The sequence below is a fragment of the Girardinichthys multiradiatus genome, chromosome 11 (assembly GCF_021462225.1).
Source record: "Girardinichthys multiradiatus isolate DD_20200921_A chromosome 11, DD_fGirMul_XY1, whole genome shotgun sequence".
Lineage (NCBI taxonomy): Eukaryota > Metazoa > Chordata > Actinopteri > Cyprinodontiformes > Goodeidae > Girardinichthys > Girardinichthys multiradiatus.
In genome coordinates, this window is record NC_061804.1 from 39601441 (window position 1) to 39732096 (window position 130656).

Below are 130656 nucleotides of genomic sequence, written 5' to 3' on the forward strand. Positions count from 1 at the left end.
ATATGTAGGACGATGATGCTGGAGCATTATTTACCTAAGGCAGCACAGGGAAGATAGGCATTAGTGTGATGGTCTGTAATATCTGGTTGGTTAACCTGCACAGTAACCAACTATCTCCACTAGAAGCAGTAATAGTCACGCCCACAGATTACATAGAACAAATTCATGCTGAGGTTATCTTAAATAAATAGTTTAAAAAAACAGATATGCTACTTTGAAAACAAGATACATATATTGATTCATGAGATACTAGTTTAATTATAGATTTTAAAAAAATATAATTAATTAGTTTTTATTTTATTTTAATTAAATGTTGATGCATTTAAGTAATCCTTTATTTATTTACTTTTTTATTTAATTTTGTCCTGGACATTGAGTGTTCCCTCTGTGTCCTGAGAGGTTAGTTTGGTCCGTTTTTTACCTGAAAGTTCAGCTTTGCAGCCATTTCAGTATGTGCTGAACAGGCCTCTCTGAGACACATTAAATTACCCCAGTGGGTTATTACACTGTCTGAATACTTTCTGTGAGAACTTGTATGGAAGAACGATTAGATTCCATCTAAAACATATTTCAGGATGGTAATTGCGTTTTAGTATGACAAAAAGTCAGCTAAACCTAACAGTACAATATTTATAAAACAACCATGTGACGGTACTTATCTTAGTAATTTATTGCACTCATTTCATTGAGTAAATAAATAAAGAAAACTACAAATTTAAAGTGTGTGTCGGTTACTAAACGAGTTTAAGGAAAAAAACCTTCAAAGTTTTCCAACATGCGAAAAACCTGACCCTATTATTAATACACATTTTATACTGATGGTATCACTGACCAAATATTTTACTTCAGGAAGTTTGAGGACCAAATTGTAACAGAAAAGTATATCAAAGTACATGTAAGTCTGTTCTGGAACATTCTGTAAACAGTTTAACGTTTGAAAGTTGGGTAAGTGGGTTTGGATTAGATTTAAAAACATGCATCCACATAGGCCTTCGTCAATTCCCAGCAAGCACTGGTTGTGGCTCACCACACTGCCAGTGAACCACAGTCAGTCTCGCCTGAGAAACCATCATGTTACACTAATCAATACACCCAGTTTGCACCAGGAATACCTGGAAAAACCACCCACACTGCACAGTTTGTCATTTTATCCGGAACTTTAAGCTGTATTGGTGGTGGAAGAAAGTCATATGACCCACCACATAGAGTAAACTGACGCCGCTCATCTCTTTTTTAATTATTTTTCAGCTTTTACATTTCATTTGTTTGGGAGTCGGTGTAAGAAGGGGATGTTGGGCTGAAAATGCTAATGATCAGAAAGAAAAACCTCCTGAACTGTTGTCAGCAAAATGTGCAAACAGCAGCAGTGATAGTATGGTGATGTAATCTTGTCAGTGGCAGAGCTGACTTCCTTGTGTGTGATGGGACTTTTAAAGGAAGGATGTATATCCAATGAGACGTATGCTGCCATCAAAGTCACAAAGGTTTTACTTGGAGGTCCATGGTTTATTCAACGGGACAGCGTAGATTCACAGACACAGACCCAGTGTCAGGCTTGTCCGGAGTCTGGACCTGTCAGATTTTTAAATCTCCAAACTATCCTACATATCACAAGCATCAGTAAGCATTTCAAAGAAGTAGAAAATAAATAAGAGGCTGATATAACACCCTTGTAATTATGCATCTTTCCCAGGAATATTTTTCATTAAGTTCTAATCTTCACCAAAATTTCATTTTCAATACAATAGAGATGTCCTTTCCTCTGTCAAAGGTTTAAATTAAGAGACTGACGTTTTTGTTGCATTTTTTAAGAAAGTTTTTTTTCCTGATAACATGGCTTATGTTTTACAGTTATTGGATTAATGCTCGTTTATCTTCCCATATTATTAAAGTGTAAAATTCAGTATTTTGGTTTTTATCTACTGGTGTAAAAATTAGGCTTTCTGTCTTTTTAACATAACTTACATTTGAAATTTACACCCTGCTGATAATATTTAATACATCCATCTTTTTGCCTGTATGACAGCCCTTTGTCCTTTGTACCATGTTTTGGAGTAAAGAGAGGACTCTAATCGTTCTGCATTGCACAAGAAAGAAGGAGGCATGAGTTTGGTTATGTCTTTAGTATACACTCGTATTCAATTGATTACAATGTGTGTTGTGCTGAGTGTCATTGGTCAGTTTAAAAATGCCTTTCTAAACTAACAACCTTTAAGCAGGTATTAAACATACTTTTCATTGAGCCTACATATTTGTATTAAAATATTTCTTCTTGGTCTGATAATATTCTAATCTTAAATGTCATGTTTTCATTAGCTGTAAGTAGAAAATCATTATAATTAACATAAATAAAGGCTGGAAAGCAGCAGTCCGTGTGTAATTATGTAATCTATATAGCGCGTGAGAATTGAGTTACTGAAATAAACTTTTTAGAAATACTATAATTTATTGAATTCCAGCTTGAATTGGATTATTATCCTGCTGAAAGATCAAAAGTAAACTCTTTTTCTCATTTTCTTAGTTCTTGCCAGAGCCTACATGATTATTCTTTGTTTCATGCCGCAACTACCTGGGGTGTTTTTTTACTGAAAATCTGAATTCTAGTCTCATCTGACCAAAGCCCATGATTCTAGCTAAAGTCCCAGTAGTGTTTAGCAAACTCCTCCCTTACAGCCTCCTTAGTATGGATCCTTGTCCAGCCTTGTTTATCTTAGATCCATTTGTTTAAATGATCATTTCCTAACTTATACAGATCAACACACACCTTAATAAATTCATATGTTCACTTGGTGAATTTAAATAATTCTTTTTTCCTATACTTATTAAATGTAACAAATTAAATATTATATTTTTTTAAAAGGTTTTGCTACTGAAAAAAAATATTTTTGCTTGAAGACAGATTGGCGAAATAACAGAAATTATCAAACATTAATAAAGGAATAAACACATAGTATCCAGCTGAGTATGTAGCATTTTAATCTGTCAGATATATAAAAATATGTCCTGTACAGGTCTTGAAGGCCGGACAACTGATAACCTGATTCTTTTTTCCTAGAAGCATCACTATCAAACTGATAGTGCAGTATAGCCATTTGTTGCAGCTTCTGGCAATAGCCAAGGTCATATGTTCCCCCTTAATTGTAGTTATTGCCAGAAGAATGTGGAGAACCACAGGAATGCTCTGATTACTGCTTGCAGTCATATCTCAATTTGTTGGTCCACTTAAAAAAAAAATTCCAAAGTGAAAATGACATGAAAGACGTGTATTTCATTCTACATCGCCGTAGTTGAGTAAATATAATTTGCTTGCTGACAGATTATTTTTGCTGCATGAGTTATTAATGATCATAGGGTTCAGGGATCACAATCAAGGGTTTAACAGATGTCTGTGGATGTACACTGTACAAATAATTTTTAACTCTATGTGTTGTGTTTTTCTTATTATTTCATTTCAGCCCCAGGCATCTTCTGGGAGCAGAAGGTGCACCTGATTAATGTTTCTGCTGACTCTGTGAACATGTGTTTTAGCAATACGCTTTAGGCAAAAGCTGCAATGCTGTAAGATAGACTGTTTGTCAAGTTAGCTTTGGATTATGATGGATGAGGGACGTGTGGGTGTCATTAGACTGCTACAAGAAATTTAAAAATACATTGGAAAGTCACTGGTAGAAATAACACCATATTTCTCATCTGTTTGCTCAGTTCTGATGTTCAGCTTTTATTTATATCCAATTTTTGCTAACAAGTATACACAAACATAGCATGTTAATACTGGTTTAACAAGTAACAACTAAATTATTTTCATCTGACAGACGGAAATAAAATGGTATTTCTTATGTCCAGATGTAAAAATGTATTACTTCAGATTTAGATCGAACAGCACTTAGGAGGAGAGCACCAAATTAGGCATCTCCTGATTCCCAAGCAGCAGGAAGACTAGTCAAAGAAATTTGTCTGACTCCTTAGTCAGCTATATCTATTCATCAGCCTGCATCCACAGTAGGCAGGTCTATAATGGCCACCTGCTATATTGGCTTATCAGTAGCTGGAGTTCACACTCTCACTCCATTATTACATTATTGTGATCTTCATTCTCACCGATCATAAATACAATGTCACCAACTCTTAATCATCCAGCACTCCTCACCATTTTTTCACAAATCTAAATGAACACAAACAAATAAAATTAATACATGTCTACAAATCTGTTGAGTTCGGACAAAGCTGTGTTATTATGGGCGGGGAAGGCGGGGCAGAGCAGAGTGGTGGGGCAGGGGTAAAATGTGCGACTCATATTCAGAGGTTTCAGTCGCAGGTTAAAATTCAGCATGTTATAATGTTCTAAAATCCATTATTCAGGGGTAACAAAATTTATTCAACTTGCATTCAAACAATGTGAAACATTGTGTTGAATGAAGGAATATTTGTCTCAAAAAGCTTGCAAAATTGTCATAGTTCTTTTTTCAGTGGTTGAGATAAATATCCCTATGTTAATTTGTAATAATTAGGCTAAATGTACTTATATAGCGCTGCTTTCAACATGGGAGCAGAAAAGCATGTGCTGACATATGTGCTTATACATTTACTTTAAGTTTAGAATAATTTATACCTCTGGAAGATTTAGGTTTAAATTAATCCTTTTATTTACTAACATGTTTCTTCTCACTGGAAGTTTTATAAACATTTTAGAGTTTCCGAGCCCGAGTCCGGACGTCAGTCTGAAAGCAAAATTGGTTAAAAAGTTAAAGATTAGGGTGAAGGTCTTCCAACATTGAAAGACTTGGAGTTCATCACCAAAGGTAAATAATCATACCATTGAAAACATGCAAAAAGCTGCATATCTAATTTCAGAAAGATTTGATTGTTGTAAGCCTAATATATAGTTTCCCAATGATTATTCAGAAGGCATAAACATTTTTAGACATGCCATTTATTTAAAAATATAAATTAAAACTGGCAAATCATTTTTTGTCAAAGCTGAAGCTCCATTTACATAGTTCTATAATGTTTTAAGAGATTGCTCTCTATTTCCAGAAACAAACTTCTTGGTTGAATAAAAATAGTTTTAAATCTAAATTTGACGGAAAATAAATACTTTTAGTATTAACTGTATCTACTGGAAAATATGAACTATGAAGTTCAAGTCAGTTTATTTATTTAGCACAAATTTACAACAAATTTAATCTCAGTGCATTTTACAAGACAAAGACAGATCCAACTCATAAACAGAAATATATGTTTCTTCAGTGCACAAACCTGGCCAATAAAGCTGATTCTCATAACCTAGTTATATTAAAATGCAGTCAAGTTGGATTTTAAAAAATCCTGCTTCTTAGGGGAAACAAATAAGCTTTTGAGAAATCAGAAGTTCAAAATTCTGCTGCAGTAGAGCAAAAAATAGGTGTAATACTTTCCTATAACATTTTAATAGGGATTTAAATTTTCAACCTGCTATAGCCAACAGACAGGGATATTTGACGAGACGGTCCTGCATGTTGCAAAAATCTGAATCATGGGGGCAGCTTTGAAATTAGTAATGTGTCTAATTTGATTATTAATCTAGTGAGCAGTTAAATTGATTCATCAACACATATAATATATTAATATGAATTATTTATATTTACTAATGACGATCATATAACATAACAAATTGATAATTGTTTTTAAAGATGTATTTCATCAAAGATACTCTGATCTGAGGTAACTGATGCAACCAGATAACTGAATTCTAATATCTGATGATACCAGATATTGGTGTCTATTGTGTCCATTTTCCCATCAGGCATACTTCAATTTAAACAAATATTTTTGTTCTATAAGCAAGTATAATTAAATCATATAGAGACTATCGGCTATCCTTTCCCATTGATTTAATTGTTTTAATATTTACAAGACTGATAATTACATAAAATGCTTCCTAATTATCCTTTCATGCATATAGTATCATTGCTGTCAGCTGCAGAGCTGCTAAATCTGAATAGAGTGCTAAGACAACTAACTACAGATTGTCACTGTATTTTTACAGTGACAATCTGAAGTTTTGCTGTCAGCTCTGTAACTCTTCTGGTGTGTGAAATGATGGTAAAATGGTCTGAAAAGCTCTTTTTTGAAAAGCTGTTGTTTTATTAGCAATTAGTGCTATTAGCATTGCTACATTTATTAGCAAACTCTCTATAGATTTCTTAGATTGTAAATAATCCTATCTTGTGTCAAAGACTTCCAATAGGCTATCATCAGTTCCACATCTTTCATGCTCAGTGGCAAGTAGAAATTGGACGTTCAAAAGAATAAAAAATATAATGTTCTTTTTCTCAGTTAGCATTCCTATTATTTATTTATTTATTTATAAATAAATTATTTATTTATATATGTGTATATTGTACATTGTAAATTTGTATATTCTGTAATGCAAAAACAAAACCAAAGAGCAAAGTGTACCGGAGTCAAATTCCTTGTTTGTATGTACGAACCTGGCAATAAAGCTGATTCTGATTCTGATTCTTTATTATCTGCTGAAGCTCCTTGTTGCTCCTCTGTAGAACTCATAAGTTATCTGCTTGGCATGATATCTCAGGTATCTTTCTTCCTCTCAACACTAAAATATCAGAAGAAGATAGTACTGGGCAGCAAAGTGCTCACTTTGCAATAGAGGCTGACATTTTTTCGGGAATCCCACGGGTCACTGGATTCCCATGGGAATCCTGCGGGATACGAGACAGCATCAGTAAAGATCACGTAATTGGGACGGTACAGGATAAAAAATGAACGGGGCAGACTGGAGCGGGAGCTAACCAATAGGAGGGAAAATAAACTAGGATCAATTGTGTTTGGAAATGTAAAACTGAGACTTTATTATAAACTTTAAGAAAAAAAACTTGGATCAACGCCGCCATTGTGTAATTTTTTTCCAAGAAGCACTGTAATGTGAGTCAAACGAACCACACGACCCACAAGCCAACAGTGCTTCTGCTCGGTGTTTTCCACCTGCTTTCAGAAAGGAGGGAGCAAACGCAGGTGGAGAACTGGATGTGGTAAAATTGGATTTGCAACCTAAAGTCAGAAGTAAGGACTTATCTATTAAACTCATAGAGCTGACAGGAAAGTCGCAAATATTACCGAACTTCAGGAGAGTTGAATGTAGCGGTGTTAACACGCAGTATGCTGCTTGTAAAATGTTTTTAGTCATAATCAAGTTCACCAGTGATTAAGGGACACTTGTAAGGCAGATTCTGGGTTGAATCAGTCTTGCATCTCTTCGTCAAACCAAAAGTACCATCATGTGTCAAGTCTCATCTGACCAACAAAAATGCTGCATGTGCTCTAAAGATTTAAGAGCTTTTGCAACAGTAGAGGGGAAAGGTATGGAGACCGCGAGGGGACTTGGGGAAATTCCTTTCTTTTTCGTCCGCTAGCAAAAGTTGTTAATCGCCTTGATAAAGCTGTGCATTTTGGAACAGCAGCACAGATGACAAACTGCTCATAAAACAAACACTGATATGTGATTGATATGGATTATTTGTCATATGCAGGTTAACATGCAGTAAACAATGCGATTAAATGCTTAGGATAAGAAGAACCATTCAAATCACGATAAAAACAAAAACACTAATGGCGTACAAAAAAAAGTACACATCATGCAGCAGCAATAAGCAAATAAAGTGTCCCAGATGTGGTTTCGTGCAGTTTTATTGTCCAGAGGTCAGCAGTTTGACAGCTTGTGGATAATAACTATCTTTAAGTCTGATTGAAGTTCATTTTATTTAAGGCTGATTTCAAAATAAAACTCAATAAATCTCAAAAACGGGTGTAGTGTTTGTTCCATTTTTGCAGTTATCTGGTTTGGAAACTAATCCCACAAAGTATTGCGAAATAACGCAAAGACTATTGTGTGGGGACACAAAAAAGAAAAGAATCCCCCCTTGTCCCCTCGCGGACTCCGTAGAAAGGCTTCATCAAGGGAAGATATGAAATAAATACGTAGTGAAATAGAAAAAATTTAATGTACCATTAAATGTACAATTAATTTAATACATCATTAAATATTAAGTGTACTACTAATTACGTCATGTCGTCTTTAAAATTATACTTAATTATTCAGTGGCACATTTAATTGCATAATAGTCTATTTCATGATATAATGGTACATTTATTGTTTCTAATGATGTATTAAATAAATAAATGGTACCTTTAATTTAATGGCACATTTAATGTTACATTTCTTTCATGTTACATTTACTTCACTTATGGGACATTCACAACATTTATTTATTTAATGATGATTTTATTGTATTACCGTAATTTTGTCCAGTTTGACCCTCCATTCTTGATGCCTGTATAGGAGGTCATGTCAGAATTTGAATCAGGTGTTCTGGAGCAGACACACATCTAAAACTTGCAGGGAAGAGATCCCTGAGGACCAGGGCTGTGAACCATTGAGGTACAGTTTCTAAATTGTGAAGGTAATGCCTTTTTGACCTTTTGTTCAACAAGTACAGTTCTCTTACTAGGTGCATTTTTCTTTCGTTCCAGCAACTTGAAACATAAAAGTAATGTCATTGTTCAAAGGAAACAGTCACTTAATAAATAAGTAAAATACAACTATGTACATTTTGTTTATTCAACTAAGATAGGCATGGTCTGTTTCCTTGTTTGATATTTTATTATTTCTTCATTATTATTCTTTTTACTTTAACTGGCCTTTACTACAGCTAAAAACAGGGACCTAACTGGTCCTTCAAAGAAAGAAATTGCCAAAAGACTAAATGAAGAAAACAAAAATGGGAGCGGCACAGGAGCGGGAGTCGTTCTAAATGGGAGAGGGATGGGAGTGGGAGTCAATTTACCAGGAGTGGGATGAGACAGGATTTTTTTCATTATGCTGGCCTGGGATTGGGATGGGACAAGACATTTTTCTGTAGGACCGGGATGGGACAGGAGAGAAAATCCACTCCTGGGTCACCCCCTACTTTGCAACAGCAGACTGTCTGCTGGCAGAAGGCATCTGCAACGAGCTCCGCCCATATCTTTGTAATCTGCAGAATCTGAAAAACTAAACGTTTGAGAGATTTAGAATATCTGTTTAGATACACAATTAATGAGGTTATCATTTATCTTGTATTGTCTAAGTATTGTCTAAGTGTGCATACATTATTTCACCAAGAATGGGCCAGGTGGCCCTATCTGTAATCTGTTGCTTCAGTGATGGCAGCCACTTTAATGAGATTCTCATGCGCTTTGTGTATAAAAATAAAAAAGATACTCCCCACTTTATATATTCTATAACAAAAAATTAAGCATTAAGGAAATAATTATTCAGTATTCCACTACAGTAAACATTAGCAACTCTGGCAACAATATCAACCAACTAATACCCTTATAGTTATATCCTCACTGCATCACATGCCATCCTATTTAAAGTCACTCTTTGATGTCTATCTAAGTTTTTGCTTCCATTCGGAATTTAAAGACGTCTAAGTCTCAGTGAGTACGTTTTCTCTTACACAACCTTTTTCAAGTAAATTCTGACACCAACAAAAGAAAAAAAAATAAACAGAAAAACTTGGAAATCAGCAGTATTTATTTTAGTTTGAAATGACTTTCTGTAACATTAATAGCAGAGTCCCACTTTTCCTGTTTCATGACAGCAACTCTAAATGAATGAATGGATAAATGAATGACGTTTCATCTTGGTGGCAGGCAGTGGGCAGACAGAGTTCAGCCCCGGGGATTAGAGCTGCTATCAGCCAGGCAGAGGGCAGGAGGGTACACAGGAAATGATCATGGCCTCATGCAGGCAGGTTATGGGCCAGAGCCACGGCCACCACACCATCTGTTGCAACCAAGAGAACAAGAGAAGTGCCTCCTCAAAAGAGCATTTAAAGAAATAAAACAAACTTTAAAGAGTTACAAAAGGAAATCCTTAACACAGTGAAAAAAGAAAATGCATTCAAACGGAAAAAAAGGAGTGTAAATATGGAAATTCTTTTAAAGCACAAGACATACATCTGTTGGGGAGCCTAATGTTGAGTTTTGACTCCTTGATTTATTAAGCTGCCTTGTTCTGTAGGTTTCATGGGGTCAGGCAGGGGGTAGTGGTTCATAAGTGCTGATAAATCTCAGTGGTTTGGCTGCTCACACACATTGCTCAGGCATGTGGAGACAGAGGAAGTAAACCAGTTTGATTCCTCAGCACATCACTCCCTGTGCAGCCAAGGTGTTTTCTGACTCGTTGAGCTGTTATTAGCAGCAGTCACCACTCTGCTTCATACAGAAAAGACTGTGGCTCATGGTCAGACTACCATCTGCAAAGTATTCCCATCCCTTAAACTTTTCACACTTGATCACATAATAAACACAAATGTCATTGTATGTTATTGGGATTTAATGTCACATAATTTTAAGGTAGAAGGAAAATTAAAATTTTTAACGAAAACCTTAAAAGTGCGGCGGCTTTTGGTTTTCAGGCGGCTTCACTCTGATACTCCTAAATAAAATCCAGTGCAAGCAATTTCATCATGAAGACCAAGAAACAGCAGACAGGCCAGAGTGAAAAGAAATGAAACAATATCCCAAGATTCGAAGACACAGCACTGTTAAATCCATCGTCTGAGAAATGGAAAGAGTGTGGCAGAATTGCAGTTTTTTGCTGTTTGCCACCAAGCTATCACAAACAGGAAGGTGCTCAAGTCAGATGAGACCAAAACTGTGTCAGAAAACTAACACTGCACATCACCCTGAAAACACCATCCCCACCTTTAAACATGGTGGTGGTAGCATCATGCTGTGGGAATTAATTTTTAGGAAAAGGGAAGCTGGTCATAGCTGATGGGAAGATAAACTTACAACAAGGGCATCAATGGAATGGATTAGATCAAAGTATATCTGTTAGCATGGTCTAGGCAAAGTCCAGAAATAAATCTAAATGAGAAACCTCAAGCTGACTGAATACCAATGCACAGCACATTTTCTAGATAAAGATATATATAAAATGTTAAAAACTTTATTTTTTTCCTACCACTTCACAATTATGCACTATTTTGTGTTGGTCTATCACAGAAAATCACAATTAAATACAATAAAATTTGTTTTCTATAATAGTTAAAACAGTATGTAAGGCATCTTAAAATAGACCAGCCCATTTCTGGTCAAATACACCTAATAAAAAGAGAAACCTGAATCCTAGAAATTGAAAAGTGGAGTCCCCAGCTTTGTTTTATTGGTTTGCCCTCGACCTGTTTAAAAATAACTCTGATAAGAGGAATAGGGAACACTCAAAACAGCTTAATGCAAGCTGACTATCAGCTATCAAAAGAAGATCAGAAAATAACAAACAAACATGGAACCTGAGATTCCAGATGCCCACACAGGATCCCCCAAGCAGTGACTAAATCGAAAAGCCACAGTGGTTGATGTGGGGAGCATACCATATGGCCCTCTCAGCTTCGAGAAACACACATCTCTCACACAGACAAGATAGATCATTTCTTCCTCCACACCCTCAGGTCAACAGTTTAAGCTTACAACTTCCAAGTATCAGTGCAAAAAACGAGTCTCTTTTGTTTCATCAGTGCCACAACTAACAACCCTGGAATTGTTTGGCAGAGAGCAAAGGACTAATCTCAGAGCTATTGAGGTCGCAGCGTTTTCCTGAATTAAGTTCCTAAAAAAGGTTCTCAGACCATCTTCCTGGAATCTATTTACCTTCGGCACCAATTGCTAACTGGCAGTTAAGAAAGAATGATTTCCTTTGCCAAGGTTTCAGACGCTGTTGTTTGAATTTAATGTAAAAACTGGAATAAATGCACACTGTCAGAGCAGCAGCTGAAATGGTAAAGAAGGAGCATTCAGGACGTTCTGACTGACTGTCCTCACAATAAGATATGACCCTTTATATAAAACTGTTTACGGGTTCAAAGAAATAATTATTTCCCTCTCTTTAAGGCATATTAAATGATTTCCAATCTTCTATGTGTCATCTCCTAATCAGCATCTATTAAAGCCGTTTGAAAGGCATCAGTGCTCTGACCTCCAACCGATTATAAACTGAACCCTGAGTGTGTGACCTGAGAACTCCTCTCTGACCAGCACACCCAAAACACCGGCAGGTTCAAGAGTCTGAGAACAAAGTCTTCCCAGGTCAGTCTGATTGACTCAATGCATATCTGTGAAATATCACTGGGTTTTGAGAGCCATGCCACAGTCCTCATCAAAGCCCGCTGAGAAACGCCAGCCAAAACAGAGCCGGACACAGCTGCAGCTGGTTGAGGAGCTGGGTTGATTTAATCTGAGCCAAACATGATCTGATTTAGAGTTAATTTGGCCCTGGTGTGGTTGAAGTTTGATACTTTAGTCAGTCAAGCTGATACGAAAAAGTGACCTCTGTTGAGGTAAAGAACATTACAAAGGTCTTTAAAAGTGTGAAAGTGGCATTATCTTGTCTTTCCCTACACTCCTGTTTGCTCTTAAAAACAAAAAAATAAAACAGGTAGGACAGTATAGACTAGTCTCCCAGAGAGCACTTAACTCTAAGTGGAATCTCCACATTAGAAGTTCGCCTCTGGCCCCTGTGTCCACCTGTCACAACCGCTGATTACTGAAAAGGGGGTAATTGTACCACACTGGCACGGAAGCCCACAGGAAATCCCTCCAACAAAACTCCCGACAGACTGGAATGTTGTCACTGCGTTGGTTCTCAAATCTAGCGGCCTGTTCGACACAGTCTGAGCTCAACGGTCATGTGACACAAAGAGGAATGCTAGAGCCTGATGTTGGGTCGGAGGGGGCAGCTAGGAGGGTCTGTGTTTGGAATACACAGGTGGGGAACCACTAAGGTTAGCAGAGGATTTTAAAATAGGATTTGGGGACCAGCAGCTGAGGCTGTGGTGCTAATCCCAAACTGGTGGGCTGGAGAGAAGTCTGAGGGTCTCTGTGTTGAGGACGCCAGACATGTCTGTGAAGGTTTGGTGTCTATTTCTAACCTATAAAAGATATTTTATAGGTTAGAAATATAATATTCTTTTGCAATTTTTGTAAAACAGATTAGGTTAAACATTTATTTCTGTCGAAGTGCACTGTAAAAACACGCTTGGTTATAAACAGTCTAGTTATTTTACCGACCCCGCATCTAATGTGCATGGATGGTGAGAGAAAGTTGCAGTACCAACAACTGCTAGGAAGAGCTAACAAGAGCTGATGAATCATAAAAATATTAAAACAACTTTATATTGTCTAACAAGACTTTTATTGACAATCAATTAAATCTGGATAAAAAAATTGTGTCTTAATGCAGTTAAGTACAAAAGTATTCATGCCCCTCACAGATTTAGATTTGAAATGATTTCTTCCTCTACCAAGAAGGTTGTTTCTGAAAGGAGATGTGACAGGGATCTCTCAAAAGATATTACAAAAATGCAAAAGGAGTATTATTAAAACATGGTTATATATACACTTTTTAATAATCAACTAAACAATCTTTGTTGGAATTCAAGCAATCAAACCCCTATAATTCTTGCAACAAGTTGCAGCAGCTTGTTGCAGGCTTCCTCTGGTATTTTGCTGATTTGTCTTTGGTGATGGGCTTCAGGTTTTGAGGGTGGAAGGCCTCATTGCCATCACCCTTATCTTAAGCTCCCTCCAAAGATTCTCTATTAGATTCAAGTCAGGACTCTGGCTTAAATCTACACTTTTATAAATATTGTTTTCCCTGATTGACTTTTTCATTAAAGTGGATGTTAAACTTGTAAAACACTAGTTTGTGCTAACTACTCAGCAGGAGTTTGTTATCTTAAGTGAACCAAGTCATTCTCTCTTGTGAACTAAAGTTATTAATACAACTCCACTGAGATTAACTTCATACTGCATCATTTTAACATCTTACAGTTACTTTTTCTGTGGGAGAGGTTCAGTGAATTCTGATCAAGTTGTTCTTCTAGTCCCTTCTCTGATCCAACAAACTGGCTCACAGTTTCTAAACCAACTTCTGCTCCAACAGCATGAATTCAGGAATTCGTTAAAAGAATATCCCAGTAGTGTAAGAGCCAACCAACTTGAAGAAATGATCTAACCAACAAAGTCCAAACATTACCTTCCTGTTCCAGCAATTTAATGTTTAAGGGTTTCATTTCAAATAATTCCTTTGTAAAGGTCAATCTTAACCACAATGTAATGTTTTAAATCATTAAATCCCTAACATGTGAAATTCATACTTTTAACATTTTTATTTAATTATTTTAGTTTTATTCAACACCGTTATAAGCTGTCATCAAAAAGATCTGTACGAAGCCAAGTGTCTCCTACTCGAATCTCAGATCACAGATGCTGAACCAGCACAGATGTGAATTGTATTGTGCTGTGGAGTGAAGATTGTAATGCAAATGCTTTAGGGAGCAGAATCGTGTAGGAATGCACAGTTTTCCAATCATCCTGGCTATGCTATACTTCTGCTGCAGAGCAGGGTCAAAAGGGAATAAAGTAGAAAAAGAAGGCTTGCGTCCTTCTGCAGTGGGCATGCAGTACAGAGAGCGAGGGATTCTGTGTGTTAGACACAAATCTGTCTCTTTTATGACATCCTGGACACTTAAATATACAGAGAGCAAGTTAATCTGGTGACACATCGTGAACAGCAAGTCATTTCTCCTGTTTGTTTTTATAAAACTTTAGTTTTTAGGGACAATGCTTCTTTGGTGTGCTTTCAGATAGGAAATGCAGGAAGTTACATTGTCTCAGTACTGAGCGACAGCAGTGACTGGCTCAGCACTGAGCAGAGCTGAGAAGAGCCATGCGTGTCATCATCATTGTGAACAAGCAGTTTGAATTATTTTAACTCCGGAGCACAGATCTTTGACGATACCTCATTACGACCTATTAGAAGGGATCTCACACACACACTAATGCAAGGACGCCTACTCCTTCAATCCCCCGCTAAGTCGTGCAGGACTCTGAAAGGACAAATGTTTGTTTCCCTCTGGAGAACTAAAGAGAGCATTAGTTCCTGCCACCTCCACCATCCTCCACACATACACTGCTCCTTGCTTCTGCCTGGCCTCAGCTCAAAAAGCAAGAAGTAAATATTAGGTTTTGGCTATTAAGAATGAGTTGGAAATGTGCGAACCGTAGCAGGGCCGCAAGAGGGGTAGTAGGAAAAATGAGGAGGACCGGGTGCTGTGGCAGAAAATCTGAGATATGCAGATTTTTTACCTCACACTAATATGCTCCTTTTAATGATCCCTAGTTAATGGGCTTCAGTCAAAGGAGTTGCCTTCATTTTCTCATGTGTTCACTATCTACTCTAGATTTGTGATCTTTTAATAATCTCAGATGCACATAATGTTTGTTTTTTTAAGACGATGACCCTATTGCCCTTTATTTACAACAAACTGACAGGGAAGGTGGCAGAGAGAGAAAGAAGGGGGACGACATGCAGCAGAGGGCCGGTGGCTAGGAGTTGATCCCCGGTCGGCTTTGTATGTCTTACATCTGCTCCAACACCGAGCCGCAACCCTGAGCACCGGTGGCACAAAATCCAGCTAGAGTGGGTGTAAATAGTGATTTAGATCTGTTCCAAGTTTTCAGTTAATTATTTAAACATATAAACAACTGCAATGATGATAATAACAATAATAACCATAATTATTATTATTATTAATATTCTTATTAATAATAATCACGCTAAGGAGTCAACAAAGTCCCTCTGCACAGATAAGCTGCGGAAATTTGATCCTTTTCAAAGGAAAAATATGTTTTCATGCTGATCTCCATGGTTGCAATAGTTTTGCATCTGTACACATTTAATTACATTTTGTTTACCAATAATATTAAATAATTGAAGACTTAATTAATGACTAGAGACAAATTGTGACATTAGGATTGTAAAACCCTGAAAGTACAAGTAAAAGATTTATCTTAGCTGTACTAGAAAGACATCAAATCACAGTGATTTTGTAGACATGTGAAGAAATCTTTTGAAAGGCTGACAGCTAATCAGATAGACCCTCCTGTTTTAGCTCATTTTAGTCAGTTAAAATAACTCAAACTGAAAATGTTCTACTGGATACAATTAGAGGATAATAACTATCTACACTTTCACAAGAGACGTTGGTTGCTGTTTTCTCAGCTGAACAACTGTTACTATGGAAACATTTGAAATTTGCAATAGGCTGCCATTTATGCAACATTGTTGAAGATGGTACATTCTTGAGCATTTGGATGTGTCATAGTTTGGACACTATATCGATCAGGCTGGATTAAAATCACTACACCTGGGAACCTCCAGCCTAACCATAACATTATAACACAGAATAGGTTTGTCTGAGAAATCGGGATAATTTAACATTGGGCTCACGTCAAAGTGTCGATAGTTAAAATCTGCTAATATAGCGTTGTATCCATCAGCAATGAACATTTTCATTTTGATTTATTTAAAATCACCTAAAGCAGAAGGGTTCATTAGACTAACTGTCAGATTTCCAGTGCTCTGAGGATTTATTCACTTTTCTTTAATCTTATGATGGCATGACATATTTAACTGCAAATAAGGGATAATAATCACAGAATCACACTTTAGAAGATCTCAGCTATCCCTTTTAAAATTCTGTTGTCATTTGATTGCATTGTGGTTTTAATTTACATTGAAAGACCCTGATTTGTTCAGCGATTTAGCCCATTGCGCTGGAGCTTTGGCAATTATAAGAGGTAATTCAGGTAGAAAATGTCTTCATGCTTCCTATATCCCCACAGTGTGTGCAATGTGTTCACACTTTCCAGCTTTATTATCATTTCATCAAGAGGCCTAAACAAGACCACACAGTCTGAAATGCTTTTAGGGCAGGTTTAATGAGGGCTGTTCCAGGAGTATTTATCACTACAAGATTCTGTGACCACACACATTAAAATGTTTACTGGTGGATGAAATAAGTTCCTCCTCCATGATGTATGTTGAGTTGGACGAAGGGAGTCTGAATGATGCCTGCTCCCATCTTGATAGTGTAGATTTAAATGCCTTGCTGAAGGTTTATTGCATTCCAGGGACTAAATACATAAACATTAAACAAATCTACACATCTACATCCTGTGTGCCCCTTTTTCTACATACGTACGCTTATTTACAAAGACGGAATGTGTCATGAGGATGTGATCCATCATAAAGGGCAGAGTGCCCGTCCATGTTTTACTGGAGTAATTTTAGCTCGATATAGGAAAATGGAAATGACAAAATGATAGTTAAATGTAAAATAATATTAAATATAATAAAGTAAAATATACAATCAAAAACTAATTATATCCTTAACATGAGAGCTTCCTTTTTTTCCATTTTTCTAATATGCATTTTTTTAATTGTGGTTAATGTTTGTATTTGTTTCCAACAATAACATAGCAACATGTCTAAGAAATGCTGTTCTGGTGATTTTAAAGGAAATGAAAGAACCTCAGTTTCAAGGTTACTCTGATTTTCTTGGCATCAGATAATTGACTTAGGTGTTACATTAAGCTTCCTAATGCTGTTCAGTTACTATTTTATTCTGCTTTGTTTTTTGTAATCTGTTTATTTGGGTTCTTTAATACCAGAACAAAAAGTACAACCCGAAAAGGACTAAGTTCAGTTCCATAATCTGAAACACAGGAAAACCAACTGTGCTTTAATCGGTTTGAACAAGATCTAACGTTGCAATCTTTGATGAACAGTCACTGTCAAATTTTATTAACAAAGGGAGAAGATTTACTGTTTAAGCAATTTTACAGCCCCTTTTTATGTTAGGCTTCACATGTGCTGGTGGGCCCAGAGCTGGCCAAAGATTTAATGAGGCCCTAAGCAGGATTTCAGTTGGGGGTCCAACAGCCACCACACAACGCCATTAAAATTTATTTTAAATCTTGATTGATCATTTTTGCATTCTGCATTCAACAACTTGTTTTGCATATAATACAGAACCAAAGATAATTAAACTAATATATGAAGATGCTTTTTTTCTTGAGGAACCCATGGGCGATATCGAAAGAATAATTAATATAATTAATAGTGCTGAAAGAAAAGAAAATAAATTGCTTTACATTTTCCATTCTCATTTCATTTTTGAACAGGCCACTAGGACCTTCTATGCTGTTGCTAAACTCAAAAACAGTTTTTAGCTCTGAAAAAAACATAGTTTTTAATATAAACGATACATTAATGAAGGTAAATTCTGCCCCTCTTCATCTTTAAAGTTGGAGAAGGAAAATAAGCCCATGCAGATGTGTAGAATGAATAATCACTGAGATTTATAAAAAGGAAATATTTTAATTCAGTTCGATTCAGTTTTATTTATATAGCGCCAATTCACATCACATGTCGTCTCAAGGAACTTCACAAAGTCAATTCAGTCGAATCACACAGATTTCAAGTTGGGTACATACATTCCAATTAATCCTACCAAAGACATTTTTATTATGATAGTTAGTATAATAGTTATGATAGTAATAATTTTAGTATTTATTTTATTAATCTGACAAAAAGACTAATAATGTCTGTATGCATAAACAGTTTTATCCACTTGGTCCAGCAAATTGTTTCCCTGCTGAACACTGCAATACTGGCTGACTTTAACTTATCTGCATTGACATGTTTAGCCACATGATATCCTCCGACCACTGAATGTTTAAGAGGTGTCCTAAAAACAAAGTAGGCCGCATAGACATTGGAACATATTAAATTACATAAGAAAAGAAGACATCCATCCCACTTTCATGGAGCAGCTCTCAGTTCTGATCGGATTTCATAGTTTATTCTAAAATCATGACAATAAAGGGTCCGGACTGGGAAGGAGGCTTGGAGCCCAAAGCACCTCCTTTATACACACCCCTATTTCAAGTTAAATAAATGAAAAATCAGCTGAAGTTAAATCAATCGTGAAAATCTCTTAAAAATAAAAGTAATTTACCAGAAGGGAAAGCTGTTTTGTTTTGCAACTATAAACTGTATAAATTGTGCTTTAAATTAAATTAAATTAAATTAAATTAAGTTCAGTTCAATTGAATTATGAGAGATAAATTTATTATAGATATTTCTGGCTTTATTGTTATTATTATTATTAGTAGTAGTAGTAGTAGTAGTAGTAGTAGTATTAATAGTAGTAGTGGTACACCTTAGCTTTTACTCTTGATATAAAAATATTATTTTGTTTTATTTAGTAGGGAATTGCCTTTTCAGCACTTAGCATTTATGTGTTCTATATGTCCCAATAGGGTAAATAAATAATTATTTAATGTAAAACTGTAAAGCCTTTACAACACTGAAGTAATGTGATGTTTTGTAGGAAATCAGTTCAGCATGTATGGAAACTGAAACAGAATAAAAGTTGCAGACTGACATTTTATCGAAAATATGTCAGAGCTTATTTGGCCTTTAGTTTTGTCTGAAACATTTCAGCAGCTGCTACACATTCAGAAGCAGCTTATTTATGATTGATGCTGGCACATTGTTTCCTGTTTGATGTTCTTAAAGTGAAAAAGAAACCTTTATTTTCCCACAACACAGCTCCCTATTCAGAAAATTCACAAATCAAGTGTGTGCTTCAAGCCTGGCTAATAACACAAAATGGCTCTGCTGGCTGCCTATCGCACTAGAATAAATGGTATTACCTCACTCAGGCTGAGAAACATGGAAGCAATTAAATCAGGGGGGTAATCTGGCCACGTTTCAAATTTAGCCCGATGTTAAAAATGGCTGAGAGAATGAAATAAATATATGAACTGGGTTGATTTCTCTGGCACATCCATCGCTTGTTCATTCTGTAAAATATGGTTCTTGCAAAGGAGAACTCAAGTTGAAAGATTTGCGGAGACCAAAAGATTGATTTGCTTAATCTTAATTTTAATTCTCAGCCATTCATTTGGACAATTGATCTAGATCGGATGGAATTGGTATCATGCTTTGAGCTCTCACGGTTTATGTGCTCTAATCTAAGAATGTGTGTTTAGCTACTCGACAAATGCAACTACGTTAGGAAGACTAGGTGCAGTTTGAGCTCCTAGGCCTGAACTCGTCCTCTTGTTTCAGCCCGAGCAGCCGAGGTTAACAAAAAAACATCAACAAAGCTGAAAGGTGAGCAGCAGTCTCCCAAATGCACTGATGCAAGATAAAGAGCGACGCTTGCTTTTGACCTTTGGCCCACAGTCTCCATGAGAATGGAATATTTTCAAGAAATAAACAAGAGCCACATCTGCTTTCAATACATCAGTATATGTGACAAACAAAGACCTTTCCCAATAACATCCACTTGTGCGTTTATTCTATAAAACTGGAAACAGAAAGAGCGCACAGGAATCGCTTAAATGAAGATCTACAAATCAGTAGAGAAAGGGACATTAGGTTTATGGCTGATGTTTCGTTTTGTTTTGTGTGCCACAATTACCAATGTGCTCATAAAACTTGTGCCTCACATCACAGGAATATAAAAACTTGAGTCAATTATTTTAAAATGGATTTCAGTCAATAAATCTTGAACTAAAAAATGTATTTAACTTTCTTCTCCAAACAACCGCCTGTCTGAAAAGCAATGATTCTACAACTTATTAAACTGCTTATTACAAACATCTTTTTCTCGTATTTCACTTAAACTTTTGTTTTTCCCTATTCACTCCAACCAGATTAAATTGATGTTTTTAAATGGCATTAATTGTCTTTGCATGACTGCAGCCTGGTAGATTAGGACATTGGGGAAAATAACCAATGAGAAGAAAACAAAACACAACAGGTAGGTTAATGATGGACCTCACACAGGCTAATGGCATGACCCCCTGACTGGTCTGTGGTCAGAAAACAGCGGCAGGCAATTGTACTTATCAGATTGTCTTAGCTGATCTCAGTGCTGCTGGATGGATACAGTGTTTCTCACTGGTCTATAACTGTGGGAGGTATCCAGTCTGTGGTTTCTAACATGGACTCCAGCTCAGTGGTTCTTAAACTTTTAATAAATACTACATTTTCCCAATGTTCTTCTCTCCATCTTTAGAATTTTTAAAAACAAAGTAAAACAGGAGTTGGACTCTTTCAGGTTAGTTTTATTTTATAAAAACAAAACAGAAAATAAATTTGAAAAAAAGAAATTTATAAAAAACCTTTTTAGGCATCAGCTCTGATTGTTTGGAGGATCCAGTTTATTCATATTTTCCATGTTTCCTCTGAAGTTAAAATTTCCAAGTTTGAACTTGGACAAAGTGACAGAAAGGTCCTCCGAAGTTCAAATTCAGAGGGGTACAGTTGGAGATTTCTCCCCATCCCAACCTCAAAATCCAACAAGGCTGTCTTGTTTTAAAAATGTTACAGCAGAAGAAAAAAAATGATTTGCATGTCTGACTGTTCTTTTCGAAACACCGTTTTCCTGGTCAAAATGTGGTAGTTTCCCTCTGTATCGTCCCAAAGCAGCAACTGGAAGGCTGGATATGTAGTCCGCTGACACTGGAATGATTCGTTTTATTTATTGTTCTGTAGCAGAAACGGAGAATGTGATTCATCAGCTGCTGTGCTCTGCTAACTTTCTTTTCACTTCCAACAACCCAGAAATACAGGTCCAAGGCGCAAGTATTCTTATCCACAAACCCAACTTTACAGGATACAAACCATTTAGAACCATCACTAGTCACCGTTACATCTCTGAATATCTCTGCTATAGCTTAGCCAGTTTAACCCAGTAAGACTCTGTGCAAACACATCCAGGTTCCACTGATCTTCATATCAATAAGTCTCTTTAATGTTGTCTAGCTAGCTGCTTTTTTTCTTCCCAGTTTGTTGACTCCTTGACTGAAGGCGCAGACTGCTCTGCGGCCCCCAGACCAGATTTACTGTGATTATGCGAACCACTGTTTGCTTTTCCCAGCCTACTTAGATTCCTTTTTCTTTCATTAGGCCTGAGCAGCTAAGCGCTGCGAAGGCCTATTGTAATTGCAAGATCTCTTCTTTTTTTTTTTTTTCGCCCCTTAAAGCTTTTTGGGGTCTAAACATATCTGAAAACTCACCAAACTTAACCCAAAATTGTCCCCCAATTAAAATGTATTATTAATTAATAATTTTAATGCAATTGAAAATGGCCGTGGCCAAAGGGCTCAACAGTGCCCCCTAAACTGAGATAGGCCAACTAGTAAGTCCTAGAGATTTGAAATTTGGTATAGGTAGATCCCTCCCTATCATGAAAAAAAGTCTCTTGGGGGTATGCCCTAAAACCAATAGGAAGTCGTCCATTTTGGGTCAAAGGGTCATTTTTGGCAATATTTCACTTTTGTACATTGGTCAGTATGCATTTAAGGCATGGGGGATTAAAAGGTATCAAAATCTTGAGTCTTTGAGCATGCTGAAGGGGCGAGACTAGGCCATGAACTAGACCTACTCACCAAAACATTCAAACAACTGCAACTTTCACATAGAAAGGCTGATTGAGACCAAACTTGGTTAGATTGATCCCCTTTGGATACCCGACGATCAAATGTGGTCAAGTGCTTACAAGATCAAAGCCACACCCCCTAAAAACAGGTAGTCACTTTTTTTGTTTGGAAAGGTCCCTCTCTGACCCTCTGACCCAATCAACTTGAAAGTTTGTCAGAAGACAGATAACAAGTTGGTCTAACTTTGTTCGGAACACAGAGAGTGTACTGTGGAGGGTGTGGCTGTGGTGGTGTGGCGAAGTGAGATGCCACGCCGTGGCCATACGTTCAGCTCTAATTTCCACATATATCATCTCATCACTATATTCAATATGATTGATCTTAGTCCGGGCCCCAAATGATATCCAATGACATATTTGGAAATGTCAACCACAGGAATTATGCCATTTTGGATTTAATTTAAAATTTTGACTAGCCTTCATATCTGACCAAACTCCTCCTACAGCTTTTGACTTACAGACTTTTAAAATCACTCAGTATACTCTCAAGGCATTGGGGACCAAAGTTATCAAAACTTTTTTGGTTACATGAAAGGATGTGGGCGGGGCCAAGCCTCAACATCTGACTCCTCCCATAAAAGCCGAAACTGTAATAACTTCAACACACAAGCTCGCAGCACCACCAAACTCTCTGTGTGTCATCTCAGACAAACACACATAATATTCACATGCTCAACTGATGACATCACTTTAGCCCAACCCACTTACAAAAGGAAGTCACCTGTTTCTGTGGTGGATGTCCTTTTAGACTCTGACTCTTATAGGCACAGTGTGATCACACAGAACAAACTGATGTTGGATCCTACTGGGATCAGTTACTGTTGGCTGGACTGTTTGGGTCTGGCGGTGTGGCAAATTATTATATGTCGCCATTGACATACGCTTGCCTTTAAATTACACATGCATGGTCCAGTTTACTCCAAACTGAAGATGGTTGATCCTTGTCGACTTTGCTTTATCTCCCTCATACATCATCGGATCAACACCAGATTTTCCATGCATAATCGTGGATGAATGTTGAACACTTTAGCATGGTCAATTGATGACATCACCAGCCCTGCTCACTGACAACTAAATGGTGGGGTTCTTAGGTTATTGACCTGCTTTGACAGTCTCCACAGCAAGTCTTATCTGGTTCTATGAAAATCCAGAAAAGAACGGCTTTGGTTTTCTACAGCCAGAGAACCAGCTTGATGCCATGTGATTATTTATAGGGAAAGTCTCTTCCAGTGAATGTTTTACCCTCTTTCTATTGTTTTTTTACATTTTTGTGTAGCAAATAAACGTTACACACTAAGATTCAAGAAGATTTACAGACCTACAGTGTTTATAAAGTGAGCCATTATGTGGAAAAAAATATTGGTTCATCAGCTGTGACAGCCCTCCCTCCATCCCTCCATCCATCCATCCATCCATCCATCCATCCATCCATCCATCCATCCATCCATCCATCTATCCATCCATCCATCCATCCCATTGGCATACGCTTGCCTCTAAATTACACATGCATGGAGGGAAACTCCAGGAGACTGTCCAGATCACTCTGGGGGATTCAAAGGTGTTCCCAGGGAGGAGAGGGTATGTAGTCCCTCCAGTAAGTTCTGGGACTGCAACAGGGTCTGCTCCCAGTGTGATATGCCTTGAAGACCTCCAACGGGGGGCTCCCAGCAACCATCTGAGCAACCTCAACTGACTGATTTCGACATGTAGGAGCAGAGGCTCTAGTCTTAGCTCATCCAGGATAACAGGGTTCACCATGAAGCTGAGCCTGCTTACCCTTCGGACAAAGCTCATTTTAGCCTGTATCAGGGATCTTGTTCTTTTCGTGTCTATGTCTAACTATAAGCTTTATCAAAAAGGAAAGTTTTAAGCCTAGCCTTAAAAGTAGACAGGGTGTCTGCCTCACGGACTAAAACTGGGAGCTGGTTCCACAGGAGAGGAGCCTGATAACTAAAGGATCTGCCTCCCATCCTACTTCTAGAGACTCTAGAAACCACCAGTAAACCTGCAGTCTGAGAACGAAGTGCTCTGTTAGGAACATATGGACCAATCAGATCTCTGATGCATGATAGAGCTAGATCATTAAGGGCTTTATATGTGAGGAGGAGAATTTTCAATTCTATTCTGGATTTAACATGGAGCCAATGAAGGGAAGCTAAAATAGGAGAAATATGAACCCTCTTAATTTTCATCATAACTCTTGCTGCAGTATTTTGAATCAGCTCAAGGCTTTTAACTGCATTTTGTGGACATCCTGATAGTAAAGAATTACAATAGTCCAGCCTTGAAGTAACAATGCATGGACTAGTTTTTCAGTGTCACTCCTGGACAGGCTATTTCTAATTTTGGCAATGTTCCGGAGGTGAAAGAAGGAAATCCTAGTGACCTGTTTGGGATTTAAATGACGTACGGTTAAAAAACAACACTAAGGTATTTTTACTTAATTACCAGAGATCGATTTAATGCCGTTCACATCAATTGATTGACTAAGCAGTTTCATTTTCAAAGATTCCTGTCCAAAGATGATAACTTCTGTCCTGTCTGAATTTAGAAGCAGAAAATGTAGTGTCATCTAAGTTTTTATGTCTTCTAGACATGCCTGTAGTCTATCTAACCGGTTGGGCTCGTAAGGATTTATAGATAAATAAAGCTGAGTATCATAAGCATAACAGTGAAAATTTATCCCATGCTGCCTTGTAATTTTACCTATTAGAAGCATATATATAGTAAATATAATTGGCCCAAGTACTGAACCCTGTGGTACTCCACAATTAACCCTGGAGTTTGAAGATGGTTTATCATTTACATCATCAAATTGGAATCTGTCAGACAAATAAGATTTAAACCAGCCTAGTGCTGTTTCCCTGACCTTTACAGCAAGTTCCAGCTTTTTCTAAGAGAATATTGTGATCAACTAAATCAAGTGTAGCACTGAGTCCAAGTCCATTATCTGAGGCCATAAGAATATCATTAGTGACTTTCAGCAGAGCTGTTTCAGTGCTATGATGAGCTCTGAAACCTGACTGAAACTCTTCAAACAGGTCATTGCTGTGTAAATGCTCACACATTTGATTAGCAACTATTTTCTCAAGAATTTTAGATAAGAATGGAAGATTGGATATAGGTCTGTAATTTATCAAGTCATCTTGATCAAGCGAAGTTTTCTTAAGTAAAGGTTTAATTACAGCTACCTTAAAAGCCTGTGGTTCTGATCCATTTACTAAAGATAGATTAATCCTATCTAAAATGGGGCTGGTAATCAGAGGGAACACTTCCTTAAATAATTTGGTTGGGATTGGGTCTAACATCCAACTTGAAGATTTAGATGAAGCTAATATTTTTGATAACTCAGGAAGCTCCACTGGATCAAAACAATTCAAACACAGATCAGGTTCTGCAGTTACTTCCAATGTTGTCTCGCTTACTAAGGATGAAGTAATCATCTCTGGAAGTATGTCAAAGATTTTCTTTTTAATAGAATCAATTTTATTTAAGAAGAATCCCAGAAAGTCATGACTGCTGAGAACTGAGGGAATGGATGGCTCAACAGAGCTATGACTCTGTGTAAGTTTAGCAACTGTACTAAAAAGAAACCTAGGTTTATTCTTGTTCTCTTCTATTAATGATGAGAAATAAGCCGTTCTAGCTTGGTGAAGTGTCTTTTTATACAACAGTAGGCTATTTTTCCAGATTATCGTTGTGTTACAGTCACATGGCCTTTTACACGTTATTACCACCTTTCCGACCTGGTGTTAGTTAAGGAATTTAATCTGATGCAGCTGAGTAAACCCCTGAATTTAGTTTCTAACAAAGTGGACTTCTAACCGCTTATTTGCATCCACTTACAGGTCTTTATCTAAGCTGGTTTGTGACTAAGCACCATCAACTGCTGCTGGTGTCACTGTCTGTGTCTCGGCTGTCCATTTATTTGTTTTAATCTAGAAAGGTGCATGCCTTGCATGATCTGTTATCTCCCAGCAATTTGCCCGCGGACACACACAGACAAGCATAAATGCCCTTTAAACAGCACACACTGCTGGGCTCCTATTTAAAAGGCCCGAATAGTGAGGTTGGGGGTGGGTCCACAGACGTCCATTTACAGTACGGGTCAGTACATCTGAAAGGCTTTACTACTGCAGCCAAATTCTTTGTCACCCTCATTCACAACTTGTTGTGTAGACTGCAGGCTGCACAAAGGGAATTGGCAATATATTGTCCGGGCCCAGATATTTTCACTCTGCTCCATTAAAGTCCTCTTTTCCTCCTCCATTACTGGGCAGTTCCCACAGAGCAAGAGGTCACACAGACTATGAACAGGTACTTAGATACTCAGACAAAGGCAGACGGAAAGAAAAGGAGCACAATGGAAGTAGTTTTGTGTTTTTACTTCTGTAATGTCTCTTTTTGACCAACGAGCATAAGAGGCCACAGCAACGCTAGTTAAAGGCTATTTGTTAAACAATTTTAGCCAAATCTCTTCACATTCCAGCAAAACTGAGAAGTAGAATAATACAAGTGAGTAACAACAGGTTTGCATTGTGGCAGTGCATTCACGCCTCACATGAAGCTCGGTGCTGTGTAAACTATCTGAAGGTGCGATAATTGAAGCAGGGTTAGACTGAGGTCAGCTGAATACTTTCACGGCTTAATGATAGCGCTGGTTACTCGGGAGGGCCGCTTGGCAATGTCCAGCATTTCCACACTAAGGCAGGTCAGATTGGAGGACTATCTAATCTACAGAGGTGTGATGAAATTAGTCAAATGTCATGCTCTGCTGTTAACGTTTTGCTGTGGGAAAATAGAACATGGCAGAAGACTTTCTTAACATTAAACATTTATATTTACAGAAATGGGTATTTTGAACAAAGAAAGTTCAGTCTCAGGGTGAGAAGTTGAGTTGGTGCCATCAGCATCAAATCCTACAGAATAATAATGTTTAAAATATATTATTTGAATGCTTAAGCAATTTTTGCTGATTTTGATGCAGTGAGGTGAGTGACATGCATCACTCACATCCTCCAGCATTATGTATGGATATTCAAAGTACCACAAATTTATAAAAGAACATACATTATTGGATAAATCATCCAATGATAAAATAAATGTGTCAAAAAACAATTGAAAAGAAAAGTTTTCAATTACATGCCAACTCGGTTATCCATCCATCCATCATCAAGGGCCATGTGTGTTGGTGGGCTGCTCCACCGTGCAGCTCACATAAATTTAATAATTAATTTAATGCACAGTTAAATATGTCTTTATTTCTTTAATTATTTGAAGGTGATGCATCATGAAATTATGTTATCTTTCTACTTCACCCATCAAAGTCAGTGGGTGGGGCTAACACTGCTGTGGTCGTGCCAATTGGTCCAAAGAGGACTTACTGCTCAGTTTAACTCCATTCTAATGTCAGCTCCTTTACTGTACTTGATGGCATAAATTGTGTGAGCTGTACCTGCCACAAGCACGCACCACATTATCGCCCCTGAGGCTACAGTGAAGTTGTATTTATTTAAGCGCAAAGTTCCAGTTCAACTGGGATGAAAACAGTATGAATGAGGGTGTTTGTTTGTTGATAAGGTCCAAGTGGTTTGCATTCAGATACGTGTCGTTATGTTAAAGCCTTAACCAATCAAATGTGAGGTTCTTTTTCATGAGCCATGGTAGTAATGTCAATTATTTCAGGATGGACCACAGCTAAGGAACCACAAATGTTTTGATCGATTTGATTAAAAATTCTTAATAATTATACATTTTAATTCATTTATTCAATAAAATGTTAATGAATACATTATTAAAAATATATATATTTTTAATAACTGTGGATATGTTAATTTGTTTAATAATAATAATTTCATTAATTATTAATTGAAATTTTTTTTTTTCACTTTGGTGCCTTGGAACTCCTCATTGCTGTCATCAATGGACTCATCTGTAGTGCAGAAGGTGATGGTCCTCAAACAGCTCTTGTAGCCATGAACCGTGAGACTGACAACAGGAATGGACTCAGAAACTATGTTCTCCAAATAGCAGGTTGAGGAATGCCAGCGACGGAAGAGTCCTTGGAGCTGTTGATGGACAGGCTATGATGTGATGAAGAGTTTTGTTTGTTGCTCAACAACATCCTCAGATCAGATCTCTGTCCGTGTGAGGCTTCTCACTCAGTTCCAACACCCAGTCACATTGTTAGCGTGCATTGACATCGGTTTCATGTTGGAACATTAAATATGTTTGTGTATTCAGGGTCTTGGCTTTGGATGTGGAGTCACATTTCTCCTCATTACCTGAAATAGATCCGGCTAATGGGATCTGCTTAACCTGAGTTTGAAGCCAAGAACGCAGTAAAAACGATGGTTACAGCTGTGAAGCAACGCCAGTCATTAGATTTATGGTCAAATTTGTGCTGCTGAGGAGATTCGCATCAGATTGCTTCTTTATAGCGAAAGAAGGAAATACTTTTAATGTTTCTGTTTTCACAAGTTTAGGTGAAGACGTTTCTCTGGTTCTGTGCTGTATCCTGTCATTGTAAACATGAGCATGCAGCCCCTTAGATAACACAGGTGTGGTCAGAAGATTGTTTCTCGGCTCACTCAGACAGGCAGAATTGAGCCTTCATGTTAATAAATCAACTTTGCCTTATTTTATGTTTGACATTTGCCTGCAGGAATGGGGGTCTCACACAGATGGTAGGGAAAATGTTCAAACACTTTCCCATGGTTGAATAACCAGACTGTCTGGTTGAACCCTGCAACTCAATACTGATTAAAGACCCTCGCAAAAGTATTCATATCACATGACCTTTTTCATGTCAATGTACAGCCACTCACTTCACTGTTTTCTATTAGGTTTTATGTGGTAGACCAACACAAAGTATAGCATAATTGAGAATTAAATAGTGGTGGCAGCATTATGCTGTGGGGATGTTTTTCTGCAGCAGGGACAGGGAAGCTATTAACTTTAAACATACGGCCAGAGTTACGATGAAATAGTTTAGATCAAAATATATTTTTGCTGGAATGGCCTCGTGTGGACTCAAAGAGCTTTCATTCAAATGCAAGCCATACTTTCAGATTTTTTTTTTTTGGAAAAGCATTTTGAACCCATATATCATTTTCCTTCCACTCCACAATTATGCAATACCTTGTGTTGGTCTAGTGCACCAAAGTCCAACAAAAGACATTGAAGTCCATGGGGTACATTTATGTTTGCTAGGCACTGTATGCTGAGCAATTGCTTTAAATGATAGAAAACATTACACAGATTAATTTAAAATGCAAAGGTTTGTGAGGTTATGGAATATTTTATAAATACTTATTTCTTTATTTCAGTATACAAAATAACAGTATATACACCCACACAAAAGTGGTTTACAAAATCCATGAGTTAAGCTCATATGCTCTGAAAAATAGAATATATTTTGATCTGCCTGCATGTCAAACAAAATTGAGATAATGCACCGTTTCACAAAGTTCTTTGATTTCTTCTCTCATTCTGCAGGGAATGTCATGGTCCACGCGGGGCACCTGATGAGTCCCAGGCATCAACCACACACATGTTCTGTAATTGAAAAGCACATGAGGTTTTCCTTTGTGTTCCCCTTTCCTCTGTGGTCCACTGCTCCAGAGGAAAAGAATTTTGATAGTACCTAAAAAAATGAGGATCCATTAGAGCCCTTTAATATCCAGGGAAGGATGCCAAGCATAATCAGGAGAATCCTCCAGCATAAAATCCAATATTATTTCTTTTTATTAGAGATATGTTTAAACTGGTGTTCTGTATCCCTGTCGGGGACAGGGGGTTATAATCATTAACATGACAGAGGATAATAACTAGAAGGACGGTGGTCTTCACATGAACTGGCTTGACCTGTTGCCACGCTTCTCCCATCAACGTTTGTTCAGGAAGAAACCCCGAAGCCCAGCCGAATGTTTGGAGATGCAATATGATACGGATACTGCACAAGAATATACCAATTCTTGTTGAGATATGCATGCTAAAGCTGAAGACAGAAGTAAGCCTTCTTGGTACTGTAGTGCTTTGGTTAATCTGTAGCCTTGGGGGGGCTTGGTATGAGGCCGAGGGGCCGCCGGTGGAGCAGCAATCACTTGCAGACGTATCTCTCTACGATCCGCTCGCATTTTTTGCAGGTTACATAGCAGCACCAGTGGTACTTGCAGTGGCAGCGCTCGACTAGCTTCTCCATGTAGGGGTTGTAGCCACGGCCGCAGCACATCAGGTCGCAGCTGTCACTGCCGACGGATGTTTTGTTGCACTGCCTGCAAAAAGCAGAAGACTTCCCTTCAGCATCTCTTTTAGAATAAAACATTTTCATATGTTAAATAGAAACAAAAGAATTAGGGTACAACTCTGTTGCATGTTTTCAGAACTATTGTTCCAATAGAATACACTATGTAAAGGCAGATGATTTTATTTCAAGGACACTTAACATGTTGAACAGTAGTCCTCATGGGTCAGTCCTTGAATCGATGCTTTACAGGATCAATCTATCTGAAATGCTCCAATACTAATGTTCATCTCCCTGCTGATGATACAAACGTCTTATGTTCTGGCAGCACACAAGGCGAGGCGTTCACTAAGATACAAAATGCTTTCAGTATTGTTTAAAATTCATTCTCTGACTTTAAATGTGCTTCGACTGCAGACAAATCCAAACTCATGTTATTTACAAATTAAAGATTAAAGTCAACATTTTGCTGACAGTACAATCACCTTGGTATTCTTACTGATGAAGGTCTCAGATTTAAACTACACATATAGCAGTTAGTGTAGAAACTTCCATTGAGACTGCCCTTTTATTTTGAGAATTAGTCCTGTTTTTATATTGAGGCCAGGCAGGTATTTGTTGATGCAGCTTAGTTGAGGATACACATGCATGCTTCCTCTCAGTCTCTGCATGTTCGACTCAGTCAGTCACTGTTAGATTTATAACAAACACTCTTATGACTGTTTTCCATATGAGAGGGTGGGCTGGTCTCCCTTGTCCACCAGAAGACTACATCACAGGTTTATCCTGATTTATTTTTCCTACATACCTGCTTAGCTTTATCAACCAACAGACTGTGGGGTATTACCCTCTTTCTTCTCAGAACCCTTTTTTAAAGAACTTGGAAATAAGTACATACGTTTCTGTTTGCTATCTTGGCCAGGACCCTCTTGTAAAATACATTTTTCTATCTCACTAAGTATTTCCTGGTTAAATAAAAGTGAAATGACTACAAATAAATAAAATCCTTTTCAACACATTTAATTACACCCTCATTCTAAAACCCTTTGCACCCTCTCGCAGCGCCTCCAGAGTCTTCAATAATCTTCTGGAAGGTTGTGACCGACCATCGGGTCTAACCTTTTGTGCACTCTTTATTCCAAAAATGTTTTCTTCCATTTTGTTGTCTTTAAGCAAAAGCTCCTTCGACGCCTCTCATTCCAGAGGCCCGGGGCATCCTGAATGAGCAAAGAATAGTCCTGTCATAAATCAAACTGAATACACCAGGCAGCCCTCCCTTTCTTTGGCTCGCCCCTCCGTACGTAACTGTTTGGTTTTATGGTGGCGGGGTGTTAATGACCAGGGGGGTGAAAGACCCTCTAAACTAATGACTGCTGAACGAGGAGGTGGGATGGAGAACGTTGGGTTTATTACATCAGGGGGGAGCTAGCAGACCCCCACACAGTCACGTTAGTCAGGAGTCAGAGAACAAAAACCCATCTGATTGTTCACATCTGCAGGGTTAGGCAAAAACACCCTGATTTAACTTAACATTAAAATACAATGTCTTGCCAGGACATGCCAATGCACCAAGTGATTGGATTCCACCTGTCGGGAAATGCTGGTACACACAAATATAAAATCATAAATATTTTTATAATGAAAACATTTTTACAAACAAATCTGTAAAGAAAATTTTTCAAAACCTTTTCTGACTTAAATATGGATGAATGGCCTCAAGTACATCGCTGTCACACACATTGTCACACTGAAAGTTTTTTGGTTTATCAATAATAATGGTTCACATACACAGTCTAAGAAAAAATGCCATTTTCAAACAATAATTTCATTTAATTTAAGAAGGAAAAAAGCTATCCAAATCAACCTGGCTATGAGAAAAAAACAATCACCTGTGATTAACCACGTTTTTTGGAAAGTAAGTTCAGTTTGACTAGCCATACCAGGCCTAGTTATCGCTGGACCATCAGAATCCAGAACTCACTCAAACAGAACCTGTCTGACAACATGACGTAGGCTAAAAGAGCTACTAAAAAAGCAACACATCATGCCCAGTCTAAAGAAATTCAAGAAGAGGTGGGAAACAAAGTGACAGAATTTTATCAGTCTGCAAAGGGTTGCAAAGCCATTTCTAAAGCTAAAGTTATACCTCTGAATAAAACTGGGAACAAACATCTCTTTACAAACCACAAGCTTGTCTCATTACTACCTCCGTTCTACGAACCTCTAGAAAATCTCTTGAATAACTCGCTGGACTGGCAAACACAAATTCATCACAGAAAGTTTCAGAGTTTACCAATCAATTACTAGCACTAAGACTTGATAAAAGAAATTACCAACTCAATAAAACCAAAAACAATACTGAGTTGGAATATTCCTAGACCTGAAGAAAGCATTCGACACCATAAATCACAAAATTGTAGTTAATAAACTTGAGGCACTGCTGAACTGGGTGAAGAGTTAACTTTGTGACAGTTTGTCGAGATGGATGATTACTGTTCTTCATGTTTGGACATTACTTGTGGCATCCCCCAAGGGTCAGTATTGGGTTCTAAGTTGTTTACTTTGCACATTAATGATTTGTTTATGGTCTCAGAATCACTGAAGTGTGTGCTATTTGAGGATGATACAGACATGTTTTGTTCAGGTGATAACTTGCATTAGTTAGTTCACAGGAACAGATAGGGAAAAAATGGTTTGATAGAAATCAATTGTCAATAAAATTGAGAAAACCAAAGTCCATTCTTTTTGGGTATGGTAGGACTACATTATTATTACAAGTTCATTTAGATGAGTTTGAAATTGAAAGGGTGAATGAAATACATTTTCTGGGAGTAATAATTGATGAACAAATATGCTGTAAAGCTTAAATTATAGAAGTGCTTACCAAAGTGTTAAGGTGGGTTGCAATGCTGAATAAAGCCAAACAGGTTCTGGATTAGAAATCACTTCATATTCTCTATTTTACTGTTCAATAGTTCTTCCATATTTAAATAACTGCAGTGGGACAATATTCATAAAAGTGTAGTGCAACCATTATTCATTCTGCAAAAGAATGAATATTATTTAAAAGTATTATTTAAGGCTACAGTATAATTTTACATCAAGGAAGGTTGATGCAACTTGTAAACGTTTTTGTATTTCCATCTGTGGAGTAAAAACTATGGAACACTCTGGATGTGAACTCAAGGAGTGTCCAAACATGAAACAGTTCAAAAAGAGACATAAAAACACAATTTTTAAAAGATATGGGGATGGAGAATGTGTCTGATTATTTGCTCAACAAAATTAAAGGAACCCTTTAAAAACACCAGGCCCCGTATGCACAAAGATTCTCAGAGTCCTCAGAGAGCTCCTATCTTAGCCTCGCAAGGACTCAACATGTTTGAACATAGCTCATTTACATGCTCATCATTATTTTAATTTGCTTAGTATTATGTTTACTCGCCATGCTGGTCGTTTTCATACTGCATCTATTTCATATTAATATTAAAATTCAGCATTTTACTGTCCTTAAATAGTTAAATAATTCTGAACTATATTGTTTGTAATTTTGTTCACTTTTTAATTCATGGTAATTTATTGTTGTTTCTATTATTTATTTATCCTTCCTTACCGTACTAGAGATGCAACTTTAACCTGTTCTACTGCTGAAACTATTTATTTTCCCCCAAAGAGGATGAGTTTAATCTTATCTCTATATCAATAATTGTATGATTGTTATAGAAGTTTATGCGTGTCATTTACTCGAATGTTTAGGAGGTGGATCCCAGCTCGGTCAAGCTGGTAGTGCCTTATTAATTCACTGTTCATTGTTCAGAGAACATCTCTCCTTTCTCTCTGTCATTCCGCCATCTTGCCTGCTTAAAACACTCTTAAGCTTCTCACTACTGTTAACATTTCCTCACCTTAAGGGCTCAGGTGCTTCATGAATAACTATTATCTTACCGAGGGAAAATTCTAAGAAAAATCTTAGATATCTTGTAATTTTTCTTAAAAAAGACGTCACTGTAAGCTACTTTTAGACTTAGGATTCTTTGTGAATACGGGCCCAGATCTGAATTGGACAAAATAAATCATACTGGTATGGAGTGAGTAATGTGTTAGGAACAAAAGGCACTAACGTTGTTTGATGAAAATGAAACTTATCAACCCACAGAAAGCTTAATCTGAAGTCACTGAGGAATTAATGATGAAAAACTGATTTAGCGGGCTGCAATTTGCCGAAATGTCATTACAGAAACTGAAAACGGTTCTTAGTAGTTTGTATGCCCCCAACCCGCATGAGCTCACAGTGAACCTGCTCTCATCTGTGAAAAGAACAAGGAGCCAGTACCGAACCCGCCAATTCTGATGTCTAATAAAAAATGCCAGCTTCACGGTGCCAGGCAGAGAGCACATGGCCTACTAGAAGACGTCGGGCCCTCAGGCCACCCTCGTGAAGTCTGTTTCTGATGGTTTGGTCAGAGAGACATTCACACCAGTGGCCCGCTGGAGGTCAATTTGTAGGGCTCTGGCAGTACCCGTCCTGTTCCTCCTTGTAAAAAGGAGCAGTATCATAAAAGATAACATTTTAGCTCAAGACAATCAGAGTGTCATACGGGCTCATGCCTAGCAGTCAACAAGCTGAATATCAGCCAATAATGCTGTGAGGCCTATAGTGCAGACACTTATGGGTCTAAAGCATAATGTTACAAACTGTGTTTCTGTTGTGTTATCACCATGCAGAGCATGCTCTGAGCAGTGAAAGTGTCCTTGACGTTAAGCCTGTCCTCAGCTAATCTGTGATAAGTGGCACAAGACTGAAGGACACATGATTTAACAGTCATGGGATCTATGACATTTCTCACAAAAACAAATCTGTTCACTGCTCAGATGGCTTGACACGGCAACAATACTGCCCCGGTTCATACTGAGGTATACTAACATTCACTGTAATGCATATTACAAGCAAACAAACATCGATGCAGCCAAAATCAGAACATTTCGCTTCCATCTTGTTGTTTGTAAGTCTCCTGCAACACATATGTTCAATTTAGTGATTTCAATGAATGCTGCAGCTTATTATGGGTTCTCTGCTATCTGCTTTCTTCTCTAAAATAGAGTCCTGATGAGAACAGTGTAGGTCCACCTTTATCTTGGACCACCACCAACTATATTACTGTTTCTATGACCCACTCAGGCCATTATCAGCTTAGAGGCCCTCAATGCTAAGAATAACTACATTAGTAATTGTTTTAGATAACAACACAAGCATTCCATTCACAGTGGCCTTTTCAGCGGCACATGCTGAGAAAGGGCCACAGACAGCACGCTCTCAGGGGCCACCGCTTTTTATCAGCAAGCCTGGAAAATAAACGGGGCCAAAAGTCACGGCGGCACGTTGCTGGAGCTAACTTCCTGGATGAACAGACATACAGGAACGGTCATTTCCTCTTTGCCTGGTGCTGATATGAGTCACGCTTACAATTCTAACCCAGAACAACTTGGAGCCATCAGGGCTAGGATGTACTTTCCTTTTCACCTCAAACATCGAAAGATATTGTTTTTGTGCATTTATCTTGGGATCATGTCAGTTCACACACCTCTTCAAAGTATCATTCTGGGTGAGCTGGAAACAAACGTTATAAACGTTGACTCATATGTGACAGGCTGACTCTTTGGTCTGATAGGTGGTGATACAGTTTTCTTTGAATGAAATAAGTTTAACTGATTCCTGATTTAGAACAAGAGATTGAGGAATACACTATCTTCTTCTAGCTATCTTCATTCGTCTAGTGATTGAACAACACAAATCTCCATGCACAAGGTCACCGATCACAACATTCTAGGCTGCACATTGTTATCCCAGAAGGACTTAAAGGACCCTCCCAGACTTGTTAAGCTGTACCTCACGCTTGCCTAATAGTTGAAAGCATGAATTGTCTTTAGCTGGGGCTAACTTCACATTAGCTGTTCAAAATCAGCACCGGCGCATTTCTGCCACGAGACCTTATTTTTTTTCCCAAAGAAATTGTATTTCCCTGTGTCAACGTTTCCTCTTTAGAGTCCAAAACAGAGCCATTATATCAGCAGACACCGAGAGGCAACTCTACTGCAGAGGTTCTGACCCAGTTATCCCTCAGATAGCTGAAGCAGCGAGTCTCTAATCATGGAATTATTTTAAGTACCGTAATAAAAATAGAACCAATAGTTTTGTCAAACATGTTAGATTTTTCCGAGACAGACTTCCATATACTGTATCTTGGACTTTATTGTTTTTAAGGCAAGAGAGGAAAGGAGACAGCTGTGGTCGTGAATAAATTCTGAGGTTTTAGCTATAAAGGTGATAATTTTACAGCATTAACACTGTAAAACTGTACTATAATCAGCAGGAGGAACTTCGTAAAATTTAATAAATAAAACCAGAGAGACGTATCCTAAAGAAACAACCCACACACAATGCCGCAGCGCCTTATTTCTTAAAAATCTGACTTTGATCACGGGGGCTCGTGGTTGTTTTTGTGTCTCGGAACACAGACCGCTTATAATCCTAAAATATTACTTCGTCTTTTTCCACAGACAGCTTTAATCAGGCGCTGATGATTTAAAATCCAATACGGTTAAAGTTAACAGAAAATATGAGCTTTACGGACTACTTCAAAGTGATATGACAACATTATAATTTGGGAAAGATGTAATAAGCTAGAAATGCTTAGAAGACTCCAAACGTTCCTGGTAAATAAAACGTTACTAGCTCCCATCCAGCCAGTTTCTTGGCTAAATTCCTTCCCGGGTGAATGTGGTGGAAAAAACAGAGGGCCAAAAATGACCCCCGATAACTACCCTGGTTCATGGACAAGGTTCGTGTAGTGGAAACATGCCTTTAAATTTTCAACCTCAAATGGAGATGATGGAGAAAAGAGCTGAAGTGACCAGAGTTTTATCTCCATCTCTACGGACCAGTGAGTAGGGGCACTACTGGTCAGCTGGCTGAAAGACGACAACAGCACTTTTCCTTTGCTTGTTTGGAAATATTTCCCATCAGGAAAAGCTGTCTGATATCTGCCAAGCAGCTTGACTCAAGAAGTTAGCCCTACTAACTAACTAAACTACATCAGCTTGTTACATTTGTGCTACTCAATAAACGAGCAGAACAGCAAGAAGCTAGAATATTCTGCACAATAAGAATGTTTCTTTGGGAATGGATCTTAAATTTAGCAAATGGTTATTTAATATTTTTGGTATGGCATCAACATCAAAATGATAATACATAAAAGTTCTGCTAACATATTATTTATATGCCTTTGAATAATTGTTATTTTTATATGCAAAACAAAAGCCTTCGGCGCAGCACTGGTGGTGTAAGGGGTTAAGTGCGTGACCCATTTACGCAGGCCTTGGTCCTCGACCCAGCTGTCCTGGGTTCAAGTCCCAGTCCTCAGACATCAAGCTCAACTTGCCAAGGAGTTCAGATGCGGCTCTTACCTGTCCTGCGTGCCAACAGAACCAAGTTTTTCATTCTTGGTGCAGAAATCCGGGGAGCTGTGCAAATAGATCATTTCATTTTCCCGCAGCGGCCTGATATCAATGTCTTTGGGTACCAGATGCTTTCGTGTGCCCATGGCCCGGTAAACCACCTTGGTCGCAGACAGGTACTTGGATTTCAGGTCCATTGCAATCTCCCTGAGGTCTTGGAGGCCTTTCCAGCAGGTCCTTATGGAGCAGGATCCAGAAACACCATGGCATTTACACTTCATCACCAACGCCTGTTTCAGCACCTAAACATCAACAAATCTGGATTAACTCACCACATATAGAAGAATATTTTAGCAGAACTTCTCTTCTAACAACCATGTACCTGTCTCCCAACTTCGCTGTTGTGAAGTTGCATCAGTTTGTTCGCATTGGAACCAGAGCGCTTTATCTTCATGGGAGCGTCTGAAAACTTGGTGCCCACGTATAAGCCGTAGTTAAGGTTGTCGGCACAGCCGCCCCAGCGGTAGCCGGGCTCTGGGATTTCTGCAGGGATGGGGCCACAGGAACACCCCCGTAAATCCCCAGAGGTGCAAGCTTGGGCAATGCTGTGGCTGATGGCCGCTGCTGACAGTGCGTACATGAACGCAGCTTCCCTTGTTCCTGAGAGAGATCCGAATATTAGGAACAACATGTAGAAGGACATGGAAGAGGTACAAAAGTCATCATACTCCTGGAACCTTTTCACATTTTACTTTATAACCACAGACTTCATTGTATTTTATTGGAATTTTATGTGGCAGACCAAAACACACAAGTGTGGTGCATATTTGCATTCAAACTCCTTTACTCTGACACCCCTAAATGAAATAAAAATGCCTTCAGAAAACACCTAACTGGTAAATAGAGTTGATGTGTGTTTAATTTAACCTAAATCCAGCATTTCTGTGAAGGCCTCAGAGGTTTGTTAGAGACGATTAGTAACCAAAAAGCACCATGAAGACCAAGGAACACAGCAGACAGGTCAGAGATAAAGTTGTGGAGATATTTAAAGCAGGATTAGGTTATAAAACAATGTCCAGAGAAAGCTCTCTGGTTAGATGAGACAAAAACTAAGCATTTAGGCCTAAATGCAAAATCGTCTGAGTGGCAGAAAACTAACAATGCATATTGCTTGAATAAACCATCCCCACTGTGCTGGCAGCATCATGCTGTGGGGTCGCTTTGCTGCTGCAGAGAGAGGGAAGCTGATCAGAGTTGATTGGAAGATGGATGAAACTAAATACAGGACAATCCTGCAGGAAAACCTGTCTGAGGGTGAAAGAGACTTGAGCTGGTGGGGGAGGTGAAACTTTCAGCAGGACAACAACCCTACACATACAGTAAGAGCTACAATGAAATAGTTTAGTTCAAAGCACATTCATGTGTTCCAATAACCCCATTAAAGTCCAGACCTAAATCCACGTGAAAATCTGTGGCGAGGCTAGAAAATAACTGTTCTCAGACTCCATCCAACTTGCCAGAGCTTGTTGCAAAGAAGAATGGGCAGAAAATGATGTGCCTAGATGTCCAACGTTATTAGAAACATACCCTAAAAGACTTGCAGCTGTAATTGCAACGGCGTGTTGACTTGAGGCTTGGGGCTGGGTGTAAAGTCAAATGCACGCCGCACTTTTCAGATTTTTGTTCGTAAAAAAATTTTGAAACCAGGATACTTCCATTAAAGGCATATTTTTTTTTTTTTTATCTTTATTTAGATTCAGTGGTTACGGTCAATTCATTTAAAGATTCTTTAATGAAAATACACCTATTGCTTCATAAATAACAAGAAAATAATAAAAATAATTCTTGTGATTTAGTTTTTTAAACCAGCTCTGCTTCTTATTCAGCCTCTCTGTTGTTCGGTCTGTTCTTTCTTTTCTTCTCTGCTTTCTTTAGTCTTGTTAAAAAAAAGAATCCTGAATACATAAAAAGTGTCCTTTGACCATCAGCTCTCATGCTTTAATGCAGAGTGATGTGATTGGTAGTGATGTGCACATACAGCGAACACATTCGTCAAAGCATGAGAGCAATCGGAGGTACGGGAATAAATCAAGTATCCGCGCATGGGCTGGTTAGATCAAAGCCAGGCTCGGACAGCGATGAGCCATTTCCTGTCCGGGGCAGACTGCTCATTTAGCCCAAGGCAGCCAGGTCCTGTTGAAAGAGTGCTGCACCCCTTTCCTATTCCCAACACGCCATCCCTGGAACTACCACTGGCTGTTTCAAGGTTCTGTTGGCAATGGAAACAGCTGGATCAAACTGCAGTCTAAGCAGGCATGCAGCCTGAGAAAGCTCTGGATTTCAGACATACCAAACCAAATTACTACAACAAATAACAGCCTCAGTCCAACTTCTATCTAGGGGCTCTTAATGTTAAAATCATGGGAATTATTTTGCTGGCAGCAAAATTTAAAATAGATCATGGAAATTGTGTCTTTAATCCAGACTCTTGTAGCTTTCAATCTTTATTTTCATTTGAAACACAATCTTTCCCACTTTCTGTTAGCTGTACCTCTCTCCAGGTCCGGCCGATACTTTGTGGCATCTGCGGGGATGTCGATGGAGGAGCAGTTCCAGCGCATGTCAGCAAATGTCTTCTGGCAAGTTTTCTTGACTTCGCGGGCAGCTTGGACAATGGTCGGCATGAGCTCTATGTTGCTGCGACAAAGTTGGATCTGGGAGGAAACCATGGCCGGGAGCAGCTTGCATTGCTGCGTCTGGTTGAAGGGTATGGTGGCAGGAGTATGTGACAGGGCTCTGCAAACAGGGAAAAAAAAAAATGTGCTTGGGTCAATATCCTTGGTAACTGCACATATCATTTTGATTATGGTGCTGATTGTTATGATATACTGATTGCTTGATTTGTGAAGCTATCGCTTTTATTAGAATAGGAAAAATGCAAGATTTATTCTCTGCGTTGTGCCAACCGTTTGATTTCTGCCTATGCATGCATTTTACCCTACTTTGGCAACAGTGATCTTTTCTATCACACCCAGCAAAGTAAAGTCAGATGCATAATCATAAAATAGAAGTGACTCCTTCTTGGCGCAGGCCTTTTCTTTTGTTAGGGCATCAAAGATGTGCCAAAAAAATGAAAGAAAACGTGCAGAGATGCTTCATCATTTGTTCTTCTACGGCAGGAAGTTTCGTTCTTTGTGGCTTCAGTCTGACATGAATTAGCAGTTTATAGACAATAAGAAGTTGTACTAATTTAATTTGTAACATTCTTAATTGTTGAGCAAATTTCCACACCGAGAAAAATCAGAGGGACAGGTTAAGTTTATCTCAGAGTCCTGCTGCAGCGCCTCCACCTCGGCCTGTTCTGCATTATCAGCAGAGGGGCCGCCACTATGTGGCCGGTGATAAGGAATGACTCGAAGCTAAGCCGCCACTCACAGGTGTTTACAGCCAGATCAGTTTTGTGTTGTGCTGCTGAGCATGATCATGACTGTACGGCTTTCTCCGTTAGGTTTAGCGCATGCCATCCAGGCCTCTCTCTGGTACCTCTGCTGAGGTCTTCTTTCAGACAAGTGGCCGCTGGGATCTTAGATGCACCGAATGCACACACATAAACACTGATGACGCACGAATCAGATCAGCAGGTCAAATAGATGGAGATTTTATTTCCTCCTGGCTATTTAAAGGAATTAAAATGGAAAACTCTCATTTTTTGCTAACTATGAAAGCGTCAACCAACAGCACATATTTAGGTTAATAAACAGGTTAATATACATATGATTTGATGCATGAAGAGGGATAATCTTTAAATCCTTCATTTTCTGTTGGATTCAAAACTGCCTCTATGGAAGCACCTGCAGAACTTCTTTGTTTGCATGGTTTGTTTTTTTCTGGTTTCAAACCCATAAAACCTTTTTCTGTCGTAGTGTTCCCATGGTTTAAAGCCCTTTTACTGACATGTCAGAGATAGTGTCGAAATGAAAAGAGTTTTTTTTCAATGGAGCAGAGTAGTGCTGCACTCCCCTCCCCTACCCGTTGCTGCATGCTTTTCCCCTCGCTTACAAGACGGACAGATTCAGATGTTTGTAAATATTTCTAGTCTCGAAAAACACCAACCACTAAGGTAGGAAACCACAGCTGGTGAGCTAAGACAGCAGAAAGCTTGACCAACTGATATCAGCCTGTTGTGCTACCGCAATTGTTATATAAAAAAAAACACAACAATTGGGGCGCGGTGGTGGTCCAGGGGTAGAACACGCAACCCATATTCAGAGGCTTGAGTCCTCAACGCAGCCGTCGCGGGTTCGACTCCAGGCCCAGGCAACCTTTGCTGCATGTCTTCCACCTCTCTCCACCCCTTTCCTGTCAGCTTACAGTTGGAAAAATAGAGGCTTCTTGTGCTGCAAAACAATATTTTAAGGGACGCTATTCGGGTTCAATGAGCAAATGAAAATTGCTGTATGATTTTACTTAAGTCTATACATTATAATCAAAATTTCACCAAATACATATTATAGTTAACAGCAATAATTAATATATTGTGTAATTTTAGTAGCAGTGTGTATAACTGTAGGCCTTGTTTTTTTAAATAAGTCATCACATCATGCTCTGGATGTTAATTTTAAAGTTTTGTATTAGCATCGTGAAGCTGTGGAATTAACACTCAAAACAATCATACCGGCCTAGTTTACATAGATGGGTTAGTACGCTTTATATTCGAACAGAATAAATCATATCGGCCAGTAAAAGCCTGATCTGTGCGTCGCTAAAAAACAAACCGCAAAGAAGGAACTTTGAAGAAAATAGTAAACATTCAACTCAAATATAAACTCAATCCAAAATAGCAACCTGGGAAATTTATGGACATTCCAAACCTCTTCTGAAAATTATTGTTTGCTTTTTACTCTACAGTGAAAAAAAGCAATCAACATCAGTATCGCATCTTCCTGCTACAGCGAACTATTTTTATAATTTGAGGCCTAACTAGACTACACACAGAAAACCCGTTTCACCACCAGCGCCGCAAGCGCCACCGCGGCGCCACCTCATTTCATTCTTCTGCTCTTCTTCTCCAGCCAGAATTCACTTTGTTTTCCATATTTGACGTGAAACAATTTCTTGATTTAGGCTGGGCCACATTGACAGTAATAAAACAATGAAATTTCGCTTCATAATTTGAAGAACCAGCAGCTCATTCGCTCTCGCTGTCATCGGATACACACACACAGAATACACAGTGGAAGTGTCTGTTTCCAGGCTGCCGTGGAGTCTCCACTTTGTTGAAACATCCAGCAAACAAAGTTCTGTATCCTTAACTAAAACAGTGTTTAGATGTTAAGCAGGATGAAAAAAACGTTGTGCTTACAGAACGAGATGGCGGGGTTGTGGAGGATACTTACAGCCATTTGACGCCCGAGCAGACCTGAGACAGCAGCAGAGCGGTAAGCACACCCAGAGGCAGGATGTGAGAGCTGCTCTTCATGATGGCCACTGGTTCCAGTTCACACAGGACACGAACACAAAAGGCTCACACTCAGAGGTCAACGCTCATGGCACAGCTCCTGTCTCGAAATCCTGGAATAAATCAGGAGAACATCAGTGCTGTGCAACACACACAAGAAATTCTGTATAAGCTGTAAAACACTACAGAATAGTTAAACATTCATTTGAAAAATTAACATTAAGATAAAGTTAACTAAGCCCATGAAAGTGAATTCATTTGTATTGTAATTCTAAAATTGTATCATTCTTGATTTTTTTATTTCACTGGTATAGCTTTTTAATTTTAGGCTTAATTTTTCTACATGAAATCTGTCGTAAAAAACTGATTGAGTGAAAATAGGAAGAGCAAAAAATACATTAATAAAACATCTGAAAAATTCTCAAAGCAGTCCACTAACAGTGCTGCGGGCCAAGTATTCAATCATACTGTAGGAAAAATCCTCTGGAGGAGTTCGCTCCAGCCAATAAACACCGGGAAAACAAAAGCAACAGCAGTGAAACTTAAAGGAATAGTTTGCATTTCCACAAAAATCCTTATTCTGTTACCGTAAACATGTTCAGGCTTAGACAGCACAACCAAAATGATAAACGGACCATAGTTTACTGTTACCATGTAATCACCAACAAAGGAATGGTCTCATTGCTATCATAGAATAATGTAATACTTATTCACACAAAGAGGGTCTAGTGTGGGATTGTTCCGAATCGCAATAATTGACGTAGATTTTTGTCCCTTTCATTTTTTCATTTGTTGTCACAAAGAAAAATGTGAGGGACTCCAGATCAGGATCACATTAGCAAGATAGCAGCTCAAATCAAGGCAGTAATCTGCGGAGAGAGGGACAGCGCAGATCATCTGAGGCCTGATCGGATAAAAACACAAGCCTTTGATGGGAGCGCGTGAAAAGTGCACGCCGCTCAGAAGTCGCGCACTTCAAGCGCGAGGTACGCAGCTCGGCGCTGATTGGTCCGAGACGCCTTTGAAGCTTTTTTGAAGCTAAACCTATTAACTAATATTAATTATTAAAAAGATCATACTGAACCGCTTCGGCCTAAGTATGCGAGTGGCGGTAATTTTTCAAGCTCTGCGGGTTGGAACCGTGAGGTAAAAACAATACAATCATTTAGCCTATCAGTGATTATCAAGGAAAATCCAGAAATGACACCCCCAAAAAAAACTTATTTCAGGCATTTGTTACGTCTTTAAATGACGTTCCAACATCTGCATGTGACCATGACTGACCCAGATAGCTAATGTTTAAAGGTAGGGTCTGCAAGCACACACACACACACACACACACACACACACTGAAGCTTTTCTTTTCAGACTATATTATCTGTTTAAAACTTAGAAAAATAGCTTGGATAAACAATGAAGGACTAGCTATTTATGTCGGAAAGAGACATGTTTGTAATTTTACACGTTTTAACAGCTTAGATGCAAATGCACAAAACAAAAGTAAATAAAAATGACTTTTCAGGATAAAAAGTCCCCAGACCCAGTGTTAACATTTCTAGCGTCAGACTTTAAATGACCTCCAGCTGAATTTCACCTAGCATAAAATGATGAAGTAGGCTACAGGTTCCTGTTTGGACAAAACGACCTTATTCTTGGTTATAGTTCAACTATAAAGCTTTTTAGTATATTTAAACCGAGCACGGCTCTTTCTGGAGCAGCAGCCCAACTTTTCCTCCTGTCAAATCTCCGCAGCTCACCTTTACCGCGGCTCCACAAGTCCACACAAGCAGCCAGGAGGGGAAAAACACACTAAATCTCAGCGGGTCGGGTTATCCTTCAGGTCAGCTGTCCTGGTTCCTATCAGCCGGAAGCTTTAGTAAAATCCAAGACGGGGCGGTGGATCGGCTCCGGACAGGTACTCATGGTGTGTGTGAGCGGTGTCGGTCGGCAGCCTGTGTGTGTGACAGACAGAGAGGTTGGAGTGGAAGTAAGCTGAGTGGGGGCAGACACGGCTCTAAAGTACCCCTGCCCCGCTTTGATCTCACTGCTGATGTCAGAACAGCATTAGCATAAGAACTCGGCGGCGCACCGGTGTTGGACCCGGAGCCTAACACCTTCATATTCCCACAGGAGCTGGAGAGGACAGACTTACAGCCAGCCTCTGATGATGAACTTCTCTATCAATGAGATCTTTATGGTTTCTCTGGTTTTATTAACAAACTCCAGTAAATGTCAATTACAAATTCCTGAAAGGATATGTAGTGGTGCCTTATCAGGCTTCCCATTATGTCATCACTAAGAAACTGCCTTTCCTTAAAATAATTTAATGTACATTATATATCATGTTTTAGATGAGAACCTTATTTCTTACTCATATAAAATGCCACACGTTTTTTTAAAAGCTGAGCAATCATAATGCATCATGCGCTGCTTGGGGAAAAATAGCATTTTGCCAAACTATTAAGTTGAGGATTGAAGGGGGACATATTTTTGTTTATTTTATGCTACATTACACAGGCATCAAAGATCAGAGAGGTAGCAGTGCTGATCCAAAAGTCAGGTTATTGTACCAAGCACTGAACTCAGCAAATGCACTCAAATCTTAGATCACTTGTTTCCAAGCTGCTCAGTTTTTGACAAAAAAATGATGGTGGACAAACTCATAACTCCAAGAATCGGCAGAACATTTCAAGAATTTTTGCTTAGTAAACAAAGAAGAGATACAATGACACCACAAGCAGCATCAGCAGCCAGTATATTGCTTTTATCCCACCCGAAGCAGTTTTCCATCTTTTCTAACATTTTTAACATAGATATGTACCACCGTTAACCTATTTATTATTTTTCTTCATTTCAGAAAAGGATTTTCACTCTCCACACTTGTTGATTCCCAATCTCAACCTTGTGAACCACTGCCTTATTACCAGAGTAAGGCTTTGCACTGTAACAGAAATGGTCTTACAAAATGTCTTTTCAACTGCAATTCAAAAATATTTCCAAAGAGCCAAATTATTTTTTCTTGTAGACAACAGAAAATGTGGTCTTCTTTAGGCCAGCTGACCAGCAGTGAACAGCAACAGATGGGGAAGTTGGGAAACTCTTTGGTCATTTGGACAGTTTCTGTGGAATCTCATTTAAAGGAGTACATTTTAGGAATGGTACAACAAAACATTTGAAAGGTTTCCAGCCATATTACCTTGGTAGAGGTTACTAGATCATTCCTAATGCAAGGCATACATTTTATTTATTTTATGTTGCATTACATCCGAAAAGGGAGAAGTGATGATCCAAAAGAGCCATTATTGTTCCAAACACCGAACTTGGACAATATTCTTAGCTATCCAGAGTAAAGCCTTGCAAGGTTACTGAAACTGACTATTAATTAATATCATTAATGTCTTCTTTTATCTCTCAATTAAAATCTGTTTTACTTTCAGGTTTTGTGTGATTTTTTTTTTTTTGTGTGCTCATACACTACAAACACATGAAATCTGGGACTCAACTCTTCTAAATCTTACAATCAATGTGTTCTCTTTCTTATATGTTCGAGTTCAAAACTTTTGAGGTAGTATATAAACATAAATGAAGTCTGATAAATAGCAACTGAAATACAGTGTTTCATTATTTTTTAAACTTAGGTTACTTGAAAATAAAAATGAAGCTTTTGAGTTTTTTGACATAACACATCTCTCTTTAATCATTTCGGACACCATAAAATAGTTACAGTATATGTGTTGTAATACAGTGTGACATGATATTGTGGTTATTCTACATTAGACACACAAACACTCTCCAACATATGTTCTGTTTAAAAATCATAAAAAAAAAAGAACAGAAAAGCTTCCTAATGTTACATAGCTTTCCTGCTCAATCTGTTTTCCTCCAGTATTAACCGCGCTGTAAGTGATACGCTGCTGGAGCAGCTGTGGGAAAACGACATATAGTTTTGCTTAGAATGTGACTGGAGCTGAGCTCTTGTCCAGACCTTGACCTTGCCCGGCTAATACAGCTGACCTCTTCCACTGTTAGCCGCTCCGTGGGGAGCAGCAGGCCAGGTGTGGTTTTGCTGCCTCTAAGGCAGACCACAACAAGCTCTCTTCCTCTGGGAATCCACCCTGTTTTTAAAATGTGTTTGCCAAACAGCTTTACAATAGCTCCATATGCATGAACCTTATTTAGAATACACAGGGCCGGGGTCATGGTTTCAGAGAGGCTTGGTGTGTTTTATATGGTAGTCTACTGTGGATGGGCAACAAGGTCAGAGCATGTGGGGGAGCTGTGGAGCTTCCAGCAGGACTGGGTCTGTCTACAGAAATTCTTTTTACACACAGGCGCTCCATTCCTGAGCTAGGATCAATACACAGCCCCTTGATCTCCACATCTCACCCTCCAAGCAACACAGAAGGGGGGTGGAGAGACGGTGAAGTACTGTGGATTTATTATACTGAAATAATTAATGTCGTGAAAGGGCAGGGCCAGAACTGAGTTATGATCGATAATCCATGTTGAGGATGAAAACCAGCTTTACGGAGATAATGTTACATTTGCACTGTCAGTGTAGTCAGGGTTAGAAATTAAATGATTGCTGGTGAACACACATCAGTGTCTCTTAAAGTTTCAACTTCAGTTCCTGTTCCAGAGTTCTGAAATTTTAAAATACACTTTCAGATGTGGTTTGATCCTGAGCTTCAAGTTTATTTTCAACTGGGATGTCATGTTATTGAGATGAATCCCTTCCAATGTTTGGATATTTTTAAAACCCAGAGAAATATTTCAAAAACCAAAAATGTAAATGAAAACTGCAGTTTATTAGCCTTTACTCAAACCCTTTATGTGCAAAATGTGCATTTCTCTTGTGCTGCAAAGCTGTTTGTATATTGTGTAAATGTTTCAGAAGGTTTTGTGTGAGCGCAGTGTGTGAAGTCAGTGTGTTCATGTTTAGGGGGAAGAAGTCTCACAGCTCCAGGCCATTGTCCCTGTAATCTCAAGAGGATCAAGCCAGTATCATGAATCCAGAGCTGGGGGAGGGGAGGAAGGACACTCCGCTTTCACCCAGGAGGATCAGAGCCTGAATGGGTGCACAGTTACTTTCATGGTGTTGGGATATACTCACAAAACTACCACAGACTGCTGATGAGAGCAGTGCAAATCAACTTCTGCGTCTCCAAGCTTTAAAAAAAGAAAGTTGAATTTTTAACCATTACACCAAACACTGAAGACAAATTATCTGTAGATTAATATTCTAAATTTCATCAATCAAAACAGATTAAAAAAAAACATTAAACCAAAACAAAAATCAGCTTACTAAACAGGTCATTGTTTCATTAAAAGAGAATTCCCTTTAATGTTGTCAGTGTTTGATAAAATCCCAGTAATAAAAAACCCACAATGATAAACTAATAAACAAACAGATTTCACTTTCTGACGAGGTACCTTTATCGCTGCCTGTTCTTTATCATCGGCTAAATTCTATAAAACCGTAGATAATTTTTCAATCAAATGAAAAGCAGGACTTTTCTCAACAGCCATCATTTATGGATTGAAGCAAGAACTTAAAAGCGGATTTTTCAAATGGAAACAATCAGTGAACTGTAGCTGTAACGGTGAGCTTTCACTGAGCTTCTTTTCTTGGATTTATGCGCTATACACAGCACATGGATGTTCTGCCAGCTGATTATTGACAGATAACAAGAACATTATGGATCAGATTCAGGTTGGGTTTGTGGAGAGACAGGAGGAGTCTCACGTCCACCAGGTGAAAATGCCACCACCTTGTTGTGTCTGGTCCCTGAAACCTCCCAACAAAAACAAGAAGTGTTTCCTTACATTAGTTTACACCCTGGGACTCTTTGTGCTTTGAGGACAGAACCCTTTCAAGCAACAGATTGGGGAGAGACTTTAGAACTCATCATGTGGACCTTCAAGAGTACTACACACTGAGCTCCAACGCCATGCAGCCTGTGGCATCGCCTTTGGCCAGAGCTCTTTCAGACCTGTAAGATCACTCAAAAAGTGGTTGTTGTAAACAAATGCACCCATTGTGCTGCTACAATATAATTCAATATTAAAGTCAGAATTCACACTGGTTATGTTCTGTTCTAAAAATAGTAAACATGGAAAAGTGCTCAAAACTTACAACTGCTATAAATTAAAATGTAATTATATACTACATTAGATCATGGGATATATTCCTGCCTATGCTCTTTATGGAGCAGTCTTAGGATCAGTATCTCCCTCACGTCACTGCCACAACACTCCCGCTTACAGCTCAGTCGGGCCAACTCAAGCTTTCAGGTTCTGTTGTCAGAGCATCAGGGTTACATAGCAGTTATTCAGGTCCTTTATTCAATTCAATTCAAAATTCTTTATTAATCCCAAAGGGAAATTAAATGTTGTAGCTCATTATGTAGGTTTCTTCATTTATCACAACGTACAACACTAAGAGTCGACTGAAGAGGTGTTTCAGAAGAAGAGCAAAAGTTGTTAAGTTCACTAAGGGTCAAAGCAAGCCACACGGGTGGAAGGATGACTCCAGCACCCTCGGACACTCCATTCATTTACAGCCGTCTCTCCTCCCACATCTCCTGCTAAACACGATGCAGAGGATCGACAGCAGGATCCCAAATCCTGGGACCGACTGCTGGCTTCTTAACAGCACAGACATTGAGCAGTTACATCTGGTTCTTGAATATTTACACTGATAGGCCGGAGCATCAAAACATCCTTATAAAGGATTAGAGCTCAAGTTTTTAAAGATTACAAACAATTTGGACACTTATACTGTTTAGGCACGTTACTCTGTGGAGACATCTCAAAAGTAAAAACCATTAAGCATTAATGGATGGTATTGCACTGATCCAGTGAGGGAGCTGACCTCTGCTTGGAAAGAAATAGTTTGTTAGATAAATCTCGTGATTGCTCATAAAATAAAAAAGATTACTGTCACTCCAGAAGATAGTTTATGCTTCTTCATCCCACAAACACAATCCTTCACATTTCACTTACTGCTTTAAATCCTAGTTTTGTAATTGCAAATAAAAATGAAGTGTTGCTTAAGAGTACAATCAACAAGCTGACATCTAAATTCAAACCAAACGTTTTCTGCTAGGAAACGGGTCTGCGTTGTGGCCCGTGCTGCCAGATCTCCCTGAAAGGGAACCTTGAAATGAAATCCACTTAAGCCCTCTGTCTTCCCTGCAAGTGTAGTTAAATCCTGGCCGTGTATGGACATGATTACAGACTGCCATGGCTGTTGTATCAGTGCGGCACCTTGACATTAAACAGGAAGACTGCTGCATGGGTCAATTATGGGGATTCCTTGTTTTGCTTAGTGAAGGAGGATGTGTTCTTCACGCTCAAACGCACAGGACACACCTGAGATTGTACCTGTAGCAGCCTCAGCGTGGACATTTAAAAAGGTGAACAAATACAACACAGCTTGCAGATGTTCAGCTCTGGTGGACAGCAAAGAGTTGGCATTCTGCAAGTTTCAGTAAGTTCAATTTCAGACTTCAAAAAAAACAAAACATTATGATTTGAATTTAGGTGCTACATCATTTACAAAAAATAACTTAAAATTGGCAAATTTAATAACATACATACCCAGTAGCTTAAGTGAAATTAATCTCCGTACACTTATGTTTGAGATTTTGGGCTCTGGCATGTCACTACAGTGTTTTTACATCTGAATTAGCTGACTTCAACACCTTCTTAAACATTATACATTAAGGTTCATTAGCAGCTATTTCAGCCAAGTACTGAAATCCCTGTTTTCAAACAAACTCTGTAAAACATACACATTCATATACGGACCCAGTAGACGTTAACGCAAAATATTTATTTCAATTTCCTGAAACTAGGAACATGGGACATTTTTGTGGGGGAGAAAATGAAAAATTTTGTCCCAGACAATGTTAGAATGCGGACTAAACAAAGCTGCATTCCTTATATAAAAACACCAATGAATAAACTAATTTACTTATATAACTGTAATTAAGACCTAAACTCTATTGACATTTTGAAAAATCTTTATGGCGTAAAATTACAATTGTTTTTAAACCCCTTCAGAAACCATGAGCAAGAGCACTGCTCTGTACAGTTGGTGTTTTTTTTTGTCACTTTTCAAAACATTTATGGAAAAAATAAGAACTTAATATAAAAGTTAAAATTAACAAACTTTTGATAATTTTTTTTAAACAGCAGTGCAGTGTTTTTTTTTATTACTGAAATTCCTCCTTTAAGAACTGCTGGAAGTCATAGCAATGATTAACAGGAAAGGAAAAGCAACATCTATCAGACTTGCAGAACACACTTCTTCCTTGAATTATTTATTAACTAACAAACAATACCAACAATGGACCAGAAAACAGATGATTTGCATCTCCCGCAAATACAGGTCAAACACACCCGCTGTCATACTGAGTACTAGCATGTTCTCCTACTCAACTGGCAAATGAGTAGCAACTGTAAACTAAATATTTACCCAGCATAGTTGAAGAATCAGAAAAGTTTCCTCTGAACTCGTTCTTAGTGCAAGAATCAGATCCAGTAGTGTTCATTAACAGAGGAAATGGGATCCTTATTTTAGCTTTGCTTGGTACAAACACATCTATCATATGACGAAACAAAAATGTATTTTTATAAAATAATTATTTGAATCTCTGTATATTATTCAAGCCACACTATTTTTGAATTATAGCAGCACTGCTCCACCTGGTGTTGACTTTTATACTAGCATACATACTTCAACAGTTACCATTCATAGCAAACAAGTCGAAACATCTTTTTGGATCATTTTATTAGTTTTTTGACAAATATATATGAAGGTTTTCCTTCCAAGGAAACATTCTTCTCAAAGATACGTTTACAGCAAATTCATTCTCGTAAGGAGATGCCAAACACAGAAAATCATCAGAAGACATGAAATGACTGTTTCTAGTTGTGCCAAGGAAATATAATGGTGCATTTTAAAACTAAGAATGAGTTAATAACAGTGAAATAACCCAGTATGGTTGTTTCTGATTATGGGGAAAATACATTTTTTCTCAAATAAAACCAATGGGACAATGCTGACCATCTGAATCATCATGAAACGGGGTAAAAATCAGTTTCTCATCAAGGCACAAGCACCGAGAACCATCGCTGGGCTTTGTGTTTTTCTATGACATTGGTCCCACTGGGAGGTACAACTATATAAGCTCCAAAATGAAAGAGGAAATAACAAGAGCATAGGACTGGGCTTTGCAGGACAGGACTTTGCAACCAACAGAAGATTCATTAATGTACAGGGACAATTTTCCAGGAAGGCTAAACAGTCCTTCAGTTAGGTGGTACTAACATCCACTTCCTCCCAAACACATTGCTCAAAGCTTCAAACCTGCAACCCCTACAGAGAATGTAGCTCAGAGAGGGATCTCTTCTCCTGCTGAATGAACTCCTGCAGACTCCTTTTCCCCTGTTTGAAGTTGCTCTCCCGCCTTGAAAATGGCAAAATGACCTGAAGTCTGAGGAGCGTTTCAATATTACTAAAACTTCTGATCTGTGATGTCTTGAGCGTATCGAGCACAGTGGCTGGAAAGTAACCTGCCAAAGGATCCAACCATTTCTCCTTCCACGCCTTCATCTCAGAGTGTAGAGAGGACTGGTCTGGCAAGTCCTCCTTATACAGCCGAAACACAAGACCACTAAGAATGCTGGTTTCCACTTTGAGCATTGCATAAGGCACAATCTCCAGACACCTTAATGTATCCAATACCTTGTCTGTGAAGAGGTCATCGATTTCTGCTATCGAGTGCTCCACGACCTTCATGCTGACAGAATCTTTATAAAAGTCGCTCAGTGGCTCAAGAAGAACTGAATGCAGCATCTGGACGTTGAGTTTAGAAGCCAGGAAGACTGCTTCCTCAAACCAGGACTTGTGATGGACGTCAATCTCGCTCTTTAGTTTACTGAGGGACACTTTGAGATCAGGCAAGCTATTCACAGCAAGCAACATGTCTAAAGGTTTACCTTGAAGAGACTGGCTTAGCTTTTTAGTTAAGGTCAGGACATTCTTTAACACCACAGTTGTAAAGATAAACTCAAAGTTTCTGATCACATCAAAGAAATACGATGCTTGTTGCTGGTCTGAAGTACTTCCCTCTTCTTTCAGCTCGTTCAGGCAGAGGACAGCTGCTTCCAAAACCTCTACCATAACCTCATGCATGTCATGACTCTTCTCCCAGTTCTTGATGAGTTTGTCCCTTAACTCACTGGCCTTTGACTCATCCTGCTGGAAATTCAAAATGATCATGTCTTCCAGCATGTTCTGGCGTGCTACATCCTCTGTGAGCCAGCGTAATAATTTATCTATGACGACTGCTCCATTGGCTGCTTCTTCGGCAGGAGAGGATCTAGCCAGCCAAGCGTTGAGGGACAAAGCAGAGCTAACTGTTCTAATAGCCTGAGGGTATTTTGTTGCAATGGCTAAACTTACAGCCCTCATCTGAGCTCCTACTTCACCAACACTTAGCGAGGCCTGTCCTCTGCAATACTCCATGTTGAGTCCCCACTTCTCGGACAGGGCAGTTTCAATAGCGTCAGAAAGGACAACGGAGTCTTCAGTGAACGGGATGAAAGCCAGCGTTTCCTCACACTGGATGTCCTCTTTGTTTAAATACCTGATGCACAATGGAATATAGAGCTCACCATCAATTTCAACGGTTTGCTCAGTTATAATTGTGAAAAACTGAGAGTCCCACAGTTCCTTTAGGATTTCTTCGCGTAGCTGCGGCTCATAGAAAGACACCGCTGTTCTAGGCCCTCCAGCTACCTCTTGAGTCATATCTGGCTCTTTCACCTCATCATCTGCAGGTTTCTCAGCCACACCGGATTCCAGCAATTCTGCTGTTTCTGCTGGTTTCTGGTGGACTCCTAAATTTTTGCAACAAAAAAAAAAAGTTATATTACTACCCTAAATCTACACAGAAAAAAAAGCGTTTTCCTTCTATCTACAACAAAACAGGAAGCTGATGAAACGATGATATGGTAACAGTGCAATACAGCAACTTACTTCTGTCCAACTTCAGTCTTTGGAGAACTTTCATTACCTGAAATAAGTAGAAAACTTTAGTTACATATTATAGCAACCTAACTATAATCTAAAATCTTGTTTTATCATCCAGATAAACAGATGCGACCACAGATTTTTCTGTTATCAAAACAGTAGTAATCTAAGCTTAATGTGAAGCTACTGTATAATTTGGGGCTTTTTATAATCCATCGGAACAGTTCTTTCTATAGGGCGAAATAAAAATACAACTTCAAAAATTGTTAAAGATTACTTTTGGATTTAATATGAACTTTATCTTATCTACACAGGATAGAATTTATACATACAGGCTCAAATACATCCAAACTTATTACTTAATTATAATTTATTTTCTAATCGAACTTAGACCCGCTGTTTAAAAAACAAAATCAATACACAGAGGTGTAAAATCTGGATTGGTTTAAACTAAATTAAATATGGACCTGGTTTAGAACACATTACTCCTAAAGTCACAGAATAACAGGTCACAGCTTCTATGTTATACCTGTATCTGGTTAGTGAAAATACCAATTAATGGGAGAATCATTGCTAAGATTGGGATCTAAACCAGAGCAAGTTTAAGAACCATGGGTTCTAAAGAGTCTTATGACCAAGTGGAAGGGAAATTGCACTTTTATCATTTTTGAATGAGTGTGCATTTCTGCACTAGATACTGCATTACTTTCTGCCCATGAGTCAGACAAAAACCTACGTTTTTATGTGGCAAAGAAAATCATCTCAGTACAAGTCACTGTAAAAAGCCATTTTTTTCTCTGAAATTCAGATTTATTCTCTTTCAGAAAAAAAAAATAGGCAGTAAAGTTGGGAAAATCTAGTTTTTTTCTATACTTGTTTTTTCAAAGTTTGGATATGAAGAATTCCATACTTTTCTAAATATTTCAAGACTGCTTAGGAACACTGCCTTTATTTAGTTCAGAGAAAGCAAACACTTTTGAGTTTATTCCTTAATCTCACAACACAACTAAGGGGAGTGATTTTGGGAAAGTAATTCAGAAAGTCTTCCAAAACTAGTTTTGATGTTTGTTGGGGATCATTATGCTGTTGGAACCCCCGAATCTGTCCAGGTTTCAACCATCTGACCTAAACCGTCAGCTCAGATAAAAAGGAAGTTGGTTAGACAACCCAGGATCCACAAGGCTTATCATAAACCTGAAGATGCCGAAACACCAGTTTGATTTCCTGAAGTTCCCTTTTGGAATAATAAAGTATTTTTGAACTGAACTGAATTGAATGAATAAAGAGCCTGCCAACCAAAAGAGAGGCAATTGCTCCAAAATCAACACCTCCTAAATCGTGACTGAAACTAGCCTGCTGCCCACCTGGACAAGCCATTCTGAAGATGAGTTTTATAGGCAGACAAGACAAAGACGAAGCTTTTTGGTCATAATGACAAGAAGAATTTTTGAAGAAGACGAGGCTTTCAAACCTAAAACATCTGGACCAAGGACTGTGATGGTATCGTCAGGCTGGTACCGGTGCTTGCACAAGTGGGTGGAAGAAAAGAAGGAGACAGATTTCCTCCAAATACTTTAACTTCAACTCAAATAAACAACTAAATGGTTGAAACCTGGAGATAACTGGGTGTTAAAATATCACAATAATTCCAAAGACAAAGACATCTCAACCGGTTTTGGATTGGATAGAGCAGACTAAAATGAATCTTCTAGAATGACCTGGACCTGAAAATGTGTGGACTATGTTTAAAACGTAGTGGTCAAATATCTAGGTAGATCTTTGTCAGAATCAAGTTCATGATTACATAAAAGCATCTGCTTTCTATGCAAATTTACAAATATTAAGTCATGATTATGTATATATTTGAGCATATTTGAAACCAATTCTTCTTCTTAAAATCCATTCAATTGTTGTATGATCATTCCATGCTGAAGAAAGAATGATATAAATGTATCATTAAAAGCCCAACATTAATGACATTCAAGCCAATAACAGGTGCATGTATACTGTCACTGTATGTCAAGAATTTCCATTGTGTTGTACAAAACTCAAAGGCTAATCTGTTCCTAATATTTTGGCTTAAAGAAATGTGGAAAGGTGAAAAAGTAAAGCCACTGTATATGATCCTAAAAAAGCTCAAAAACATACCTGGGACAAACATGGGATGCTCTCTGGATCAACCTCCATGCACTTCTCAATGACTTCTGACAGTCTCTGCAGAGTTGTGGAGTGCGAGAGGAGCATCACTTGCCTGATTCTGCTGCCTCTGCATGCAGTGTTCTTCAACAGATCCCTCATTGAGTTCAGAGTGGTCTTCATCAGGTCACACTCCATACTGACACTTGGCAGGACAGCAACCAGTCTGAGTAGTAAGGTAACAGTTGGGTGGCTTTTGGACTCTGGATGAACAAGTGCTTCAGCAATAGATGTTGGAAGAGCAATATCCTGGTATTTCTCTCTCCAGACAGCCGCCCAAGCGTTAATTTCCTGCTCGGCTGCGTCCGGTTCAGGAAGATCTGTAAGGTAAAGGCTGAAAGACTTGTCTGTGGACTCTGACAGTATGGGCTGTGGATTGCAAGACGGCAGCAGTGACAGGACAGACAGAGCTTTTAAATGGCTGTCTGAGAAGCAGTATTTAACTTCCTCAATCAAACTATGGAGGAGTGGAATACTCAGATTATCTCTGTAGTAAATTTCAGGAGAATCATAGCTGTTGACTTCCTCTGAGAAGCACACCTGTTCAGGAGCCACCTTGGTTGCCAACTGGAATGCCTGTTCAAACCAAGTGGAGTGGATTGTGCTCACATTTTCTAACATTTTCTCAAGAGTATCTACGATCAAAGGGATTTTTTCCACCTCACAAAGGATGTCAGCAGGGTTTCCACAGCGGAAAACAGTGCTGCAGTTACGAAGAGGGGCACAGGCATTCTTCAAAATTACAAGAGTGACAATGAAATCAATGTTCCTCAGAGCAGCAGAGAGAACCTGTGCATGCATCGACTTAGCACCTGTGGCGCTGGAGCTAACAGCATCTAAGCAGCTAAGTACGCCCTCTAATGTATCAGCAAGGATGTCAAAAAAGTCTTCTCGTTTTTTCCACTTTGAACAGCATGTTTCTGGAATTTCCTCTAAAGCCTCTCTTGGCATGTTTAAAAGCCCGTCAACAGCTTGTGCTAACTGTTCCTCCAGATGTGGAGATTCGTCAAAGAACAGCAGCAGATCTTCTGTGATGTCCAGCATTTTTGCCACAGAAGGGCAAGGTACACTACTGGCAAACCAATGAGCAAGACCACAAGACTCACTGGGTGTTACGACACAAAGCGGGAAACTGTTGAGGAACTCTAAAGACATTTTCTTCAGACTTTGAAAACCTGGGCCCAAATGCATGAATGCTTGGCCTCGGCACTGTGACATGGGCAAGCCCCAGTCTTCAGTAAGAATCTTTGCAAGGTTACTTGATTGTCTGTCAAAATTGCTGCTTTCATCAAATGGTAAGAACCCCATGAGTTCGACTTCTGGAGTAGATTCCCCAACGTAACGAACAAAAACAGGTAGGTAGGTCTTGTCAGCAACTTTAACAGGTTTATCTGAGATCAGGGAGAAAAATGGAGATTCCTGTATTTCTTTAAGTATGACATCTCTGATTCCATTTATGAGTAGGTTCACCATTTCATCATCACTAATCCATGGTATGCCTTTACTTTCACTCCCAAACCAGTGGCACATCTTTAGCTCTTGAACAAGTGGCTCTCGGTCTTCTTCAGAGAGGTCACAGAGACTGCTTTTCTTTTTCCCCAGGAGCGCAGCCAGCCTAAAAACTGTGGCCAGGCTCTGACGGTTATCTCCGGTGAGGCCATTTTCATCAGCTGCTGTCATTTCTTGGTTCTGGAGCTTCTCAGGAGACTGATGAACACTGAGCTCTTTAGGTTTGTCATTGATATCTTCAACTAAACAGATAATGGAAAACAACAAACAGTTAGAATTACTAGGAAAACATTGGCAAAAATATCAAAAATCTTATCTTTACAGCTTACCATCCATATTATTTTCAGAGTTCCTAATCAGACTCTTGGATTCCTTGTCCTGCAAGAATAGCAATACAAGTTTGTCATTTATGAAATAAAAAGAGCTATACAGTAAAACAAACTGAATGGTGATTATACAATAAATAGTACATACCAAACAGATGCCCTCCAAGGCTTGAGGAGTAACCTTCAAACACTGGCTGACCATGCGGTCCAGATCCCTGCTGAAGTTCGTGCTGACATGGAGCATAGCCAAACACACAGACCTGTCCTTGGGATCCGTGTTTCTCAAGTAGTCCTGGAATTTATTGTGGCGCATTACAACTCCACAGTCCTCCAGTGTTGTGCTGGGAAGCACAGACATGATCCTTAGCAGGGTATTGATGTTCCCAAAGTACTGCATGAGCGGCAGGCGTAACGTGTGAAATATGGAGCTTGGGATGGTCACGGATGCCACCTTAGTCTTCCATGTTACTCTCCAACAACAGAGCTCTGTAAAGAAGTTGTCAGCGTCAGGGAGATCGCTGCTATAGAGAGGGGGCTTTGACTTCAGGCTCTCAAACATGTAGCTCACGGTCACTGAGCATGGAACCAGGGAGAGGAAGTTGAGAGCTTCTTTGTGGTCGTCTGAAAAGTGATCCTTTACAGCATTGATGAGGTTGTCTACAAGAGGGACACTCAAGCAGTCTTTGTAATAAGTGGCTGGCTTTATCAAGCCGTCTTTTGGAAGGGAGTCGTCAGGCACTTCAATCTGTACTCTAAGGCTATGTGCTATTGCACAAGCCTCATCAAACCAGTTCTGGTGAAACAACTTCATATTGGTTTTGACTCTGTTCAGAGTGGCCACAATACCACTGATTTGGCAAAGCTGGGATGCAGCACTGAACTGGTCCTTCTGGATACCTGCACTGAGCTCTCTGGTAAAGGAGGATGCATTCTTCAAGACCACCATAGTAATGATGAAATCAAACTCCATGAGTTTGTTCAGATGAACTGCAGCCTGTTCAGAAACAGACGGTTTCCATCTCTGTGGGTTGTTCTTGATCTTCTCCAGACATTCAACAAGGGGCTCGAGCATCTGCACAAATACCTCATAAGAATCATGCTTCTCCTGCCAAACAGTGCAGAACGTCCCTTGCAACTCTTGGACCTTCTCGTAACTCTCTCTAAGGCCATATGCTATCACATGGCCGAGCTGTTTTTCTAGAGCAACAGTGCTGCCAAAAAATGCCATGATTTCTTCAAATGTATCCAGGGCTCTTTTAACTGCAGGCACTGGGATTGATTTTGACCACCATGTATTGAAAGAATAGGCAGAGCAATGTGTGCTTATGGCAAGAGGATACTTCTCCTGGACTTTGCAGGCAAAGGCTTTAAGCTTGTAGGAAACATCACCAGAGCCAAGGTAAGCTTGACCTCTGCAGTTAGCTAAATCAAGACGCCACTCCACTGTTACTTTTTGCAGAAGACTTTGTACCATGACATCACATTCCAGATCTGCCTCAAGGAATCCTATCAGTTCTAAGCGCATGACATCAAAACTGTCAACAAACCTGACGAAGATGGGTAGGTAGTCTTTGTCTCCGAGTTTTACAACACGGTCAATGATGAGGGAAAAAAATGAACTTCCCACCTCTGTGAGGATCCCCTCCCTGACCGCATTCTCGCACACAGTGAGAACTTCCTTCATTTCAGACTTGGTCACATACTCAACTTCTCCATCCTCACTGTGCAGCTTGCTCTGACTGCTGTAAGCAGCCACCACTGCAGCCTGCAAAGCAGATTTAAGAGCTTCTCTGTCAGTCTCTGCACACTTCATCTCCACCAGCCTCTCAGCGTCCATCTCCAGATTTATCCGCTTCAGTTCTTCTTCAGTATCCTTTTCAGCATGGTTTCCATGGACTGCCATTGTAATGAAAGGTAAAATTGGACTTTGGTGAGATTACAGTAAAGAAGAAAACTTTTACAAAGTAAGTTAAGGTTGATATCAAATAACGTCCAACTATGTTTTAGTTACAATCATTGTTTAAAAAACAAAACAAATCAAAGATGCAGACATTAATATAAAAATGTCTGGGTGTATTTTACGGCTCAGATTTATTACTATGGTGATAACAGTACATATGGTATGTATATCGTGAGCACCTACTCAACAAACTATTTAGATATATGCATTCAGTCTCTTTATGTTAGTTATATACTTGTAAAAAATACAAATCTGTAGTCATTAAGAAATTAACAAATAGGTTGTTTAACTGCTAAAACAGCTGGCAGTCAGCGAGAAGCAACTGTTTTTTCGTTGTTGAGACGGATTTAATGAATTTCATTTTTTCCAGTATCTTGGTAGATTACTGATTTTCTGGGGTCACTGTTAGCAATGAACCCAAAGTAGAAAGATGGTAACACTTTTATTTGTTTATTCATATATAGTGCAGTCTTCATGTATTTGTTTGAAAACTAATTAACAGCAAATTCAATCTTAGGTTTTAGATTTAAATGTAACAATGTCAATATTAAGAACTAAACGTTTGTGTTGGAATTAAAAATAAATTGCTTCATAAGGCCCTCACCTTGTGAAGGGTTCTCTGTTATGGCATCATCCTGTAAAACAGTGACACAGACGTATGTTAGTTCAGAACGAATAGTCACCTCTTACAGTCTACTTCTGTTTATCTGCTCACCATCTGCAGCAACTGCAGGATGTCTGGATGCTTCTCGATGTACGACTCCACCATTTTTTCAACACTAAAGTGGACATCCTGGTTCACGTACACAAATGCCATGTTGCACTGTCTTTGGTCCTGAGGAGTGGCTTTCAGGTAGAAATGACATCGCTCCAGTACCATGTGGTATTGTCCGTACACATCTGCCTCGGCATTTACGCATGGAACAGTTCCCAACACTCTCAGCAAGCTCTGCACATTTGGGTAAAAGCCAATATCTGGAATTTTGAGGGTAGCAAACACAGTGGTTGGTAGGATTCTACGCTTGCTCGCATGCCTCCACTTAACTTCCCAACATCCAAGCTCTTCGTAGAATGTGTCAGGGCGTGCAAGGTTGTTTAAGTTGGCATCAGCAACTTTATCTCTGCGAATGCTGAAATTGTGGTCTGCCATGTAAGACGGCACTAACGAGAGCCACCGGAGAATCCTCACCATCTCTGTACTGAACACTCTCTTCACTTCTGCAACAAGATACTGCAAGATAGGCCGACTCAGTGTCTCTCTGTAAAAGTCCTCCAGTGGCGTCTCGTTTGCGTCTCCTTGGGCTATCTCTGGTTTGGTGATCTCCACACCCAGTTTCTTCGCTCGGCCGACAGCATCTGAAAACCATTTCCGGTGAAATATTGCAAGCTCTTGTTGGTATTTGTTTACCAGCTTTAAGGCATTAGAAATGGTGTACTGCAAGGTACTGCTGATGCTTATTATTCCCCTGAGACTGGAGTTAAGTATGCTCACACAGCAGAGTGTGTTCTTCAGAACAACAAGTGTGATGATGAAGTTAAAGTTCTTTAAAACTGGTTTGAGCTTGGCCAACTGTTCAGCAGTTTCTTCATCCACCTTCGAAATGATCTCATTGATGCAGGTAAGAAATGGCTCAAGAATTTCTAGCATGGTCTGGAAGGCATCAGTGCCATATTCCCAAATCCCACTGAGGGCTTCTTTGATCCTATGAACTTCTCCCTTTAAATGCCCATATGTCATCTGGATCTTTCCTTCCAATCGTTTGCTCAGCTCTGGTATTCTCCGAAGTAATATGGCCACCTCCTCTACAGTATCTGCAACCTTCTGGATGGAGGGAACAGGCATGCAGCGAATGATCCATATGTTGAATGCATATGGATCACTTGGTGACAGCACTACTTGTGGGAACTCTTGCAGGATCCTGCAGGTAAGATCCCGCATTTTCTGACACATGCTTCCTGTGATGAGATAACTGAGTCCTCTACAGTGCTCCATCCTCAAGCACCACTTATTTCTAAGGTCAGAAAGAAGCATGTAGAACAGATTCTCTGTATCCAAGTCACATGGTAAGAAGCCAATCAGGTGCTTCTGTGGGAAACCTGCAATCGTTACCGACCGAATGAAAACTGGAATCTGCTCCTTTCCCTCTATGTTTGTCACATCCTGAAGCAGAATGGAGAAAAATCTTGACAGTCTGAGACTGTTTTGGATCTCTTCTTGCATGAAGTGTTCACCAAACTGCAGGATTTCCTTCTTGTCTATTTTCTCCACACAGATGCGATTATGAGCCCGCTGACCCCGCACTCCTCCAATTGGCTCATCGGCGCCGACGTTTGCCCCATTGATGCTGAATCCTGTCAGAGCCAGGATTTCCTTAAAATAAATTTTCAGCGTCTCTTTTGCTCTTGAGGTGGTTACATCCCCTTGGGTTTGGTTTTCTTCTGGTGTTTTTGCAATTTCTGCTGTCTCTTCGTTCACTTCTGGTGCATTTTCTGGTGTAAAAAAAATTATAATTGAAGAATAATAAAACTGAGAGGCTGAAATTATTGTACAAACTCAACATCTTTTAATAAATCAACATGGGCCAACATGTTTGAATATAAAATTCATGGGATAAAACAAGCAAAATGAACAAGTTACTCTACCTTTTGATTTCTTTACAACAGCAGCTTCCTCTCCCGACTGGATAAGGACACATTTGGATCATTAGAACTTTTATGTTTGACAAACACCAAAAATACTAGTTTTGAACACTGAAATAAATACTTACTGGGTCTCTAGCTCTCTTCCTGTTGCATGATTCCGGTTGATTCACAGGAGCAGTAAAATCAAATATCGTAGGAACGGCATCTTCCTTTAACACACAGCTTGATGCAGTCTGAAAAAAGATTCAGTTTTAAGGCTTTGTCATGTGGACTGTGAATGCTCTCTGATATGTTGAACAGTAATATCTCATTGTTATATTAGTTTGACTTATTAGGATGGCATATTTGCTTATTTAATCAACTTTTTAAACAGTTCAACAGTTAACTTAGTTTCTATATAGGTTAACTACTAATGCAGATGTAACTTTAGTATTTAGCAGCCAGCAGACTGGCCCAGGAATGAATTTCGAGCGTGGTACTAAGTAGATGGTCATCTCACAGCTTGTCTTGAAATGCAAACTAGATGTTACAGCAGGGTAGGTGGAACAAATGTGAGCTACATCAGATGAGTGTGTTAGACTAAACCGCACTGTGGGAAATGCTGCTGGTTCTGTCGCAAAAACATCTAAAACTTATCATCGTGATCACCATAAATGGGAATTTGAATTTACTTTTTGCATACAACATTAAAAAATGAACAGTAAACAACTCTGCTATGACACAGGTTATAATCAACAGAATGATAGGCAAATGTGGTGACATAAGAGTACTAGCCCTTTTTATACTCTGGATTTTACAATGTTGCTGTTAAGAAGTTAGCAAATGAACCAATCAAGGCAGCCAAGTTGCAGGACAATGTGTGCTTACACTAACTCTGTTGCACATTAGGAGGCCTAACAGCTGTGGATCACATTTAACCGCTGTGCTGCTGGAGAGGAGTCCCACACAACAGGAAAATGTGTTAAATGGCTTTCAAATGACTGCAGGGCTATTTGCAGTGCTAAAGAGTGGGATTTGGTTAAGTCATTTAATTACTGATTTATATCAACAGGAACAAACCGAATGAACACATTTCTAAGGTTTTGACAAGTTCGGACAAAGTATTTAAAAAAAATTATTTTTCAACCCCATTTGAGCTGGATGGTGAAAACTCCCCTCCATTACTGTATATGGAAAATGTGACAACAAAAACCACGTTGCACAGTGGGCCATATGGAGGGCTGGTGACTTTTGTTATTACCATCCATAAAAGACTGAGTATTTGCAGAATAGTGTGAATAAACACGAACTAGTAACTGTCACATCTCCTAGTGCTGAAGCAAAACCCCTCTGCCTTCAGTGTTCAGCCTGGTTTTAGCTCAAAGATGATCCAAAAGTGCATGTTAGGGGAGTTGTTGCATGTTTACCTACCTAACGGATGTAAATAATTCTTCATTTTATCCTCGAAACGAACATTAAGTGGGAATGAACAGAGGGGCAACTGACAGGGAGCCGCATCAGCAAGAAAAAGGCAGTTATTTGTTCTTAACTGGCTGGCTAACGGCTATGTTGTCAGGTGAGTCTGCAATCGCTTTATTTTCAGTCCTAGTATAAGAAACGATGAAGGACAATAATCACTCTGAGCCCATTCCTGTTAGATTTGTAGTCATAAAGGACAGAGTTTAGGAGCATGCTGTAAATATCATCGCTATGTGAAATTTGACACAAGCCGTATCCTCTTCTGTTTGCTGCACGGGAACAATCAGCTCAGGTTTGGTTCTTACCTGCTGGGCAATCATAGAGGGCTCAAAGTGTTTTGCACAAACTTTGTACACCTTGTGCAACTGCTCTGGAGGCTGAGATGCCAAATCCTGGCGATGGCAGTTGTTTAACCATTGTTGGCACCTGAAAAATAAACGAGGTAAATAATTACATCAGATAGGCTGGAAACCACAGTATCTAACAATCTGTACAGATGTTTAATGAGAAGCAAAACAAAAACTCTTCTCCATTTTCCTCTAAGATAAGAATCTCACTATGTCTGATTCTGCTGTAAAAAACAAAACAAAATAGGAACTTGATGCATGTACTGTAGCTACACCAAGTCTTTTGTGCTGCAACCATTTAAACATGCTGGTGTTGTATAAATACTAATTGATCTGACTGGCTCCTTTGATAGACTACCCTAACCCACCCAGTTTGATGAGACATAAAATGCCTAAAGATTGTTTCAACATCAGTCACAGGCCATCTAAAACAGTTTAGCAGATTAGCAAAATTACTAAAAATGAAATGCTCGAACAGCTTGTGGACATGCAACCAACAGAGAATAGCTAAACAGTCTCATTAAAAACAAACTTGTTATTTTATGACCCGAAGTGTATCAACACAGATGCCAGGAGGGGAACATTTGTATCAAAATGGTTTCTTACACATACCATTTACACCAGGCAACCATGCCTAAGAATGAGACGCTAAAAAGTCCAAGCTAAACAACAAAAACAAGAGTTTGTAACCAGGTCACAGAAACTCCTTCACTTTAACCCATCTTTCCTGACACCACTGAGACAAATCCCCAAAACATCATCTGACTGAAACACATAAAGTTTACATGCATTTTGCAGCTTCTGATTCGGCTTTCTAATCAGGAGTTAACTGCTTTAAGGAGTTCGGACAACCATGGATCAGACCTAGTTTAAACTCTAAAATACTTAAACTGGTCAAACCTGAGCTGGACTGCTCTACGATGAGCAGAGATTGTTTAAGGAACAATTTATGTTTTGTGAATTCTTTACATTATTTGGGAAAACACAACAAGACAATTTCTGTGTTTCTGGCACACACAGGACCCCATACATGTGAAAGCCAGACTGAACAGCTAATCACTGATTACAGATTTTTTTTAGTTTGTGATCTGAAAAACCTTTACTCAACCTGAAAACTCTAAAAGACTTTAGTTCAATATTTGAGACATGTGGACCACTTATGATTGAGTATATTGCATAGAAACTGCTATATAGCCAACAGATGATTCACTTCCTCTTTTTAATTTGGACCCAAACTGGTGTGTTATTAACAACAACAAAAAGATATCCCACTTTTTGCGTTTTTAAAAATATAATAAAGGTTCCACAAATATTGAGTCAGATCAAGCACAGATTTAAAGTATTTTGGGATTTTGAAGTAGAACTGTTAAAAGGTTATCCAGACTACTTTAATGCAGTGAAAATAGCCCTTTACTCCTGTGGCGTCTCCTGCCGGAATACAAAACTAGACTGGGCAATAAAATTACTGACAGACATAAACTATATTTAGAACAAGCTGCAGAAAGTAGTTTTTCTTTCCACATTAAACTAGTTATCAGTTACTATAGAGCTAGCATTGCCCGTAAACCTAGGTAGATGGTGTACAATTAACTTTGCAAAGTGGTTGTAAAATGGAAAGAACTGGGTAGGTTATTAAAACCACAACACCAAAATACGACGACAAAAAAAGCATTATTCCCAAATTGCTCCCACGTCAGCCCCTGATACCCCTCAGTCAACAGTCTGTTGATCCGATGGCCATTTGCATATTTGGAGGAAAAGGTCTCCATTACAATTATTTTCCTTGCGATTGATCAATTAATCAAACTTGGGCAATAATAAATAAGTGGCACATGTGGGGATCTATGACGGCTAATAGTGGTGATTGTTTCACAGGACTTTTCTGTTAAGAATAACATGAGTCTGCGCCATTTTCCACAGAGTTGTGTCACTATTAGCTAACATGATGTTCAGCTAACCCATTGCTAACAGTCCACGGCTAACACATTTTTGCAAGCTAATTTCTCCCCAAAGTTTGCAGGAAATGATACGAAATATTACCTCTCCGGATCCAAAGGAAAGCTGAAGAGTGGAGTGGTGTTTTCGGACTCCCGCTCCTGGTAATCACAGTTGGCTGCAGCGCAGCAGTCAGTCATTTTGGACTGTAGTGTAGCTAGCAACTTAGCTAGCTTAGCTGGCGGTTGCAAGCTGGTAAAGCCCACTAAAACCAAACTCTGTCTACAGAGTCATGTCTTGTACACAAACTGCAACCAACTCAGTAGTTTCTATTGCACTTTCGTTTAATATCTCTTTGACAAACTAAGAAACGACTAAGTCCATGCTTTCCGAAGTTGAAGCTGCGATCTAAGCTAACAGTGGCCGAAAGCGTGTTGTCCTATCAACCAGGAACTAGTCAATGCAAGTGCACAAATGCACCAGCAGAGGGCAGCGTGGCACAGATAGTTTTCAGTTTTTTCATTGCATTTTTTCGTTCAGCAAAACCGTAACGGCTTTGTGATTATTAATCCTCCCTTGTAAATATATGAAAGCGCCTTACCTTAGATCTCCGTTAACATTTATAATGACCCGTCTAATTTGGTATTTCTCATTATAAAAAGGCCTCCACAATACAGTTAAAATGTTTTTATATCAACAGTCAACATAGTTCAAAATCTGCTCCTGATCTAATGTTGTGAGGGCTTTATGACCACCATTACCAAATGTGTATACGACATCTGTTATTGTTGGAAAAAACGTAAAATTAAAAGGCACTAATTTTTATTAACTGGAAGATAACCGTCAATGTGTCATTAATAGGCAAAATCTAGATAATTTACACATTAATATTTCGTATTTAACCACTCACATTTTCTGCACATCCACTTGTTCGAAGTTTTATGTAATGATTTTGAAATTTCGACTAAAGCTCCAGTTACAGACATAGCATAAAAGCAATCTCTCGTCAGTCACCAGGATTTATACTGCTGTGAGGAAGAGGATCGCAAGGAAAATACTGTTGCATTCCAGATGCTAAAAAACCGGTGGTCATACTTCATTTTTCCCACCAATCCCTCACGTAAAATACAGAGACGCTAGTGTCACATTTTGCCCTGTTGCAATAATATATTAATTCATTTTGCAGGGTTTTTATCTGATAACACCCAGTGTGACGTTGTTCTTATATCTCTAAAAACATCCAGTGCAACCAGTTGCTTTCAGAACTTGGCTAATTCTTACATTTGTGTGTACATTTATCTCAGTTAAATAAGCTATAAACTGGCCACGTCACTGTGTGGGGGAAAACCAACACTGCACATCACCCTAAACACACACCCCCACACCATGAAACATAGTGGTGGCATCATCAAGCTGAGGATAACTTTCTTCAGCAGGACCACAGAGGCTGATCTGAGAGGATTAGAGTATGTATGGAGCTGGAGGAAAACCTGTTTAATGTTGCAAGACTGGAACAGGTTCACAATCCAGCAGGACAACCCACCCTTGGCATACAGCCGGCGCTACAACAGAATAGTTTAGGTCAAAGCATATGTACAGGTCCTTCTCAAAATATTAGCATATTGTGATAAAGTTCATTATTTTCCATAATGTCATGATGAAAATTTAACATTCATATATTTTAAATTCATTGCACACTAACTGAAATATTTCAGGTCTTTTATTGTCTTAATACGGATGAATTTGGCATACAGCTCATGAAAACCCAAAATTCCTATCTCACAAAATTAGCATATCATTAAAAGGGTCTCTAAACGAGCTATGAACCTAATCATCTGAATCAACAAGTTAACTCTAAACATCTGCAAAAGATTCTTGAGGCCTTTAAAACTCCCAGCCTGGTTCATCACTCAAAACCCCAATCATGGGTAAGACTGCCGACCTGACCGCTGTCCAGAAGGCCACTATTGACACCCTCAAGCAAGAGGGTAAGACACAGAAAGACATTTCTGAACGAATAGGCTGTTCCCAGAGTGCTGTATCAAGGCACCTCAGTGGGAAGTCTGTGGGAAGGAAAAAGTGTGGCAGAAAACGCTGCACAACGAGAAGAGGTGACCGGACCCTGAGGAAGATTGTGGAGAAGGGCCGATTCCAGACCTTGGGGGACCTGCGGAAGCAGTGGACTGAGTCTGGAGTAGAAACATCCAGAGCCACCGTGCACAGGCGTGTGCAGGAAATGGGCTACAGGTGCCGCATTCTCCAGGTCAAGCCACTTTTGAACCAGAAACAGCAGCAGAAGCGCCTGACCTGGGCTACAGAGAAGCAGCACTGGACTGTTGCTCAGTGGTCCAAAGTACTTTTTTCGGATGAAAGCAAATTCTGCATGTCATTCGGAAATCAAGGTGCCAGAGTCTGGAGGAAGACTGGGGAGAAGGAAATGCCAAAATGCCAGAAGTCCAGTGTCAAGTACCCTACAGTCAGTGATGGTCTGGGGTGCCGTGTCAGCTGCTGGTGTTGGTCCACTGTGTTTTATCAAGGGCAGGGTCAATGCAGCTAGCTATCAGGAGATTTTGGAGCACTTCATGCTTCCATCTGCTGAAACGTTTATGGAGATGAAGATTTCATTTTTCAGCACGACCTGGCACCTGCTCACAGTGCCAAAACCACTGGTAAATGGTTTACTGACCATGGTATCACTGTGCTCAATTGGCCTGCCAACTCTCCTGACCTGAACCCCATAGAGAATCTGTGGGATATTGTGAAGAGAACGTTGAGAGACTCAAGACCCAACACTCTGGATGAGCTAAAGGCCGCTATCGAAGCATCCTGGGCCTCCATAAGACCTCAGCAGTGCCACAGGCTGATTGCCTCCATGCCACGCCGCATTGAAGCAGTCATTTCTGCCAAAGGATTCCCGACCAAGTATTGAGTGCATAACTGTACATGATTATTTGAAGGTTGACGTTTTTTGTATTAAAAACACTTTTCTTTTATTGGTCGGATGAAATATGCTAATTTTGTGTGATAGGAATTTTGGGTTTTCATGAGCTGTATGCCACAATCATCTGTATTAAGACAATAAAAGACCTGAAATATTTCAGTTAGTGTGCAATGAATCTAAAATATATGAATGTTAAATTTTCATCATGACATTATGGAAAATAATGAACTTTATCACAATATGCTAATATTTTGAGAAGGACCTGTATGTGTTAGAATGGCTCAGTAAACGCCCAAACTTAAACCCAACTGAGAATCTTTGGCAAGACTTGAAAGTGAGGTCTACAGATTCTCTCCATGCAATTCAAATGAGGTTGGATATTTTGCAAAGTTGGTAGAGATTTTCCCAAAATACTTTATAACTGGAGTAAAAGGTGGTTGAGCTGACAAGGTTTAATACATATGCACACCACTTTCCAGATTTGTATTAATATTAAATGTGAAAAACTTGTATGATTTTCATTTCACTTCATGATTATGCATTATTTTTGCCTATACCATACATTTCTTATAAAACACAAAGTTTGTAATTTGATAAAATGTAAACCATGTCAGGTATTATGAATACCTTTTCAAGGCAATGAAACAGGTAGACCAAATGTATTTATGGTGTGTAATCTTTGTTCCCTGTAAAATAATTCCATAATTTCTATTACCTATTAATTTTTACAATTACATCCAGAAATTATATTTTCAAAGCTAAGCTAAGAAAACCCTAAAAGTAAAGTAGAATGACAACAAGAATAAAGAATACCGAAATCACTTCATTTAATTGCAAATTCAAGACAAAATCCAAATGAAACTGTCAAAACATCAGAACAACAGAACAAATGAACATTTCACTACAGAACTGACTAATTGCAGAGGAAGAAAAAGAAACTGCACTGTAAAGATCTCCCCAATGATGTGGGAACCTTTATTTTAAAAGGTCTTCAATTTATTCTAAGCATTTCTAGCTTTCTCATTCCTACATTTTATCCTAAAAATAAAACAGTACAAAACCTCTCTTTTTCATTTCAGGGGCAGATAATGAGGAATTCAATTTGTCTGGAAGCTCACGACACACCCTGCTTTTCAGGGTACGTCTTCTGGTAGATCTCCACCATTGAATCCAGATCAAACCCAACATCGTAGTTAATGTTCAAAAGAGCAAGGCTTTTTGATTTGACATTGTCAGGCCTATTCTTTGTGTACATCCGGAAACGCCTGAACGCCACATCGGTGCTGTCCTCCAGAGCCAACGTAGGGAGAATGCTGGTGAGCCTCAGAACCGCCAACACGTTGGGGAAGAACTTGACATCGGCCAGCTGCAGTGTATCATGGAGGCTGGAGGGAAATGTCTCGCCTTTGCTTTTTTTGCTCCATTTAACCCACCAGCAGTGCAGCTCGGCAGAGAGGCTTCCTGCATTTGGGATGTCATCATTGAACACCTGAAGGTTCTCCTCGTCTGGCTGGGCAGACTTGTTTCCCTCTATGATATCTGGGATCAGAGACATACACCCCAAAGCCTTGCTGTGGTTCTGAGAGAAGAGGTCATTCATTTCGCTGATGACATGTTTCACTGCAGGAACCGTCAGGTGCTCCTTGTAGTAACCATCTGCCTGAATGGTTCCTGGTTCTCCTTGATGCTTCCTTAAGAACAACCGGGGCACCTTGACAGGGATCTCCATGGCTGCAGCTAGGTTAATGGCTTCGTCGTAAAAAAAGTCGTGATAGACGTCAATGTTGTCCGAGATTTCCTTCAAGGAGTGCAGCACGGCGGGCAAACTAGCTGCAGCAGAATGGACATCTGCTGCTTTCCCTTGGAGGTTTTTCCCAAATGCTTGGATGAGGGCCATAATGTTCTTTAGCACGATTAACGCCATGATAAACTCAAAATCAGTTAATGCTTTGGAGATCTCTAAAGCATAGTGTGTGATTTGGTCATTCCACCTCATGTCCTCATTATCATGGACGCTGTCCACACAGAGCAGCAGTGCTTCTATGACCTCCAGTGCCACCTCAAACCCATCATTCCGTCTGGTCCAGCTGGCTCGGCAGATCTTTTTAAGCTCCTCAGCTTTGTCCTCTTTGTCTGGGTAGAAGATGGAAATTGCATGCTCAAATTCAACCTGCAGTAAAGGTGATTGAGAGAAAAACGATTCGATCTTCTTAAAGGTGGACAGGACTAGCTGAACACCTGACAAACCCATACTGTTGGCCAGAGACAAGTTCAAAGGATTAGTAGATCTAAATGTAAGTACAGCCTTTGGGTACTTCTCAACCAATTTGGAAGCAAAAGTTTTAATTTTTCTATAGTGTGTGCCAGAGCAGGAGTGGGCTTGGCCTCTACACTGGCTCATATCTAAACCCCATCTGTCGGTAATTTCAGACACCAGTTTCTCTAGCAGGTCATCTGCATTTTCTTCAAAGGTCAAGAACCCTGCAAACCTCTCCTGTCTGCTTTTAGACTGGTCCACGTAACGAAGAAACACCGGGAGGCACCATTCTCCTAAGATCTTCACCGGCTCATCAGTGAGCAGTGAGAAAAAGCCATTTTGTTTGACTCCCTCGACCACCTTACTGCGCACATATTGCTCACAGACCGCAATCAACGGGTCGAGCTCTTTGAAAAAGCAGCTCTGCTTTGATTGATCAAACCTCTTCTTTAGGACTTTATCTCCACAGTTCAGGCGATATTCCAGCAATGCCTGGAAGTTGCACGAGTTAAAGGCTTCATTTTTCCCAGTAGAAGGTACAAAAGGCGGAATACTTTGCTCTCCGAGCAGCAGGAGAACCTCGAATAAAATCTTCAGGTACGTTTTCTCTTCATCTTCTTCTGGTACAGTCTGGACAGTTTCCGTAACGGGCTCCGCTGGAGCTTTTTTCATTTCTGAAGCAGAAATTGAGATAGTTGGCAGAAGTTTTTTAAAATAGTAATAATAGTATTATTTCTACTTACTTTTCCTCCCCCTTCTTTCTGTTTCTTCGTCTTTTTTCTGCAGAGATAATCAGACAATTGAAAGTGGGATGAGATTAAAAACAAAAGTTAAAAATAATAATTTTTACTTACCAAACACAGTAGATTTAAAATGTATACGTAAAAAAATCCCATTAGAAATCATTTTAAAACATTCTCCACCTTTAACAGAAACAAATCTGTTTGGGAAACAAAAACTTAAAGAAAAGCTCCAAAGAGCTTGTTTCATAAGTGAGCTCACATTAAACTAATACTTTGCACCTTTTGAATCAATTACAGATGATGTAGACATTTGGGGATCCACTGTAATTACCATAAATATGTGATATAACGAAATGGACCAGATTTTTAAACACATTTATAGTTATTTAAACCCAGTTTCAAAATTCTCTTTACAAATACATTTATAGGATCATCTTAATAAGGTAGGATATCACTATTATTTTCAGTTATTCAATTTAAAAACTCAAAGTCATATAGATTCATTACACAAGGAGTGATAGATTTCAGGCATTTGTTTTTATTTATTTATGGCAATCATAACTTACAGCTAGTGGTAAATGTCCCTTTTATGGCTGTTCACAGAGTGCTGAAAATGCATTTTGTGCCTTGAGACAATTGTGAAGCAAAGCCTATACAAGAGTCTGGTTTTACAAGGAGATTCACAAGAAGTGGACTGCAGCTGGAGTCAGAGTTTCAAGCGCCACCACACACTGACACCCAGCTATATCCTGGATGTCAGGATACAGCTGGAATGCAAATTAATTACTTAAAAATCCCACATAGCTTTAAGTGGAAAATCATCATAATTAACATTTCAGCATGTGACCCCTAAAATAACAGTAACTGTTAAATGGCATCTGTTGACCTTCAGGAGTTAAAAGGATCTGTCACACTTGATGCCAGATACCTTCATTAATTAAAGCTGCCAATCATATTTCATACTGATGCGCTCTTCTTTTACCCACCGTCTCTTTACCAAGCTTCACCTGACCGGTCTGAGGCTGGACTGGAACATCAAACACAGATGGGATGGCATCAGCTTTCAACATAGAACCCGGAGCGTCCTGTGACAAAAGCACACAAAGTTCCCCCCCAAAAAATATTACTTTGAACTTTTTCTGTCAGATCTACACTTCATGCATTTTAACAAAGCATCACATTAGCAGCAGTTAGTTAATGATATCAATCAATTGAACATAATTTATAGAGGCCTTTTCATACAAGCAGGTGTAACACAAGATGGTTTACAGAAGCACAGACATTTATCACTAGTTATAAATTTAGGAACATTTACTAAAATGATCCAATTAGGTAAACAGAGAAAACAAATCATTATATTGACAATAAAACAACGAAGAACTGAAAATGAGACAAAATTCTAGAGGATGAGGAACTGTGGAAACAGTTGCTTAGACTAGCAGGCAAATGCTAGAAATATATGTAGATTTTTAATGAGAGAAATAAATAAAATCACTAAAAGCATACATAGCAAACATGCAAAAACATAAACAGCAATACATATAATACCAAACCGAGGATCAGCTCTTTTACAAGCTCAGCCCAGCATAGTGTGGGGTCACACCAATCTGCAACAAGGTCATTCAAACTGAGCTCACAACTTACACTATCAAACGCAGATGCTTCAAAGTGTTTTCCACACAGTCTGTAGTATCTGTACAGCTGCTCTGCTGGTTTGTCTTTGAGGTCATTCCTCTGGCACAGTTCGACCCACTTCTGTGATCTGAGAAAGAAATCATCTTTACCATGAAGTTACAGAGTTCCTATATATTTACAGTAGCAGACTGAAACGTCCTGCATTCTCAGGCCGTTTCTAGCCCATTTAAACAAAAGTTGACTAAGGATTTATGTCAGTTATTTCTACAGCAATCATAATTTAAATGTGGGATAACCATCAGATCTCACTGGAGCTTACAGTACCAGACAGCGACATGCAGTCAGTACATAATGCTGTCGGATCATGCTGATGAGGCTGGATTTTAAACACTAGCATTACACTGAGAAGCTCAAATCTCATGTATTCCAAATTCGCGTAGTAATGTAGTACAATGAAGGTGATCGACCCAGTGCAATAAAAGACCGAAAGTTTTCGATCAACTGACTTATTTGATCTGCTAACCGATGGCGCCAGTTACCTGTTTGGATCTCGTGGAAACCGGAAGAGCGCCTGAAAGTCCGATATGCCGCTGGGGCAGTTCAGCACGACGCAGTGATTCTGCATAACGATTTTTTAGGAATAAACTTGTATTTTTTTTCGTGGTCTTTTCGAAGAAAGAAGCTGCCGCTAACGTTAGTTGCCAACCTATATAGACGTAGAACAGGACGTCCGGCTCTAGTCTTGCCTTCAAAATAAAATTAATAATAGCCTCTAAAAACATTTTGAATACAATGAAATTCACCAAGACCATTTACATAATTTCATCATAAGATATTGTATTTCAGCTTATATGAAATGAATTTAGAGCAACTGAAGCCCAATTAGAGGAACTATATAGCCAGGAGAATCTGGGCCCCTGGAAGGTTTCTGTTGACAATAGATTTATAGATTGAAACATTCTGTGTCCTTACTATGGTTCTCTATGAACAGGATTAGTTCTAGAAATGTCTTCATTAATCCAGAGAAAGTTACAGGAACCCTCCCAGGCCTATATGTGGCGATAAAACACAATCATGAAACAAACAAAACAATGGAGACACAGCACAGGCCTACAGCTAGCTGTTGGTACATCTGATTTGCTTGGGGTTAAAGGTTTGGACAGAGCACATTATTTTTGTTTCAGGACATCAAGACCCCAGGATACTGCCCTTGTAAGCCCCAGTTCAACTCTGGCTCAGTAAATATCTTGATTCAAAGTTTCTAAAACGGTGATACTGATAAGACTCATCACTGATAGTACTAAGGGCCTCTATAGTTGTTCTCAGAACATAATTTGGTACACTTTTTTTTTTAAGGTAAAAACAAATCTAATGAATAGATAAAACATTTAGTTGTTAAAGCACATTAATCTTTGCTCCTAACAGAAAAGAGCAGAAAATATTTCGAGATCTTCCAGGATTGATTGGAGCGCATTAATGCAAATAATGAAGGCTATTTATTTTATTTTCAAGTCCACATAGTTCATATTGGCAGCTATCACCACATTTTTGGTCAACAGAAGCCATATTGGATTTTGAGCTGAGGTGAGGATTTGTAAGAAACATTTGATTTTGCCTCTTCTACTGGTACATTTCAGTAATTCAAATATGCATCCTGATGAGACTCGTTTGTCAGAATAAAAGTACATTTCGAAAATAAAAGCCTTTAGGCATACAATAAAAATACATTTCATTAAGCCCAGATAGCTTTAAGAGGAAAATCACCATGATTAACAGAATAAAGGGTTTGTCTGTGCAAAATCAATGTTTCACTTAGTAAATTGGTTTACTGAAATAAATTTACTTTTCAATATTACAATTTATTTGGATGCACCCGTAATTTCGACTCCAGGGGACTCCCTTTCTATTTGTTCCAACCTTTGTTTATTGAATCTAGTTGTTTACCTTTTTATTTTGGAGGCCAGTCACCTTCCGGTTAGTTTAGACAACAACGGAGCTGACGTAAAAATTAGCGCGATATTTGTTTTCCCAACTTCCCACGGCACAGAAACAAGTCTCGGCATGTTCCGAACAGTTTGCCGCTTATGTTGTTGCTTCCATTTTATATTGCAGATATTTGATAAAAATAAGCCCACTATATTTTATCCAAAGAGAGCAACTATTGTTATATTGCGGACTATAGACAGTAATGATAATGGCTGAATTGTAAACGTCATTAGGCACACAGTAAGAGAAGTGCTGCATTAAGCATTCCCTGTAAAAAACGGTGGATGTCACATGTCTAACTGTCACTACGTGACTCTTCCCTGTCTCGACCAGAACTGGAACACAGTGGGTGTGTTCCGACCGGTACTTGAGGAATTCTATTTGGGTTCAAACATTCAAACCAATGTGTAATCAAAAAAAAAAAAACACCACACGCTACATGGACGACGTAACTGTCGTTTTTGGTTTGGTGACATTTTACTGGTTACTTTCAGCTTCTCGCGATACTACCCAACCAATCGCGAAGCAGTAGGCGCCAAATCGAATCAAATCATATACCTTGAAGAAGGGAAGCGGCGCGGCGTGTTTTCTTCAGTCTGCTAGTTATTGTGGAGGATCCTGGTGGTGTACAGCTACGTTGAACAACCGCTGCAAGGTAAGTTAGCTTTTTAATGCTAGTCTGTATGAATTAGTTATAGTTGTCCTAGTTCTTTTTAAAGCTCATGAAGGCAAATAACCTTTCAGTTGTTTACTATTATTTTACTTCCATTGTTAAATACGCGAACACATTATTTCTTCCAGATTAAGCATTTATAACTCGAAATGTGATGTTGTAATTACCTTTACACATGTTAAAGTCATGCTTGTATATTTCTACTTCTAACGGCCAGTAACTGTAATTTTTAGGCCACATTATGGAGACCGTCACAATTTCACGACGAAACCACCCCAATAAGAAAGTGAGTTCGGAATAAAATTATTATATATTCCTTTTTTTTTTTTTATTGTTAAATGAAGGTATAGTCAGTTCCCTATAATAAAAAAACTGTAATATCCGTCTCTAAGCTTGTGTTTTTTTAATCTCTATTAGGGAAATAAGGAGAACACTCAGTCTCCAAGTGGAGCAAAGTCCTTTATTAAAACGGGCAACACATCAGTTGTGCCTTTTCAACTCAGGGGCAACGAAAAAGAGGATACATTAAACAAAAATGATCGTTTTAAAGGAAAAGGTAAACAGATGGATAGGAAGCCAGTGTCTGGAGAGGCTCAAAGAAAGTTGCAGAGAGATGCTAAAGGAGTCTCTGCACAAATCAAAGGACAAACACACAAATCCACTGAGGCTGAAGCTCCAAAGCGACCAGCTCCTGTGCCATCCTCAAAATCTGCACTAGGGATGTATAAAGGCAGGATTGTTCAGTCAAAAATTGGGTCTATTTGGAAGTCAGGTGATCCTCTGAGTGCAGCTGTTTCTAAACCACCAGCACCCAAACCAGAGAGTGAAAAGGTCAGAGACTTGGCTACAAAGAACAGGTCCAAATCTGTTGCTGAGGTGTCCAGGCAAGTCACTAAAAGACCAGTGCCGATGAGGTCCAAGTCCGTTTCTGATAAAGCCCATCAGATGACCAGGTCTTCTGTCGGTAGCTGTCGTCCTGCTGGAACCTGCTCCTCGCGCCCTCCTGTCAGAACCCTCACAGCGACTCTACAAACTGCTACATCCAGAATCACTACAATGGCTCCCATTAAGCCAGGGAGCAATCAGAACCCAAAGCCAAAGATTCCAGTGACTGACAAGAAAGCTAGTAAACCTGTGGTCTCAAGCACACTCAGTCAGTTCAGAGTTACCATGGAGACAGTAGAAGAAAAACGGTAAGTTATTCATGTAAACAAAAATTGAAACTTATTAGTGTTACTCCACCTTATGATTATTAAAAAGCATTTCCTTTTCTTGCAGAGCAAAACTGGCTGAGTGGCTGGCCTCCAAGGGCAAGACCCTTAAAAGACCTGCCATGACAACAATGGTACCTCCAAAAACAAAGGATTCTGGAAAGGTCAAAGTGGATCCAAAGGTTTCAGGCAATATTGAGGCAGAGCTTGCTCCTCAGTGTAAAGTTGAACCTGACCCAAGCCTGAAGGTACACGACCTGGACCATGAAATCCGTGCTGTCTCTGCGAAAGCCCAGAAAGAAGAAATTAGACCACAGGGCCATTCTCCAGGGATCATGAACACAACACTGGATCTGCTGGACGACTCTGAGACAGATCTGACTGAGCCTCAGGGCAGAGTGGATGATGTAAGCAGATTTCTTATTGAAAGGGATCAAAAATGTTACTTTCAGAAGGTAATCTAAGCTCATGTTTTTATGTTAACAGGTTGTTGTGAACCTTTGTGATGCCCTGGAAGCCATGGTGACTCCATCCAGAAGCAGTGATTGTAAGTTATTGTTTTTAGGTCACTGCAGTGGACTTACGGTCAAGCTTACATGTAATTCTATAATATTCATTCACAAGTTAGCAAGGTTAATAATTCCCTTTTATGCTTCACGAAGATGTTGATTCACAATGCAACCAACCAGATGAATATAGACACGAAGAGCAGAAGGATGAGCAGGTTCAGGCTGAGCCGATCAAAGAGGAATCGGAAGTGACTGATCAGAAAGTAAAGCAAGAAGATGTGGAGGAAAGTGATAGTGCTGAAGATGTTGAAAGTGATGATGATGTAATGGAGACACCACAAACTGATGCTTCAATAATCAAATACAGTTTGAAGACTACTCCATACTTGCAAAGGTAAGTCTTAGTACTTTTATTTGCATTACTGTTTAGTTCCTTTCTTCATCCAACTGATTTTTCCCCACTCTTGAAAACATGTAGTGTCAAGAAAACCATTGAAAAAGAGGTCAGCACGAGCACGTTGAGGAGAAAAAGCAACATCAAAGACCTCAAGTTTCTGACCCCAGTGCGCCGTTCCAGCCGCATCCATCAAAACTCCTCCCACCTGCCCTCAATGCTCACTGATCACGATCCGTGCGTGTCGTCCCTGGCTGAGCTGGTGAAGCTGGATGATGATCCTAACGCATACATCTACAGGAAGAACCCTGCACTGCTGCGGGAGCTGCCAGACCACAATGCATTTTAACTATTTAGTTTCCTACCTAAGATGTGAAGGACTTAAGCTTTTGCACATTTATGACTATTTTGTTTTACTAACCTAAAGCATCTGTATGAAACCATTTTCTACCGTTATGGGACTTTCAGTTTTAAAGCATAAAATGACATCCAATGTTAAACACTCTCATCAGCGGTTATTTAAGAGAAAGAAAAGCTCAGGATAAACCCAGTTACAGCAGGGAGAACAAGTATTTGATAAACGGCTGGTTTTGCAGGTTTTCCCACTTGCAAAGCATGTAGAAGTCTTTGATTTCTATCATAGGTTCTCTTCAACTGTGAGTGACAGAACCTAAAACAAAAAAGCCATTGTGGAGAGGTTGGAGTTTGAGTGTGTGGACAGATAATGAGTTCAAACAGGTTCAGTTAATACAGGTAATGAGTGGAGAACAGGAGGACTTCTTAAAGAACTAAAAGGCCCTAGTGAGCCAGGGTTTTTACTGGTTGTTAGGTGATCAAGTACTTATGTCATGCAATAAAATGCTCGTTATTTAGAAACCACACAATATGATTATCTGGATTTTTGTTTTAAATTCCATCACTTATAGTTGAAGAGAACCTATGATAAAAATTTCAGACTTCTACACGCTTTGCAAGTGGGAAAACCTGCAAAATCAGCAGTATATAAAATACTTGTTCTCCCCACTGTAAGTTGACTTTACTGCACACTAAACTTAAGACCGCCTTATTTAATTTCCCTTTGGGATTAATAAAGTATTTTTGAATTGAAACTATCAGAGGATGTGGAGCCTGCTAAGGCTCAACTAGCACTGACAGGACCAGTTATTGTAATAAAGAAAAAAAGGCATTCAACACAATTCACAATCAATCTCACTTTAATTGATCACATGGTAAAAAAATCCAAAGCACTCAATTAAACACTGCTTTCAGTTACACACCCATTGGAAAATTATACTTCCTGATATCAGACTGGATGTTCTGACACCAGCTTCCACTGAAGATGACCCCAAAAGAACTCAAAAACCCAAACCACTTTGATGCAGTTTTCTTCCCCAAAGTATAAAAAGTACTTTTCTCAATCATCTGCTGACCACATGGGAAGAAGTTCAGTGCTGTAGGCTGAAGAGTAACGTTGCTGTCTGAAGACTATGTCCTCGAAAGGCCCCGGTTGTCCAGATCTTTCACCTAAAACAGAAAAAAGACTTTAGTCGAAGGTTTTTTTTTAAACAATATAATTCTGTGTGTGTCTAAAACAGCCTCTAGTGGTTGTTTAAAAAAGTCCCCACAACAATGAGTCAGTCTTAGAACTGTAACTTCATTGTTAATACTGACTTTTATCTGGTTGAACTCTACAATGCAACATGTCCTGTTTGTGCTACAGTGTCTGTAAATTCTAAGCTGCTGGTTCTTTGTCTTTAAAACTATTGCACCAATAATTTGAAGTTTTAAATAAATGTATGTTTCCTTGCTGTACTGCAGACTTGAGTTCCCCTGTAGGGGGTGGGGAAAGCTTGCTCAAACCACTCCAGCATCTAGACAGGCTCACCTTGTATATCCTGACCAGCCAGTGTTCTGTTGTGTAGGCCTCCTCCAACACATCTAGCTCAAAGTCCTTGTTCCCAATTTCAGCATTTCTCACTCTGTCGTAACCAGGTGGCCTCTCTGTAGAGAGCATCAGATTCTGAGTGGACACACTTTGCAGCAGATTTCACCATTAAGTCTTCTTAAAAACTACACTCCTATGTGTATTTGTTGTACTATTTGCCATTTCCACTACAAGAGCAGACAGTCAAGTGTCAATAAGAAATGATCTCACTTTATAGTTAAAACAGTGGCAAAAGAAGAATGCAGATAATACATAAAGCATGCTGTTTGATCAAAATGCATTGAATTAATGTAAGACAATTTTAAACCTTTACATTGAACGACAAACTGCCTCATTTTGTCAATCGGGTCAGATTACCAATCATCTGTCCTTTCAGAACACGCAGATGGATTGCAGATTCAATAGGGTGTGGCCTATAACCCGTCAGCTCTGACATGAGGATGTGAATAAGATCTGTTGCAGTTACCCCTCTGTCCAATAATATCTTTCTGAGCTCCGTCTCTTTCTCATGCAGGCGGTCTAAATGCATCTAATGCTTCAAATACTAGCAATTGTGTCATTTTTCATCCCCAATCTGTTCTCCATGATAAATACCAGAAGAAGACTAAATTGGGTTAGTCAGTGTGCACCAGCAGACTGCTGCTCACACCCTTTATGCAAACCTCTTCTCTTCCATCACATCCTCACTGCAGCTCTATGACTGGTGGGTCACGTGTGTAGAAAACACATGTAGATCATAGATTAAAAGCATGATCTGAAAAAGGGCTGCTATTGACACATTAGAATCTGTAAAAAAAAACGCTAAAAATAAACCTAAAGGAGTTTTTTTGGCTCATCTTTAGATACTGTAAAACCAGAGCTTGCATGGGTATAACAAAGAAATGGTAAGCTAGGAGATTGTTAATGCTCAACATTTTTCTTGTTCTGCCAGAGACTGAGGTGAAGTGATTCATCCTAACAGGTACCGGTCCGGTGTGCTGTGATGACTTACTGCCCTCTGTGTAGACCTGTCCGAAGCGATAGTAGCACATCTTGTACATGAGGCAGTTGAGCAGGACGGGGGAGCCCTCGCGGTCCACTCTGAACTCTCCAGTGGGAGTGTAGTAGTCATGCTCCTTGATGTGTCTGCCAGTCTCTGTGCTTCCACCGATACGGACCATCCACAGAAACTTATTGATGTCTATCATGCACATTTAAACAAACACTCTTAAACCGCTTTCAATAAAAAAAATAGTGTTATTTTGTGCACTTTTACCTAGTGATTAAATTCACTTAAATACAGTTGAATATTCTATAATGCTTGTATAAGACTGAACACACAGTAAATAGTGTTAAAAAGCACCAACATGTTGAGTCATGGCATTTAGATACGCACCATCTGAGGAATAGCCAGTCAGTCCTCCAAAGATGACCAAAACGTAGCTAACATCTAGTTCTCTCATGATCTCATAGGCCTTCTCCTCAGTGGATGCCATGGCCTGCAGAGCACAGGAGACATCTGCAGCCAGCGCTGAAATCCTTTATAACCTCGAACAACTTAAAGATCACTAAACTCACCTGTCCAACCCTGGAGATGTGAGTGTTGTTCCATGTGTTGTTGTCCACTAGAATGGTCCGATTAGCCATGGCAGTGATCTGATAGCCGTAATCCCACCATGACATGACTTTGGCATCCTGAGAGAGAAGAAAACAACTTTAACAATCACCGTCACAGCTTCAATGTGTACTTTTCTCCGTTTCTGTGGAGACGGCTGACCTCAGGGGTGTTGTGGCGGAGCCAGTAGTAGGCCTCTCTGAAATCATCAAAGATGATGCGGCTGCCATCGCCTCCACGGGCAGACAGAACAATGGAGGGAGAGGAGTAGGCTTCACTGGTCACCCAAGTGGAATGGAAGGTGTATGTAATGAGGAAGAAAGCCATAACCAGAATCATCCCACTGGCAACCTGGAGAGTATACGCAACACAATATGATTAGTGCTGCAGTAAGATGCTGCTTTAAAATCTGCTAAGGTCAATTGAAACACATGAGCTTGTCAAGAAAGTTGTAAACTAAATCTGCCAAGCTTAGACCTGACACCAAGAAAGGGTCATTTAAATGAGATAATTTCTCTGTTAGCCTTAAATAAAAAGAATCATTTTATAGTTGCAGCATTTAACTAGATTAGTTTATGCAGTGACTTAAAGCATTTCCATTCAGCCCCCTTTATTCTGATGTCCCTTAATAAGGTTCAGAGCAATCAACTGATTTCAGAAGTTACATTTTTAGTAGAGGACTCCTGCTGTGTGTAATTTCAGCTCAGTATAAACCCAGCTGTTCCGTGAAGGTGTTTTTGGAGAACATCAGTGAACAAACAGCATCATGAAGACCAAGGAGCACAGCAGACAGGTCATGGAGAACATTTTGAAGAAGTTTGAAGCAGAATTGGATTACAAAACATTTAAAGCTCTAAACGTCTCAGAGAACTCTTCAATCCATCATCTGAAAATGGAAATAGTATGGACCAACTGCAAACCTACGAAGACATGGACGTCCACCTAAACTTAAATTTTATTTCCCTTTGAGATTAATAAAGTATTTTTGAATTGAATTGAACCGATAGGCCGGGAAAAGAGAGCATTAGTCAGAGAAGCAGCCAAGAGGGCCATAGTAACTCTGGAGGAGCTGCAGAGATGTAGGAGACACAGCAAACATGTAACATAATGTGCTCTGATCAGATGAGACAAGACCTAAACCTTTTGGCCTAAATGCAAAATGGCAACTGTAGTGGAAAACTAACAGTACATAATTCCCTATGTCATAAAACATATAGTAGTGGCAGCAACATGATGTGGGAATGCTTTTCTTCAAAAGACACAGGGAAGCTGATCAGAGTTGATGTGAAGATGGATAGAGCCAAATACAGGTCAATCCTGGAAGAAAACCTTAGAGGCTGCAGACGTCTTCAGACTGGGGCAGAAGTTCATCGTCCAGCAGGACAACATCCCCAAACATACAGCCTGAGCTACAAGGGAACAGCCTAGACCAAAGCATAGTCATGTTTTAGAATGGCCAACCATGAAGAAACCCTTGGAGTTAGAGTACAGGTGGAGCTAAAAAAGGCAGAGGAACAAAAATTTCAACCCAACCTAGCAAAGTGGTTCTCCACAGACAAAACTACTTTCAATAGGTCATTTCTAACTACCTCATTTTTGATGGGGTAGGTGGAGTCCTGCTGTTTCTTGGTCTTCTTATCCGGCCGGCTGACATCCAGATTTTTCATGTAAGTTGTTAACACCTGAGACACACCAATACCTGACAAAATGCACATGACTGGAGCCAGCACCAACATCAGACGCACCTGAGAAGGAGAAAATAAAAAAAAAATCTGTTGAATTTATTTGACCTAAGGAGTCAATTCATGCTTTCTTGAGTTCTCCTTCCTTCTGTGACCTACACCTGACCAGCTGGCCATCAAGGAGGTTCTTGAAAATATTTAAAAAACAGACTGTAGAGCGGAGAGGAAGATTCTAAAGGAACGTTATTGATTGTCAAGGTTCCTACAGAACTTGTATGTTGAAATTCAATACTTTTTCCAGACTTCTAACTTTGAATCTTTGAGCAGGTATGTCCAAATTATTATGTATAAGTGATTGCACAGCATGTCTGGAACCTAGCAGAAGGACAACATTTAAACTCCATTTTGGCCACAGAAATTAGTCATTTATTAGCCTTATTCTCTAAAGTTGCTCTTTAGTTCACAGGTTGGGAAAATAGTTTTAATTTCTCCAATCCTTTTTGAAAGTATACGGATTGGAGGAGCTAGGAATCAAACCAGTAATCCTCAGTCTGCTGGACACCAGACTGACATGCATGTTGAAAACAGACGTACCATGACAGCTGAGAAATACATGCTGGTCACTCCATACATGATGATGAAGATCCTGGCGTCGGACAAGTTGTTAAAGCAGTAATACAGACCAACTGGAAGAAAAGGAAAAGTAACCTGAAGATAAATATACAGAGAGAGATCATGTTTTAATCACTCCGTTCACTGCTTCTGCTGACTTGCCTGGAAACATGAAGACAAGCAGCTGAAGGTCGAAGTAGTATGAGGACCAGGTTGTCGGCTGGTGCTCCGAGACCGAAGCGATGATTGGGATGTTGTTTTTAGCGTAGGAGGGGTCCAGCAGAGAGTAGAAACGACCAGTCCATGGAGAGATTTTCCCTGACAGGCAACCAGAACAGAATAACAATCAGAACAATGATCCTTTTTCCTCAGATAAGGGAGACAGTAAAAGGATTTATTAATAGAGATGCACTAATTAGAAATCGGTAGCAATATTAAATCTCCAGTTTTTTGTAAATCTTGAAACGTGCAAATACAAATTTTTGTTTATTTAAATTTGCCTGTCAAAATGTTAACATTTCCTTTCCAGCCTTCCTGCAGTGATCAGTCGTTTATATTAGGAGCAGAGGTGAGGTTTACAGGGAGAATGAGAGCAGTTGCTGTGAAATCTGGCATTCTCCATGACATAAAAGCTCAAAAATATGCAATAGATTGAACTAATTTTTTTAATCCACAGAATGTGGTCCTAAGATGGCACAAATCCAGTATATTACCCTGAAATTTTTATGATTAACAGTTTCATTCAGCTGCATTCCAGTCAGGGGCCGCATGAACCCAATATTTTCCATTTTTGACAGTTTTCTTTTTTTTTAAACAATGATGGAAAAGTCTGAAAGCCCTCTGTCATTTTCACAGATTGCAATTCACACCCATGACCACTGGATGACGAGTTAGAATGTTACTACAAAGGGCACGGGCTGATGGTGTAGGGGTAAAGGGTGCGGCCATGTGCAGAGGCTATAGTCCTTCATGTGGCTGTCCCAGGTTCAAGTACGGGACCCGGCGACCTTTGCCGAATGTCTCCCCCTCTCTTTGCCCTCTTTCTTGTCTACCTACTGTTGAAAAATGAAAAATAAAGGCCTCTAGTGCTGCAAAAAAACAAAAAAATTATATATATAAAAAAAAGATTAATACAAAAATGTCACAGCTGCTGAGCGTCTGAGGTTTCTTCAAAAGTGGTTGTGCCATTCAGGTCCATGCAGACCAGGAGGAAGTTGTGAGCCTGTGTGTTTTCAGGCCACAGCAGGTGATCTGTTCATATTTTAAGGGGATCTTGTCATTTTATTGTTTATATGTAGTTTCTGGGACCACACTCAGTGTGCGGAAGAAAGTTACATGTATTCATCTGGTTGATGTGGATTCTCTGTTCAGCTCGTTTGTACTGAACATTAATTAAAATGAAAATAAATGCTGTTAAATGTTTGTTGTTATTTTTAAACAAAGTGAAGGGGAAAAAGTAGATTATGGCAGGATTTTCTGACCCTGGCAGTCAAAATGACCGACAAGTCTAGAACAGCCTCTGATGCTATGGAGGTTAATTTGTCTCAATATTATTCAATCAAACAAAAAACTAATTTCAATCAATTCCATTTAAAAAAAAATAATCGTTACAACTCTGAAAGTATTGATCGCAACTTAATATTTTTTGATTGAGATAATTTATTTTTTTATTGAATAATATTGAGACAAATTTACCTCCATATGATGCCAGGATATGTCAAAATACTGATTTTTAGAGCAAATGATCTTTTCCCTGCCAGGTTCAAACTCAGTGAACTCTTTTTATCTTCTCTTTTCCCCTGCAAGAAATATTTCAGTAAATTCAGACTTTGATGGGTGCTTCCAGCTGGTTCTCAACAATTATTTCAAAAATCTCTTCCTCTGAAAACATAAAATAAAAAAAAAGGTTTGAAAGAAAAAAGGATTCTGTCAAGCCTTGGTGTGATAATGCAGCCTGAACACATGGTGAACCCAGTAGTGCTTAGTATGTTGCATTTACTGCTCGGTAGAAGATCAGATTTTGTTTAGGTTCCGACCAGCTGATCATCGGTCAGAGATAATTAAGCTGAAAATGAGTTGATTACAGACATCAACAGATTTCTCAGTGCATCTCCATTTGTTAATATTGTCGCTTCCAGTCAAAAATGTTAGCAACAATCTTACCTGTGAGCATGAGAACAGCTCCCACAGACAGCAGGATGAAACCCACCAGAGAAATGACACTCTTGAACAAGATCTCAAATTGCTGTGCATTGAGTTTGCTGCGCAGATAATCTACAAAGGCGTGAATCTGGCACAAGCCAAATACTCCGAAGGCTGCCATGTGCTCTGATGACTGCACTGGCTGGTGTAGAAGACATACGAGAAGGGGAGCACAGCATCAGATATAAGCTATCCTACTTTTAATATCATGATAAAAATGATGCTGGTGATGTAACATACCTGAAAGCCGACAAAAGAGATCTGCATGGAGAGGATGGTGCCCAAGCAGTACACTGTGCAGTAAGCCACATATATACGGTGAGAGAATCTGCCTGTGAGCATCAGCACCAACACATGGAGGGGGATGAGGTTGATCAGGAACACGTAGCCACCCCATGAGGAGACCTAAACACACAGACACCTCACATTTACCACTGTTCACTCTTCAAAATGCCACGCAAGCACCTCGGTGGCCTCACCATGTAGAAGTATGCCAGTGCACACATAGATGACCAATAAACTGAGCCGGTCTTCACAGCTTTGATCCACATGTAGTAGGTCAGCAGCATGCAGAAGATGGCAATACCTAAGTAGAGAGTGGATAAAGACGGTTTACTTAAACCGCATCATTAGACATGCAGGGCCTTGCATAAGTATTAATACCTCCCAACTACCACAAATCTCGACGTATTATATTGGATTTTACATGCAAACATAAAAATGTCTGCCACAAGCCATGTAGGAGTCACAGCAAACATGTGGAAGAAGGTTCTCTGGTCAGATGAGACTAAAACTGACCTTCCTGGATTGGATGCAAAATACCAGATGTGGCAGAAAAGTAACATTACATACAACCCTGAGCACACCAACCACATGGCGACACATGGTGCTGGTAATATTATGCTAGGGGGTTTAGGAGGAACAGTGAAGCTGGACACAGTGAATGAAAAGAAGGATCGAGTTAAATACACAACAATCCTTGAATAAAACTTGTTAGAGACGGTAAAAAACCTGAGACTGGGCCAGACCTAAACCCAACTGAGATTTCTATCTGTAAAATAGTTATAAAATAATTATGTGCAGTTTCCTTCCTCTTCAGTTATACACCAGCAGGGTTCAATGCAAAAAAAACAACAACTTTGTAGTCATAACTCATTATAACAAATTAAAATGTGAAAAAACTAAACAGTAGCATATATACTTTACTAAGACCCTAAGAGTATAATATTTCCTTTACAAATAACACTAATGTATTTGCTTAAATACCAGACAGCTATACAACTCAACATATTTCTAAAGAATTTATAGCATAAAAACTCTCAAAGATTTGACTTTTAATCCAAGTTCATAAATCAGGATTATCTGGAATGTTTCTGTGGACTAAAGTCATGCCAGGTCCAGTACCTTCATTATCATAGGAGCCAGCTACTGAACGGGAGATGTAACCAGGAACCACTGCAATCATGGCCGCCGCCAGGAGCCCAGCACCTGCATCCTACACACAAATAAATGCTGTTTAGTTGCAGAAAAACACATGCACCTTTACTGTTCAACCCATAAGTAACTACATCTTATTTTAAATTCCAGAGTCTACTTTTATGTGTCAAATAGACAGTAATAAAGATACAAGCATTTGACTGTTTACCTAAAATAAAGAATGCAAAAGATGCCTAAAAATATGCAGAAGAAACTGATAAGGAATGATTTGAGTTCATGGTTTGTTTACAAATATAAAATCAAAGTAGGAAGGAATGAAATGGCAACACCTGGGTGCAAAATGGAGCAAAGACACCCTCTGACGCAGAGCCAACAATTAAATACAGCAGCAAATCTAAACCAGAATGGCTGAAAATAAACTAAACTGTTGCAATGACTTCATCTACCTCCAGACCCAAAAAGTGTCTAAATAATGCTGTGCAGAGTCACATGTCTACAAACTCTAAAGATCTAAAAGCCAAACTGTAAAGAAGCAATATTAGAAGCTCATAAAGTTATTGTTAAAGGCAGTTTTACTGCCACCGAGTCACTGGACAATTATCCCTCTTTTCCGAAGCTTCCAGCTCCACTCGGTCTCACTCTGCTCGGCACGAAACCTTTGTTTCCACTGACGGATGAAGCTTCGGTATGAAGCCCCGCCTCCAGCCGTCAGTGTACTGCGCTGTCCCGGTATTAACGTTACTGTATGACATTGTCACATTAAACTAATCTGTGTGAAACAATAAAAAAAATATCACTTTTGACTTCTACATGCTCATCCAGGAGGAGTGAATGCTGCAAGTCACTGACTGGATGCTATCTGCTGGGTTTCCTTAGATAGAAAAACTTTTTATCCAATTTGAATAAATAACTGAATCTGACGGCACTGTTCAATGGTTAGGATTAATTGAAATGTATGAACCTGACTGTTGTGAAGTGCTTTGAGACGACATGTGTTGTGAATTGGTGTTATATAAATAAAACTGAATTGAATTAACTTTTCCCTGCACTGCCTCTGCAAAAACCTTCTCATTTCTCCTGGTCCCACAGCCAATCAGTGAACAGTAGGGATGGGTACCGAATACGGTACTTTTATAGGTACCGGCCGAATTCCATTGGTACTACAGAATACCGAATCACGTAAAATCCAACGGTACCATGTTTCCGTACCTAAACGCATCATTGTGACACAGAGAGTGGAAGAGTGGCTGATTTTCCATGCCGGACATGAACACAGCATTGCACGCACAAGAACGTAGTGACGTCAGTAGCCGCTGGTACCGTCAACAAAGCAAGCACGGCTGATAGAAAGCGCTCGAAAGTATGGCTCCACTTTTCAAAATGTGGTGCAGATTACGCTCACTGCAATATTTGTGACGCGAAGTACAAGGCCAGCGGCAGGAATATTTCTAATCTGAGGAAGGCCCTGGTTAAGCACAAGATTTTTCTCAAGGCTGAAGAGACAATTTTCATCAGCCTCAGATCTACAGCTACAACTCCTGCATTCAGCACCGTTAACACGCCTGCATCCGTTGGCGACACATCGTCTGCAGCCAGCAACATGGCTGGGTTTTAATTTGTATATTACACTGCGTAGTCAGTTAAGGGTTTTACTGTTGAAATGTTTGAAACAACTGAGATGTTTGATATATTCATTAAAGTTTATGTATTGAGAAATATATGTTAAATTGAAACTTTTTGAGATTATTTAATGATTTAACATTTATGACCACATAAACACAGAAAAGTGCCAAAAAAAGTGCCTGACATGCAGCCCCATATCACTAAAGACTGTGGAAATGTGCATGTTTTCTTCAGGTAGTCATCTTTATAAATCTCATTGGAATGGCACCAAACAAAAGTTCTAGCATCGTCACCTTGCCCAATGCAGATTCGCGAATTATCTGAAGATGCTTCTGACGTTGTCCCTGGTTCAGGAGGGGCTTGAAATGAGGATTGCGACACCTGTATCCCATGTGTAGAATTCATCTGAGTCTAGCGGCTCTTTGTGTTCTTACTCCAGCCTCAGTCCACTCTTTGTTAAACTTTCCCAAATTCTTGAATGAATTTGGCTTGGCAATCCATTTTAGGTTGGGGTTAAACCCTAATGCTGGTGCACCTTTTCCTACCACTCAACTTTCTGGGAATATGCTTAGATACAGCACTCTGAACAATCAGCTTCCTTAGCAATGAGCATTTTTATGGCTTAACCTCCTTGTGGAAGGTGTCAGTGACTGTCTTCTAGAGCGAAGCGCTGTTGGTGTTTAAGCGCGTGGCCTATGTACTGAGGCTTTGGTCCCGGGTTTGCGTCCCGACCTCAGCGACGTTTGCCGCATGTCTTCCCCTCTCCTCTCTCTCCACCCCTGTTTCCTGTCTGCCTACTGCCCATCTGCCTACACTGAAAAATAAATGCACCTATGGGCACAAAAAAAAAACTTACAAGAAATAACAGGCTTGAAATATTTCATTCTATTTAGTCCATGTAATATGAGTATTTTTTTTTTTTTTAGATGGACCTGTGCATGAACCATTTGTAGCTTTCCTGATGCATAAAACCCAGGGAAAATAAGAGGGCATTCAAATGGACAAGCTGTCTGTTCAAAGTAAAAAGAGTTAAGAGAGGACCTTTCCAATGAAAAGGCCTTTCACCTATAAACATGGTTGATTTCTGGATTCTTCACTCAGAATGTGTTCATGCGGTGGATTTTTACCTTTAGCTCCTTGGTGAGGTGGTAGGTGACTATGGCAGTGAAGGAGGAGAAAAGGGGAGCGAGAAAGACGCAGACGTTCCGGATGTCTATTGTGATGTGAAAGAAGTGGAGGACATGGTACAGGACAGCAGACGTGACCATAAGCCCTGGAGAAGGAAATGAGAGGGAGACAATTGTTCACCAACTCAACAATCTTGCAGTGCTGGTATCATTTATCTTGCACACCTGGTACCGTTTTGCAAGAATACTTCAAAATGAAAAAAATAATTTAAGAAATAATTGTTTTGAACAATATTATCAGCGGTACAATTATTGTCACCCCTAACGTTCCCTTTAAAATAAATTAAACTAAAGCAGTCCTTTTTGTTTACTCTTTTGTTTAAGGTGATCCGTTTCTAGGAACTTTTAATTAGTAATCCATGACTTTCTGCTTCACAGGGGTAAAAATATGATGTGACACAGAGGTCTATTTCTTTTAGACCCTGGCCACTAGTTTGGACCAGGATCAGGGTTTTAACTTGCCACATTGTGAGGAAGGGAAAAAATATATATATAAAATTCTCCAAATTTACATCAGAGAACTGCAGCAAAGTGTAGCATCATTGTGTCACCAAGTTCCCATGGCAACCATTTAATTCTCTACATAACTGTTCTACAAATTCTAGTGAACTGAACATGGGTTATTACAGAGTCATTTAGCTGAGTAATGATCCAAAATACATGGACAAATCAATGAAGAGACAGTTCAACAAAGAAAAATCTAACTTCTTCCATGCTCTCCTCAGTCCTCAGACCTAAACCCTATAGAAAAACCCATGATATGAACAGAAGAGAGGACCCAGGAGTCTGAACGATCTACAGAGATTCGGCAATGGGGAATGGTCAAAGAGTCCTCTCTCTGCTCAAGGTTGGGAACAGATATGAGAAGACTAGGTGCTGTCTAACTGGTAAACTTGGGTTGTACAGAGTATTGACAGCAGAGAAACAAACATTTGTGGAAGTGGTGATTTTGTTAAAAACTAATTTAACGTAGAATGTTTAACATGGAGTTAAAGGCTTTCAGTTTGAGATCCTGCTACTGAAACAAAACATGAATACATTTTAAAGCATTCTGATCATCTTTACCAGGGGTGACAAAAAAGTACCCAACACTGTATGTGATACTAGAATTCATTGCTGTAATTTGCAAGCTATAGACAGAAATAAAAGCTAAAGAAAAGAATGATTGCAAGCTGAAATCTGTACCTGGATAAATGGTGCCACCGATGATCCTTCCCAGGGGATACCATGCTCTGTCATCAAACCAGTTGTGAAACTTGTAAAATCCCTCTTCTGCCAGGAAGCGGGTGGTACGGTAGTTAAAGTACCTGAGTACAAGAAGAACGTTAAGGTGAATCAAGAATATGAGGACATCAGTTCACTGAGAACCAACAATGGCAAAAACAGCACTTACGGATCAAACTCATGGATGACGCTTTCAAACCTCAACACGGAAAAAAGCCTGGTGGAGAATGCTGAGGAGGAAAACATAAAGCGTTAAGATGTAACCTGCTCTGGGGTTCTTTAGCAATGCTGCTGGGATAAAGGATGCAGAGACTCACAGAGGACAGCAGCCATTGACAGAATGAGCAGCTTCAGCAGCGTGTCTTGTTTCTCATAGGACAAACGCAGGAAGCCCAGCTTGGTCATTTTGGCGAGATTAGGGACAGCTCACCGTACTACCTGTTCAGGGCAGGACAAGCAGTGGCACACAATGATTAGATCCTGCCAAACGAGACCGCTTAAACATCAGCCAGAGTCAACACTCAGGATCTGAACTGCTGGTGGGAACTTCCATGTCCAGCCCAACCAGCTAATGCCACGCAGTACATATGGCGTCAGAAACCAGGAAGCAACCACTCGGTTAACCCCGTGCAGACGTCTGTGCCCAGCTTTCTTGTAATAAAAGATCTAGTCCAAACTGAAAGCTGGATCACAGAGCCCAAAGACGCTCTGTTTGAAAGACTGCCATCTATCCAAGCAGCAGACCAACCAATCACAGCTAGCCTTAAAATGACACATTAACCAGGCTCCACGGCAGCTGTATTAAAAGCTAACAAAGAAACCAAAATGCCCGTATCATTTAGACAGTATGCATGCAGGGATGAATAGAAATAAAAAGCACGTGTTAGCTATTCATCATCCTCTCGGTTAGCTTTGATGCAGTTTCCATCCATGTTAATATAGAAAAGAATCTAGAAAAGCTAACCTGCTAGCTCCTATTTAGTGAAACAGGTTACGGGCCTCTTTTCTATACTTCTTTTAAAAACTTCACAAACCCCTTAGACAGAAAATATCTATTCTTGAATAAAACAATCTTTTAATATGAAATGATTAAATACAGTCACTTACCCGCTCCGCCTCTCCTGCTACTTAAACACTTTTCACACACTACCTTCAACCCAGCGTAATCCCGCCTCCATTAACATTCGCGTGCTTGTTTATTGGTTAAACATCAGTCAACAGGAGCCTTCAAGAAATGTGATTGGTTCTTCGGTCGTCATTCAATGTTTGCTCTGTACCTTGGCGCTGCGGTGTAGTGACGTGTCCTTAGAGTAGATGAAGAAATGTGTCTTCCCCTACTGGTTTCTCAAGGGCCAATTCTTTTTCTTCTAAAAGCCAAAGTATACGGTGATAAAATGTAACAGGTAAATCATGACACAAATATTTAGACATATTATAATTAAAATACAACTGGAAATAAATTAAATCATCCATGAACCACGTCATGGTTCCTTTGCTGCAGGGGACCATAAATGAATTGACACTGCCGCTTTCGCTTGTCAATTTGAATCTACAATTTGAGTGGTTAACTTTCCCATTAAGGCCACATCATGACTCCCCTGTGGAGGACCAATCCTGTCATAATTAAGAATATATACAGAAATAAATAAATGACACAATAAAAAAATACCGGGCCAAAAAGTGGCTAGACAATAAACAGATTTCTGTTAAATGCAACAAAATAATAAAAAGAAGACATTTATTCAATAGTTGATTTAGCTAATGTAAATTATGTCTTTGCTATTATTCAAATTTTTTATTTAAACCACTAATTTACTTTTTTGACTATATTTTTTCATTTGTTTATTTAATGCAGGTGAATTTTTTGCAACTGTATTTTTTTCTAACACTTTTATTTCTTTTGTATTTATTACCACCCAAATTTATTTAAAACAAGTTTTTTCCTCAAAAATGTTTTATTTTTCCAATTTTTTTACTATCCATTTATTTCTTAGCCACTATATTTTCTACTCTAATACATCCTTGTCGAATATTCCTACCTAACAAATTTCCCTGTGCCCATTTATTTCTGTCTTTCTTTTCTAAATTCCTTGGTCACTTTTCTTTTTTTCTTAAACATGCAGCAGGAAATCTAAAAACGAACCGGGCGAGAAAGAGACAGAGGGGGCGGTCTTTGGTACAGCGTCACCGCCTAATTAGGTTCTCCTATTGGCTGAGGTGGAGCCTCTGGAAAGTAGATGCCTGGTTCTGAAAAGGAGCTGCCTTGATGTTGCCAAATAAATCTGGGGTGTTGTGGATCTGGTGGAAGATATCGCAATCGGGATAGTTTACTGTATCCTATTGACTCTAATACTTCAGTTTGCTGAAGTACTAAGAGGCATTCACGTTTACGGACCCATTTTCAAAATAAAACTAGAAGGCTTCAGTGACCAACTGTATTCTCAATCTAACCAGGGGAAACATAAGAACCTTAAGGTTGAATTTTTATCCTTAAACATTTCTAATGACATATGACCAATATTATTCATCATAATCATTTTAAAGTAAACTGCCATTCCAGGATTTCTATTCTGATTAACAATTCAGTTTCTATAGATGTCAATAAGTAATGTGCAATATAAAAAGAAAGCCCCTAAACATAGGAAATCTGTGTATACCTTACCATATCCATAATTCTTTTAAAATAAATCTGTCTGATGTCCCAGGACTTTCACATTAATTTCAATTCAGCAGTTTAAACCCCACCCACCGAGCTGGCAGATAAAATTCACTAATTAAATCTTAATTAAATAATGAATTATAGCAAACGAGAAAAATATAAAAAAGCGACCGTGACATGTTCTACAGGGAATACATTTAATCTGACGTGAGTTTAACTGGTTATACAGAAAGGTGGCAGTAGGTTCAACATTAATGCACAAACATAACTGAGATCACAGCAACTGGAGCACATTTTACTTTGCTGTTCAAATCAAATAAAGGCTGAAATAATCTCCAGACACATTCCAAACATTGAATACTGACCAAATTTTATTGAAATCAGATGAATTACTTTTACAAAAAGAAAAACAATAAAACCACCAACACTATGCTCCTTTTAGAATTGCACAAGTCTTCAAAATCATTGCACCTATCCACAGCCATGAGCTATGATAAGTGAAAGAGAAAAGATCATTGAGTGGGCTAGGGTGTCTAAAGAAACGTTTAGAAGGTACTGAAATTATGTACAGCATAAAAAAACGATCTTTGGGTAGGACACAGGTTTAGCTAAGTGAGACTGATCACCTATTGTTTTAGAAGAGGCCTTAAGTATTCGACTCCTCTCTATATTAGAGAGATTCACATAGTTGTGGCTGAAGTAAAAAAGAAAATAGAGCTGCAGTGGTTTGGCAGTGTTGTCTCACTATGACTAGCCAATGACACGCAATCAGGAAAGGATAGGGTAACCTTTCCTCTGCCGGTGTCACCATGTGTACTACAGGACAGATGAGATGTCAAGCAACACAGGAGTGACTTTGCTATTTGTTATAAAAGGTAACCAACAGCAAAACAGTACTGACTGAACTGAAGCCAGTAGGACGAAAAGAAAACAACACCTTTCAGAGCTTCGCAAGTTTGTTTCTGAAATTCCTTGGACACCGGAGTCCATGTGCAAGAAAGCGCCGGACACTAAACAATAAGCTACAAGTAACACTTAAACTGTGCTGTTCATTCTAAATGCAACTGAGATCCTTCAAAGAGAAAGAGAAAAAGTCTACTCAAAGTACATTTGCTCAAGGTTAAAACTATATGGTCATTTGTTATGCAGAGTCACTCAAATGGCACACTATACAAAAAAAACGTATGCTGAAAGAGAAGATCAAACAAAAATACAGTTACAGTTGTATTTACTTCTCTAATGTATCTATTTAAAGTGGGGTCAAGTCAAAATGTGCCTGGTGTGGACTTTAAATGAACCCAATGACCAAAGATTAGATAAGCTGCATAAACTCTTCATCTTACAATGCATATCATCTTCTGTAAGGACAATCCTTCTGGAAGAATCACTTTTCCCACACTGGCTGAAACCAAATGTTGGACGATACCATGGATGCTTCATGTGGATCCATCACTGGTTGTGCAGCAGCAGTCTGTGGCGGTTCGGGGAGGCGTGGGGCGAGGACAGCTTCTCCGATGAGGCAGACGGTGTCAGAGAGGACTGCAGGTGGACAGTCTTGTGGAAAAGCTTGTTGCTGATTAGCACGACCAAAGAGAAGAGCCGCAGCTGGAAGTGACTGGGAGGCACACATGTTATCAGTGACAAACAGATTTATCAACAGCATTACAGGAGAGTTTTGAGCTACACCTAATTTCTGTACATTTTAACTGAAAAGAGCCAGAGGTTTTAGAAATGTTGTAAAGTAGGTACGACAAAAGGGCCAACAATGACTGCGATAGCAGCTAATGTTCACTGAAAAACTGAAGAAATACTGATCAGGACAACTTTTACATTGTGCAGTGCCTTGGCTACAGTTTTTATAAATGTTTTACATTTTGTCATTTTACAGCCACAAACTTCACTGTATTTCATTAGGTTGCCACATGCTAGCAATAGAGACTATAATTGTGAAATTAAAGGAAAATTATACAAGGGTTTCATATTGTTAACAATAAAAGTCTATACTGATGCTAAAAAAACTTCCAATACAATTCTCTATACAAAGCAGCCTTTCTAAAGGCATGGGGTAATTTCTACACAGCATCAAAGGTAATACAGCAGCCATTGGGAAATAAATCAAAAATTTTAAATTGTGAAGTATCTGTATAGAAAAAATCATTAGATAAGTTGGCAGAAGAATTGTTAAGTATGCACCTTAGATTTAGTTATGTCAGTCAGTCATTTCTATACCGCTTCTTCCTTAGTGAGTTGTGGGGGAGTTGATGCCTATCTCCAGCAGTCTATGGGTGGGAGGCGGGGTACACCCTGGACAGGTCGCCAGTCCATCGTAGGGCAACACACAAACAACCACGCACACACTCATTTTACACCTAAGGGCAATTTAGAGAGACCAATTAACCTAACAGTCATGTTTTTGGACTGTGGGAGGAAGCCAGAGTACCCGGATGCATGCATGGGGAGAACGTGCAAAACTCCATGTAGAAAGACGCCCGGCCAGGAGTCGAACCCAGGACCTTCTTGCTGCAAGGCAACAGTGCTACCAACTGCACCACCGTGAAACCCCTTAGCCCCAAAATATGCTGTTATGTAACTATTTTAGTTATTGTTTATTTTTTGTGTGCTTCTATTCCTCAATTAGTTGCTTTTGTATTGAAATTTTTCCACTGAGGGACAAACATTTAGCTGCCAACAGAGTTGTCTGCTTCTGCACAGATACCTGCATTAATTTCTACCCACAGTAAAAAGGAGCCTTTGCGTGGTATGGACTCCACACCAACTCTGTACTGTGGAAACATCTGGATGAGGTATCTCAGACCAACTAAACACTAAAGAGGTTGTCTGTCAGTAGCTAATATTTAAACAGATAACATAAGCGTATACTGTCAGGCCAGTCTACTACTTCACTGATGCAGATACAGAAGCTTTACAAATTGTTGTAGTGCTCGTACAGCTAGCATTAGGGGTTGGTATTCTTCGTTTTTTCTTGTCCATCTGCCTCATAGGCCAGTTACCTCTGAACGATGCTTTAGTGTTTGCCTTGTCAGTTAGAAAGTGTCACAGAGGCTTTTCTCTGGAAGTACTTGCCACTTTGCTGCAGAAATTTACTGTGTTGATTATCAGCCATGACCAATCAGGTGAGCTGCTACTGAAAAGGGAGGGGCTGAGTGTCTGTAACACTGCTGTGAGCAGTTGTGTACCTACCTGAATATATCAGTTTTATAATCATTTTTATTATTTTAAAAATAAGAAGAAGTGTGGTGGTCCTTTGCATTAAGGATCCCACCATCTCAAGTCTTTTGTAATCCTATAACAGGTTTTCTTCTAAGATCGCCATGTATTTATCTCCATCCATCTGACCAGCTTCCTCATCTCTGCTGAAGAACATCATGTTGCTGTCACCACTATGTTAGATGATGGGATGGTGTGTTCAGGGTAATGTTATACGTTAGTATTCCACTACCAACAGCATTTAGCATGTAAGCTAAAAAGTTAAGGTTTTGTCTCATCTGACCAGAGCATCTCCTTCCACATGTTTGCTGTAACTCTAAAAGGGTCGTGGGAAACTTTAAAGAGGACTTTTCATGTCTTTCTTTTGACAATTATTCTGTTATCGCCACTCTTCCAAAAAGGTCAAATTTGTAGAATACTCAACTAATAACTGTCCTGCTGACAATTTTCCCACCAGAGCTGTGAAACTGTGTAGCTCCTCCAGAGTTACAGTGGGCCCCGGGGCTGTTTGTGATTTAAATTTCCTCATCTGTACCTGCCCACTAAGGACCGGTAGGACTCCCTACCTCCAGCCCAGATTTCTCTGTCCACACAGACTGTGTACGTAGACAGTGACATTAATGTACACTACAGGTCAAAAGGTTTAGATACACCTTTTCACTTAATGGGTCTCTTTATTTTCATGACTATTTAAATAGTAGATTCTCACCAAAGGCAACAAAGCTATGAATGAACACACAGGGGATTATGTAGTAAACAAAAAGTATGAATTTTTAGATTTTAGATTCTTCAAAATAGCCACTCTTTGCTCTGATCCTGCTTTGATCTCTGGGCATTTTCTCCATGTGTTTCATGAGGTGGTCACCTAAAATGTCTTGAAAGAACTTCCCAGAGGTTCACTGAGAGACGGCCAAAGGTTAATATTTCACTTATTACAGCAAAGGACGGCTATTTTTAGGAATATAGAATATAAAACATATTTAAAGTTGTTTTACAATTGTTTTTTCTTTTGCTACATAATTCCACATGTGTTCATTCACAGTTTTAATGACTTCAGTGAGAATCTATGTACAACGTCAATAGTCATAAAGATAAAGAAAACTAGTAAATGAGAAAGGCGTTCTAAAACCTTTGACTGGTAGTGTACACAATGGCAACGTGGTACCGAACACACAGTAGATAAGACCCACGTGAGTCAGACCAGATGAAGAGGAAGAATAACATGTGTTTTAAAGATATACAGTGAGAAGGGATCTGCTTTTTTCCATAGTTGAAAAATGTTTCTCTCAGGGAACACAAGGACACAAAAACTACATTAATATCCTGTTTTATCCTGAAATTCAGTTCTTTTCTTCCTTTCTTCTGAGTACATAGTTAACAAAACACTGAATTATTACCCTCTATGAAGCTGTAATGAAAACTGTACATCTCTAAGTGGAATATTGTGGTTCAACTGGGTCAAAAACACAAAAAATATGAATTCAAACATGATGGCCAGATCCAAATGCTAACGTACATGGCCAAAATTGTGTATGCAAAGGCCTTTAATGCAGTGGTCTCTTAAGTCAGTCTTCAAGGGCCGGTGTCCTGCATGTTTTAGATGTTGTCCTGGTTCAACTGAAATGAACTTAACGAGTGCTCAATTAGTAGGCGTCTGCAGACCTTGATGACATACTGTGAAGGCAGATCAGTCATTTCAATCAGATGTATTGGAGCAGTGACAAGTCTAAAACATGCAGGACACTGGGCCTTGAATACTGGAGTTGGACACCTTTGCTCTAATCCTCACCTAGCCTGGTCTGTCAGATGGATGGATGGCCAAGGATTGGTAGCTTTGCAGTTGTGCCATAATCGCTCCATTTTTGGACAATGGATTGAGTATTTATCTGTAACATGCTTAAACCATGGGACATGGTTTTCTAACCTAACCCTACTTTTGTTAAACGTTTGTTCCCCTATGTTCTCTAACAAACCTATGAGACCAGAAGCAGACCAGATGCATTTACAGGTCCTTCTCAAAATATTAGCATATTGTGATAAAGTTCATTATTTTCCATAATGTAATGATGAAAATGTAACATTCATATATTTTAGATTCATTGCACACTAACTGAAATATTTCAGGTCTTTTATTGTCTTAATACGGATGATTTTGGCATACAGCTCATGAAAACCCAAAATTCCTATCTCACAAAATTAGCATATCATTAAAAGGGTCTCTAAACGAGCTATGAACCTAATCATCTGAATCAACAAGTTAAATCTAAACACCTGCAAAAGATTCCTGAGGCCTTTAAAACTCCCAGCCTGGTTCATCACTCAAAACCCCAATCATGGGTAAGACTGCCGACCTGACTGCTGTCCAGAAGGCCACTATTGACACCTTCAAGCAAGAGGGTAAGACACAGAAAGACATTTCTGAACGAATAGGCTGTTCCCAGAGTGCTGTATCAAGGCACCTCAGTGGGAAGTCTGTGGGAAGGAAAAAGTGTGGCAGAAAACGCTGCACAACGAGAAGAGGTGACCGGACCCTGAGGAAGATTGTGGAGAAGGGCCGATTCCAGACCTTGGGGGACCTGCGGGGGACTTTTTTCGGATGAAAGCAAATTCTGCATGTCATTCAGAAATCAAGGTGCCAGAGTCTGGAGGAAGACTGGGGAGAAGGAAATGCCAAAATGCCAGAAGTCTAGTGCCAAGTACCCACAGTCAGTGATGGTCTGGGGTGCCGTGTCAGCTGCTGGTGTTGGTCCACTGTGTTTTATCAAGGGCAGGGTCAATGCAGCTAGCTATCAGGAGATTTTGGAGCACTTCATGCTTCCATCTGCTGAAAAGCTTTATGGAGATGAAGATTTCATTTTTCAGCACGACCTGGCATCTGCTCACAGTGCCAAAACCACTGGTAAATGGTTTACTGACCATGGTATCACTGTGCTCAATTGGCCTGCCAACTCTCCTGACCTGAACCCCATAGAGAATCTGTGGGATATTGTGAAGAGAACATTGAGAGACTCAAGACCCAACACTCTGGATGAGCTAAAGGCCGCTATCGAAGCATCCTGGGCCTCCATAAGACCTCAGCAGTGCCACAGGCTGATTGCCTCCATGCCACGCCGCATTGAAGCAGTCATTTCTGCCAAAGGATTCCCGACCAAGTATTGAGTGCATAACTGTACATGATTATTTGAAGGTTGATGTTTTTTGTATTAAAAACACTTTTCTTTTATTGGTCGGATGAAATATGCTAATTTTGTGAGATAGGAATTTTGGGTTTTCATGAGCTGTATGCCACAATCATCCGTATTAAGACAATAAAAGACCTGAAATATTTCAGTTAGTGTGCAATGAATCTAAAATATACGAATGTTAAATTTTCATCATGACATTATGGAAAATAATGAACTTTATCACAATATGCTAATATTTTGAGAAGGACCTGTATACTCAGATTGAACAACACACAGGTAGACTATATTAACTAACTAAGTGACTTCTGAGGGCAACGGGTTGCACTGGATTTTATTTAGGGATGCATCATTTTGCTTACATGTCACAGTTATGCACTCCTTCCTGTTGATCTCCTGAAGGCCCAATAAAGTAATTTGAAGTTTGTTTTTGTAAGGAGACAAAATTTGACCATTTTCAAAGGATATGAATATATCTGCAAGGCACTGCATAGAGAGGTCTGGCTTTTTGGCAGCAAAACAGATCAATGAGAGTTGGCTCAAGACTTTCCACCACTACTGCATCTATTTAAGAAGTAGCCAGTAGCTGACACACTCACTATAGTTTTGTTGGTGTTTTTGCCTCATTAGCACTGATGATGAACAGAGGAAAAAGGATGGAGAACAAGCAGCCACTAGAAAGGGAAAAAACAGATCAAATATGAACTAATTAAGGTAAATCTTTCAGAATAAAATACCTTCTTGTTTTGCAGACAACCTAGTGGTACATACTGGACATTAAAGCTCTTTTTGTAAGAGTCATGCTTCAAAATGTAATATAAAATATCCCTTTTCTGTAATTTCATTATATTTAGGAAAATCGATGCAACTGACCTGATGATGTATGAAGAGGGCATGGCAGTCAGCAGAGCCATGGGTAAACCAAAGCCAAAGTAATATGGCCAATTCCTCTCAATATTGGACAGTCGTTGATGCATCTCTATGCCTTTAACAAAGTGAAAAAGACGGATCTTTTTCTTTGAGTCGACTCTTAAAACCACATAATTAATTATAAGAGTGGAAATGAAGGATAATCTCACCGTGGTTGAACCAGCGATACTCAAAGCAATATAGAGAGTAGAGCAAAGACATGTGGAGGAGACTAACCATCTGTCCGATTGCATCAATGGGGAACAAGCTAACAATCATCCCCTGATGGAACACAGATTTTAAATGCATCATTTTGCCATTAATGTGAGATTGATTTCTTATAAATTACAGGCTGATATGCTTCATAATTAGTTATTTCAAAGCTGATTCTTAAAAAATGAACCCACAATTTTGCTACTTTACAAAATATTGTTATAAAAACACACACACACACGTTTTGGTAGCTTCACATAAACAGGAATGTAGTTTTTTAGAAAACGAAGAAGGCATCAGAGAGAAAGTGTTTACCTGAATGAGGAAGAGAGCCTGGAGGAGAAGGTTAAACAGCATGTCTGCGATGATCTTACTGACGCTGGGGAACGGCTGAGCTTTGCAGCCAGACACTTCAAAAGCTAGGTCAGCTATATCCTGCAAACAAAGAACACAGGCTGACTTCTGCACCTACAGGAACAACTTTACCGCAATGACCTGACCAAGCTCCAGTTAAACCAATAATTGTATCTATATTTATAAAAACATTTTTTTTTTAAATCAACACTGCAGACTGTGCCATGGTTTCAACATTGGCAGGGTCTTACCTGGAACCAGATGGCGTTCACTATCTTGCTAAGGACGAACAGGGGGAGAACCCATAGAGCACTGAAGACAGAGGTTAGGATGAACTCTAACCAGGACCACACACTGCCATGGAGGGAGGGGTCACCTGGAGCAGAAACAGCTTTGATCACCGTCTGGTTTTCACACAACAAGCCAGACAATCAGCTACAGAACTACTAGCAGCCATGCATACCGATGATTTTTGCTGTGAGGGTCTGCAGAAGGGGGATGAAGACCCGGTAGAAGAGAAACAGACTGAGCTGAAGAGAAAAAATTATAGTTCTGTAAAGGTTCTGTTTGGCTGAGAAAAATATTTCTCCTGAACAAAACCAGAGTTGTAAACAGAGGAGCTTGAAGGAGAGAACTGAGCTGAGAACATCTTACCCAGAACACTCCTCCATTCCAAGCACAGCACTGAAATATCCTGCTGGCTACTTTAGGCTCACTGAAAGACAAAACAAATAACAACCGTTAGAGGTTTTTAACAGTAAAAAAGACTTTAGTTCATCTCTAAAGTACATTTTCTACCCTCTGAGTTTGACAATAGGACAAAGATGTGTCTGTGCAGAGCAGAGATATTCAGAGCACTATGGTTGAGAGAAAGAATTTCATCTATTAAAGGCTGCATCCAAACAGCCAACTATTAACCCACACAATGAGGTATAGATTAGGCTGCATTCACACTGCAGGCCCCAATCTGACTTTTTGATGTTAGTCAGAATGAGCCAAATGCGATTTTTTTCACTTCCCCAAAAAAAAAAAAAAATCTAAATTGTGCCATTTCATATGTGGTACTAGATCGGATACATATCCGATAGTTGTGTTTAATGACAATGATTTATTCCACCTGACTACACAGACGGTCATTTAGAACATAGACCCTTTCACAAACACTTCCCTTCCTTTTGCCGTCTCCGTGTGTTTTCTTAAAGGACCCATGAGAAGAGGGCAGCAGAAGTCAAACCACCTCTGTTTCGCCCCTGACTCGCCAAGTGAGGTAGTCACAGCCTCGCATCCCTGATTGGTACAGGGCCAAGCTGGCTTTGCGGGTCAAGGGACTGATCCAGTGATGTCATAGAGTTTGTGAGACCAGACAAGCATAAACCAGACCCATGAATCCCTTCCGACGGGAGGAGTAAGAAGGTGAGAAAATGAATATATATTTGAAGCATTTGCTTGGTCAACAGGATCGCAACATTGAGTTCATCGGTCATGAAGAAAAGGTATGGAGAGACTTACAATGCAGCTTTTATGTGTAGTGCTGATGCCGATGCTACAGGACACCGTCTGCCTTCCCCCACTACCAGCTATATTTGTTATAAACTCTCAGCTGTCCAGGACATTAACACATCCACTCATGATTTATGAATGGCCAGAGGTGAGCTCAGAAGCGGCTCTTCTTCACAGGTTTGTTATTGAAATGTTTTCAGAAAGAGGCTAATAAATCCATCATTACAGATAGTTTCAATATATAACTGAATTCAATATTTTGCAGATTTTCTGTCCAGTTGGATCTTAAATGCCTTTCTCCAGCTCGACCCTCATGTTTACAGCTTTCCCATTTCATAATTCCATACAAGATTTGTATCTGGCTTTCTTTATATTGAGACTATATGCACAGTAATCAGATCTATGTTATTTGAATATGCCTACAATTATGAAAAAGCTCCAAGTCGACTCCTAATTTTGTAGTATGATAAAAGGACCATATGTACTTCCATACCTAGCCAGACATGAAAATAATAATTGCAAATTCCATGCATTTCTAGATTTTTTTAAGACTGTGTAGGAGCCCTGTGCTTAAATTAAAATGTGAGCCTACTGAGTGTAGGGACTGAGGTGAGGTTCATTATCATAGTATTTCATTTTCACAATAAGTAGAATAAAATCCACCATAGAAGAAGGCCTGGCTGCATAACCCCCCCACCCCACATTTTCCCAAATAGGAATGATGTTAATATGAGACAGCTTCACTGTCATCCAATTAATTCGCTGGGATATCAGGATTTGATTCAGTGTTCACCTGTTTTAGGGAATTTTAAAAGTTATCAAGTTATATGTTTAGAGATCCCAATGCTAGTTATTATGTTTTATTGATTACTTGTTCATTTGATTTTGTGTAGCATCAGTTTCACAAGTTGTAATTGCTAGATTTAAAACCTGTCACACATTAAACATACTAAAACTTGAAACCACCACAATGAATGTCATGTATGCTTTCTCCAGTGTTTTGTGTTGATGGAATATGACATTTCAGAAGTGAAGATGGTAAATTAAGGTTTTATTATATTATATTTATTATTATATAAGACCTTCAAAAAAACTTTAATTAGACTTTGACACAGGCAGGATATGAGGAGGTCCTGATTGGCCGAAATCCAACCCAGCCTCCCTGTGTTACTGCTAGCATAAGCACCAGGAGAAGAAGGTAGGCATGCAGAGATGATTTGAACACAGAGGGGTGCAGGAGAACCTAGAAAGCAGAAATCTATAGTAGGCAAAAGTAGAATTCTAGTATTTTCTAAGCTAAGCAGAGATCAGTATCATTTGGGCACCAGAAAGCCAACCCGACCCTTGAAGTGAACTCCTCCGGCCACCATGGGCCGAAGGTCCGAGAACCACCCTTCTGGATTCAACAGAGGATTAATTGGGAAACCACTTGGAGAAGACTCCTTGATGTTTGTCGACCACACCAGCTGCTGTAGCCACTCTAGGGAGTTAAGGATGGTTTAACACACACTTATTTTTCTGACGCCCATTTGATACAGAAACACTCTGTCTGTTTTCCACTAAGCTAAATCTTGCCTTTAGTAAATTAGTTTGGTGCAGAAGTTAAACTTATTTTCTACTTTTTACAGATTTACCATTCTCTGACCTGTAATTATCATTCATAATTCAGTTACACAGGGTTCTCGCCACCGCATTTAAAATTAGGCCGATACGCTCATTGTATCTCCCCGCCGCCTGCAACGCTCATAATAATTCCTTGTGAGAACCCCGTTACATTTTAACCTTTGCAATATATCATTAGCATGGCTCATTTGTTTCATGCTGTAGTTTGATACATGTTAAGTATTTAATCCTAATTATATGGTTTCAGTGTTTATTATTGTGCTGACCGTAAAATGTAATGCATTTTAACTTGATCACTGAAGTGGTTTCTCCTTTGTTTCCAAGAATAAATAAATGGGTAAAATAAAATTAAGGTGCTGCTCCAAAGTAAATATAATAGTTGGAACAGTAAGGCGTAAGAAACAACAATATTGTGAAGTTTAAAATAATACTTCAATAACATTTGGCATCACTGTGGCTACAGTTCAGTTTCTCCCTAAAACTATAGACATTTTTTCTATTGTCTTTATATGAGATACTTTCTGTAAAACTAAGTGCATTTGTTGGTGACGCAGTAGCTCTCTAGTGATGCAATATTATGACCCAGTGCTGCATTCACAGTCATTATGGGACAAACTGCAATGTCCTAAATCATTCCTGTTTAATTACTGATGTTTTATGGATTATTCAAGCTCTTTTTCCACATTCACTTTTTCAAAACATCCAATTTTTAATTCCACAGTGTAAGATTAAGGGTAAACAGGGTTCACACACAAAATTCCATATTTACCAGCCTCTAATTTCCCTTTATGAAAGAAAGAAAACAAAGACTCGTCCTTTTCCATACTTATTAAAACTTGACATGATGTCAAGAATATATGCAACTGCAATACTATAACTTGCAACGATGATATTGACCCACAATTTTAATCACTCTTTTTCTTTTCCTTTACCGTGTCCAAATTTGTGAGCTTCAGCATCAGAGCCACTACATATATACAACCAGCGTGGTCATCAGGCCAGGGAAAGTCCATTCAACAGGCCAAGAATATTGCAGACATGCAAAATTTGCATTAACAAACAGTGCATTAAAGGAGTCTTTTGTGATTGAGATATGGCACACGTGGACATTGTGATGACAACTGCAGTTCAATATATTGTGCAGCTCTAACACTTATCCAGACCTAGGAACTACTTAAATCAATTTCACATTTTTCCAGACTTTGTAGGAATCCAGTTTTAAACATTTTGTAACATTGTATTAATTTAAAATTCTATTTCTATGTATTTTTACATTGTGCAGAAAGGCCATGCTGCATAATGTAGAAATACAACTGAAGGTAAATGGGATGTTTAACTTTGTAAATATCTGGAAGAAAAAGACTAAAGAGTCGTATGATCAGTTGTTTTTGCTGACTGCTGAGATGGCAGGTATTGTATGAATGAGCATTTTAATAACTTGACATAAAAATATATGAAATACTACTATAGGACACAGATATGGTTCTGGCAGATAGCTGATGCTGAAGGACTCAGATTGTTACAAACAGCCAAAATAGTTTGGACTTTCCAATGCTGCAGGGGAAATGAGTGAAGAGAGAAAATAGAAATGCTAATAATGAAAAGAACCCATTGTCACGGAGTTTATGCTTTAGGGGCTAACCTTGCTTGTACATTCAGTTTTTTTAACCAACCTCATCAAACTTTCCCTCAGAAACTATAAGAACAGCTAAATGTTTTGTGTTTAAAGGGGAAACTTCAGGTCCAACTGGCATCATGGGTTTAATGCATTTGTTTGACAGCTTTTGTGTTTGCAAGGCTTCCACAGCTCATCTGTCTATGGTGCTTTATATTTCACAACGTGTTTGGGCATTTTTAGCACGTATCAAACATGTTTTCTGTCTTTAGCTTTTAGAGAAATGATCTCCTGCAGGTCCTTTGTGAATGAGAAGACCTTTGAAGTGGAGAGATCCAACTGGTCACATCTGGTAATATTCTACAATAAACAGATGTAACTTGTGGGCTTCAATATTGAGATGTTGTAGTAAAAACACAAGCAGATCTGTGAAAACTGGCCTCAGATCTGGCCTCATTCAGAAAATTAGCAGAACTCCAACCTACTTGTCCGGTTTACATTCCTCACTCTGTGCCCGTCTTTGTGCCAGGGCTCCACTGGCCCTTCTTCTCCGCTGCTCCTCCCTTTTCTGCTGGATGCGAGCATCCAGCTTGGAGATGGTTCCAATCCCCAATATGGAGTCCTTGATCCCCTAGCATACCCAAACAAACAGGGATGAGGGTCAGTCAACTGCTAAACTACAATAGAAACATGACTGTGAGGGAATATAACAGCATATAAAAAACCCAAATGTATAATTTTATTTAAATATATATAGCTTTCTAAAAATTATATCTGTGTTTAGGCCAGCTTACCCGAGTTACTTCCTGCTGGAAAACACAATTTAACTGAGTCACATAACCACATTTCCTTACACTTGATTATGACTAGATCATGGAAAATGATGTTCCATCATCAGTTTTCAACAGAGGTACGATGTGTCCCCAAGTTGGGTATGAGATGGTGCATCGTCGGGACAAAACATCCTGGTTGGGTTGGTTGGATGTTCCTACAACAGCAGCCGTGTTATTATCTAATTAAAACCTTTTCATGATTGTTGATGGAATTAATACTTTATTAGGGACATAGCCTAAAGAAAATGACTTTGTTGTGGATTTTATTCATTGGGTTCAGGTCACTTCTGTAAAAACTTCACTAGCTACATTTTGGGACCTATTCTGAGTAACTAATGTTTTTTTATCGTGATATTTAAACCTTCATTAGCTCTCACAGAGCAACATAAAGAACTGAATCTTCCTCATCGCACATTAGTACAACCAAGCTACAAAATTGTTATTCCACACATTGTGCTTCATGTAAAATAAACAAATATGTAATTATTAGTGGTGCACGATACATCTGCATTAACATCGATATCGGCTGATGTTAGTCATTTTTAACATATTGGTATCGGTCCCATAAGTAAAACCGGGCCGATATTGACCATCTGGTATTTGTTTGGGCATGTGACCAAGCTAGTGATGCAGCGCAGGATTCTGGGGTGTTTAACCGAGGCAGAGAAGCAACGTCACCTGCGTGGTCATTTTTTGATGGTGTCGAAAAGGCAGGGAAATACATTTTATACATATATCGGTAAATATCGGTTGGCGACCATAGCACCAATATTAATATCAGATATTGATATCGGCTCTAATTTTTATACTGGTGCATCCCTAGTTACTATCTACCCATTTCGAGTTTATTGTAGATCCATATCAAGGCAGTCCTAAATTGTATCGGCCCCTAAGCAGAATTTGAATTTTTAACCACAATTCTTTTTCACATTTTTAAATAAATGGCAGTCAGGAAATTGTGGCAACAAGGTTGTTTCTCTGACCCACCTGGGTCATGTCACGAGTATAGTGTTTAAGGGGGCCCAACTGTCAATTATTTATTGATTAGTTCCAAATAGAAGTGATTAAACTAGCAGCAACCTCGTGTCACTGTTAAGGTAACTATCTAAGAACTATATTGTAATAGTTGTTCTCTGTATAAATTTAACTAGTATATCTGTCAGTTGTTTTAAATCCGAAATACATTTAAATTTCAATGCTTTTAAATTTGCAATTCACAAACCTCTGATGTGAAAATAAAAGAAGGCTCATTCTTGATAAACGAAGGAGATGTGGTCCTGTGGGCCCTCTATTGGCCTGGGGTTTGTTCACTTATACCTTTGGTTGGCTCTTGGTCCAAGACCAAAGCCCCTGCTGACAAATCTGACTAGGAAAAAGTTACATATAGTGCACATGGCATGTTTCAAGTAGAGCCAGTAAGCTGTGATTTTCACAAGGCACTGAATGCCCAACTCTCCACATGTCATTAGGAGTTTTGTTTAAACCAACAAGGCTAATGTGGATGAAGGCCATCCGCTCAGGTGAACACAGGAATATTTGAAACCCTGCTGTTTTAAAAAAACTGAGCTAAAGGAGCCTATTCCGATGACTGTCCGTTTGCACTCTGTCGTGACTCGCATGTCGACTTACCGTCGCAACATTGTGGAGGAAGGCCCTGATGCTGTCCGTCATCTCTGGACCAGCTGCAGATCCATCAACTGCAGAAGGAGGGGGGGCTGTTGACCTGGCAGTCTGCTCTCATGGCAGGGGGGGGCTCATGTAGTAACCTGCCACAAATCAACAAACAAAAGTAAGCCTTCATGTTGTCCCATAAATGCAAGCAAATAAACAAATCACTGACTAAGATAATACCAAGGGATTCATTTTATATTTTCAACCAACATTCTGTACTTAGTTTAATATGCTTATCTGAAACAAAATGTTACCTTTACACACACAACAAATCCTGTATGCTCTTCAGAATTGTGATTGTTCAGTTTCATAAAAATCAAACAGTTTAAACGTTTGAGAGACTTTATGTGGGATGTCTAGTAGCTATCTTGTGCTGAATCACTAACGATGTAACATCGTGTTTGGAAAAATCAATCCGTTCAACATCCTGTCATTAAATTAAACATTTAACCGACATTTGTCACTAGTTTCCAAAAAATCATGGAGTCACATAAATGCTGACTTGTTCTTTAAAGTAAATTGGATTTAAGTAATGCCATAAGTCTAAAGTTGTAAAAGTACAAACAAGTTAACAACCTAACACAGAAGGAAAACAGTCTGGATGGATCCTTTGTTCTCAGCTGGGTGAACTTCTGTCTTTGAACTCAGAAAAACGAAGCTTTTGACTTAACAGTTCATGCCGATTTTGTTTATTAGCAACAGATCCTCGCATTTATTCCATGGGAACTTCAAAAAACCACATTGCCTCTTTGCTTTTTCTTAAACGAGCTCGGTAAGAAGGTACAGCTGATTATTTAAGACACATATAGTTAGGGTTATTGTTTGTGAGTTAACATTAGCAAGCTGACTACTGGTAGTTAGCTTGATTTATTGGGGGCGCTCGGGCAAAAGTGGATCCCTCTGACCTCCCAAAACCCCTTTAAACTCGATCAGTTAACAGTGTCCTTGGGTAAACTGTTTAACAGGAAGTCCCTCACACATAATCTTTGACTTTTGGTGGGTTGTTTCAGTGCTGCTGCTAGCTTGTCCCTGTGTTAGCTCAGTGTTAACGCTGAACAGCTTAAACTGTGCTTTTTATTATTCAAGACAACACTTCAAGGGGCGAGCGAAGACAAAGACAGAACACACAAGGAGCGCCATTATCTCCCTTACCTCATACGATACGTTCACAGTTACGGTCCCGTTAAATATGTATTTTACTTTCCTAATGTGACAATAACAAACACCAAGCACACACTGACAAAAACCAGGGCCGTGCAAAACATATTGCGCAAGCTCCAACCTCTAGGAAACCTGGGAAATGTAGTACCCATTCCTCAAACTGGGACGTGCGTTGGCTACTGGTCGATTCGCGTCTTTCCCAATGCTTAACCCCAGTTTGTAGCTTTCCTTTCCTGTTTACATTGCGGACCTGAAAATGAACCACTTCGTATGTACTTAAACCATGGTTAATGTGGTCATTTTTCTTGGTTGTCAAATATTTTTCATTGATTATAGAGAGAAATAATAGTTTCATATAACTTTTTAAAAACGAACAAAATATTTTTTAAAACTTGTATTGCACCATATATTTTTAATTCATTTTGGTTTTAATTCCGATTTGGTCCAGCTGACTATAAAATAAGATAGATGGGGAGCCCTGAAAAAAACATAAAAAACTCTGGACTCACAAAGCCACATTTCCATACAGTAGAATATTACTTTCAATCATCGTTTGTTAGAGGGACTGAAATATCCACCTGGCAGGTATGAACTGAGGCATTTCCGATACAAAAGGTCCCATGGTACTGTTTCATATCCGAAAAAGTCAGATGCAAAACGACAAAAACTGAGAAAGTAAAAAATGGCAAAGGGTGAAGTGAAGCACAACTCCTTGAGTCCTGTTTGTTTCAGGAGCTACAACTGGGAACTAAGAAAAATACTGCACTTGTGTTGAGTCTCATGATTCGCACCTGTTTTTGATTCTGTTGATTGCACTCACCTGTTTTTTCATGCAGTTCTGTTCACCTCTGTGTATTTAAGTTCCTGTTTTCTGTTCCTTCATGGTCTGGAAGTCTGATGTCACTGATGTTGTCATTGCTGTTGGAATCCCTGGATTCTTGTGCTTCCTTCCATGCCCTGTGAGTTTACATCAAAATATATTCAACCACTATGTGCCTGCTGATGTCCTATTGCCACCATGGTCCTCTAGGAACTCAAAACATGACAGTTAGAAGGGGAACCTCCAAACCAGTCTCAAGTCCATTGGAGCTTCTAACTGCTTATTTTCCCTGGCTTGTCCTGTATTTAGTTCCAGCCATAGTCCCATCTAATCTGACTAGCTTCCCTGTCCCTGCTGAAGAAAAGCACTCCATAGCATGATGCTACCACCACCATGTTTCAACATCAGGATGGTGTGTTTAGACTAATGTTCACCGATTATTTTTTTCACCAAACACAACACTTTGCATGTAGACCAAGAGGTTCTGCAACCATGACTTGGAATGGCTTTCTGTCAGCAATAACTTTCTTCTTGCAGGGATACTAGTTGTTTAGTACTGCTGTGAATATGTGAATCTCTCCAGCTCCTCCAGAAGTTACAAAAGGCCTGTGGACTTTGTTTATATCACTCTTTGATTAATCTCTGGCCTATCAGGTTAGGTAGGTGGTCTTGTATTGTTAGGTTTGTTGTTTTAGCCATACTGTTTCATTTCTATGGATTAGAGACTCTTCCATCAGATATCTGAAGTTTGGGATATCATTCCAACACAAACCTGCTTTAAAATGATCAAACTTTCAGTCTGACTTGTTTGCTGTGCTCCTTGGTCTTAATGGTGCTATTTGTTCACTCATGTTCTCTAAAAAACAGAAAAGCTGCATTTATACTGAACTAACATTATACACATATGAAGTCTATTCAACAATTACAGGGGTTGGACAATGAAACCGAAACACCTGGTTCTAGACCACAATAATTTATTAGTATGGTGTAGGGCCTCCTTTTGCGGCCAATACAGCATCAATTCGTCTTGGGAATGATATATACAAGTCCTGCACAGTGGTCAGAGGGATTTTAAGCCATTCTTCTTGCAGGATAGTGGCCAGGTCACTACGTGATACTGGTGGAGGAAAACGTTTCCTGACTCGCTCCTCCAAAACACCCCAAAGTGGCTCAATAATATTTAGATCTGGTGACTGTGCAGGCCATGGGAGATGTTCAACTTCACTTTCATGTTCATCAAACCAATCTTTCACCAGTCTTGCTGTGTGTATTGGTGCATTGTCATCCTGATACACGGCACCGCCTTCAAGATACAATGTTTGAACCATTGGATGCACATGGTCCTCAAGAATGGTTCGGTAGTCCTTGGCAGTGACGCGCCCATCTAGCACAAGTATTGGGCCAAGGGATTGCCATGATATTGGGGCTTAGTGTGGACTTCTCCACACTAACTTTCCCGGATGTGGGGAAAACAGTAAAGGTGGACTCATCAGAGAACAATACATGTTTCACATTGTCCACAGCCCAAGATTTGCGCTTTTTGCACCATTGAAACCGACGTTTGGCATTGGCACGAGTGACCAAAGGTTTGGCTATAGCAGCCCGGACGTGTATATTGACCCTTTGGAGCTCCCGACGGACAGTTCTGGTGGAAACAGGAGAGTTGAGGTGCACATTTAATTCTGCCATGATTCGGGCAGCTGTGGTTTTATGTTTTTTGGATACAATCCGGGTTAGCACCCAAACATCCCTTTCAGACAGCTTCCTCTTGCATCCACAGTTAATCCTGTTGGATGTGGTTCGTCCTTCTTGGTGGTATGCTGACATTACCCTGGATACCGTGGCTCTTGATACATCACAAAGACTTGCTGTCTTGGTCACAGACGTGCACCAACAATTTGTCCTCTTTTGAACTCTGGTATGTCACCCATAATGTTGTGTGCATTTCAATATTTTGAGCAAAACTGTGCTCTTACCCTGCTAATTGAACCTTCACACTCTGCTCTTACTGGTGCAATGTGCAATCAATGAAGACTGGCTACCAGGCTGGTCCAATTTAGCCATGAAACCTCCCACACTAAAATGACAGGTGTTTCAGTTTCATTGTCCAACCCCTGTAGGTGGCATGTGAAAGCAAATGGACCCTTTACTTGTGGTCTTCAGGGTTTAATATAAATGGACATCCCACTTTTCAAATGTAGCATTAGTAAAAAAATAAAAAAAACATGTATCATTTTCCTTCTCCTTCATCACTATGCACTACATGGATAAAATACATGAAGCTTTTGGGTTGCAACATATCAAACGTCCAGCGATCCATTGTCTGTACCCTCTTATCCCTCCAGGGTCCTGCAGCTCACTGGTGCCTATCTCCAGCAGTCAGAGAGGCAGGGTACATCCTAATAAACGTCGAAAAGTTTAAATGGTCTGTATATTTTTGCAAGGCACTGTGTACAGTTGTTGTGGCCAAGTATTTAATGACAGATTGTTAACAGCATTGTTCACCCTTTATTTGAATATGATAACAGTAAAAGGTTTTTTTTTGCACGACATCCTTTTTACATATTGAAGATGGTCACTGGATTTCTGCTGCCATGCCCAGATCAGGTGAGTCCTCAAAGTGGACCTTGTAGTCTCCCTCTTGCTCCTCAAATACAATGACCTAATTTATGTAAAGAGAAAAATGAGACACATAAAAATCAGCACTGATTTATATTTGATACTTTCATACCGGATACAAGCGGCTGAAATGAGCTTCCTCCGTAGGGTGGCCGGGCACTCCCTTAGAGAAAGAGTGAGAAGCTCAGCCATCCGGGAGGAGCTCTGAGTAGAGCTGCTGCTCCTCCACATCGAGAGGAGCCAGTTGAGGTGGCTCGGACTTCTATACCGGATGCCTCCTGCCTCTCTTTGGAGGTGTTTCAGGCACGTCCCACCAGGAGGAGGTCCAGGGGACGGCCCAGGACACGCTAAGGGACTATGTCTCTTGGCTGCCCTGGGAATTCTTTAGGCTTCCCCAGGAGGAGCTGGGGTAGGGGGGGCGTCCGGGTGTCTCTACTGAGTCTGCTGCCCCCGCTACCCGGTTACGGATAGAGCGGAAGACAACAAGTACAAGTACGAGTACTTTCATACCAACTTTTTTAGAGAAGCAGCATGTGTTAAATAAATGAAATTGCTGTTCGCATTGCTGGTAAAAACTATTTGTTCACATGTGATATTAAAGTATTAAATACGGTTTCAGTTCCCAGTTTTTCTAATTGTCTTCAAATCTTCCAAGTTAGACTCACAAGAAGATGAGGTACTTAACATTCATGATATCTGGGAAGTGCTTGGGCATTCTATTCAAGTATAAAAATGACAATAATTATTTGTGGACATTTGCAGTAACCCACTCTGGATGCATTCTCTATAAGACATGCTAAATAAGTGTAAAAACCCTTACAATAAGGTTCATTTTATTGCTATAGCACAATCTCTCACTGAGATCCTTTAATTTGAGTACAGTGGGGAAACAGTGACACAACTGTTGATGCCAATAGAAGTTGTGTTAAAAGAACTGTAACCAATTTTAATTATATTTTACATTTTTACATTGATCAGAGTTTTGTGTTTCCCTGGGGAATAAATATGATGTGAAAAAAAGGTGCATTTCTTTTAACCACTGGACACTATGCTGGCCAAGAACCCATATTTATCAGTCTACAGTGAGCAGGAAGGTTAGAGAAGTAAAATAATCTCCACAGCTCACGCTGCGTACTCTGGCAAAGAGTTGCATCTTGGGGGTCACCAAATCTCCATATCAACCATTATCTACATGCCAACGGGTTCTTTATTCTACTGGGACTTGTTGGAATCGTACACTTTGGTGAGATGAGAATGAGACTGAACTCTTCAGCAGGAAACACTGCAGATGATTAAGGGGAAAAACACCAAATTTCCACTGTTGAGTATGGTGGAGGGTGTGTGATGCTATGGGCCTGTTTTATTTCTAAAGGCTCTGAGAACCTTTTTAAACTGCATAGCATCATAAGATCTTTGAAATATTAGGATATTTTAAATGATTCAGGATCTTTCTGTTCACTCCAACCATAGCAAATGTTATGAGTGAAGAAAACATCCTGACCTGTTGGCAACAGGGGATGTACAAAGTATTTGTAGCAGGGGTGTCAATAGTTGTGCCAAGTAATTATTTCTTAACCTGGGATATTTTCCCCACTTAATAAATGTACTTCAATTAAAGGTTTGGTGGTTTTATTTTTAACTAAGATTTTGTTACTGCAGTAAAAGACTGTATTTCAGCTTTACCTGGTTTATTCCACTGTTGAGAAAGGGTCCAGGAAGGTAGAGGGCCTGCTGTGGACCAATTGACCAGTAGCGACCGAGATTCAGACCATTTATGAACACAACACCTTTATCCCAGCCCTAAAACATTTGCATGCATTTGCTTTAGCACTCAGAATAACACATATGAAAAGACACACAGATCACTGAGCAGTAGTTGGCTTTGCAGCATCATTCACACAAATCAAACACAAATAAAAGTCTGCTAATGAGCCTTCTTTCATTCAACCTTTCTGTGTCATATGAATAAATGTCTCTTTTAACTTACTGGCAGCTTGACAAATGTGTCACTTGGATAGCTGTATGCAAACAGCCTCCCCAGGAAAAATCCAGGAAAACTTGGATTTTCTGGGAGACTTTTCCAAGGCGCCTGAAAAAGACTGAAATAGTTTCCTTTAAATAGTTTTAAACACAGCTGAAAGATGTATGCAGGTTGTTGGGTTTATTAAAGGACACAAACCTGTCAATAAAGCTGGGTTTCATATCTAGACTGTATATTGTAAAATCTCGCAAGGGAATTTGGTTTAATAAAATGTCTCCTACTAGACCTGCAAGAGCACAAATCAAAGCACTCATCAACTACCCTCTGAGAGTGGGAATAGTTTCATACCAGGCAAATCAATGAACTGTAGGCATTTCTGCTGATCACCTTTGTGTTGTTTGTCAAGGTCCCTTCCATGGTGAACTCGTCCACAATTTTCCACCAGGACGCTCAAAGTACGCTTTTCCTGTAGGGATCAAAAGCTTTAATGTTTACACTCAAACAGAAACAACTGCAGGGTCCAATGCAGCCAACAAACCCAGTGCTTTCTTTGTTCATACCTTACCATCAGGAACAGCCAGCTCGAGGTTCTGATGCTTGAAAAGGCCAATGTATCTTCTGTCTACAAACACCTGCAGGAAAAATATGATTTTTTAAAATTAAATTCTAAAACACAGAAATATTCTAGTTCCCTTAAAAGAAAAGTGGTTCCCCTCCATTACTGCATCACATTTTTGGTGATATTCATGCAATATAGATAACTTCAGAATAAACCAAAGCCAAAACCATGAAGAAACTACTGAGAGAAAAATACTATACGATATTTTGGAAAATAAATAAATAAAATCAGTGATCTATTTTGCAAACAACAGCCAGATGGAGGGCAAATTAGCTGATCTTGTAAAAGTAACTTCCAGACAGCAGTGCCTGCTATGTGTCACTTCTTCATTTGTAAGCTTAGAGAACAACCTTCCCACTCCAGTATCTGAAGAGTTTTCACACCACTGGTTCTAAAGAGCTAATGTTAGGATCTCCTTCTTTTCCCAATGATATACCACTCCTTTGTGCAGAAAATACACAGATCAACATCAATTTGTAACTGGCTTACTGAAGAAAGTTCCTCTTGGAGGATGTTCTATTTATTGCAGTGTTTTCAGAGTTGTTAGTAAACTCATAAGGATGTTTTACTGTTAGCATGGCATAGGCCTCAGGTTCTTGTCACACCAACATTCTCCAAAAGTCTCTGCATGGATGCTAAGCCAGCTTAATATGCATGCAGATGCACTAACACCTACATGCTGCCGTGGTGGCAATGATTTGTGCAGCCTTTTCTTTGGAGGAAAATAAAATCTATACGTCTCCCCTCACTCTAAACCTGATTTTGCTGCGTTCAACTTAATTTTATATGCAAGGATATTAACTAAAAGCTAAAGCTCTAACCCTTATAACTATCTGCCAGACCCTTATTTTGTGTCATGGATGGGAAATTGTGCAAAGACTTTCAGAGAGTCCAAATTTAAATGTTGTTTTTATTGCTGTTAAAAGCATTAAAATATGTGAATGAGAGCAGCTGTTTTGGGAATTCAGCCATTATGTTTATGTGAGCAAAGACAACAGAAAAGAACAAGCAATGACATAATCCATATGCAAATTTGTGAATGATTTCATGACTTCTATATATTTTTAACCTTATTTCACACAAAGTATAATAAATGATGGGAACTAGTTCCAAGTGGAGCTGTCAACTTAGCTCAAAATATTTAGGTGATAAACTAAGAAGAATGGACGTTTACAAAGATTTATCATTCTTCAAAGGCCACAATTTTTTGCAAACCAGCAACCTGACTTCACTGAACATAACAATAGAAGGATAAATAATTCATTTCAGATATTACTTGTTTACTAATCTAGAATATGGCTTATTCTCTTTATAACTTCCCCCGCGACCCACTATGGAATAAGCGGTAGAAAATGACTGACTGACTGACTGACTCTTTTTAACTTACTCTTCAATAGCCTAAACTGTAGTCATTAGTCAATTTAAATCATTTTTGCATTGAATCTCACTATGCTGAGTCAAACCCATAAGCCTTTTCTGTTGTGTTAAATAAACCCAAGCCTGGATTGGTCCATATTTGACCCTGGACTGGGTCAGCCAAATATCCCCAATTGGATTGTTTTTCTCTCAGCTAAAAAGTAAAAAAGCAACAAAACGACCAGTTTCCAATCTGAGATCATACCTTCATTTGCACTAACAATGACTCTAATGACTCACCAGGGCACGATCTCGAACATTGTCACCTGACTGTAATAACCCCCCACTATTGATGGTGGTTTCATATAATGTGTAGCCATATGACTGGCCGTTGGCATTGTTTGCAGGTAGATTCTCCATGTTTATTGGCTTGGATGACTTGAAAGGCTGCAGAAGAAACGTAAAACAGTGATCTGACTGGGAAGCAAAGTCCTTTCATAATAATAATTTACCTATCATTTTATGTGAAACTCACTCCCTCAGCAAAGCTTAAAGCATCCCATAATGACAGGTGCTGGTACATAATGGCAGGTTCATAGGCCTCCCTGTAACGCAAGGTTGGCATGTCTGGGAGGCTGTCTCCTCTTGCTGAACAAAGACAAAAAAAAAACCAATTAGGCAACAATGTCCGTCGGTAATAGGACCTTGCAAAAGTCATCATACCCCTTGAACTTTCACTCATTTTGTCCCATTAAAACTTCAAACCTCAATGTATTTTATTGTGATTTTAGGTTTACCTGAGTCCAATTGAGAATATTTGACAAAATCCGAAAACTGATGTTAACAGAAGCTTCCTGTCCAGTCTGATGGAAGCTGAGCTATTTGCTCGATGTTTAAAGCTGTTAGAGATAAACCCAAAAGATTTGCAACTGTAGTTGTGAAAGGTGGTTTAGATTTAACATTTTCACACATGTATTATTTTTCTTAACATTTCACAATTTTGCTGTACTTTATTCTGGTTTGTTACATAGAATACTTATAAAATAAACTCAAGATTGTGGTTGTACTGTAACAAAATGAGAAAAAGATCAAGGAATGTGAATATTTTTGCACAGCACTGTACCTGTACTGTATGCTCATGGTTAACTTACTGTTGTATCGAGAAAATAAATCCCTTAGAAGATGGTACTTTGCAGTGTATTCACCAGCTTCAGATAATGGAGCATCATAATCTGAAACGCATCAGAGGATACGTTAACTGTCCACTACCGCCACCTGCTGGCTCTTACATCCTCAACACTGTATCCTCCAGATTTTAGACATCAGTGTTTAACCATTCAAGCAAAATCAGTGCAGATTTGCATGAAAGGGTTAGCCTGTTTTGTTTATGCCAGAGCTTACCCACCATAGCTGGAGACCAAAGCTCTGTAGGAAGGATCAGAGACTGCTCCGGTCATGAACCCAAAATTGGATCCACCGTGGAACATGTACAGGTTGACAGACATGCCTCTTCTCAGAATTTTCCTCACAGTGGAAACCATATCTACAAAAAAAAATCAACATTTTCACAAAGTGTCTTCTTAAGTAAACAAATATAGTAGTATAAGATCGACCCTCCAATGGGTCATTTTACTACTCTAGCTTTAAAGTGTTTTTACATCCAGTCAGAAGCAACATGTTGGTATAATTAACCACCTATGGAATGACGTTTTAGTTGATCTTACTTTGATTTTGACTTAGACAACTTTATTATTCTAAATGAGAAATTAATTTGCCTTCCAGTCCATAAATTCCCATCCAACAAGCCTCTATTAACCAAAATCATTAATTAATCAAACAAAAAAGTATAATCACAAAAAAGATTTGTAATTTTTTTTTGGGGGGGTATGTTTTCATGACATAACATGAATTGTGTCATGTTTTGACACCTACAGGTGGTTTGAGAGCCCCTGCCTCTCCTAGTCCCAGGAGATGCAATGACTGCGGCCAAAATAAGGGTTTGGGTGGATGCAGATGTTTTAATAGTGCAGAATAGGGCATTGGGGTTTTAAGGAGGAGACTCTAGAGAATGACTACATTGTAACGAAAGTGGACAATGGATGTACAAAACAAATCCAGAGAGGTTACAATTTATTCAAGAAACTCCCACTAACATAGTGGACATAAATTACCTTCTGGAGGCAGAACATGGTGAAGGTCCCCCCATGCATCATACCAACCAGTCCAATATTCCATCACCATGGACAGGCTGTTGGGCTGAAAACCATTACAAGAAACATCTGAGCTAACACAGCTTACGTCCTGAATTTCAATAACAAACAGAGAACTGGAATGAAAAAGAAAGATTAGAGACCTGGACGGCGTTCAGCTCCTGGATGTTTCTCTGATTTAGCTTCTGTAGCTTTACTGACTGGATAACTGTAAGACAAAGAAAACAAATGAACATTTAAAGTGTTTCTGTATGTTTAGGTGTATACACTGACATGTACCTCCATCAACACTCCCCGACTTCAATGTGTTGGTGTCATGTGATGTGAACAAGAGCTCATTGATTCCTCTGGACTGTAAAGCCTTTCAACATAAAAAACATAATAAGAAGTAATACACATCAGAATGATCTGTTGCTGGCAAAATATTTTCCTATATGTAAGATTTTGGAGAAACAGTTTTAATATAAGCCAATAATTTTACCTCTTTAATCAATAACATGTAGCCTTGGTCCTTTGCAAAGGATTCATATTCGTTTTCAACCTGGACTGCAATGATGGGACCTCCTTTCTTGAACTAGAATACACAATATTTTATTTAAGGCTGGAGAAACCAATTAAAGCTAGATAAACTTATTTCCAGTTTACTGATGAAGAATTACCTGTAGTGGAACCATTTTTGGTATAAGTTTGTCAAAGTAAGTGTTGACAGCCTGAGTGAAGCCAGGGTGAGTTGTCCTGACTCTCATACTGCCATCTCTGAGGAGCCAGCTGCACAAAAAACAATCTGCCAACATCTGATTTATGCTACTGAATATCTGCCTTGTGTTTCAATGTTTAATGAAGACACGCAGTTTGAATTAAATTATACTCCCAAATATTAAAATTAGTTATTTTGACTACTCAGAGTTGTACACTTGAACCACATTCACTCAGTCACACTCATACATTCATGAATCAATACACAGATTAGCAGGCAACCTGGAGTTACTAAGTGACTTGGTCAGGGGCACATCGACATGTGACAGGAGGAAGCTGGAATCGAACCTACAATTTTCAGATTGCGAGACAGATTCAGATTCACCCTACACCATGCAGACACTCTGTCTTTGCTGATGAAGATTATCTCACCTTCTGAGTGGCTCCAACTAGTGGCAGCCCTATCTACTCTCTGATTACTTTAGCTAATAATTTTGTGCACTCTTTGAACATTGAGCTTTCATCCCCTGTTGATCGGATGATCATTAAGTTTGGAAAGAAAGTAAAATGATTTGGTGACATTACAAAAGTAACATACCCAATCCTGATGCAGTAGAATGGTGAGGCTTCTAAACCTTTCATCTCAATACACACACACTATACAAAACAGTGGACAGTCAAAAGTGACACACACATTTCATGGACTTGGCAGGTCTTGATGCACCACAAAAGACACTTAATTTCCTCAGATTTAGACCTATACAAAGCACACCAACGTACGTGACAAAACATGAAACAATGTGACTGCACCATATGATTTTACCAAAGCTTCAAAAAGAAGAAAAAAATTGAATGACTCGGACATACTAAAACAAATCTTCAAAAACCATGTTTTCCTTCGTGCTCTTAAGACGTTGCATGTAAACAACATCAGTGTTACCTTGGCAGTCCTCCCAGGTCTATGTCAGCAGAAATGTAGGGCCCAGGACATAAAATTACCCACAACCCCAGCTCGCCTGCCAGAGATATGTACGCTCTACGAATCAGAGAAAGAACACAAAGTTAGGACTCATAGTAAGATCTAAAAGTATTATAAAAAGGGCTGTAACGAGTGAGTGGCAACAACAGTAGCAGACAGTGTTGTCACATCCCTCTTCACTGTGTGGGTAAATGCTTTAATAAGTTGCTGCTGTTGTGGAGATTAGGCTGTTGTCAGGTGGGGCTCCCACTCCCATTTCTCCCTTGGGTTCTAGGGGTTAGATGATGGGAAGGAGAAGGAGAGTATTCCTAAAAGGCCTTCAAAACAGATAATATGCAGAAATCTTGTTTTGGACCCTTGCAATGATTAAATTATTAGATCTACCCAGCAACATGCATGGTGTAAAATTACTCCTATATGTTCTATAGTCAATACAAGCAAACCAACATTCTCCTTACTCTAAATCAAGCTGTGTGTGGAAGTTGAACGCGCCCTTCTCTGGCTGGTGCAGACTCCATGGAACACATCTGTGAGGATGCTTTAAATTAACATTCAGCTAATGGTAAGGGTTTTATGACACAAAACAATCATAATGCAAGTAATATCCCTACGTAGTGAGGGTGTTGATGCCACAGGCCTTCATCTTCATCAGCCGATCTCTCCAGTACGCCCTGGGGACACGGAAATAGTGAACAGATCCCCCGAGGATACGGAAGGGTTCCCCCTCCAGGGTGAACTGCGACAAGTTGGCGCTCAGGCCCACCTTTCTGCTCCTCTTCCAGCCCATTAGTGGCGTGCTGGAAAATAAGCTGCACATAGTTTCTGTCACAATCAGGTTATGCGACACATGGGCAGTTGTTCTTGAACTGAGCACATGACATGCTCTGTAGGAATTTGCAGATGGAAGTATTTTTTTTATTTTTCTAAATCATCAATACTGGTTTTGTTAAATATGTTATTTTCTTTTTGTCCTTGTATTAAAGTTAAACATATGAGTGGAAGAGTGATGTTACAGTAAAATGTAAGATGGAAATTTACATAAATCTGCAACAAATACTAGAGAGCCAAAAATAGTTTAATAGCAGCACAACCTGACAAATAAAGAATAGACAACACTTACCCTAGACACTTATAGATGATGAGACAAACAATGCACAAGCAAATGAGTGCGTATTTCCGTTTGTGCACATTTCTTATCCTTAGAACAGCCATGGGTGGGCTGTTAGATCCCTTACTCTAAAATAGGAAGCAGTAGGACTGAGCTGAGAGCAGCATCTGAGTGCAGATGAACTCATGGTGCTTGCCTGAAATATGTACCGCCTAGTGGGAGTGTCTCTCCAGCCAAGGAGCTCACCTTAGTAACAGGATTGCCATATGTGCATTTTTATACGTGCTTTACAGCATGTTAAAAATGGGTCTAAGTACTACATTCTCTGTATGACCTTATTAATAATCTTCATATAGTTTTGCTTTAAGGCAAAAATGTTGAAATCAGGTTGGATTGTTGCTTTAATATATCATATAAATATAATACTAATACAATGATACATTGTTATAGTTAAATATTTCAAAAATATGCTAAAATAAGAATGAATAACACTGTATAGGGCAAGAAAATGTACTGTATTTTCTTTTAGTCTTAATGTAATATCCTCTTAAATAAATATATGATTAAAGCCATAGAGGTAAAAAATTATTCATTCATGATAGGGGATTACCTGACAAGGTGCCGCCTCATTAAGATTTCCCAACACAGCTTTTCCCATGTAAGATCCTGCTTGATCAGTTTAGGCATATGTCCCAAACCAATGCTACATGTTGATGAGGACAATCCAGCAGATATTGTGTAGCTGCACTTCACACAAATGACTTATAAAGATAACAAACAGGATAGGTCTCAGTCGTACAACCCATCCTATTTATTATCTTCATCAATGTATTTATAAAGAGCAATAATATTTACAGGAGTAAATGTATGTTTTTGGGCTTCTGAAAACTTTTACCTCATTAAATAAAAGATACATAATGGTCTAAACATCTGTTTTTAAATGCATGTGTATTTGGATGCATAAAACACTGAGAAATACCTATCAACTTGTATTGCTAGCTGTAGTTAGCTGGGTCCGTGGGCAGAATCATTTCAAATGAGGAGCTCTGTTTGTGATGTGTTCCATTTGACTTGAAAATTTGAACTGTAAGAATGATGTCACACCCGTGTATTGTGATTTTTAGATGCCAATCAGAAAACCAGAAAACCATTTGTTTTGGTCCTTATTACTATTAGCAATGCAAAATTAGAACAATGCATTTCTGTGCAATATATTTGTTTAAACAGTACAGCACATGCTCACAATCAGACACTGTACAGTGTGCACCACAGGTTTAATGAGATACAATCCATGAAAAGTGCTTATAATAGTTAGAAAAGTGCTTAAATAGTTAGTCAGTAGATTTTATATTTGCAGTAGCCTTTCAGCTTACTGAACTAAAGGCTGCTTCCTGGAAGGTCAGAATCTGGAGCGAAGTTGGAGGGGTGGCTGCATCTGTGTTTTTGGAGCGGCTGAGGTTCAGTGTGAAGAGTGGTCGACTTGCAATCAGAATATTGTGGATTTGTGTGAATGTGGCTCCTGTGTAAAGCCATCTGAGTGTCTGGCAAGACTAGAGAAGCTCAGTGCCTTTACCACTATATAGTTTTAAAAAGTGTGCATTGCGTTAAAACTGTGCTCACAGTCTGAAGGATCACGCTACCTTCTGCTCAAGACATGAAGTAGACCTTCTGGTGCAACTTCCAGCCGGACACTGGCACTCTTCAGCAAGTCATTATCCCATTTAATAGCTTTGCGCAGCTTCTCTGGGACACACTAAAGGCCTATCTATTTTAACCACTTACTAGGCATACAATGACCCTGGCAAGGTAGGTAGAAAAAACCCCCAAAAGCTCACTGTAAGAGAACTGCAGCAAATAGGCACCTTGAGGTCACCAAGTCTCCATAACAACCATCAGAAACTATCTATATTTCACTATCTACACTGGAAAGCATGGTTGAAAAAAATTTATTTCCTACCATTACCAACAAAAACATGTGAGATTTGCCAAACTTTACTGGGATTTTAACTTGAACCGTGTCCTTTGATCAGATGAGACTAATTCACCTTTATGACAAACAATCAAGAAGGGATTCCCCAGGGTCCTGCCCACTGTTAAGTATGGTGGAGGATCCATGATGCTGTTGGTCTGATTTGTCTCCAAAGATTATGGAAACATTGTTAGAGTTTGTGGACCATCAACTCTTATAAATACCAGGTGAACATATTCAATTCTATTCAGTTCAGTTTTATTTTTATAGTGCCAATTCACAACACATGTCACCTCAAGGCACTTTACAAAGTCAATTTAATCGAATCATACAGATTTCAAGTCAGGTTCATACATTCCAATTAATCCTAACTATCAAACAGTACAGTCAGATTCAGTTTATTATTCAAATTGGTTAAAATGTTTTCTATCTAAGGAAACAGCAAATTGCTTCGAGTCAGTGACTTGCAGCATTCACTCCTCCTGGATGAGCATGTAGAGACAGTGGACAGTCACTTACATTGACTTTGCAGCAATCCCTCATACTGAGCATGCATGTAGCGACAGCGGAGAGGAAAAACTCCCTTTTAACAGGTAGAAACCTCCAGCAGAACCAGGCTCAGTGTGAGCGGCCATCTGCCACGACCGACTGGGAGTTTGAGAGAACAGAGCAGAGACAGAAAAAGAACACAGAAGCAATGATCCAGTAGTACTTTCTATAGGAAAAAAAGTGAAACATTAATGGTTATAACTCCTTTAGAGGCTTCAACTAGGAGATAAAGACAGCAAAGTAGATGAACTCTGAGCCAGTTTTCAAGTCTAGAGTATGAAAGAGAGCAAATACAGTTAATCACAGTAGAAGCTCAGCCAGTAGCTATGTCTAGGAGAGACAGGGTTAAACACTGAAAGACAGGGCCAAGTGTATAATCGGTATAATGTGAGAATTAAGTTGTTGGCAGCAGCAGCTCAGGCGATGTTCCCCTCCAGGAAGGTGCCACAGCTAAACACAGAGCCAGGTCAGATGTAGCTTCTAGAAAGAGAAAAAACAGAGAGAGAACATTGAGTTGAAAGCTGAAATAACAGCAAATAATGCAAAATTGGAGAGTAGTATGAGAATGTAGCAGAGATTGAAAGTGATCTTTATGTCATCCAGCAGTCTAAGCCTATAGCAGCAAAACTACAGAGATAGCCCAGGATAACGTAAGCCACTCTAACTATAAGCTTTATCATAAAGGAAAGTTTTAAGCTAAACTTAAAAGTAGACAGGGTGTCTGCCTCATGGACTAAAACTGGGAGCTGGTACCACAGGAGAGGAGCCTGATAACTAAACGATCTATCTCCCATTCTACTTCTAGAGACTCTGGGAACCACCAGTAAACCTGCAGTCTGAGTACGAAATGCTCTGTTTATGTGAGAAGGACAATTTTAAATGCTATTTTGGATTTAACAAGGAGCCAATGAAGGGAAGCTAAAAGAGGAGAAATATGATCTCTTTTTTTAATTAGCATCAGAGCTCTTGCTGCAGCATTTTGGATCAGCTTTTAACTGCATTTTGTGGGTATCCTGATAGTAAAGAATTACAATAGTTCAGCCTTGAAGTAACAGATATTTCTAATTTTGGTAACGTTCCAGAGGCGAAAGAAGGAAATCCTAGAAACTTGTTTAATATGGGATTTAAATGACATATCCTGCTCAAAAATAACACCAAGATTTTTTACTTTATTTCCAGAGGTCAATTTAATGTCCACATTAATTGATTGACTAAGCAGTTTCTTTTTCAAAGACTCCGGTCCAAAGACAACAACTTCTGTCTTGTTTGAATGTAAAAGCAGAAAAGCAGAAAAAGGGCATTGTACAACTTGCTGAAAGCAGAATAATTATGCCAGTGATGATTTGTTTCATATGGCTGTATATGGTTAGGTTTAGAAGCAAAATTTGAGGTTTAAAAGCAAAATTGTTGGTTTAGAAGCAAAATTTTCCAGTTTCATAAAATATTTGTTGTTTACCTTGATATCAAATTCACATCACACAGTAGCTTACAAAGAATATGTTCCAGATTGTGTGTCTTTACCTTTCTCATCGTTAACTTTTTATCTCAGACTGCTCTAGTTTTGCCTAAAAACATGTTATCCATTACATTTTTTGTAGTAACTTTTTGAACATTATTCATACCCCTGGCAGATTTAGGTACAAGGGTTGGACAATGAAACTGAAACACCTGTCATTTTAGTGTGGGAGGTTTCATGGCTAAATTGGACCAGCCTGGTAGCCAGTCTTCATTGATTGCACATTGCACCAGTAAGAGCAGAGTGTGAAGGTTCAATTAGCAGGGTAAGAGCACAGTTTTGCTCAAAATATTGAAATGCACACAACATTATGGGTGACATACCAGAGTTCAAAAGAGGACAAATTGTTGGTGCACGTCTTGCTGGGGCATCTGTGACCAAGACAGCAAGATTGGTTTGATGAACATGAAAGTGAAGTTGAACATCTCCCATGGCCTGCACAGTCACCAGATCTAAATATTATTGAGCCACTTTGGGGTGTTTTGGAGGAACGAGTCAGGAAACGTTTTCCTCCACCAGTATCACGTAGTGACCTGGCCACTATCCTGCAAGAAGAATGGCTTAAAATCCCTCTGACCACTGTGCAGGACTTGTATATGTCATTCCCAAGACGAATTGACGCTGTATTGGCCGCAAAAGGAGGCCCTACACCATACTAATAAATTATTGTGGTCTAAAACCAGGTGTTTCAGTTTCATTGTCCAACTCCTGTGTATATTGTCAGAGTTCTGGGAGTTGTTGCTCACCTGTTTGCTTGCTACTAACCATTTCACACCACTAGATGACACCAGACACACGGTAGGAGCTGAGCCAACAGGTGTTCTCCATCAGCCTCATCAGGAGAGGAGCATAAGAACCTCAAGCTGCCAACACTCCCGTTCCTGAGTGTTAACCTGCAGTGGTAACTCTAGCTGGCCAAAACAAATCTCTTTGTGATTATTCAAAGTACTTACCTTTTTGTGTCCTCCTTTCCAGGTCACCTCCCATCCTGGGCATCAGTATCCAGTCTGCTTAAGTGGAAACATCCAAAATTATTGATTGCTGTGATAATGAACATTTCCAATATACATTTAAAACACTCTATTTTTAATAAAATGTAAACCAAAACAGATCTATTATTTTTAATAGTGATCCTTCTTTTATGTTTTATTATATTTTGAAAGAGTGTCCCAGAAACAAACTCCTTGGTTGAATCAAAACTGTTTTAAATCAAAATCTGCCAGGGATATGAAATAATTTGGGGCTGAACTTAATTTTTCAGCATGAGAAAGCCAAATGTTAAAACAACGGTCATACTACTTTAAGGTCTGAAAATTATTATTCATTATTTCAAACTTTCAAAAGGTTTTACCGTTCTTTATGATAGCATAAACACACACAAAAAAAAGAATCACATAATTATCAACACCTTACACTCAAGGAGCAAAATGTTGGACCAGATTCTCACCACTATAAACACAAAGTCAGCCTCACACTTTTTGCAGAACAATACACACAGTGATTTGTGAAACACTAAACACACTTGTATAAGTTAGACACAGAAGTATATCATGTCTCTTCCTTGCAATTCCAAAGCACTGACCGACAAATCACCACACCCATGAGCCAGTTGATTAAACACACAGGTGTGCAAACACATGATTGCTTTATTGTAGACACACCAATCAGGTTTGAGCACTACAAAAATGGCAGCAGGTGAAGTCACCTGACCAAATCGACGCTGCAGCCTTGCAAGGATGGATACATCATTTAAGACGGTTCTTCCCACGTTGTCCTGCATGCGTTGTTGATGACAGTCTCTGGCCAGATCCAGCTAGGTGAAGAGATGTGTAGTATTCAATTTATTTTATTCAGATTTCTTTTTGTTTTCTTCTTTCACTTTACAGTACTTTTAATCTGTACTGCTAGTACAGTATTTTGTTTGTCTATTTTGTGGGCTTACAGTGTTGGGACATGTTTTGTTGTGATTGTCTATGTTGACTAATTTTTGTAAAATGACCCATGAGGGAAATTCCGAGAAGAAGCATGTCTGTCAACCTGTACGTGGCCCCCTCTCTGGATGAGGATGGGGGTCGTCGGGGTACGGGTCGGGGTCGCTCAGGTTCAGGCACGAGCCCAGGCTAGCTCGGACCAGGTTCAGGTGCTGGGGCAGTCTCCCTGTCTCCACCCCTGGGGGGAAGGGGACCACCTCCTGGGTCTGGGGGCTGGTTGTCCCTATGGGGTATTGGCACCTGGACCTGGGAGTATAGAGTATGTATGGGCAGTGTACGATGTCCATTGTTGTTTGTCTTTACGTTGGGTGCGTGGGTGTGAGTGTTTTTATGTGTACACGAGGGTGGGAATGTGTGATTGTGACTGTGTGGGCCTGTTTTTTTGTGTCAGGTTGGGTCTTGGGCGGCTCCTTCTCCTGGATCAGTTTAGGCCCCCTATCAAATGTGGGGCCTAT

At 39.3% G+C, this 130656-nt stretch overlaps 7 protein-coding genes across 8 annotated transcripts; 1 reads left to right on the forward strand and 6 right to left on the reverse strand.

Annotated features, from left to right (window-relative positions):
* Window positions 1–29706: 29706 nt before the first annotated feature.
* On the reverse strand, window positions 29707–45646 carry wnt11 (wingless-type MMTV integration site family, member 11). The gene is made up of 6 exons (XM_047380079.1): window positions 45325–45646; window positions 43506–43680; window positions 40661–40905; window positions 38492–38769; window positions 38119–38411; window positions 29707–30685 (listed from the first exon to the last, which is right to left on the reverse strand). The coding sequence occupies exons 2-6, from the start codon at window positions 43586–43588 to the stop codon at window positions 30511–30513; spliced, it is 1074 nt and encodes a 357-aa protein (XP_047236035.1). The 5' UTR covers window positions 43589–43680; window positions 45325–45646; the 3' UTR covers window positions 29707–30510.
* Window positions 45647–52347: 6701 nt separating this feature from the next.
* si:dkey-250d21.1 lies at window positions 52348–67419 on the reverse strand. Its single transcript, XM_047378984.1, has 11 exons — window positions 67091–67419; window positions 65009–65129; window positions 63371–63478; window positions 63246–63282; window positions 61318–63092; window positions 61207–61237; window positions 58791–60538; window positions 58646–58694; window positions 56760–58558; window positions 54618–54654; window positions 52348–54478 (listed from the first exon to the last, which is right to left on the reverse strand). Exons 1-11 carry the CDS (start codon window positions 67183–67185, stop codon window positions 52953–52955), a joined length of 7326 nt encoding a protein of 2441 aa, XP_047234940.1. The 5' UTR covers window positions 67186–67419; the 3' UTR covers window positions 52348–52952.
* Window positions 67420–70736: 3317 nt separating this feature from the next.
* On the reverse strand, window positions 70737–75293 carry thap12a (THAP domain containing 12a). The gene is made up of 5 exons (XM_047378363.1): window positions 75101–75293; window positions 74571–74688; window positions 73913–74011; window positions 72927–72963; window positions 70737–72857 (listed from the first exon to the last, which is right to left on the reverse strand). Exons 1-5 carry the CDS (start codon window positions 75184–75186, stop codon window positions 71041–71043), a joined length of 2157 nt encoding a protein of 718 aa, XP_047234319.1. The 5' UTR covers window positions 75187–75293; the 3' UTR covers window positions 70737–71040.
* A 1768-nt stretch (window positions 75294–77061) lies between these two features.
* si:ch211-266i6.3 (cytoskeleton-associated protein 2) lies at window positions 77062–79834 on the forward strand. Its single transcript, XM_047379106.1, has 7 exons — window positions 77062–77202; window positions 77454–77506; window positions 77638–78413; window positions 78499–78838; window positions 78918–78978; window positions 79094–79334; window positions 79419–79834. Exons 2-7 carry the CDS (start codon window positions 77462–77464, stop codon window positions 79681–79683), a joined length of 1728 nt encoding a protein of 575 aa, XP_047235062.1. The 5' UTR covers window positions 77062–77202; window positions 77454–77461; the 3' UTR covers window positions 79684–79834.
* Window positions 79835–80530: 696 nt separating this feature from the next.
* stt3a (STT3 oligosaccharyltransferase complex catalytic subunit A) lies at window positions 80531–94096 on the reverse strand. 2 transcript variants are annotated; one of them, XM_047379104.1, is made up of 18 exons: window positions 93948–94096; window positions 93158–93278; window positions 93010–93070; window positions 92802–92923; window positions 91557–91702; window positions 88774–88864; window positions 87849–87955; window positions 87610–87774; window positions 87331–87511; window positions 85330–85485; window positions 85150–85241; window positions 84463–84618; window positions 83036–83224; window positions 82837–82953; window positions 82655–82757; window positions 82271–82459; window positions 81220–81335; window positions 80531–80858 (listed from the first exon to the last, which is right to left on the reverse strand). In XM_047379104.1, exons 2-18 carry the CDS (start codon window positions 93243–93245, stop codon window positions 80820–80822), a joined length of 2118 nt encoding a protein of 705 aa, XP_047235060.1. In that variant the 5' UTR covers window positions 93246–93278; window positions 93948–94096; the 3' UTR covers window positions 80531–80819. The 2 variants fall into 2 exon arrangements, with proteins under 2 accessions (XP_047235060.1, XP_047235061.1); XM_047379105.1 differs by lacking the exon at window positions 93948–94096 and adding an exon at window positions 93805–93828.
* A 1756-nt stretch (window positions 94097–95852) lies between these two features.
* Window positions 95853–111935, reverse strand: ei24 (EI24 autophagy associated transmembrane protein). Its single transcript, XM_047379865.1, has 11 exons — window positions 111780–111935; window positions 110586–110722; window positions 108609–108754; window positions 104040–104100; window positions 103849–103915; window positions 103637–103761; window positions 103347–103466; window positions 102989–103100; window positions 102783–102894; window positions 102509–102583; window positions 95853–97114 (listed from the first exon to the last, which is right to left on the reverse strand). Exons 2-11 carry the CDS (start codon window positions 110625–110627, stop codon window positions 96949–96951), a joined length of 1026 nt encoding a protein of 341 aa, XP_047235821.1. The 5' UTR covers window positions 110628–110722; window positions 111780–111935; the 3' UTR covers window positions 95853–96948.
* A 2843-nt stretch (window positions 111936–114778) lies between these two features.
* On the reverse strand, window positions 114779–124324 carry LOC124876668 (beta-galactosidase-1-like protein 2). The gene is made up of 19 exons (XM_047379623.1): window positions 124189–124324; window positions 123680–123877; window positions 123527–123595; window positions 123030–123125; window positions 122053–122161; window positions 121875–121967; window positions 121673–121754; window positions 121537–121601; window positions 121355–121439; window positions 120589–120726; window positions 120335–120415; window positions 119719–119831; window positions 119484–119630; window positions 117769–117840; window positions 117596–117674; window positions 117407–117494; window positions 117215–117326; window positions 116911–117027; window positions 114779–115270 (listed from the first exon to the last, which is right to left on the reverse strand). Exons 1-19 carry the CDS (start codon window positions 124278–124280, stop codon window positions 115184–115186), a joined length of 1923 nt encoding a protein of 640 aa, XP_047235579.1. The 5' UTR covers window positions 124281–124324; the 3' UTR covers window positions 114779–115183.
* Between the last annotated feature and the right edge of the window lie 6332 nt (window positions 124325–130656).

What these genes read in the sequence shown, in the direction of transcription:
- wnt11 (XM_047380079.1), bottom strand. Translation starts at nt 43,588, where the DNA reads ATGAAGAGCAGCTCTCACATCCTGCCTCTGGGTGTGCTTACCGCTCTG. An exon ending in TGCTCGGGCGTCAAATGGCT is followed by an intron (nt 40,906 to 43,505) that starts GTAAGTATCCTC and finishes CCCTGTTTGCAG; the next exon opens with AGCCCTGTCACATACTCCTG. An exon ending in TCTGTTGGCACGCAGGACAG is followed by an intron (nt 30,686 to 38,118) that starts GTAAGAGCCGCA and finishes TGCTTTTTGCAG; the next exon opens with GCAGTGCAACAAAACATCCG.
- si:dkey-250d21.1 (XM_047378984.1), bottom strand. Translation starts at nt 67,185, where the DNA reads ATGACTGACTGCTGCGCTGCAGCCAACTGTGATTACCAGGAGCGGGAG. An exon ending in TTTCCTTTGGATCCGGAGAG is followed by an intron (nt 65,130 to 67,090) that starts GTAATATTTCGT and finishes TTTATTTTTCAG; the next exon opens with GTGCCAACAATGGTTAAACA. An exon ending in AAGACTGAAGTTGGACAGAA is followed by an intron (nt 54,479 to 54,617) that starts GTAAGTTGCTGT and finishes GCAAAAATTTAG; the next exon opens with GAGTCCACCAGAAACCAGCA.
- thap12a (XM_047378363.1), bottom strand. Translation starts at nt 75,186, where the DNA reads ATGCAGAATCACTGCGTCGTGCTGAACTGCCCCAGCGGCATATCGGAC. An exon ending in TTTCCACGAGATCCAAACAG is followed by an intron (nt 74,689 to 75,100) that starts GTAACTGGCGCC and finishes TTTCTTTCTCAG; the next exon opens with ATCACAGAAGTGGGTCGAAC. An exon ending in AAGCATCTGCGTTTGATAGT is followed by an intron (nt 74,012 to 74,570) that starts GTAAGTTGTGAG and finishes CTTTTGTCACAG; the next exon opens with GACGCTCCGGGTTCTATGTT.
- si:ch211-266i6.3 (XM_047379106.1), top strand. Translation starts at nt 77,462, where the DNA reads ATGGAGACCGTCACAATTTCACGACGAAACCACCCCAATAAGAAA. An exon ending in GAAACCACCCCAATAAGAAA is followed by an intron (nt 77,507 to 77,637) that starts GTGAGTTCGGAA and finishes AATCTCTATTAG; the next exon opens with GGAAATAAGGAGAACACTCA. An exon ending in ACTACTCCATACTTGCAAAG is followed by an intron (nt 79,335 to 79,418) that starts GTAAGTCTTAGT and finishes GAAAACATGTAG; the next exon opens with TGTCAAGAAAACCATTGAAA.
- stt3a (XM_047379104.1), bottom strand. Translation starts at nt 93,245, where the DNA reads ATGACCAAGCTGGGCTTCCTGCGTTTGTCCTATGAGAAACAAGACACG. An exon ending in TCCGCCACAACACCCCTGAG is followed by an intron (nt 82,954 to 83,035) that starts GTCAGCCGTCTC and finishes CTTCTCTCTCAG; the next exon opens with GATGCCAAAGTCATGTCATG. An exon ending in GGCTGGTCAGGATATACAAG is followed by an intron (nt 80,859 to 81,219) that starts GTGAGCCTGTCT and finishes TTTCTGTTTTAG; the next exon opens with GTGAAAGATCTGGACAACCG.
- ei24 (XM_047379865.1), bottom strand. Translation starts at nt 110,627, where the DNA reads ATGACGGACAGCATCAGGGCCTTCCTCCACAATGTTGCGACG. An exon ending in CCTCACAGCAAAAATCATCG is followed by an intron (nt 103,762 to 103,848) that starts GTATGCATGGCT and finishes TTTCTGCTCCAG; the next exon opens with GTGACCCCTCCCTCCATGGC. An exon ending in AAAACACCAACAAAACTATA is followed by an intron (nt 97,115 to 102,508) that starts GTGAGTGTGTCA and finishes TGTGCCTCCCAG; the next exon opens with TCACTTCCAGCTGCGGCTCT.
- LOC124876668 (XM_047379623.1), bottom strand. Translation starts at nt 124,280, where the DNA reads ATGGCTGTTCTAAGGATAAGAAATGTGCACAAACGGAAATACGCACTC. An exon ending in AGGAGCTGAACGCCGTCCAG is followed by an intron (nt 121,440 to 121,536) that starts GTCTCTAATCTT and finishes AATGGTTTTCAG; the next exon opens with CCCAACAGCCTGTCCATGGT. An exon ending in CTTTAAGCTTTGCTGAGGGA is followed by an intron (nt 119,631 to 119,718) that starts GTGAGTTTCACA and finishes TTTCTTCTGCAG; the next exon opens with CCTTTCAAGTCATCCAAGCC.